At 49.2% G+C, this 103363-nt stretch overlaps 7 protein-coding genes and 1 long non-coding RNA gene across 17 annotated transcripts; 5 read left to right on the forward strand and 3 right to left on the reverse strand.

Moving 5' to 3' along the window:
* Positions 1-1329: 1329 nt before the first annotated feature.
* On the forward strand, positions 1330-20998 carry ARHGAP25 (Rho GTPase activating protein 25). 2 transcript variants are annotated; one of them, XM_066206181.1, is made up of 11 exons: positions 1330-1574; positions 6141-6334; positions 8699-8786; positions 9155-9274; positions 11916-12123; positions 13274-13406; positions 14023-14096; positions 14655-14776; positions 15288-15475; positions 15963-16534; positions 17228-20998. In XM_066206181.1, exons 1-11 carry the CDS (start codon positions 1514-1516, stop codon positions 17436-17438), a joined length of 1971 nt encoding a protein of 656 aa, XP_066062278.1. In that variant the 5' UTR covers positions 1330-1513; the 3' UTR covers positions 17439-20998. The 2 variants fall into 2 exon arrangements, with proteins under 2 accessions (XP_066062278.1, XP_066062279.1); XM_066206182.1 differs by lacking the exon at positions 1330-1574 and adding an exon at positions 2390-2535.
* On the reverse strand, positions 6286-10957 carry LOC136302692 (uncharacterized). Its single transcript, XR_010724114.1, has 3 exons — positions 10881-10957; positions 7766-7834; positions 6286-6452 (listed from the first exon to the last, which is right to left on the reverse strand). It is a non-coding gene; the product is annotated as an uncharacterized lncRNA (long non-coding RNA).
* Positions 20999-30422: 9424 nt separating the features above from the next.
* Positions 30423-35116, reverse strand: BMP10 (bone morphogenetic protein 10). Its single transcript, XM_066206414.1, has 2 exons — positions 34783-35116; positions 30423-31366 (listed from the first exon to the last, which is right to left on the reverse strand). The coding sequence occupies exons 1-2, from the start codon at positions 35114-35116 to the stop codon at positions 30423-30425; spliced, it is 1278 nt and encodes a 425-aa protein (XP_066062511.1).
* A 12737-nt stretch (positions 35117-47853) lies between these two features.
* GKN2 (gastrokine 2) lies at positions 47854-51217 on the reverse strand. Its single transcript, XM_066206396.1, has 6 exons — positions 51120-51217; positions 50537-50590; positions 49945-50076; positions 49355-49465; positions 48420-48573; positions 47854-48111 (listed from the first exon to the last, which is right to left on the reverse strand). The coding sequence occupies exons 1-6, from the start codon at positions 51129-51131 to the stop codon at positions 48020-48022; spliced, it is 555 nt and encodes a 184-aa protein (XP_066062493.1). The 5' UTR covers positions 51132-51217; the 3' UTR covers positions 47854-48019.
* A 2574-nt stretch (positions 51218-53791) lies between these two features.
* Positions 53792-57721, forward strand: LOC136302813 (gastrokine-1-like). The gene is made up of 6 exons (XM_066206383.1): positions 53792-53841; positions 55093-55146; positions 55682-55792; positions 56046-56153; positions 56972-57113; positions 57452-57721. Exons 1-6 carry the CDS (start codon positions 53830-53832, stop codon positions 57517-57519), a joined length of 495 nt encoding a protein of 164 aa, XP_066062480.1. The 5' UTR covers positions 53792-53829; the 3' UTR covers positions 57520-57721.
* A 1754-nt stretch (positions 57722-59475) lies between these two features.
* Positions 59476-64779, forward strand: LOC136302780 (uncharacterized). Its single transcript, XM_066206322.1, has 8 exons — positions 59476-59541; positions 60154-60207; positions 60583-60747; positions 60940-61050; positions 62196-62334; positions 63179-63654; positions 64119-64271; positions 64493-64779. Exons 1-8 carry the CDS (start codon positions 59530-59532, stop codon positions 64727-64729), a joined length of 1347 nt encoding a protein of 448 aa, XP_066062419.1. The 5' UTR covers positions 59476-59529; the 3' UTR covers positions 64730-64779.
* Positions 64778-70884, forward strand: LOC136302612 (uncharacterized). Its single transcript, XM_066206075.1, has 9 exons — positions 64778-65870; positions 66701-66804; positions 67284-67436; positions 67658-67768; positions 68276-68414; positions 69251-69786; positions 70251-70403; positions 70625-70735; positions 70816-70884. The coding sequence occupies exons 1-9, from the start codon at positions 65822-65824 to the stop codon at positions 70882-70884; spliced, it is 1425 nt and encodes a 474-aa protein (XP_066062172.1). The 5' UTR covers positions 64778-65821.
* A 962-nt stretch (positions 70885-71846) lies between these two features.
* LOC136302777 (probable cyclin-dependent serine/threonine-protein kinase DDB_G0292550) lies at positions 71847-98325 on the forward strand. 9 transcript variants are annotated; one of them, XM_066206313.1, is made up of 34 exons: positions 71848-72007; positions 72837-72940; positions 73420-73572; positions 73793-73903; positions 74416-74560; positions 75392-75939; positions 76404-76556; positions 76778-76888; positions 78015-78159; positions 78990-79093; positions 79573-79725; positions 79947-80057; positions 80570-80714; positions 81546-82093; positions 82558-82710; positions 82932-83042; positions 84169-84307; positions 85145-85248; positions 85729-85881; positions 86103-86213; positions 86726-86864; positions 87702-88249; positions 88714-88866; positions 89088-89198; positions 90325-90469; positions 91300-91403; positions 91883-92035; positions 92257-92367; positions 92880-93024; positions 93856-94430; positions 94921-95106; positions 95330-95440; positions 97402-97540; positions 98061-98325. In XM_066206313.1, the coding sequence occupies exons 1-34, from the start codon at positions 71959-71961 to the stop codon at positions 98147-98149; spliced, it is 6060 nt and encodes a 2019-aa protein (XP_066062410.1). In that variant the 5' UTR covers positions 71848-71958; the 3' UTR covers positions 98150-98325. The 9 variants fall into 9 exon arrangements, with proteins under 9 accessions (XP_066062418.1, XP_066062410.1, XP_066062411.1 ...); XM_066206314.1 differs by having other exon boundaries at positions 94924-95106; XM_066206318.1 differs by having other exon boundaries at positions 92880-93018.
* The last annotated feature ends 5038 nt before the right edge of the window (positions 98326-103363 follow it).

Consider the following 103363-nt stretch of genomic DNA (forward strand, 5'->3'; position numbering starts at 1 on the left):
CTGTGAAATTCCACACTGTCATGCTCTCTGGACTTTGGGCAGTGGAATCTGTGAGCTGGGGATCTCTGAGCTGGCTCCGGTCACTGCCCAGAGCAACAAAGTAGTTCTTCAGCTGCGATTAACCCAAATAAAACCGAAATTAACCCCAGCAGGCTCCACCCTGGCTGTGTTGTGACCAGGCACCCAGCACAGGCTGCAGCTCCTTCCTTTCCTCAGTTTATGTTACAACACAAAAAATCCCCTTCGGAGGTGGCTCGGTGGCTCCTGGGCACAAAGCTGGGCTGGGAATCGCAACAGGAACCGTCGGCCACGTCCTTGTTCATCCCCCAGCCGCTGTTCCTGCTTCTGCTCAGGGCAACTTCCCTCCTAACAGGGCCTGGGCTTTCCCAGGGCCGGAGCCTCCACCGGGCCTTGGGGGGACCCTGCCGTGGCCGGGAGGTCAGAGCAGTTCCCATCAGTTGTTGTGAGCTTTGGTGGAATCCATTTCCTGAGCTGTCACCGCTGGCTGGTCGGACACTGTGGAGCTGCAAAGTTCTGGGGGAGCAAAACTGCAACGCTGATCGAGCTCTGTCTGCTTTCATCAGTGCCAGATTTGAGGGCGCTTATAAAATTCACATTAAAATTGGTCTAGGTTAAATAAATTTAGGTGAGATACAGGGAAGGAATTGTTCCCTGTGAGGGTGGGGAGGCCCTGGCACAGGGTGCCCAGGGAAGCTGTGGCTGTCCCTGGATCCTTGGAAGTGTCCCAGGCCAGGCTGGACGGGGCTTGGAGCAGCCTGGGACGGTGGGAGGTGTCCTTGGCATGGCAGGGGTGGCACTGGATGAGCTTTAAGGTCCCTTCCAACCCAGCCTGTTTCATGGCTCCAAGATCCCTTGGTGCTCACCGCTCTGATTTCCATGGCCTTCTCTCCCTCATTTCTGCCTCATTTCATCCCCATCCGCTTTTTACTACTGCAAAAACCTTAAATCAGCCGTGGGGACGTATCGGCAACTAACAGGAAAAATCAACGACCCCGGTGCCATCAGAGGATGCCCCAGGGCAGGCACAGACATCACCCTGAGCTCACACCTGAGCTCTGCCCCTGAGCAGAACATTCCCTGGAACTCCGAGCTGGGCTGTTCCTCCTCGGAGCAGCTCTCAGAGCACCAGGAGGACACCCAGAGTTCCTGACACCACTTCCTCAAATGCCCCGAGCGGCGCGTGGGGAGCGGCCCCAGGCTGGGCTGCGTGTCCCTGTCAGCCAGGACAGGGGACAAAGAGGGCACCACAGCAGGCAGCACCTCAGAGCATCGCTGGGGAAGCCAGAGCTGTGCAGGAAAGCAGGGCAGGAAAGGACTTTTATGGGGTGTTTCACAGCTGCTCTCAGAGGCAGGAAGCTCGTGGGCAAATCAACCCTCGTTGAGTTGCTGCTCTTTGTTGGGGGGACCCCCACGGGACCATCAGGGCTTGGTTCCAGCCCATCTCCTAAGGAAACTCACCTTGAGGAAAAAAAAAAGACCTTCCTGATCCAAAATGTCCCTCAAGCTGCCACGGAACTGGGATTTCAACCTGAAGACGGATGCAGCAAAAATAGGTACCGTGACTGTTCCTTTGTGCCCTCGTGTGCCTGCTGTGGTGCCCGGGGGTGGGTCAGGGCCTGGGGCGGCTGTGGGCAAACCCGGCTGAGATTTTGGCTCTGGCCTCACTGGGGGGACCTGGCCCCGAGTGCCACTTTTGAGAGAGAACCGATGATTTGCAAACGAATTGCAAGGAGTGATTTGCAAAGTTGTCAGCGAGGGATGCTTGTGGGAGCAGGGGGCAGGGGAACAGGGCTGCTGCCCCCGAAATCCGGGTTTGGGAGGATTTAAACCACCCAGGCCCACTCTGGTGGCACAAACCCTGCAGGAGGTAAGGCTCAGGCCGAGGGATTTGGCGTGGCCCGGTTTGGAGGAAATAACCTGGCCCTGGCTCAGGTGTCCCGGCCCCTCTGACATCACTGGTTTCCTCTCAGGGCTGCTGAGGAGCCCTCGGACTCCCAGGGCTTTGGGACAGCCTCGCCCTGGGATTTCCTGACCCACCTCCCACCCCTGCCCAGGCTTTGCAGGGCTCTCATCCACCCCGGGATCCTTCTCCAGCGTGGAAACCACCGGAGAACACCTTTGGGAAGGAGTGCAGGATCCCTGTGCGCGCTCCGAGGGCAAAACGCCAGAGCCTGTGGTTGGGCCAAGCGGCCGGGGAGGGCATTTAGGGGTGAGGATGCTGTGGTCAGGGAGGGGCTGCAGAGCCCAGCCTTGTGCATGCTCTGAGGCCCAGGCCATCCGTGGTCCTGGCATGGAAACATGGCCAGGGCCCACGCCGGGGCTGGATTTGTCCCGGAGCAGAGGTTGGACACAGCTGGGCTCTGCCCCGCTCTTCCTTCCTGCGCAGGGTTGGCCTGGCTGGATTTTCCTGCAAAGGCAACTTGGATTTCTGTCTGAAGCCACTTTTATCACAGTGCCCGAACCGTTCTCTGCACACAGAGCTCCAAATGAAGGGATGGAAGCCCCAGATGCAGGGTGAGACCTCGGATGGGCCAGAAACTCGAGCTGGGCAGAGGTTCAGTGCCATCTCCCACACTCTGGGGAGAAATCCCCACGGAATTCTCACAGAAGCATCCTGGACTCCTGCACTGCTCACTCCTCGGCTAATTAATATTTGTTTTACCCAGAGGCTGTGGAGCAGTGGGTGAAGTCAATCAGCAGCTCAGAAAGAAAGGCCAGGGGAGACACCAAGGGTGCTGGGGAGCAGAGGGTGGAGATGGGCTTGAACTTGCATTGGTACCAGGATTTGCTGTTTTCCAAGAAAATCTGCTTGTGATAAAATCCCTGGTGCTTTTGGCAGCTTCCAGCTGGTGGATGAACGTGGACTTGTGCGTGTGAGTTCGTGTGTCTGTGTGTGTGCACTGTCCCCAGGGCTGCTGGGCCTTCATTTGCAGAAATGTAAAGTCACATTTGCAAACGTTTGCAATATTTGCGAATTCCCGCTGCCCTCACTTGTTACTCCTGGTCTGCGGGCGCTTCCCCCTCCTCAGCCCCAGCCCGGGCTGTGGCACAGGCAGCATCTGGAACCCCCAGAAAACCGCAAAGCTCGCTATTTCAATGAAATAGAAATTCCCTGGTGAGACCTCTTTTACAGTTTGTTTTTTTTTTTTTTTTAATTGCAAGTTCCCCAGGGCAGGAGCAGGGGGGGTGCCGGGGGGGGCTCCTGCCCAGGACAAGGCTCCGGGCCAGGGGCCAGCGTTGGCGTGGGCACCATGGTGGCCCCCTCTGCCCTTCCTCCTGCTCCTGGTTTTGGGGAGAGGACACAGGCACCTCTCCCTGCTGGGGGTCCTGCGGTGGGAGGAGTGAGGATGTTTAGGAGGAAACGCCCAACCCCAAAGGCCATTGGTGCAGGAAACGCTTTGGGGGCACCACCAAAGCTCCTCATGGCTCCTTCCTGCCCTGAGAGGAGAAGGGCTGAGCCGGCAGGGATGTGCTGGATAAGGAGATGGTTCCAAGTTCTGGAGCCAGGGCAAAGCTTTGCCCCCATCCCAAATTCTGAGGTGGTCACCACTCCTAAGCTGGGCACGGCACTGGCCACAAAACAGAGCTGGACAAGTCCTGAGGGAGGAGCCGCGGCCTCGGTGGTTCTGATTTTGAGAATGCTGAGAACCTTCCACTGCAGAGCCAAGGGCCTGGGGGCAGCTCCCTCCCCTCACCCCTCACATCGTGGGCAAGAAATAAAAATAACTAAGTGTTCTTTTGGCCTTCAAGGGGCCCAAAGCCCAGGGAGAGCTGCCCCACGCAGAGGGAAAATGGAGCTGTGCGTTCACCAGGGCGCTCGTAAGGGTGCAGGAACACGGCTAAGCCAGGACTAAGCCCAGGCTATGCCTCGAGCCTGGAGCTGGTGCTCAGGAAAGGGAACTCCGGGGGATCCCTCTGAACCCATAGTCCTGACTGGGCTGGGTGAGGCTGTGAGGAGGGAGAGAATAAACCTCAGTTCCAGCAAGGATGGGCTAGCCAAGCTCAAGGCAGCAGCGCCCTTTCCTTCAGCAGAGCCCTGAGCCGGGCTGAGGGGAAGGTTGATATCCCCCATTAAAGGTAGCAAAACAGTTGCATTTTTTCCTAAAACCTTGCAATTTCTCCTTGCAAGCCTTGTGCTGCAGGAATATCAGCACTGCTGGGCTGAGCTCTGTGCCCTCCAGGCTCCTTACTCTCAGTGGCTGCCCCAGCCCTGCAGGGCATCCCCCAAAAATCCTCACCCTGAGGACTCAGGGACAGCCACACGACATGACGAATGTGATTTATGGGGTCCTGGGCACTTTGCTGAGAACCAGTAATAATTTACAAGATCTGAGGAATGCAGATGCTTTGACAAAGAGCAAAGAAGCTGCCAGAGCTGGAGGAGCAATCTGGAAACCCCATTTGGGTTTTCCATCAGGGTAATCCCCAGCAACAGCATTTTTCAGAGGAGCTGGCTGGGAAATCCCTCTGCAACGTCCCTGTTTCCAACCCCATCCTCTTCAGGGCCATCCCGTGCCAGCACACACTGAATGTGCAGCATCCTCAGGGTGCTTTGAATGCTCATTGGGGATTCACAATCCTTTTCGGGGTTTGGGAAGTGATTTACAACCCTGTGGCAGGTTTGTAGTGGGAGGTGAGCTTGGAGTGCTCCACAGGACAGAAGGAACACCTGGTGGGGTTTCTTGCTCTAGGGGATTTTGGGAGGGGAAGTGGGGACATCCTGCATTGAACCATTGGAGCCCTGGGTGCCAAGTGTTTTCCACCTCAGGAAATCACCACGTGCAGACCCTAGTGAGGCCAGATTCCCCTGCAGTCATGGCATTATTTTTGCCTTGCAGCCATAAATGCAAACTCTCTCTGGCTGGTTTGGCTCTGGGGGTCTGCAGGGCCTGGTCCAGAGGCAAAAAAAATCCCATCTGGAAGTGATCCCTGTGAGGCATTTGCTGTCACAGAGGAATCTGTAGATGCCACAGGGCCACGCCACCAGCCCTGGCACCAGTGGGGCCATGCAAACAGGTGACAGGGACTCTGCCCAGTGCCAAATCCACGCCGGTGTTCTTGCCATCCTTGGAAACTTTCCAGCCCCATAAATGTGAGTTCTGCCCCACTGGGAACACCAGGCTGTCCCAGAGCAAAAGTGGCACCTCCAAACTGTTTGGGTCACTGCTGTCACTGCTGCTCCGGGGAGGGCGTAAAAACTACACACTCCCATTAAAAAAAAAACCAAACAACCCCAAAAAATAGCGCTAATGATTCTGTTCTCGCTTGCAAGACAATTCCTCCCACGCAGGAAAAAGGAAGCACACACTGGCAGCTACTGCAGCCACTTCCTTTGTAAACTGGGGCCAGTTCTCTCGGCAGAGACAGAGCCTCTCCCGTGTCCCTCTGTCCTCATACCCCGTGTCCCACTCTATCCCCATACTGCATCCCTCTGGCCCTACCCCCCGTGGTGTCCCCACCCCGTGTCCCTCTGTCCCCACTCCCCGTGTCCCTCTGTCCCCATACCCAGTGTCCCTCTGTCCCCACTCCCCGTGTCCCTCTGTCCCCATACCCAGTGTCCCTTTGTCCCCACTCCCCGTGTCCCTCTGTCCCCACTCCCTGTGTCCCTCTGTCCCCATACCCGGTGTCCCTCAGTCCTCATACGCGGTGTCCCTCTGTCCCCACTCCCCGTGTCCCTTTGTCCCCGTGTCCCCATTCCCCGTGTCCCTCTGTCCCCATACCCAGTGTCCCTCTGTCCCCATACCCGGTGTCCCTTTGTCCCCACTCCCCGTGTCCCTTTGTCCCCACTCCCTGTGTCCCTCTGTCCCCATACCCGGTGTCCCTCTGTCCCACAGCCCGTGGTGTCCCCGCTCCCCGTGTCCCTCTGTCCCCACTCCCTGTGTCCCTCTGTCCCCATACCCGGTGTCCCTCAGTCCTCATACGTGGTGTCCCTCTGTCCCCACTCCCCGTGTCCCTCTGTCCCCGCTCCCCGTGTCCCTCTGTCCCCATACCCGGTGTCCCTCTGTCCCCGCTCCCCGTGTCCCTCTGTCCCCATACCCAGTGTCCCTCTGTCCCACAGCCCGTGGTGTCCCCGCTCCCCGTGTCCCTCTGTCCCCACGCCGTGTCCGTGTGTCCCACAGCCCGCTCCCGGAGTGTGATGAGCGGGGACCCCGCGGGGGCCGGCCCGGGCTCCCCCCGCGCCCTGGAGCGGCCGCTGAAGCTGGGCTGGCTGAGGAAGCAGCGCTCCATCGTCAAGAACTGGCAGCTGCGCTTCTTCGTGCTCAGGGGACAGCAGCTCCTCTACTACAAGGATGAGGACGAGGCCAAGCCACAGGTGAGGCGAGGCCGCTGCTCCCGGGCTGCAGATTCCGGGCCGAGGGAATTGGGGTGGCTCCCTGCAGAGGAGAAGCTTTGGGGTGGTTTCCTTGTGGCCTCCCAGTGCCGGAAGGGAGCTGGAAGGAAAGATGAGAGACTTTTTACTAGGGCGAAGGAGAATGGCTTCAAACTGCCGGAGGGCAGGTGTGGGTGGGATATTTGGGAAGGAATTCCTGGGGCTGGGATGGAATTCCCAGAGCAGCTGTGGCTGCTCCTGGATCCCTGGAAGTGGCCAAGGCCAGACTGAGCAAAGACTCAGGGCAGCCTGGGATAGTGGGGCTGTCCTTGCCCATGGCAGGGATGGAACCAGATGATCTTTTCCCACCCGAACTGTTCTGGAATTCCATAATTCCATGAAATGTTTTGGGATGGGCCTGGGGCCGGGTATTAAAGGAGTTTTCTGCCTCTGGGCAGCAACAGTGATGAAAGGTCCTGATCAGGACCTTGAAATCGATGGATTTCAATTCCTCAGGTGCCTGCCGTGGGCCGGGCTCCTCTGAGCCCAGCAACTGGGGAGCTGGGAAAACCCAGCGCAGGCAGCAGCTGGGAGCTGTTCCCATTTCCCTGGAGAAACAAACTGGGGAGGAGGGCTCAGCTCAGTGTCCAGGACAGCAGCAGCAGCAGTGGGGGCACCGGGGGTGGCAGCTTGGACGCCTGTCCCTGCTCTCGGTGGCAAAAGGCACCTGGCAGGAGGCTTTAGGGGAAATCAGCAGCATTTTCAGCACAGCCTGAGGGTGAGGGTCAGCCTAAGCCAGGCCTCGGTAGGGCTGAGGGCTGGACAGATGGCAGGAAAGGGCAGCTGCTTCCTCGGGAGAGGCAGCTGGAAGGGAAGGAAATTCCTCTCTCTCTGGCCAGTGCACTTGTCTGGAAAAAATCAGGTGTTTTTTCCAATTTTCTTTTCTCTCTTCTCTTCTCTTCTCTTCTCTTCTCTTCTCTTCTCTTCTCTTCTCTTCTCTTCTCTTCTCTTCTCTTCTCTTCTCTTCTCTTCTCTTCTCTTCTCTTCTCTTCTCTTCTCTTCTCTTCTCTTCTCTTCTCTTCTCTTCTCTTCTCTTCTCTTCTCTTCTCTTCTCTTCTCTTCTCTTCTCTTCTCTTCTCTTCTCTTCTCTTCCCTTCCCTTCCCTTCCCTTCCCTTCCCTTCCCTTCCCTTCCCTTCCCTTCCCTTCCCTTCCCTTCCCTTCCCTTCCCTTCCCTTCCCTTCCCTTCCCTTCCCTTCCCTTCCCTTCCCTTCCCTTCCCTTCCCTTCCCTTCCCTTCCCTTCCCTTCCCTTCCCTTCCCTTCCCTTCCCTTCCCTTCCCTTCCCTTCCCTTCCCTTCCCTTCCCTTCCCTTCCCTTCCCTTCCCTTCCCTTCCCTTCCCTTCCCTTCCCCCATTTTCTCCATGCCGTAACTCACCTTTAGAGTATCCACCACCTTTTCCCCCTCTGGAGAAATTCCAGGGGAAAGTCCCAAAAGCTGTTCCCTCTACAAAATTTAAAAAAAATAAAACGGATTTTTAATAATAGTATTCTGGTAACCTCTACAAAGCATTACCAGCAGCAAAACTCCTCTCAAGACAAAACTCTCCCAAGGGGAAGGTGATCGGTGGGTCCTAGGGGTGGGAGCACCAGGCTGAGCCCGGTGGGATCCAGCTCCCATTTCCAGGATGATGGGAGGAGCTGGAAATGGGATGTGGGAACAGGAATTGCTGTGAAAAGCTTTTCATGGCACTTCTGGCAGCATCCAGCCCCAGCAGGGATCCCAGCTGGGCTCGGGGCCTTCCAGGAGGCTGAAACTGTTGAGAAATTTCATTTCTGAGGCGCAGCCTTGTTTCCTGCCCCGCAAGGCCTCCAGGGCTGAGTCACCCCCGCCCCTCCACCAGCCCCCACAGCCAGGGCAAGGAAGGTCCACCAGAAACGGCTGTTTTCCACTTTATTTGTTAATTTCCCATCCGTTCTCTCCTTTTTCCTCTACTCCTCTCCTGTCAGCTTTGGGCTGGCTTTTGGGTTTACGTGATGCTGTGTTAAAGGAACATTTTCCTGCCCCTGCCCAGCAGAAACAGGATGTTCTGGGGTTTTCCCAAGTCCATTCTTCTTTGTTCTCTTCTTCCACTCCCAACAAGTGCTAAAAGGACCTGAGAAGTGAGGAAAAAATAGGAAAGAGCAAAAGAACCGGTTTTCTCCTTCTGAGAATCACTTCACTGGAAAAAAAAAGGCATTTAAGAAGTGGCCCTTATTGCTTGAAAAGTCACTGTAGTGTATCTATATGAATCTATCTGTATAAAGTGATCTCCTGCAAGGTGTTTGAGGGCAGAGGTGGCACTCAGGGGGTTGCTCTGCTCTGTCCTAGGGCTGCCTGTCCCTCCAGGGGAGCACCATCAAGGTGGTGGCCACTAACCCAGAGGAAGGAGGGAAATTCATCTTCGAAATCATCCCAGGTGAGGATGCCTCGCTCCTCCTCGCACGCTTTTGGGCTGGACTGGCCACCCAAAATCATTCGGGCCATTCCTTTCCCTGTCCTTGTGCTCCCACTTCTTTCCAAGGCTCCCAGAGCGCTGTTCCATGGCAAAATGGATTTCTTGCTCTCAATATCCACACCCCAGGGCTGGGTGAGGAGAAGCTCTGCCAAGCTGCAGCTGCAGCAGTTTCTGTTCCTTCCTTGCAGATCTCAAAGTGGGAAATGTCAAAGCCCCGCTTCCCCTGCAGCCAGCGGGGCTTTAATGGGAAAATTCGGAGCCAGAAGCATTTAACTAAGAAAACGACAAGAACGTGTCTTTTCTTCTCCTCAGATGAGTTGTTTTTGCAGGGGTGGCTGGAGAGCAGAACCGGGCAGGGCAGGACTCCTACGTGCTCATGGCCAGTTCCCAGGCAGAGATGGAGGAGTGGGTGAAATCCATCCGGAGGGCACTGGGCTCGGCGTCAGGAGGTAAAAAGGGCAGCAGGGACAGCTCCTGCAGGGGGGGATTTCCCGCTGTGCTGGGGCCTGCAGCGCGTCTGGGTGAGGGTTTGGCTCAGAAATCCCTGGAAAACAGGGCTCTAACGTGTCCCCTGTGACTCCCTTGGGAGCTGCTCTGGGAGCAGCCCCCGGCGCTGGGGCTGCTGCAAGCAGGGCCAGTGGTGAGGAGAGCCAAGCCTGGAGGAACATTTCTGGGCCGGCTTCATCTTCTTCTGTCAGCCTTCTCGTGGGCTTTTTGACCCTGAAAATGTTCTTGAGAACAGCTCCCATTCAGGGATAAAGCCTTGAAAAAATGTTGGATTTCACCTGACAACCTCCTGGCTTTGCTTCTCCGCTGCCTTTTCTTGCTCAGCCCATCGCTTCTGCCTCCATTTGCTCTCCAGCCTGCCTGGGTCACACCCTCACCCTCCTCACACTCAGGCATGGATCTGTGCCAGGGCCTCACCGCCCTCCCAGCTGGGAATTCCTTCCCAATATCCCATCTAAATCTCTCTGCCATCAGCTTAAAGCCATCCCCTGTGTCCTGTACCTCCACCCTTTGTCCTCAGTCTCTCTCCAGCTCTCCTGGAGCCCCCTCAGGCCCTGGAAGGGGCTCTGAGCTCTACCTGGATCCTTCCCTTCTCCAGGCTGGACACCCCCAGCTCTCCCAGCCCGTTTTTCCTCTGCATCCCTGAGTTTTTCTGCCTCTCCAGTGGACCAGGCTGTGCCCTGGGGGAGGCAGCATCACCCAGCTGAAAGGAGCGTTGAGACAGGAATTCTCAGGGCATTGTCCCAGCCGGCTCTAATATTTAATAATGGCTCTGCCTCTGATCCTTTTTAAACTTCGGAGGCTGTTGGTCTCTTGCAGCTAAATTAAGTGACTTTGTGTGAAAGAAAATGTAAATTTATAGCAGCACAGAGGAGAGCAGAGAGTCAGTGACTATGGAGCTGCATTTTTAGTCAAAATACTGGTTAGCAGATCCCCAAACTCCCCAAATTTGATGTTTTTGGCTTCTGTGTAAACTGGGGCAAGATGAGCTTATAGAGGAAGCCCTGCAATGGGGGAGGTTTTGGCCAGAGCCCAGCTGGGAGCAGCCCCATGGCCCAGGTCCTGTGAACTTGTTGCACACCGAGAAGCAGAATAGCTGCAGAGTGTGAAGAAAACAGCAAAAGCATCTCCGAAATCTCGGTGTGGTTTTGCAGGTTTGGCTGCCACTCCCACAGCTCCGGGGAGGTGTCCCCAGAGCAACAAATCCGCAGTGAAATAACCAGTTCAATATCAGCTACCAAAGCAGAGAGGCCGAGAAAAAAAAGAGAGAGATTTGCTCCTGGTGTGCACAGTGACAGGTTTATGGTCATTATTTAAAAGTGTGAGCAAGTGACAAATGAAAAAGCCCCAGGAGCAGGCAGGTACTGACAAGCCTCGTGGTTCCAGGTGAGGTTTCCCTGCGTTTCCCTGCTCTGGAGTATGCACGGGAATGATTTCAGCCTTCAGAGCACGAGGTGAACACACCACAGGCACTGCTAGGGCAGGAAGGTGGCAGAGGAGCAGGGGACCCTTTGCCATTGATATTCCAGAGATTAAATTGGGATTTACCTGCTCTGGCCATGCCCCAGGCTCCAAGGAGGAAGATCTGGGATCCAGGCTCTGCCTTCCTCCCTTCAGGCACTGCTTCTGCTGTGAGTTCAGGAGGAAAATGCCAGGTTCAACGCCAAGGAAAGGCGCCAGCCCCTGCGGAGCACAGCTGTCCTCGGAACAGGGGAGTGTCAGGAGAGAGGAGGGGGAAGAAAAGCAGCTGGATCAGGAAAAATTCCAGTTCCAAATCCCCACAAGGATCTTCTCTTATTTCTTGGTGGTCTCCTGTGCTTTCTACACCCCTCAGCTTTGTGGGATGAGCTTCCTTGCCTCCCTGTGCCCTGTGCCTGTCTCCCTCTGGATCGGCATCCTGCTCACAGGCAGCAACCCCCAGGGCTTGCTTTCAGTCATTTTGAGAACTGTCGGTTATTTGAAGGAGGAACAAGCTTTTGTTTGGCCATTTTTTCCTCAGGAGAAGCTCTGCTTCTTGCAGAACTTTGTTTCTGCAGAGGGCTTTGCAGGGTTCTGGTGCCTGGCAGAGCAGCGGGTCCTGCTGGCCCCGACACCTGGGGCAGGTGAGGTGTCCTTGATGCCTTGAGAGGCCACCTGGAACAGAGGCTAGACAGTGTTAAAGGAATTAAGTGGGTATTTATTGAAAGGCCTTTAAAGGATAGAGCCTGGGCAGTACAAGTAGCCCGGCCGAGGCTACACCCAGGATGGACACAAGATGGATGACGGGTCACGAGTTTTCCCACTTTTAGAAGTTTTGGTCCATTTACACGTTGGGGTTAATTGTCCAGTTCCAGTAATGAAGTCCCATCCTCCCAGATTGCTCTCCTCAATTTGCTGCTGTGTGCACTTTTTGGGCCTGAGGCTGCAGCGGCGTCCTTGGGCTGGAAAAGGATTGTTTTCTCTAACTGCTGTGAGGAGAACTTACTGACACGTTATATGAAGTTCAGAGTTGTTTACGAATGCAGTGCAGAATCTGGAAGATATGAAAACTAAAAGTTAAGGCTTCGTCCTGAGCTGAGCTCTGACCTCGTGCCCTGTCCCCAGCGGTGTTCGGGCAGCACCTGGCAGAGACCATGGCCTACGAGCAGAAACTGGGGCAGCATCAGGTGCCCATCCTGGTGCAGAAAAGCACCGAATTCATCCGGGAGCACGGCATGGGCGAGGAGGGAATCTTCCGCCTGCCCGGCCAAGACAACCTGGTCAGACAGCTCCGGGATGCCTTCGACGCCGGGGAGAGGCCCTCGTTCGGCAGGTAACGCTGGCTCCCCCTCTCCCACCCCCAAATTCCAGGGCAAAACAGCCAGTCCCACCCCCCTGCCAGAGCCCAGCAGTGCCCTGCAGGAGAGCTGAACCCTCCAGAAGGGCTTGAGGAGGAGAGGGGATTCCGCAGAAACCACAAAAACGGAGTCAGAGGGTGCTGAGATTAGAGTCCTGGAAATAAAGAAAAGCACACGGCAGGATTGAGGGGGAGCGTTAGAAAGCTGCTGCCGCAGTCCAGGCACCCGGGGTGTCCAGTGGAGGGTATTGGTAAGTCCTACAAAAACACAGCTCTGAAAAAGTCCCTCTGTGTTTACGCATGTTTGTAAAAATAATAGTGTTTTACCACCCCAACCAATCCTAAAAGTAACTGACCTGGGGGATTTTTGCTTGACGTTTATAAGAGTTTAGCAACTTCAAGGTAGGTCAGATTAGAGGCCCGTGATCTTGACAGTGTCGCCTTGACAGGATGTAAATACAAGGGCTGCAAAGCTGCAAACATCTGTCCTGGCAGAACATCCCCAGTAATTGCTGCTGCTCTGGAATCCCGGGGAGGCTCTGCCAGCTCCACGCTGGGGAGGGTGGCTGAGCAGGGGAGCATCTGCATGTGGACCCTCGGGAGCCCAGCACGGGCTTTGCTTGGAATGGGAGATGGGAGAAGCATTTTGCTTGGAATGGGGAGATGGGAGAAAGGTTTTGCTCTCTTTACCTTGGTTGTCTGCCCATTTGGGTGCAGTGACAAGAGCCAGGGTGGTGCTCCAGAACTGCAGCTCCCACTCGTTAAAGAAGGTGGCCTCCGTAGGTGTCCAGTGGGTGAAGATAAGTGATTTTAGATTCACAAAACAGAGCAGAGAGGTAAAGCTGAGACTGTGACTTTGTGCTTGCTCAAAACTCAGCTTTGGGAGGAGGCAGGAGCCCTCTAAGTGAATTTCCTGCTACCCCAGTGCAGCCCAGGCGTGGACACTGGGACACTGGGTGGAGAAAATCTCCCCCAAGCCTTCATTTCCCTGCCAGCCATTCCCTGGCTGTGGATCCCCCCAGGTTGCTCTGGCCTCCCGTTTCCACCTCCGTGTCTCCACAGCTGCACACAGAGCTCAAACATAGCCAGGACCCGCTGGGTTTGAGTTTCCCTTTGCACGTTGCAGGGACACTGATGTTCACACCGTGGCCTCCCTGTTCAAGCTGTACCTGCGGGAGCTCCCGGAGCCCGTCGTGCCCTGGCTGCAGTACGAGGATTTCCTGCGCTGTGGGCAGGCTCTGGAAGCTGATGAGACAAAGGTAGAGGTGCTTTTGTTTTCTTCCTCCTGGCCTTAAAATCAGTTTCGGTGCCAGGGCACGTTGTGAGCTGGAGGTGCCGAGTGCACAGCAGTGTATCGGCCACTGAGCTTTGGAATCTGGGGAGGGAAAAAGAAGGAAAAAAAATTAAAAACACCCCCCCCCCCCCCCCCCCCAAAGCCAGTGGGGTGTCCCAACTTGGCCACATGGGTTTGTGAATTTTAAAACTTAAATTTCTGCTTCTCCTCGGGGTTAAACATGTCCTGTGGTTGACCCTCCTTGCTGAGTCCTGCAGAATCTCTCCGTGTCCCAAAGAGAAATATAACTCCAAGGGGAGCAAATGCCAGGAGAATCAGAGTCATGGATTAACTAAGCTTGGAAAAGATCCCCAACATCATCAGCCACGACCCAGCACCACCCCCACAGTCACCACTGACCCCATCCCCAAGTGCCACCACACGTGTTTGGAACACTCCCAAGGACGGGGACTCCCCGCTGCCCTGGGGCTGGTGGAGTGTCCGGGACGAGACCCCACACAAGCCTGACTGGAGCGACCAAGAGCTGTTCTTGGGTCCATACGTGCCTGTGAATCCTCCTGGAGCTGTTTTTTACCATTTAGGGCCACCAGGAGCTCCTGAAGCAGCTGTCCCTCCTCCCCAGAGACAACTACAACCTCCTCAGCTACATCTGCAGGTCAGTGCTCTGCTTGAGGCATGGACAGCTCGGGTTTAGTGTTGGGGAGCAGCAACGTCCTCCCAAAGGATGACTCCTCCAGGCAGAGCCTTCTTAAGCTGTGCTTTGGTTCCCTTTGAGTCACCAGATCCCGACTTTTGTGGAGGAGAATTTCAGTCCCTGGGCTAAACCCCCTCACAATGTCTGAGCATGAATCACCACCCTCAAACTCACTTATAGATCCCTGAGAATTCAAACCAGGTCTAGTTCTCCTGGACAAAATCCTTGCGTGCCGAAACTTCCGGGTTTCACCCAGCCGGGGTGGTTTTTCTCTGGCTGGAGATTTGATGAGGGGATTCCCTTCCTTTCTGATTTGTTTCTATGGGGAGCAGCTCCTCACATGGTGGTTTTTATTCTGGTGCCAGTAAGGCCCAGCTCTAGTTCAGTTCTAAGGCCAAGTGCTTCTGTCCTTGTGACTGAGAGGAAGAGCTGGGAGGATGAATCAGGATTTTTTTCACTAGTGAGGCTTTTTGCAGTCCTCCACCTCTGATGTGAAATACTGCTCTGGAATTCTGGCAGGTTTCTCTATGAAATACAACTGAACTCCGGCGTCAACAAGATGAGTGTGGATAACCTGGCAACAGTGATCGGAGTGAACCTCATCAGACCCAGGATAGAGGACCCTGCAATCATCATGAGAGGTAAAAGGGACTCCTGGAATAATTGGCATAAGAACAGCTGGCATGCTGAAATCCTGAGCTGCATCCGCAGCCTTGAAATTAAAGAGTTTCTGTGGTGGAGCTGAAAGAAAGCCAGAAATGTGCCTGGGCACAGTGGGTACAGCAGGGCAGAGTCAAGCCATGTCTTTGTTGGGCTGTAAAGGTGTTTATGGTGACCAAACCCCCTCAGGAATTACACTCTGTGCTCCCTTCATGGAGTTCAGCAGATTCAGGAATTTGGTGAGGTCATCTCTGTGCTGCTTAGAGCAGGAAGGTGTAAAATCCTTCCTGGGGGAACAGAGAAAACTCAAAGAAATGCGGACACTCATTTACTTTTTACTCACTACTTTTACTTTATTTGGCTTTACGATCCTGCTCCTTGTTTTCTGTTCCATCTCTATTTTAGACACCAGAAAGACCAAGCAGAAAACCCAAGTGGTGTGAGGGATGCTGTGGCACTGGGTTTGCCCCTGACAATCTCTAATTCCTCCAGGCACACCCCAGGTCCAGAAGGTGATGACTGTGATGATCAGTGACCATGAAAAGCTCTTTCCCCCATCCAAGGATGTGCTTCCCTCCCCACCTGCCCTAAAAACTGAGAAGAAAGGTCCTGTCCCCCGCAGCTCCGTGGGCTGGGGAGCTGCAGAGGACCCCACAGCACCCAGAGTCTCCACCCAAATGGTAAGGATGGATCCCCAGGGGAATAATCAAACCTACGTTTAATTAAATGTGTGGTTAATTGTGGCAGGCTCTGACAGGGCAGCGAGTCATAAAAGCACTTGCTATTTATAGGTTAAAAAGCTGTGTCTGTCACCCCTGGAATATTTACATCAGAAAAATAATGTAGATAAACTTTCCACTTTCCTGTGGAAAATCTGCTGTTCTGGGGAATATGAAAACTCCCAAAGCTTTTTGGCTGAACAGCTGAGCACATGAAACCTTTTCAGCTCAGGCTGCTGAAGGGAAAACATCGAGGATTAAAGGCTTTTCTCTGGAGGAATCTCTGCAAAAATGGTAAATGTGGTGCAGTTCAAAACGATTTTTTAATTGAAAAGTGTAGCCGCTCCTCCAGCACGTTCAAATGCGCCCTTTGTAAACCCTGCAGTGACAGCAGTGGCTGTCATTTGTCTGCCCCAGGGCTCTCCCAAAGCCGTGCTCTGTTTTCCAGAGGGATCACCCAAATTCCAGCAGCGCCCCTGGCCCAGCTGCCACCTCGAGCATCCCTGGGGAGGACACCGAGTTCAAAGACGCGCAGGGAGCGTGGAAAACACAGCCAAGGAAAAGAACTCAGACTTTACCGACAAAGAAATCCTTCCTGGCAGCGGCTGCTCCGGGGGAGAAGGGCAGCAAGGAGAGGAACAATGTCCTTGCCGGTGACTTTTGGAAAAGCAGCACACGCCCTGTGGCCTCTGATGGACACAAGAGAACATTGTCTCATGATCTTTTTAAGCTGCTCGACCTCCACAGGGCTTCAACCTATGACAACGTTTCCCCCTCCCAGGCAGAGAGTGGGGAGGGCAGCTGCTCCAGCCCCAGCCCTGCCAGCAGCATCTCCGAGAAGGAATTCCTGCCCTGCTTCAGCCCCAGCCACGAGCCAAAGGAACCAGCCAGTCCCACCAGCAGCCCTGCTGAGGACCCCAACCCTGAGCAGGAGAGCAGGGAGCTCCTGCAAAGCATGATCCTCAAGCTGGAAAAAGATATGGAGGCACAGAGAAACGACTACGAGGGGCAAATCAAAAGGTAACTGCAGGGAGCTGCTTTCTGCAGAGGGGGAAATGCGCAGCTCATGTTGTGACGGCAAACACTGCACAGAGCATTTACCAGCAGTGTTATGCAGTATGTAATAGCAGTGATTAATGATAACATACAGTATTTAACAGGCTGTCTAAAAATCAATGTGCTGTGCTGCACAAGCTGTGCTCTCAGCGCAGTAGGTGATGTGTTATTACAACATCAATACTCCATAGCTCTTATCACATCGTTCAATGGCACTGCAATGTTCCTGCCTTCCTTTGCACTGTCATAATTCCTGTTATTACCATGACATTGGGCCATTAGACTGTCCAGAATTCACCAGTAGCATTGTTACACCATTGGTTGTAACCATCAGCCCCACCTATTGTTATTTTATTATGATTGTTATCCCATTATCAATACACCTGTATCACATTTATTGATTTATTGCATCCAGTTATGTGACCACTGAAGGGCTCAGGACAGCACCTCTGGCTTGTTTTGCAGCTTAATGACTCTGAGGTCAGACTCCCTGAGAGCCAAATGATTTCCCAGCCCTTTTCCAATCCAATCCAATCCAATCCAATCCAATCCAATCCAATCCAATCCAATCCAATCCAATCCAATCCAATCCAATCCAATCCAATCCAATCCAATCCAATCCAATCCAATCCTTTCATGCTCTGTTTCCCTTTGCAGTCTCCAGAGGGAAAACTATGAAACCTGGGCCAAAGTGGTGAGGCTGAACCAGGACATGGAGCAGGAGAAGAAGAAGTGTGGGGAGCTGGAGCTGAGGCTGATGAATGCGGAGCGCTTGCGGGAGGAGCTGGAGAAGAAAACCAAGATGCTCGAGGAGGAGATAAAAAAATTAACTAAACCCATGAGTAAAACTGCTGCCAAAACCAATTAGGAGGAGACACACCCAGCTTTTCACAGACACCAAATGCAGCTGTGCCAATGCACGGGAATTGCAGGCTCAGAGCCAGGGACTTGTATTGTCCAGTGGCCTGCTCCTCCCCACAGGCCGAGGGGGAGGAAGGAGACCAGAGCTTAGAGGTTGGTTCATGCTCTGAACCAGAAAATTTCAAAAATATCCTTTAGCTTTTTTTGGGTGTGTTTATTTCAACTCTTCTTTCAGCTGCTTAGGTTACCTGGAGAACAGGCCAACACTTCCTGCTGCTCAGTCAGAATTGCACTCAGAAGTTTGGGTTACGGACACATTGTGCCTTCACAAAAAGAAACCAGAAGTGTCCCTCCTCCAGCTACCTGACTCCTTGTTGGAGATACCCACAGGCAAAACATCTATGGATCCTGGATCTGGGCTGGCAGAGGAGCCCCAGGACCTGGGGAGGCACAACCCTGGGGTGGTGGAGGTGCTCACATCAATCTCCAGCTGGTTTGTGCTCTCCCGGGGCAGGACAAGGGTCTGAGATCTCCTGCAGCATTACCTGCTGTGCTGTGCCAGCCACCCCCACCACGGCTCCAGGCAGAAAATCCCACTATCACGCAAACCTCTTCAGTTCAGGGGCTGTTCAGCTGTTCTGAGTCACTGTCCCCCCCCAGCCCGGTGTTCCTGAATCCAGCCCAGCTGACAGAGCTTGGAGAGCACTTCCACACACCTGTACCTGGAGCTCTTTGTGAAGGGGGAGTCCACCAGTAACTCCAGCACAGGGATTTTGTGTTTTCCCTGACGGACAGACTCCAAAGGATAACAAATCCGAACCTATTTACTGCCCCTGCTTTGGTGTTTCGTTGTTTCTGAAGCGCAGAACGGGATTTCCTCAACCAGCTTGTGGAACCCCGGGTTTGCATCCCAACGAGGACGTTGGGTCTCTCCCCATCAGTGCAAAGACCCCCCGGCCCCAGAGGTGTCCCCGTGGTTGTTTGTGGCCTTTCTGCCTGGCCCCCACCCCTGCCAGAGTCCTTTCAGCAGTACCACGGTGCTGCTGCAGCTTTTGGTGGAGGAAAGAAGAATAACAGGACTCTGGACAGTTATTTTCTTCTACAGAAAACCTTTCATTTATTTATTTGAGGAGGGGGAACAGCCCAGCCTAGAGCCTTGATGGGGACACAAAAGGGAAAACCGCAGAGATCTGCGGTTTCCAAGCAGGACCAAGCACACGGCTCTGTGCCAGGCGTGGTGAGGGGAATCACAACTCTGGGTTCTGGCTGCTGAGGACTTGGCTTTGGCGAGGCAAAAGTTCAGCTCCAGACAGGCTGCAGAGCTGTGTGACAGGGAAAATGAACTGGGGGGAGAAAGGGACACAGAGGAAAATGTGGGGAATGAAGGGAGCAGGGAGTGGAAAAATGTTATTGGAGAATATAAGTCAGTGTTGGGTATAAAGCACTTGCTGCTCTCAGCCTTGCTGGGGGTAGGGGGAACATGTTTAGCTCTGAAACTGAGCCCAGACTCAGTCTCAGGTCCAGTTTAGTGTTGAAGTCACCTTTGCTCAGCTGTGGATATAAAGTCCAGGGAAGGAGCAGTTTGTGAAAGCTGAGCTGCATTCAAAAATCCAACCCCTAAACGGCTCATTTGACCTACAGACCTTGACTCCAGGGGTTTTCCTTTGCACAGAACCCCCGGAGACATCACAGCTCCTCACTGTCCTGCCCACAGACCTTCACACCAGGGAATGGACTGTTCCAGAGCCCTGGGTGGGTCTCCTGCAAAATCCCGGTGCCCTCCCAAGGACCCACAGCCAAGGTCTTCTGCTCTCCCAGGGATCACGCCTGAGCACAGGGTTTTAAATCTGACTAAAATGTTTCACATCTCAGTCTTGGTGTTGGGAAATCTCAGTGAGGACCACGGTGAGGATTGGGCAATGGGCCTGGACCTGCTGGTGCAGCCCCACAGCTTTACAGAGGGATGGACGTCATGGAGAAGAGGCCCAAGGAGGGCAGGGTGGCCTCCACCAGGCTCAGCCATCCTCCATGACCACCCAAAGCTCCCCTTCCCACACCTGCAGGTCCCTCACACCACAGGAGCTGCATCCTGAAGTCTCTTTCAGTTTCTTTCTGCTGCACGTCCAAGTCCCCACCGTGGGTCCCATGACTTCCCGACGTTCAGACTGAGAGGTTCCAAAGTGCCTGCCACCATTTCACAGCTGCCATTGACAAGTCTTTTCTGTGATTTCAGATGACCTTGACAGAGCTGCTTCAGTGTTTATTTAATTTTTTACCTCTGCAAGAAGCTCCTCACCAATCTGAGCGTGAGGCCCAGGAGTCACTAGGGAGAATTTCTCCGTCGGGTTCAGGAGCAGCATCGTGAACATCTGGGCTGGAAATGCCACAGGCTCCTTTCTGCAAAGATCAAAAGTGTGAAGAGGCCAATAATTCCTTCACAGCAGACTGTCATGACGTGCAAAGGCTTGGCTGAGGCTCAGAAATCTCCACGATTAGGACAAGTGCACGTTATTTAAAATAAACTGTGCATTCCTCCGCTTCCACTCAGATAGGCAAAACAACCCCGTGGCTGCGAGGACCAGAGGGACTCCTTTGAAGATATTCCACCCATTAACATTTGCAGGGTTTATAGAGGTCATCTGTGAAAGAGAGACTTTCCAATAGAGGTCAGGTGGGCTGGAAATGCCGGAGAGCCTGGAGGGGAGAGAGACATGGGCACCTTGTAAGCTGGTGCTGCCATTGGGTGCTGTAAGATAATGAGGATTTCTTTTTTTTTTTTTTTTTTTAAATGAGCTTTTTCCAGAGACAGAGAACCATGAAGTGCCCGTGCTAGACCTGTGAAACTGTACCCTTTTCATCCCTGAGGGAGTGGGTGTCCTCTCTGCTCAGCCCAGAGCCTGCTCTGGACTTTCTGCACTTGCCCATCTTCTGCTGGAGACCCCACAACATGAGATCCCTGAAAACTGACTGGTGCCCAGCCTACATTTCCTCCCTCCCTCTATTTCTGCAGCCAGGCCACGAAGCTTTTTGGGGTGGGAGCAGCAGAGAATCTCTCCTGTTCTTGGGGCAGGGGTTGCAAGAGACATTATAAACTCACGGTGGGGGGGTTGTGACCTTTCAGCTCAGCAGGTTTTGGGCATTGACTCTGGATCCCCTGGAGAGTGTGATGCTGCTCCTGTCATATAAAAGCACAACAGGCTGTCTACCACAGAGAAGAAAGATCCCTTCCAGCCCTGTCCTGTAGGCTTGGAAACCTCCAAGAAGATGATTTTCACCCCTTAACCCTCCCACTGCACAGTGAGGACACAAGAGTTTTACCAAGGTCATAACCCTGAGATCAGACTGAGGATTTTCCTCTCCCTTTGAATGTGACATGGCTTTCCAAATCAGAGCTGTTGAACCATAGATCCCAATGCATCCAAAACTGTTAAATCATGCAGTGTGGGATGAAAGTAAGATGCCTTTTAGGCTGTCCTTTCAGTCCCCTCACTGCATTCTTTGTGCTTGAGCCGAAAGTCTGTTTTGCTCTTCTCAGGTATTTACTGAATAAATTCATTAAGGAATTCACTCTGTTGTATCCGAGGGTTTGGTAGGCGTCAGAGGCAAGAAAAGAAAATTATCCTTCCCACATCATTGTGTTTGAATCCCAAGCCAGTCACGCTTATTGTGACTTATCCCCTCATATTTATCAAAGTTGTGTTTTTGGCACGATAGGAACTTTCCTTTTTTAGCCTGGCCACTGCACAGAGGAGCACGTTGCTGTGGGAGGCGAGGTGGACGTGTGGGAAGTGTCCAGCCGTGGCTGAGGAGGCCTTGTCCAGACCCCAGGAGCAGTGAGAACATGTTGTTCTCCCCAGCGATTCCAGAGCGATGCAGTCCATCCATCCTTCCTTTCTGTGGGAGCTGAAAGATACCCCCAAACCAGGCTGCTTTTGGGAAGAGAACACTGCCAGACTGGGTGTACGAACAACTCTTCACCGAGGTGGGGAGGGAAAAGTGTCCCAAAGCCTTTAGGAAACAACAGAGGATCCACCCAGGTGAGCAGTGCGCCCGGCAGAGAAGGAAATGCCCCGTTCTCTCCTGAGCCCATCACAGGAGGAAGCTTCATGAAAAGCCCTTTTCACACAGAACCCTGTCCCTAAGGTCTCCCTGCCCCCCCTGTGTGGCCGAGGGCACCGATGCTCCTGGTGCCATCAGCAGCCACTGGTGTGGCTTGTGAAAATTTGCTTTATCATGCGTAAAAACATGATGTGATATTTCAACCCTCTTCACACAATGTCCTGATAACGGGCTGGGAACAGGGCAGCGTTCCTGTAATCTCTGCTGGCCCCAGCTTTTGCTGCATCCAGGGAGAGATTTCCCCCCCGGCCAGGGGGGCAGGGGCCAGGCTTTGACCTCTGGCTAATGAAATGAGGATAAGCCTCGGCCTGGCACCTGCATTCTGAGCATGTGAGAGGTAAATCTTTCCTTTCCCTGGCAGTGCTGCAGTGTTTCCTTCCTCGTCTCCCTGATAAAGACTGGCTCAGGCTGCCATCCAGCCGGAGAGGCTCCCCTTGAGCTCCACGTGCTCTGGGTGAGATCCACACTCAACCCCTCGGGCCAGTGGGAGTTTTGAGTCTTTTCAGCAACACCTTCACCCCGTGTGTCCCTTCCTGGAGCTGCAGGGATGGATTTTTGAGCACTGTCAAGTGTTCCCTTCACATGCATCCACATTTCTGATGCCACTAAAAGTCTGGTGCTCATTTGAAGTGCTGAGAGCTCTATGGAAATGCCTTTCCAAAAGGAGTCAGGAGGTCAGCCAAGCACCCCAAGGACAGTTGTTCCCAACACAACAGCTATAGACAGCGCGGAGGAGTGAAAGGTCAAAATATCCACTGGAAGCCGGAGTGTTGTCACACCCTGGGAAGGGATGTTTCCACTGGGGGACTGGGAACGTGTAGCTCCCTTGCTGTATCGCCCTTATCCAGGGTAAAGAAAGCTCTGTAAAGTGTGAAATGGGGATAAATCACATTTACAGTTTGCAGGAGACATGGGACACGTGTTTAGAGACTCTGTCTCTGGGGAGCTGGATCTGTCCCCTTGCTGGCAGTGGAAAGGCATTGGTGTGGGGTCAGGGATAGCGCAGGGAGGCATGGAAAGGCAGCAGCAGATTAAATTGCTGTCGTCCACCCTCCCCACTCCTGCTCACCCAGTCCTTGAGCCCCACTGATGGCAAGCAGGATGGCTTTTGGAAATAAAATTGCAGCTGAGCCTTTGCTCTGTTTGTCAGCTGTTGAGAAATCAGAGGCAGGGTGAGCAGTGGGGGCAAAGCTCCCTCACATCCCATCCCAGCCTTGGAGCTTGGCTATGGTTCGCACTCACAGTGGTGCCCAGCAGGGCTCAGGCTGCTCTTCACTTCCCCCACTTGACCTCCCCGTCCTCCCAAAGCTGAGCTTTGCGACCAGAGCAATGAGCCCTTGGCCCAAAGCCCTGCACCATGATCCTGCACCCTGCAGTGCCTGCGCCAGAGTCTGCACCTGAGTGCTCAGCTCAAACCGAACTGATTCCTCTGCCTGTCCCAGCGAAGGGCAGGCCATTGAGGTGACAGATTTTTGCTTTTCCAAAAGGCACAGAAGTGATGGAGCCTGTGAAAATGTCTGCAGGGCACATATGAAGCAGAGCCAGACCAAGACTTGGGGGTCCCGAGTCCCAGCTCACAGTAAATATATTTGTGGTAACTTGATCACCAGGCTTCAGCCTTCCTTTAGTAACTTTGGGCTGAGGGTTTGGGGCCAGAAGCATTGACAACACTGGTGCCTGTGGTGAAGAGAGTGGTTTCATCCCCTGGGAAGAACGATGCAGGAGCAGGATGGCTGTTGACAGGAGAGCAGCTGGGAGTGGGCAATTCTTCATTCCCAGATAATTTATTGCGTCCCAGTGGCTCCCAGTCCCTCAGAGGCTGCTGTGTTCCCATGGGTGCCACTGCAGCAAGGCCTGGCTGAGCCAGCTCTGTCCAGAGGGTGACAGAGCTGGGTTAGTGCAGCTCTGGGGAGCTCACTTGTCTTAATCCTCTGCCTGTCCTGGAGCTCATTAGTGCTGTGCCCTGAGCAATGTCAGGGCTGGCGAGGGGCAGCCCTGCCAAGCGTGGCCTGCTCTGCTCCCCTGCCATTAACTCCCTGCTCATTATCTCCAGCACACTAATTAGGGCCCACAGAGGAAGCGCAAGACACACAGTCAATACCATTGGGCCATATTTGCAGCTGGTGTAAATTGTCGATGGGCAGAGAAGAAGAAATCCCAAGGGAAAAGGAGGGAGCTCAGTGAAGGTGACTGTGGATGAAAGCAGCTGCTTTCCCTGCCACAATAATGTCAAAATTAGTAGGAAGATCCAAGGAATATTTAGGATTGTAGGCTGTATTTGCATAACGTTGCTATTTTATGTCTGTCTCAGCAGCAACCAACTGCTGTAGGTAAAAATTGAATAATTCCAATCCTTTTCAACAACTGCATCAGCCTATGGGTGTCCAGTGAGTGTGGGCTCACGCTCCTGTGGATACCTGTTTTAATGCATGGGGATTCCGTGCACACCAGGTGAGGAGCACAGTGAGCAAAACCTGCTCAACCCAGTCCCAGGGATTGCAGAAATGGTACCAGGGCTCCCTTTCCCTACAGTTCATTTGCTCTTCTTCCAATTCAGCTGGGTCAGAGGTCAGCCTGGAGGCTTCTCTGGGCTGAGCTGGGCATCTAAAATCAAGGAATAATGGACTGGTTTGTGTTGGAAGGGACTCAAAGCTCATCCAGTGCCACCCCTGCCGTGGGCAAGGACACCTTCCACCGTCCCAGGCTGCTCCAAGCCCCGTCCAGCCTGGCCTGGGACACTTCCAAGGATCCAGGGACAGCCACAGCTTCCCTGGGCACCCTGTGCCAGGGCCTCCCCACCCTCACAGGGAACAATTCCTTCCCTGTATCTCACCTAAATTTATTTAACCTAGACCAATTTTAATGTGAATTTTATAACCGCCCTCAAATCTGGCACTGATGAAAGCAGACAGAGCTCGATCAGTGTTGCAGTTTTGCTCCCCCAGAACTTTGCAGCTCCACAGTGTCCGACCAGCCAGCGGTGACAGCTCAGGAAATGGATTCCACCAAATCTCACAACAACTGATGGGAACTGCTCTAATCTCTGGCAGATAAGGAGTTGCTACAGCAAAGCCAACATAAACCTAAGCTCCCTGGCAGGCTGGGCTGTTTTTTAGCTGCTGTTGCTAGCCAGCTACTGTACCTGATTGCAGAGACCACCCTGTGTCTAAACCTTCTCACTTAACTCGACACATACATTTTCAACACCATGTGAAGCTCCCAGCCTGGACAGGCTCAGTCACACAGAGCTGAAGGACAATGTTTCGGGAGCTCGAAAGCTGCAGTGAGCATCCCTCAGCCTAAAGTCACCACAGGTACAACTGGCAGCAGCTCCTGCAGAAGAGTTACGTTCATATGGAATGAATGCTGCTGCAGCTGTCCAGCTAAACTAAAAAAACAGCGTGTTGTCTTTGTTGGTCATCACAGAAGACAAAATATTTGGAGATACAGACCAAGCCAACACCCTTCTGTTCAGGAAGCGTTGCTCTGTGTCACGGAAATCCATCCCTCTCATATAATTTCCTTTATTGCAGCTTGTCGATTGCTTTTATCCCTCCTATTTCCTGTCTTTACTTAAAAAAACACAATCAAAAGCCTTGCTAAGCCCTTGAAATGCTGAGCAGGAGGTGGATCAGTTTGTGCTGGGAACAGAATCACACTGAACTTGTCCTCAAGGCCAGAGACACCTGGGTGATTCCTGAGCCACGCCAGGGCTTAGCCCAAGAACTTTTCCCACCAGGAAAATCGCACCATTATCCTGCATGGGTCAGCACAGGGGAAAAACCACGGAATTTCTCCTTTTAATGTCAAAGCAGGAGTTTAGAGTGAGATAAGGGTCATATTTTGTGGCTGTTTTCTGCTTTCTGTGACACAGCACCTCCCCGGCTGCCCTGCACCCCTGACATCGCCTGGGCTGGAAACACCCAGCTGTGGCCAAAGGCCTGGGCCCAGCAATAATACCCAACAATAATACGCTCCACATCATAAACCTCTTTTTCCAAGGGGTGCTGATAAGAATTTCCATTTTTAGTCGAGGGCAAATGAACCATTCAGCCTTTATTTGTTGCTGCTGCACTTGAAGAGGGAGCAGAAGCTAATTTTTTAACTTTTCCTGTAAATAGTGCATTAATGAAGACAGATGGGTCAGCAACATAAACAAAAGCTCTATCTCAAGCTGGTTTTGTTCTGGTTTTGTTTCCCAATATAGTAAGCAAACCACCACCACCCCCGTTCCCATCCTATTAACAGTGTTTGCACTCCAAATGTTGAACTGGGTTATAAGGAAGTTTAAATTAACACTGGGCTGTAGTTTTTCAAATGTTTGAAGCAGATATTCATGTGCCATGAAATCTTCCTGGGGTTTTTTTGTGGGTTGGTTTGGGGTTTTTTTGGTTTTTGGTTTCGTGGTTTTGGTTTTTGTTTTTTTTTTTTTCCCTCTCTAAAATCCCAGTAGATTTTGCAGGGCTTTGGTTCAGCATGTGTCACACAAAATCCTAAATTGCACCTCTCCCATCGTGCTGTGGGTAACCCAGGTACCAAACTGCCCGGGACTGTCCAAACTCACATGTTCCATTGGTAATCCTGCACTGCTGCAGGTTCTGGTTTGCTTTGCTCTCTGAGCAGTCTCAAAAGGGCAGGGCAGTAATTTTGGGGAGGAGAAATTTGGAATAGGTTCTGGCAGCTGCTTCAGATGATTTTTCCTAAGTGAGCTCAGTTTTGGGGAGGTTCATCTCATGTCTTTAGCTCCAGAGGTGCTGCTCACCTGTCAGGCCACAGAGACCTTGGAAAGAGATGTGTCCATAATATTGAGGACCACATTTTTTCCCCCAAAGGCTGGCATTTGGGCACCCCCAAATGGGATGGGCATGAGCCAGCACAGGCACTGCCAAGGAGAGGAGTGCCCTGCTCTCCTGGCTGAACAGTGCCCTGAGACCAGGCTCTCAGACTAGCCCAAAGAGCCCAGAGCAAGGGCCAGGAAAACCACACTGAGCTGTCAAGTTTGGCACTCAAAAAGTTGGGAATCTGTATCCTCAATCAGCTCCACTGGGCACTGCAGAGTGAGCCTGGACTCTGGGGCCACAGCCCGGGGAGGGGATAACTCAGGGAGGCTTTGGGGAGAAATCTATTAACGGAATTGTAGAGAGCTCAGAGATACGGGTCCTTTAGGGGAACCTCAACCTTCCAAGTGCTTGATGGAATCTGGCCTGGGTGCTGAGTGTTGGCTCAGGAGACACAGCTGTCACCATTCTTGCACAGGCCCAGGAGCGAGGAGGATGTCTTGAAGTTCGTGCTCTTCTGGAGGCTCTGTGTGTGTGGATTTCAGAGCAGTAATTCAAGACCAAAGCTCTTCTCTCAGCTCCCTCACTGGTCTGCTCTCTAGGCTCTTCCTCTCTGGGATCTTTTGTTTTGCTCCCACCCTTTTGCCTGTTCCTGCCTGTTTAGCCTGAAAACACTGCCTGGAATTTTATACAGCATCCAGCAAAAAAGGGGCTCCACAGCTGTTCAGCTAGAAACAGATGAAAGCAAAAATCCTACTGATGTGGATGATTTCAGTGAGACAGGGTTGCTTTAGATGCTAACAGTAATTCAGAGATGGATGGCCATTAAGCCATATTTCCCCAAACCTTTCTAAAATTAAGATTGAATTGAAGATTTAAGTCAAACATCTGCTAATATGTTGAGATAAAATAGATCAGAAATGAAAGGAGAATCAATACACACCAGCATTTAATGTGTCAAAGTCTTTTAGTCACAATAGTAATGTGGATGGATGGATGGATGGATGGATGGATGGATGGATGGATGGAAGGAGTGTAGAAACAAAGAAAACAAAAACATGCACATTTTTTTCAGGACTCCCAGCTTGGCAGCCCTGGCCCTTGTCACACCCTCACCCTGTTATTTGTGAGTGTTGTGTCTATTTGGACAGGGGCTTTAAAGCCAAGGACTTCTGAACTTGCAGAAACAGCCTTGATTTGCTACTTGGGGAAAGATCTTTAGTAAATAACTGCCCCCCTGTTTGTGTTTGCTTTTTTTTGTTTGTTTGTTTGTTTGTTTTGGTCTGATCTCTGTCATTGAACTGCATGAACATGCAAGAAATGCCTTTGCATGGTTATGTCGAAAGTAAGGGCAAAGGGAGGATTTTGCTCATAAAGCAGCTGTGGAGTCCTGACAGACACCCCTGATAAATGAAACAGCATTCCCAGGAGTTCTGATCTCAGGTGCAGCTGAAGGGTTCGAGAGATGCTCAGTTTTCTCCCAGAATAGCACAATGAGACACAGCTTTACGCCTTTCACCACAAACTCTGGCTGAAATCCTCTTCAATCAGCAGGACAGTCCTCATTTCTTTATAAAGAAAAGTTACAGCAACAGACTGGCTGCCCCCTAATTCTGAAGGACTACCATTGGTATTTATTGACAATTTTACTGATCTTGTAGAAGTTCACACATGCAGCTGATAAAATGATAAAACACACATTGCCTGTGTTTGCTCTGTACAAGAACATGCCACAGACCCTGCTCCACTCCAGCAAATCTCTGACAGACAGAGACAGAGAGTGACAGACACAGAGTGCAGGCACTGCTCTGCTTTGCAATGTGGTCTCTTGAGAATTTACAGTGAGACTTTATATATTTCTGGGTGATTGCAGTGCGTTATTTATTGTTTTTAAGGCACAGCTTTCCCTGCAGCCTGTTCAGAGACATTGGTGCTGTCAGGGAAGGACGGGGAGAAAGGCAGGGAGGGCAGATCTCTGCCTCAGGATCTGCCTGCAGAAATGAGATGATAAAAGCAAATGTCGGATTATCTCCCTAATGCTGGATTATCACTCCTAACAAGGTGAATGGCTTGTCTTGGCAAATGGCTTCATAAGAATCGTGGATAGTTTTGAAAGGGTCTGTGTGGTCACACTTCAACCGTTGGCTGCTGCAGCTGATGTCAGCAGAGCAAATGTCACACCTCTCCCGAATTCCTCCAACATGCCATGAGCCACGGGCTCTGATTGCAGAGTGGCTTGGGGGAAAGGTCTGTCAGGGGTGTCAGTCACTCCCAGGGTGAGGAATAAAGCAATATCACAGCCCAGTGTGCTGGCCACTATCTGGAGACTGTATAACTCTACAATAAACTACACAGCTGAGCACTTCAGGCTGTGATACCCCTGCAAGAGGAGCTGTAAATTGGACGAGACCATACTCCAGAACTCCACTGAAATCACTGCAGTGAGGGAGCAGCTCTGCAAGTGAGAGGGTAACTGAGCCACGTGGAATTTACAAGGGGAGGAAAAAGAAGGCAGCAACCTCATTCCCTGTGCTACACAACTCAACAGAGAGATTCCATGTAAAGGATGATCAGTACAAGGTTTTATCCACGTGGGATTACACACAAGCACAAAAATAAAACATTCTGTATTCTACATTATATTACAAAGGCAGGCAGTCAATAAATAGGTCAATAAATTATGGGAAGCACAGAAGAGTATGTGTGAAAATGGGTGAAATTTGGGTTTAGTTGGTGCGTGATAAAGTCTTTGGTGTTCATTCCCATGAAGTGTTGGAGAGATTCTTTCAAAGACCCTTATCACTTCCAGGGAAGATAACTTTCCCTTAAAAGTGTAAAACAGATGCAGGGACAGTACAGTAAGCTCTGGTACAGGCTAAAAGAGTCAACATCACTTACACTTTCCCAAGAATCTGACAAATTTGCAGCTTAGTATAAATAAAGTGACGGGCCTATTGTTTCTCAGCTCCGACACCTCCTTATCACCACGATTTGTTGCAGAAGAGTGGTGGAAACATGGCATGTGACTCCATCTGTAGAGTCTGGGGGAGGAATATCCCTGTGAATTGACAATTCAGCACTTACAGAAAGGGAAGATGCTCGTGTCCCACTGGCATGAAGGGCTCTGCTGTTCTGCCTGGCACTGCTGGGCCATTTGAGTTGGATTAGGCAGCTGCATCTCATGGGATTTACTGACTGGGAACAGAGACTTGTTCTCAGCTGGTAGAAATTACAAGGACAATTTTAGCTGGTACAATTCCAAGGGTTCGGGAAATTTATTGCACTCCCTTCTGCCACCTAAATCTCCGGCCCTTGAGAGCCAACCCACGGCTGCTGCAGCAAAGTCAGAGCTGCCTCAGAGTGATTTTGCAATAAACCTGCACAGGGGGAATTTCTCGCCTTGGCCCATGCCTGGCACTGCTTCTGGGCCATTTGCTTTCCTAAAAAAGATGGGAAAGGGAATGGTGCCCTTCTGCTCCGGATGCCAAATCATCCCTGCTAGTTACCTTTGAACAAAACAGGGAAAAAGTGAAGAAAGTATTAAGAAAAAAGGAAAAAAAAAAAACCTTGTTTGTGCCTTAGTGATTCAGGAGCTTGAGAATTATCGGGACGTCAGATCTACAGAGATAAACTAAGAAAAAAATGAGCACGTAAAGACCTTTATAAAGATATTACAGAACACTGAACAATCTAGTGATTGCCCATCACTCATGTATCTTCAACAGCTCTGAAAAGCCCTGGAGATGCCAATCAACATTGATAACGTACAAAAATATGCCTTTATTTCCATGAATTTGGATGTGCCCTTTTGGCACCAAGAGCCCTCCCAAACAATCCAGTGATCAGCTCCATGCCCTGACAGGAGGAGAGACTCGGTCGCGATCTGGACAGCGAAGAGCAGCGAGAAGGAAGCAATGGAACAAAATATACAATCCCTACACGATGTGCCCATTCCCTGTGACAGGAAACATACAATTATCTGTACAGGCCTCATTAAATAACCTCATTAAATAGCAAATCCCAAATGTACAAATTTACAGACTGAATCATTAAATACTCCCCCTGTGCCCTCCCCGCATGTGCGTTCCCTCCTACTATCTGCAGCCACACTCTGACACCACCATGCCCTCGTACTTGAACTTGTAGGTGACCACCCCTGCATCCAAGTAGAGGATGGAGATGGGGTCGAGTTTGGTGGGCACGCAGCAGGCCTTGGAGGCTTTCTGGGGGTTCTTCAGGTGCACCAAAGTCTTGACTATGGCATGTTTGGTTGGCGTGACGTGCTCTGTCAAGGGGTAGGCGCACACCCCGTGGCACTCGTAAGCTTCATACCCCGCCGGGGCGATGATCCAGGAGTCCCAGCCAATCTCCTTGAAGTCGATGTAGAGCGGAGTCTTTTTGCAGTAGTTGCCTTTGGCATTCCTCCGGATCCGGGCAGTGGAGTCGTAAATGATGTTGGAGCGCATCTGAAGCAGCGCCTCCTCCCCGGGCTGGTCGTGGAAATTGCCGACCTCTAGGTTCTCCAGGTCCAGAAGCTGTTCGTGGTCTATCATCTCGTTCAGCTCTTCCTTCTCCTCCTTTTTGTCGTTGCTTTGGTCGTCAGAGTACACAACCAACAGGGGCACGTGCTTGGCCTCGGAGTTGATGTCGATATCGAGTTTCCCTTCCCCGTTCTGCTCCTCCCCTTCCCTGCTCTCGATGTGAACTTCCAGCCGGTGCGTGGTCAGCCCTGCCCTGCGCCAGCGCCGGATGGCCTCAGTCACCTCGAAGCTCTCCCACTCGCTGCTTGTGCCGTAGATGTGCCTGGAGGCCAGGGCCACCATCTTCCTGTCTTCCCCGGTCCCCATGTGGATGTTCTCCAGCACTTCGAAAATGGTGACCTTTCGGTCAAGCCCTTCGTAGAGCCTCTGGTCCCGCTCCACCAGGGTGTAGAGCCTCAGCTCCGCCATGGTGATTTCCTCATGGTGAGGGATGGAAACATTGAACAGGAGCGGGTATTTCCGAGTTCCTGTAACACCAGTAGGGTGGGAATCCAAGTCTGGAAAGGACAAAAATCAAATGTTTTAGAAGAGTCTATACATCCAGAAACACACGAACTGAGGGTCATCCAGCATGATGGGTTTCACCTGGACAGCTCCATAAAAATGTTTTTCCAGCACTTCCCACAGCTGTACTTGGAAAAAGGGCTGAGGTTATTTGAGATCTATAAGGACAACAAGGTCCCAGACATGCTACAGACCTGGATTTAGTGATCCTCCTCCTGTCCCCAGGCTTTCCAGGGACTTCCTTGTCAACTGGAAGGTTTACATATTAAAAATGTGTTGTCTAATACTGACATAAAAGTCACTTCTAGGTTGCTGCACAACAACTTTTTAATAAACAAGGGAAAACATTCATTGGTGCAGGAAGGCAGAAGGACGTGGCACTGGAGCCAACATGAAACGGGCAACGTATCATAATTTGCAAACACAAGAAATGTGTGTGCTGTAGTGTTCCTCTGCTAGCAGGAATTCCCTGCTGCTCAAAACCCCTCAGACATGGAAAGGGCCAAGCACTAGGGAGATGTTTTACATCAGGAAGAGCAGGTGGTGACACCTGGGCGACCTGGCAGCCGCAGTAACCCTGCCACAGGCCCTGTGGGCTTTGGGTGAGCAACCAGCTGCACTCAGTGGGCACCTTTAGTAATCGAACAGGTGAGAAGGACAATGCCTGGTGTCACCTCGGCTGCCCGTCCCAGCTGCACTGCTGGAGTCTGCACAGCAACATTCATTTCTTCCCACAGCGCAGGATCTGCTCTCGAGGGTGCGTTTGCTGCCTCCTTGCAACCCAGAAGGCAGATCAGGACACAGAGGCTGTAACTATAATTAATGCAAAGGCAAACTGTTTGTAATTAACTTATTACTCCCTTCATCTCTGCCTTCCCCAATTTTTTTGTGTTTGTAGAAAAATTACTCTGATAAAGCCACAAGGTCTGGCCATGCTCCACTAGTGCACTTAGGCAAGCCATAAACTTCAGCATGTGACTTGTGCTGTTTAACTCCAGTTTGAAGGATATGAGGCACCTCCTTTTAATTTTATTTATTTATTTATTTATTTATTTTTACATTTGTATCTCTTCACAAGTTAAAAAAAAAAGAAATGATGGGGGTTCTGCTCCTTCCATTTCCCTGTCAGCTGGTAAAGGTGGGAGTGGGGCCCGCTGTGCAGAGCCAGGGTAGGAGCAGACCCTGAGAGCACCTCTCATACAGCCAGGATGTGACTGTTCTTCAGCTGGAAAGTCCACAGCGTGCCAGACCTCCTGCTGTTTCCAGTACACCCCTGGGAGGGTTGGGAAGGGAGATTCGGAGTCCATAGTAAAAGAGAAAAAATCCCTTAAAACTTTATTTCAAGTATTAAGCACTGATTGCAGCTCAATTTACAACTAAACTGTTACGGTCCATGGGTTAAAACAAAGAGCTAATTTCAGCCATGCCACCTGTAATATTTCCATAATAAAGGATTTAATGGATAGTAATGGGATTACTGCCAATTTTCAGCAGGCAGGTGAACAAAACAATTCCATGGTCTGTTTCTCCTGCCCTTCTCATTGCAAGCAATTAATTTCTCTATCAAAAGAGCTCATTAGAATGAAAGGGATGGTTCTTAATCATCCAGACCTTGAGGACACACGAAAAACATGAATTGCACAGTCCTTAAACTGCATGTATTTGTGAAGTTGTGTTCCAATCAGCGGTCTTGCTTTGCATCTCGCTGATTTGGACTGGAAGAGGTGAGAGAAAATCTGAAATGGCAGAAATTTAAGGCGAGTTTTCCCCATTTGATGCAGAACTTCTGCAAGAGGCACAGCAGGATGGCACAGAGTTGCCAAGACCACCCGGCAAAGGTCAGTCTGTGCCATTTCACTGCAGCAAAACCGAATTTTTGAATGATTTCAGATTTGCATCACTAAACCACAGGGTGTTTTATTCTTTACCACACTGTACTTGGCAATCTTTGTTCCATTCTTTCTTTTTCAAATAGAACAAAATGAGAACACCACCTCCCCCGTATGTGCCTTCACTCCTGCTGCTGGGCAGAGACAGGCACGGCAAGGTGAGCAACTAGCCACCACTGCCTGCAACTGATTTGCCACCAAGCCTCCAATAAATTTCTCCACACTGGAGAAAAGGAGATGTAAGGAAACTTTAAACCACAGTGAAGAGTCTCTTCATACCAGAAGCCCACTGCTGGTAAAGGGTGCCTGGGCCTGGCAGGAGATGGGAGCAGAACAGAGCTTTGGGATTCTCTCCTGACATCTCACTGCCCTGCAAAACTCAAGTGACTTCCACTCAGCCTCTCCTCACAGCTCATCATTTTAAAACTGCAAATGTTGAGGAAAAAGCAGTAATGTCTTTAACTTCACTAATTAAACAAACAGAGGATGAGAGAGGCCCCATGGCAGCTTGAACAACCACATGTCCCCCTGGGTAACTGAACATGAATCAAAGCACTTGCATTTGCCACATGGATGAATGGATACTTGGAACTGTTTAGCTGAAAAATGTTTTTAGCGTTAAACGTGTTGACGTAAAAAGGTATTGGCAAATTACTGAATGTTAGTGCTGCAGCATTATGTCATCCTTATTGACCCGAGGGGAATGTGGAAGGAAAAACAGAGGAAAAAAGAGAGGAAAATGGCACAAGGGCATTTGCTCAGTCGGTTGGAGCAGAGTGTTAATAATGCCAAGGTTATTTCTTTGATCCCTGTGTGGGCCATTCACTTGAGAGCTGGATTTGATGATCCTTGTGTGTCTCTTTCAACTCAGAATATTCTGTGATTCAGTGATAATTAGGTTTCTTCAGGTTTCGTTTGTTTTTATTAGGCTATAGTCTGGTACTCCAAAGTAAAACCTATTGGTTATTCAAAATTCCTCTTCACTTATTTTTGTGTATTTTTTTGGACTGTGTGCCGATGCCAAAGGAAGAAAATTTCACAAATGCCATGGGGATCAACAGTGAGAAAGCATTAACAGACAGCTGTACTTGGTTAAGCTCATGATTTTAAAATATTACACTTGAAAATACACTTTGAACAGTGTGGAAAAATGAGTCTTGCCTTAATTTCAAATATTACTTAAGATATCCATTAAAAAAAAATCGATCAGCTGATTACACATGATGTGTGCCACTATGGGGATAAAGAAATTGGTGTACCTAATTGACACTTGATGCTGCCCCAATGTTAAAGACACATCTTCTCCCCAAACCCTCCAGTCTACAGAGCAAAGGACAAGGACTCTCTCACCAGAGCTGGGGTCTGGGCAGCCCTGCCACAGCTGCTGATTTCCAAGGCCATCCTCACCAAAAGGCCTTTTCCCCAGCACGCTTCACGCTCTGTACTTGGTCAGGACATTTCACACTGGCTCTAAAGATGCTTCTTTCTATCCACTTCTCCCAGAGACGGGCAGCTCTTACCTTCATTTTTGAAGCTCCTGATGATGTTTGCAGAAGGCATCGATGTCCTGTCTGTGGCAAACCTGTTGTAGAGCTCTAGCATGTACTCTGGTGGGTCCACCTTGGCCGACTCGTGCAGGGGGATGTCAGAGAGGTTCAACGTCTTCAAAAACTCGTTTTTCATGTTTTGGAGCAGCGTGTTGAAATCAACCCCATCTTGCTCAGAGAGGATCTCATCAAAAAGAGGCACATCTTCCTCGAGGGAAGACTGCTCCAAGCTCAGGATGGGACTGCAGGCTGCAAGGTGAATCAGGAGGGAGAGGACAGCCCAGAGCTGGAGGACAACAGAATCCATGGCTTTGCCCGAGCCTCCAACTGCGCTCAACAAGCTCTGGCTCTCGTGTGGGCTCGGTGGCGGTTTTATCCGCTGGGTTGTGCGAGGCTTGTGTCACAGAGGGATGACAAGTTTGGAAACTCTTGTCTTGAAACTTGTGATCCGTCCTGTCTGTCGGCCCCTTCCCCCTCCCCAAAACCAGGTCTCAGTAATTGGATCTCGCTCTCCTCTATGGCTGCCTTGCCTCTCTTATCTCGGCCAGTGGAAACTGCTCACCAGATTTGTTGCTATCTCGCCATCCCCTCTCCTTTAATGAGCGTTTTGTAAACATTCTGTGCGGGACTCTCAGAGATAGGACAAGTTTCTCCTCAGACAGGAACTGCCCTTCCTTTCTCCCTCCCGGTAGCTGACTTTGCCTGCTGTACGTGAACCATTTCCATCTGTGCGGATTTCAGGCAAACGCGTGAATTCCATAGAGCCCCTCTCCAAATGCACTCATTTCACACCAGGGGCGAACAACAGCTCCCTCCGCCCTTTTCAAAACTATTTTAGAGTCAGGTCTTTATGTTAAACTTAAAAGGAATTTCTTTGGGAAAAAATTCCCTTTTTCTGTACTTGTGCAGTGCAAAGCCTGGGAGAAGAGCTCTTGGTGCTACCACAGCACAGAGTCACCAGGCCCTGGATGCAGAGGAGAAGAGCTCAGGGTGAGCAATGAGAATCCCATCCTCCAAGGAGCAAGGAGTTGGACTTGGTGATCCTCCTGGGTCACTTCCACCTTGAGGTGTTGCGTGATTCCATAACTGGAGTATTTGCAAACGATTCAGAAAATCTTTATTTCATCCATCTTTCATATGTGACCTGGCAAATCACAGTTATACCTCATTTAGTTATAGCACTGCTAAATAAAAAATTACTAAAACACACACAAAGGCCAAGAGGTGACTCTGATTTCAGGTTCTCATCAATTCAAACAGCTCAGGGATACAGTGTGGAGAATACAGAAATGACTTGGCAAAGACATGCTAAAATTAATGGCAATTTTATGCATTAGTGTGCAAATTTCAACAAAATGTGAGCAGTGTGCAGGCAAAAATTGGTCTGGTTCGTAGATAACATTGTCCACTTAAATCTCCCTGTTCTCCACAGACTTTCTGAAGTGCTCTTGTTTTGGCAGCGTGGCCAGAGCTCAGCGCCTGTCCCCGAGGGGTTCAGCTGTCAAGATAAAGAGGCATTTCTGCTTGTGCTGCAGAGCTTTTTCCTTGGAAGCACTAAGAACTTCACCCAAGGACTAAACCACCGACCTGCTGAGTTTTCTGGACTCTGCTTTTTGTCTAAGCACATCCAGTGATTTGCTGCCCCATCTCTGCAATTTTCTTTCTTTGTCATTTGCCCAAATCTATCACAAACAGCCACAACAATGAGAACCATGCTCAAGTCATGCCTGTTTTAAATTAATCCTCTATGTTTTTAATTAAATATCAATATTTTTGTGAAAATCATGTGCAGTGTGGCTGTCATGGAGCCAGACACTGTCATGGCATTTTAACCTCATTTTATTCAACTTTTCTTCTTCTGAACATGGGAAACCTGGTGCTAGAGGAAAAGTGTCCTATCAAGCTCCCTGTTATTGCTACAGCACATTAGAAGTAGATATTTGAGCTTAGCAAGATTAATTTAGACCTCACTGTGGAGTTCATGGTTATCTATAAATCCTCTACAACCTTATCAAAGGCTGATCTGAGGATATTGTGGCTTTCCAGAGCTGAGCACAGAAATCTTGGAGAAATCTTGGAGCAGTTTGGGTCACTTCTGTTAATTAAGAGAAAAGTGCAGTCTTCTTTTTCTTGATGATTCATCATCAAATTAAGGTCTTTACTTCCAAAGGAAGCGAGGTTAACATTAAAATCCCTGAGAACTGGCTTAGCCTTAACTCTTTGGTGCAGCACAGCAGTGAGTCCCGTAAAGGAAAGTCTTCGGGGCTGCTTGTTACAACCAGTGACGCAGGACATTTGTCATGAGGGTGATAATGCCTCTAGAGCGTTTCCTTTTTTAATGCTTCAATATTTGTTTCAAAAATGCACTGATTTCATATATATATATGTGTGTGTGTGTCTATATATATATATATATATATGTATATACAGATATTATTCAACTAAAGAGATAAGCACATTGTAAAAGCTGCTGCTTGCTGCACTGGGATCTGTGGAACTCCTTTCAAAGGGACAGGGGTTTTCTGCGAGATTCAGGGCTGAAGGTTTGGAATTGAAAAGGATTTAATCAGCATTCGTGTCACTCCGAGTTTTTTAGTTGAGTTTCCCCTCTCACTATGAACACTTTAAGTATCTTGGGGTCTGCAACTGGTCCTTGATCAGACACTGAGCGAAATTCTCTCCGTTACTCTCGTTGCAGATGAGCAGTTCCAGAGCCAGAGGAGTTCTATGCACTAAGGCTCAGCCTGCTGTGCAGCCCTGGATCTCCGGGTACCAACACTGAACAGCATCATTTCAGCTCCTCTGCGTGTACTGGGAGCAGCACAGGGGCACGGCTTGGACCTCCCTGAGCCCTGCTCAGACCAGACACGTTTGTTCTGAACCTGTCGTTTCCCATCCGGCAGGTATTACTGCGCAAGGCAAAACGCACTCATGAGCACAGGGATTCATGAGCACAGGGATCTGACATCCATTTCCTCACCCACAAGTGTCATCTTGCCTCAGTGGCTCATTAGGAACAGAAATCCTGCTCAGACATTCCAAGTGTTTTTGCATTTCCGCTCTGGGTTTGATAAGTCCTCGAGCAATGGCAGAGTGCAGGGGTTGTACCCAATGCAGCTTGTGCTGAGTTTCCTGACCTATTCCATGTAGACTCGGCTGGGGAATTGCCAGACAAGGAATACCCAGAGAGCACATCTGATATAAAACCAGCTTCCTGTTTCCTTAGGCTGCAGGCTGCTGATTTTAACACACTGATGATTATTTTTTCTGAATTTATTTGTGTAACAGCAGGACCTTATTTCATGTCACCAAAATGGTTTGTCCTCTTTTTCCCCCCTATGTGCTGCAATTTGCACACAAAATAAGTATCCTTAGAAAGGAATTGCTTTCAAAAAAATCAATGCTAACTAGATCACCTGAGGTAGCTGGAGAGGGAACATTAATAAGCATCAGAGTTTAACCATGATTCAATCTGTAGTATCAATAATTATCCCATTTCATCATTCATTGGGCAGCCTGGGTTACAGCAAGGTCACAGAAAGGTCTCCTGACCCTCACTCTGCGGGAGCTGGTGTTCATCCCCCAGTTAACTGGCAGCTGTGTGTGGGAACACGAGGCTGTTGTGAGCCCAGGGCTCTGCACTGACCCTGGCAGTGCTGGGGACCAGCCCCTGGCACTCCCAGAGCACCAGGTGATCCCTCTTCACCTTCCTGCTGGATCTGCTCGTGGTGGAGAGGCACCACGGGCTGGACAGGCTCCCTTCCTCTGCCAGGGGAAGAACTGGAGGAGAAATTCAGCCCAGAGAGCAGAGAGACCCTTCCTGCCCTCAGTGCTCAGCAGAGAGGGCAGGAACAGCTGAGGCTCTGCAGCCACTCCTGGGAACCCCTCCCTTGTCCAGGGGGTCCATCCTGAAGATTACGGGGCTCTAATCTTGGGCATCCCGCAGCTTCCTCTCAGCTGATGCCTCCAGAGCTCCTTCTGCCAAGAGGCAGCAGAAGAGCTGGGTGGGAGCAGGAATGTGGGGCAGGAATGTGGGGGCAGGAATGTGGGGCAGGAATGTGGGGGCAGGAATGTGGGGGCAGGAATGTGGGGGCAGGAGCGGTGCTGAAGGCTGGGAAGTGAGGCAGGGCTGTCCTGAGTGCCAAGGTCAGGATACACGAGATCCAGAGGGTGTGATGCTCCTCTGGGCAAGAAGGAATGTGAACTGTTTTTGAAGCATCCTTAGCCTTCCTTAGCCTGTTTTTTTGGGATGGAGGAACACCTGCCCTCAGCCAGAGGCTGGGAGCGGCCTTGGAGGGAGAACCTTTCCCAGGAAAAGGTGATCAATGTTTGCTTGAGTGGCCTGGGCTTTCTGGGCATGAATAGTTCCTCAGGGGATTAAAAGTCTATACAGTGTCCCATCTAATTTCCCCACCTGCAAATTCATGTGGGTTTTGGTTCAGCCATCCATACCTTAAAAATTTCATTATGACTTTTAAATTAGATTGTTACTGCATGGTAGGCCTCTTTTAAAATGTGAGAAAAAAAGTTTCTCTGGTCCTTTTTTTTATTTTTTTCCCCCAGGAATTTTGGATCAAGGCTGCTCCCTAGTCAGGGACCTCCGTTAGGTCACACCATTGCAGGGAAGCAGGAGAGGGATGCAAAGGTGTTGTAGCAACAGCTGCATGTGATTTGAGATTTTCCAAAATACAGGGATAGAATTATTGCAAAAATGCCCCACAACGGTCCCTGTCAGGAGATAGCTGTGGCATGAGGTAACTGCTGGGTGTGAGATGGGAGATAAAGAGGAGTGTGACACTGACAGTGTGATGAGCTTGCAATGGAATAACTAAAATTAGTTTCCATTCCTGCATCTGCCCAAGTCCTTATTCCCGTATGCCTTGGTTCATGGCTGCTCTGGATTCCCTGTCCATAAATGGGCTCTTCCCAGGGGCTCTATTCCCATTTCAGATGTCACTGGAAAATTAAAGGATGGTATTTCCTGAAAGGGTGTGGGGGGAGAAACATGGCAATGCATTACAGCCTGTGTGATCATGGAAAAAAATCAGGGAGAAGAAGGAAAGGGAGAAGGCTGGGCAGCCACAAGGACAGGGAATTCCTTAAACTGAGAGACAGCAGCTTCTCCTGACCCAGGGAATTCCTTAACCTGTGTGACACCAGCTCCTCCTGACCCAGGGAATTCCTTAACCTGTGTGACACCAGCTCCTCCTGACCCAGGGAATTCCTTAACCTGTATGACACCAGCTTCTCCTGACCCAGGGAATTCCTTAACCTGTGTGACACCAGCTCCTCCTGACCCAGGGAATTCCTTAACCTTTGTGACACCAGCTCCTCCTGACCCAGGGAATTCCTTAACCTTTGTGACACCAGCTCCTCCTGACCCAGGGAATTCCTTAACCTGTGTGACACCAGCTCCTCCTGACCCAGGGAATTCCTTAACCTGTGTGACACCAGCTCCTCCTGACCCAGGGAATTCCTTAACCTTTGTGACACCAGCTCCTCCTGACCCAGGGAATTCCTTAACCTGTGTGACACCAGCTCCTCCTGACCTGGAGCACCACTGGCTTTGTGTGAGGAGCCCAGGGCTCGCCTCCCTCAGCCATTCCCAGGCAAGTGAGGAGGATAGGGATCCCAAAAACCAGCAGGGCACACAAACTACCTGCACTGCCACTGGAAATTCCCTTTCCTCCCTCCTTCAATCCTGCTGAGGCGGCAGAAGCTCCAGGAAGGGGCCCCATCCGTGTGCATTTGCTCCAGTGCAACCTGGGCTGGTTCGTGGGCCAGCGGCCACGTGGCAGCACAGAGAAATGAGGAGAAGCTGGGAATTCCATGCCATTGCGAAGCCTGAGGAACCGAAATAGAAAGAAAAGAGCTGGAAAAATAGCTGGACGTGGCCTTGCTGTCAGTGTCCTGTCAGTCACGTGCAGCAAAGGCCCCACGAGCTCCCAGCTCCCAGTGTCCTCGCTCCTCCAGCAGATATTTGGAGGACCTGCCGCTTCCATGATTGGGCTTTGCACTCAGCTGGGAAATTTGTAGCACCCACCAAGTTCACTGCCAAGCCCTGCAGTTGGAGAGGGATTCCCAAGAAATTCTGAGATCTTTCCATGAGACAGTCCAGCATTGGATCTGTTTTTTTTTTCCCCTGCTCATTCTCAAAATGAACAAACACAGGCTATAGAAATGCACACATAATTCAAGGGGTCAGAAGTGACTTGCTTATATCATTTAGGAGATGAGAAATGTCTCAAAATCTCTTGATTTTTCTCCCCTCCTGTGAGCTTGATACATGCCTTGGTAAATATGGATGCAGTCTCTAGTAATATTAAAAATTTAATACCTTTTATGGTCACACAATTTATTAATTCAGTCCTCAAATAATTCAAACCTGGTGAGACATGGTCAAAAAGAAATCAATTCCCATTTGATATCTTCACAAAGAAAGAGTGAGCAGAGCTAATGAACAGAGAGGAGCCACTGTTTAATCCCAGAGGTTTGGACTCTGCAGGCTTCTTATCACACTCTCTTCACAGAACAGTTTGACAGAAAAAGGTCAAGAGAAAGTTTTAATTTTACATTTTTGAAATTCTTTCTCTCATCACGCAGTCATTTTGTAGTGCTTTGGTATTCATGTGGGTGTTAAACTTCAGGAAACTCTCCGAGCAGCTCCAGTGACACTGACAAAAACAAGAGTGCAGAAAAAAACCTTTCAGAAACCTCCCAGACTTGTCCCCTTTCCCTGTCAGCTCTATGTCCAAGCAGGCTTTTTGAGGGGTACGATTCTTTTCCTTAATAAGAACTCCATTCAAAAGCTCTCACAGCCCTAAATGAACAAAGTTCTTAGGAATAATCACTGAATTTGGTCCTTGGGTTTGAGAACTGAGGAGTCCTAACCTTCAACCGCGGGGAAAAAAACAGACTCGGCTCAGCAGAAATGATTTTGTTGACAATTTTGATTAATGACATGAAATTATTTAACTGACAACTTGAGTGCTAAGCAGAGATGGAATATTTTCTGGCAGTGTTAGCTGATACCTCAGCATGAGATATTAATGACTAGAGTCAACAGCTTGTAATCACATCCGCAAAACATGAGGAAAAATTAGACAAGCATGTCTAATATTTGCTCTGTTTATTTAATGTTAGGGTTGGAATCAGAAAGGGAAAGCAAATTGTACATAACAGTTGAGAAGATTGATGCATTAAAAACACTTTTTTAAGTTTAGCCTTAAAAATTCAAAGATGAAAATGTATTACATTCTATTTTCTGTAACTCAGTGACTGGAATCATATTGGGTAAAGAAAGTTGTCACCAGCCTCTCTCTGCTTTGATTGCCGTGCAGCTGAATATCAAGTTTTGTCTTTTCCATCCTTTTGTCTAAGGGAAACTGGCTCAAACACTTCACTCATTCTGACTTCAGTTGCAGCAAAAATTACAAATATGTTCTGTTCTCCTTGGCCTGGCTTCTGCAACTGTGTTGGCTGGGATACTCAGAGAAGCACAGGTCAGGGGTCTGGCCAGAGCTCACAGGGCAGCTGCTGAATGCTCCTCACCTGGAAAACCTTACCTCTATCCAAGCCAACAACCTGAAGCACTGAATCCTCTCCAGATTTCATGAGCACATCAAAATGTCTTTTTTTTTTTTTTTTTCTTGGCAGATTTTAACAGTTCACAAGAGGCAAAGCAAAAGAGGGTCCAGTGACAACAGCTCCTGCAGATGTCTTTACAGGCAGGAAACTATTTCGTGGATCCATGGCTTGGTTTGTGAGGAGCCGTCACAGCAGCCTGATTCAATGCCCACATCAATTCTCATTCCAGTACCAACAAATACAGATTGATTTTTTTAAAGATGTTTTCTTCTCTTTCAGCGTTGCTACAAAAGGATTGACTTTATACTACATCTGCTTTTCTACCCAACAAAAAATGGCAACCTGAGGTCCCCACTGAGTACATCTAAATCACCATCCTCTCTTGACACACACCCTTAGAAAATTAAATAAAGTGGGAACTGCCAAATCATCTGTGTCTGGCTGCCTCTTGGTGAACTGCAGAAAAGGGCAGAGAAAGGGACTCGCAGGAGTGTGAGAGACACAAAACCCAGCAGGGGATGTGGTCATGGGGAGCGGGGAGACTGGCAGGACTTGCCTGGAAGGAGCACAGACCTGGCTGCTGAGCTCCAGCCTGGCTGCCAGCCCCCTCTGCCCTTGGTCCCCTCCAAAAAAACCAAATGAAATAAGAGGCAAGAGCACAGAACCCCTCTGTGGGTTCTCCATGTCCGAGGACAGAGCCTGGCAGAGCAGGACTGGGCAGGGGCAGAGAAGCTGCTTGGGTTTCTCTGGGTGGCACCAGGGTGGTGATAAGAGCGAGATAAGGAGCGCTGGAGCTGCTCCCTTTACCTGTGCTCATGGTCAGCGTGGGACTGGCCTTTGGCACACTGAGCCTCTATCCGCTGCTGGGGCCCTTTTCTGAAAGGGAAAGGATTTCACTCATTCATGGTAGAGTTTGTGAGCCTTTGCTGCTTGTGTTTCTGGAGCACTTGGGAATATCTGATTGCTAAACGTCGTGCAAAGGCAAGGTCTCATTATATAACAGAATATATAAAAAGATATGCTTTGTATCCTAACTCGCTTTTTACTGTTGGTTGACGGGATTAAATCTATTTTATTTTTGAGTTGCGGCTCACAGTTGGTGTTTTTACCAGCCCAGTGGCAGCATATCCCACCAACCTGTGTCCCGAGTGCCGTCAGAAAACGCCGACCCCCGAGGCTGCTGTAACCATTTGCCATCTAGTGGACAATGGAAATCTCAGTCCGTGCTTGGCTCGAGTAGAAAGAAAGAAGTACACCAGGACTGGGGTGCCTTCTTTGGAAATCTGGCCTGGCCCATTGGCCAAGACATTAACTTATTTTAAATAAGTAATGGTGCAAGATCCAGTTCGCCTCCTGATAATTTATAATCTGAGTATTTAAAATCAGACACCTTGATTGAAGCTGGAGGGAGGAATTTGTCCTCTTTTCCTCTTGCGCATGGATCTTGCTGTGTTGTTCAGTGCTCGACCACAGCAATTTGTAGTGGTTACACACACTCCGGGGGCGATTTTTTGTCTTCTAAAATGGGTGATTTTTTTTTCCTCTCCTGACTGTGCCTTGTTAGCACAAAAAAAAGGGTGGGAAGACCCAGCAGATGAAGAAACTTGTTCATGTCTTCAGCCTGCCCAGACCACACGATTTCTATTTAATTTAGCAGGCTTAATTCTTCAGTCTGGATTAATTTTTCCCTGCCACTGGGAATTCTTCCTATAGGGGAAAAATATTAACAACCGTCCCTTTTCATGACCTGATGCAAACTGGAAAACTTATTTTGACCAGTCAGACAAGATACATAAAAATCTGCTATCCCTCCTAATTTAAGTAGTGTCTTTCATTTACAAGGTATTTCTCAACAGGTTAAGAATTTCCACATTAATCACTGGGTTTGAAAATATCACCAGCGGTGCAGTTGTCACACCTGGACCTTGGTAAACTGTCCTGTACACAGGGAAATCTGGGGAGGTGGGAGGTTCTCAGGAGAATGGGCTCAGTGGTAAAAGCATCTTGGATTAATGTGCAGCACAGGCAACTGGAAAATTTGATGTCCTTGGCAGTGAGGGAGCACAGAGGTTTCCTGCCCACAGGGATGAGGAAGGTTGAGCTGCAGAGAGGTGGAGATGTGACCAGAGAGGGCTAATCCTGCCTGCCCTGAACGCCTGACATGTCTCAGCTGTCAGTGGCATTCAACAATACCATGGCTTGGATTCCAGGAATGCCTTCAAACACCTTTCAGCCTTTTTTAAAAAAAGTTGGGAGCAAACAGTCAGCATTATCTTGATATTCCAGCCAGGAATAAATATGGTTTACAGAAGCTGCCAGTGCACACACACACAGATACTCACTCAGGCACACCCAGACACTCCCACTGAGCTCTCTAGTGTGTCCCTTCCAGCTCAGAAAATTCTCTGACCTGGGATCTTCCACATAAATTCCCTGCTTTTTACAGACAAGCCTGGCTGCGAAGTTAAACTACCAGAATGTGCCTATTACTTTGGTGGAGAGGAGCTCTTGGGAAGATCAGGTAACTTTCAAGACAATGGATCAGATCCTGACAATTTCTCCCTCTCTAGACTCTTCGAGCCAATGTGTTTTTAGGATCTAAGCTTGTGCACTGGCTCCTTTCTCGTATTAGTGGCAGCTCTGGGTTCCAGTGCCGGTAGGACAGCCTTGCCCCTCTCCTGCAGAGTATTCCCAGGAGCTGTGCCGTTCTCCAGGTGTTAACCTTGTGCTCAGTGCCAACGAGCTCCACCTTACCCACCTGCACGTTGACCTTGGGCAGTTATCTGGACAAGCTCCGGGCTTTGTGCACTGAGAACACAACTCCACCATTGTTCCTGAGATTGGCTGCTGGGCTCTGGGTGCCTACCATGGAAATCAGTGGGAATTTTCCATCCATTCCACTGGAAAATCTCATGGATCACAATGCAGAAAGATCCTCTACCAGCAAATGACCCACAAAGATACTGATACCTAATGAGCTCTAGGACAGCAGACGTTTCATATCAGATAGAGCATCTCTAAGTTAACTGATTCAAAGGTTTAATATGTTAATCTATTCAGCTTTTGGCCCTCATGGCAAGAAGGACATCGAGAAGCTGCAGCACGTCTGGATACAGGAACGGAGCTGGGGAAGGGGCTGGAGCCCCAGGAGAGGCCGAGGGCGCTGGGAAAGGGGCTCACCCTGGAGAAAAAGAGGCTCAGGGTGGATCTTCTGGCTCTGCAGAACCCTCTGACAGGAGGAGGCAGCTGGGAGGGTCGGGCTCTGCTCCCAGGGAACAGGGACAGGAGGAGGTGGAATGGCCTCAAGCTGGGCCGGGGGAGGCTCAGGTTGGATACTGGGGAAAGTTCTTCACTGTGAGGGTTGTAAAGCTCTGGCACAGCTGCCCAGGGCAGTGTTGGAGTCTCCATCCCTGGAAGTGTTCAAAAAACATGTGGATGTGGCACGTGGGGACGTGGTTTAAGGGTGACCATGGTGGTGGTGGTGGTGGGTTGAGGGTTGAACCTGGTGACCTTAAAGGCCTTTTCCAACCTTAACAATTCCATGATTCTGAAATTTCCTTCATATCATGAAAATTCAGAGCAGAGCCTTTGCTGGCAGAGGGTGGATTTAGAGATTGACATTTTCAGACTACAGTTACTTCAGGCAACAACTGGATCTGGTCTTCAGGGACATTTTACTTATTGCTGATTTTAACCTGTTTGGGCTTTCCCTGTAGTTCAGTTGTAATATCAAGCACCTGCAAGATAAGAAGAATAGATTAATTATAATCCAGGACAGGTCCATAAAGCATATTGTAAACTGTGGCCTAGTGAATAAAGAATGAAATGGCAGGAAATAACAAGGGCAAATACAGTATCGATAAATAAAATATCAAACTCCTTTCTCCTGCCTAAGTCCTTTTCTCTGGTTTCTTCAGAGTTGGCTGTACATTCTTATTTGCTCTTTGATTAGTTATTTTAAATTGAGAATAAATTTCTTTTGCTCTGCAGCCTTTTCTCGCATGACTTTTGTGGTTGTTGGTGATACCAACAGGCTGAGGCTCAAGGGCTGTGAATTCAGAGCTGCAATTTGCCCATCCTCTGTTCCCACAAAGGAAAAACTTTTCTGGAGTTTTTCTCTGGAAAACTGGGGGAATCAGAGCATGGCCATATGGGTTTGTGTGGTTTATGGTTCTTCCTGTGCTTCCTCCTCCCTTTTTTGGGGCCTGCACCCCAAGAGGTGCAGCAGCCCCACAACTAATTTGCCCCTGAGTTGCTGCATCCTGAAGTTTCCCATGAGCTGGACACCTGAACATTGGAGGGGCTGTGAGAGTTGATAGAGAGCTGAAGCTTTATTTACCAAACAACAAACACAGATGTCTAAATGCAAACATGATATATAAAAATATGTTCCTCACAGGCCCGACTGGTACCATGAGACTACAAACTAAAATTAACTCTAGAAACAATATTCTTCCATTTGTGAGGAAGGCCAGGAACACTACCTCCCTAACTCAAAATTAAATGGCAGACAGATATTGAGGTATTGAGGCAGGTTTCAGGGTCCACAAAACATGGAACAACTATTCCTGTATTTAATTGACAAAGTTTGACACTCAAGAAACGCATTTTGGATCACCAAGAACCTGCAGCCTGTTGCGAATGCAATTGATCTAAAAGAACAGCTTCACCATGTGATGAAATGCTCTTTTATTAAATAGCAGATGGTTTGACCAGGAGCTTGATTTGAAAATAACAAACTGCAGACCTGAGGCCATTTTCCTCGAAATCTTTCCCTCTGGCAGCCACTCAAGGCTCCAATAAACAGTAAACATTCAGTCTTCATCCCCAGAACACACACCCCTTCCAAGCCCGGGAGGGAAGGATGTGTGAGTTCAACCACTCCCCGGGATCTGCCCCAGAGCAAGCAGGTGGCCCCAGCATTGCCCCATCCTGTATTTCCATCAGCTCCTGACCCAAAGGCCTCTCCAAGGCACGAGGGACACTCAGCAAGCAGTCACAGCTCCTTGTCCCTGCCGTTGGGTGAAAGGAAAACTTCATCCCAAGGTACAAATTTTTTAGGGCTGGGACAGTGCCCTCTACCCAGACTTGGAAAGTGCCCAGAACAAAAATCTCTATGACCAACTGCACTCACTCAAACTGCTGCAGATTTCCACTGGCCCTGCAGAATTCAAGCTGTCTTGCTCCCTTCCTTTACATTCACCTGTTTGCTCCCTCCCCCAGCCATCCTACATAAAGTGAGCCAATACCTCATGCTGATGCCAAAGTGAAATTCTCCACTGGAAAAATCTAATCTGTTTCTGTTTCTTCTCTTTATGAAGCACAAACCAATGCCTGGGCCATGCTGCAGCCCCAGCACAGGGATGGACCAAAGGGAACTTTGTTTTTTCTGCAGGGCAAATCACAAGGCCCACTGTCATTGTGTTCTGATTTTGGGTAGAAGAAACAGACAAAGCATTCTATTTATTTATTAAAGCACTATATTTATTTGTATATCATAGCTTGTTATGCATCAAAGCTTTGGATAGGCAGGTTGAGCCTTGTACCCACGTTCTGTTCCAGCTGGAGAACATGGTTACCATCACTAAAACATGCAAAAAGGCCTTTCCTTGCAACAGAAATGTCAAGATCCAGTTGCAATGAGTTCTTCACAGATGTGGAGGCCCAAAATGCTCGGAATCCCGGCACTGGCACAGCCATCAGTGTCCGTTAGTGCTAAAAAATCCCAGGAAAATGAAGATAGTGTCAGTACCAGTATTTATATCAGTATATATCTCAGTATCAGTATCACCTTACCAGATGAGGTCCCTGTATCCGGCTAGGAAAAGTCTTAAATACACAAATCTCAATCCCCAATTATGGCCCTATTCAAGGTTTCTGTTTCTGTCCCAAAACTGCAAAACATTTGTGGCGCAACTCAATGGGAAGAAATATCTGCACAGCTCCAAGGTACCAGGAGGATTTGGGTTCAAAGGGGAGGAAGGTGCCTGGGGCAGACACAATGCCCCTGATCTGTGACTTACGTTCAGTGGCCACCAGCTGGTAGAGAGGCAGCCCTGTGCAGAGGTTTTCAATGTGTTTCCCATAGAGAATCCAGTCCTTAAAACGCCCTAGCCTGGAGCTGCCAGCTTGGAACAGGGCCCACACATTATTCGGAGAGTACACATCCTTCATAGTCTGAGAAGAAAAGGTTAAACACCATCAGAAATGTAGCTTTAGCGTCACTCTACTGGGACACCCTCTGAGAAGGTTCCCCAACCTAAAATCTCCTTCCTTTGCCTCACAAAAAACCATTAGATGAAGACACTTCATCCTTTAAAAAATAATAATTTTAATCTACTCAGCAACAAAATTCACTAGATATTAACTACGCCAACAGAGTGAGCCTGAGCCATATTGCTGCCATAATAAGTTATACTATTGGCAGCAAGTTTTGCTGTAAATGTGCTACTGGGCTGACAGAAAACGGGCCAGAACTCCAGTTCACCTCCAGGCAATACTTCCAGTCTCCTTCTGAAACTTCAGCTTGAATAAGGAAGTCAAAATCTGGTCAAAGTAAATTGATCCCTACCTTCTGTTCTGAAAAAAAAAATAAATTCAAGCAATGTCAAGGTCAAAATATCAGCAGGACAATGAATAAAGGGAAAGTTTCCCTGGACTTATATTGTGATCACCTCAAAATAGCCAAATTACATCAGTTCTGAGGATAAGGGACTGTACAGCTTGAGACACCTCGACAACCCCCTGTAAAACTGCAGGGGGGCCAGGATTGTTCATTATCTTAAAAGAATATTCTGTAGGATATTCCCCTCAAGATGTGTCTTGCCAGAACAGCTCCATCATTGGTAAGACAGCACAAGTCATTCTTGAGCTGCTTTAGGGGCAGAGTGGAGGGTCTCCCTCACATCACACTGCTCCCACCCCTTCTTTGCCAGCAGCAAGAGTTCCCCACAGTCACCTCTCTCTCAAAAGCCAGACGTCCAATCTCTCGCAGCTCTGGGATTAATTCCTTCTTTATTTTCATGATAAAGCAGGCATTTCGTGAAAATAACCTGGTTGCAATATACCCCTGTGATGGAAAGAATTGAGGTTAAATCATTATTACATTAGTTGATGCTCTCTGCATTTGGGGCAATCTGGAAGGGACAAGTGGCTGCAGAGTCTGCTGCTGTGGAACGAATGCATTTGTCTCCTTTGGGGAATGGAGCCAGCCTGTCCTGGTGCCTGTCCCTGAGACTGGAAGCATAATTCCTGACAGACTTCTGCTAGCCAAGAGCACTGGCAGCCCATCCTCACCTTCAGCCCCATGGAAGTCAGGGACCTTCTTCTCACTTCTAGGAACTGCCACCACAGGTTTCATTTCAAGTCTTTTAAACTGTCCCGTTGTACGGGTGAAGAAAGGAGATGGCCAAGGAGGAGGAAAGGTGTTGGGAATCCTCAGAGAAACAGTGTTCTGGGACAAGATGTGGTGAGAATACACTAAAATAATTTCTGATTTTAAAAACTTCCTCAGGGGTTAACTTGAGGCAGATCCTTGGATTTACTCACATGTGTGTAGTCAAAAATGGTGTCAGAGGAATACACGCCAGAGCGGACGTGGACATCAACGATGTGCTCCTCGCTGTGGACGGTCATGGTCCCAGTGACATAGTTGCTGACAGGATCTCGCAGGGCAAAGGTCTTTGGGAAAAAGCACAAAATCATTGTTCATCACCTGGCTTGCATCTTTAGCAGGTGCAACAACCCCCAATGCTTTCTGCTTCATGTAAATAGTAAATCCCTTAAGAACCCTGGAGCAATCTGAGGAGGCTCTTGGGCTGGAGGTCAGTTATAAAACAGGCTCTCGTGCAGGCTGAGGAAAACCTGCATGGGACATCCCAGTCATTCTGGGCAGCAGGTACTGGCAGGAGACTGCTCCAGTCTCCAAATGTTTGACTGTGCTAAGGGGACCTCTGCCCCCCTTGTTACTTTGCACCTGTACAGAACCTCTGGCAAAAGCTCTTTTTCTCTACACTTGACAATTAGAAACTTGTTGGGTTTAGTTTCTTCTGTGGTTTTCTTCCTATTCTATTCCCCCTGCCCAGGGATCCAACACATTTTAAATGCTCCTGTGCAGGACAAGGCTCATCACTCTACTCACCTCCAATGCAGAAGTCTGAGCCCAAAAGACTCCCAGGCAAATGAAGACTGCAGCCTGTAAAAGGAATCGGAACTCTCACTAAAACACCAGGCAGTGCCATAAGAAAACCCAGTCCATGAACTGAGGGAAGGAGCTGGAGAATGAGTTTGAAAAATTATCCACTTAGCCTGTATATTAGCTGAAAACAACTACAATTCCTCATTGCAAAGTTTTGCTGTCAGGCTCTCCTTCGCCTGTAAAGCAGAATAACTTAACCGTTACATTTCTGCAGTTTTCTGAAGTCCCTCCTTGATGCCATGTTACTTCTTGATTTACCTCTACAACTGCAATTATTAAATCATAACTAACCCTCCCCTTCTGAACTGTAACCAATTCTGCATTCTTTGCTCAAATGAGGCTTCCACTGACTTTGCGACCCAAGAAATCTAAGTCCTCCTTTTTGCACCCAAAGAAATAACACACGGACCATATTATTGAACCACTGTATTGTACCACTAACTTGAGCATCTTCTTCTCTATCCTTTTGTTTTTAAAAGTGAGGGACTTACAGTATTAAAAGTTCAACAGAAATGGAGATACTCACAAATCTCTTCATTTTTCTTTCAGATGAGAACAAGAGGCTGCAGAAGGTAAGAACGCAAGGAAATCCCAGAGACCTTCAACTTTTATATCTTGCTGGAGGTGTGGGAAACACTTGACAGAACTTTCCTTCATGACTCGAACAAGTCCATATCTACATGTCGTAAGCCTCCTATCTGAATTTTGGGTTGGCACAGATAACCTGCCCCAGATATATTTAAAGCACTCAGTAAGTCTCAGTAAATCAATCACTCTGCAAATGGCTATTATTCACTGGTTTAAACTTTAGTCTTGCTGGTTCTATTTCTTTTTAAATATTTAACAGGATACTCTCCAGAATTAAATGACATTGGGAATAACACTGCTATTTATTCACACAAACTGCATTTTGTCTTCTGAAACACAATCCCTAACAGCCTGATTGATAGTCTGCAGAGAAATGCTGGGAAGAAACACCTGTGTCATGGTGGCCTCCATGTCAGGCAACAGTTCTTGAGCCATTTCTTTCACCGAAAACTTTGGATGGGGCCCTGAGCCACCTGACAGTGAGTGGCATCCCTGCCCAGGGCAGGGGGTTGGACCTGGATGATCTTTAAGGCCCCTTCTGACCCAAACCACTGTGGGACTCCATGATTGCATTCTATGTGCCGGGACTCTTGACAAGAAATGCTGCTCATTTTTGATCAGTTACCACCGTGAACAGAGCACATGCACTGAAATGAGTGACAGAGCTGGGAACAACAGCTGTGCTTCACAGGACAGCCTGGGGCACTTCTGGCCTCCTCAGCACACGAAGGAGTGACATGAAAACTAAGCCCACGGGGTTGCGGACAGAAGGAGTAGGATGGGGATTTCCCCTTTGAAGCTGCCACTGATTTCTGCATTTTGTGAAAATGCCAGTGACCACGATGTTGCCATGAGAATGTTCTCTGATGTTCTTAGGTGACTGCGACCTTGCCTGGACTCCTCCTCATCCGCTATTCCGCACCAGCCAGTGCTGGCACACCCTGAATCACACCCTGCTTTCTATTAGAAGGTCATAATCAAGGCTGGTTCCCTCCTAATAAAACAAGAACTCAAAATAACAGCAAACACATTTCTGTAATTTCTCTTATCAGAAAAAAGGAGGAGATTGCACAGAAATATCTCTCAGCAAACAGGCCTCAATGGAAAAAGAAAAAAAGGAAATTGCATATATTTGCTTTATGCCACCTAAGTCCACACAAGAAAAGGTTATCAAGTGTAACAATGCTGTGCTGCTTAGCAATATATCAGAAAACACATAAACAGATATCAAATTCTGCTAAACCCAGTTAGACTAATTAGGTTGATGTTGCACTCCTCTTGAAAGCTGGGTCTGTCCTTTCTTCTCAAAAGACTCTTTATTTTTAAAGTTATGGGTATGTCAGAAATACTCAGAGTAGATTTTGATAGTCAAATAAGTATTTCACAGCAGGACTATAACAGGGTTCAGGCACCACAAGTTAAAAGAAAAATCTTAATTTAACTTTTCCTCAGTGATTATGCCTTCATGTACTCATTTTGTTTGAAGAACACTTGAGAAGCAGCAGCTTCTTCTTCCCTCAGCATTCATGTGCTTAGGCACAGGTAAGGGCAGAGCAGCAGGGGAGATCAACAGTTGTTTACTGAGGGAGAACTACAACCATAGCCATGATCTCACCATCTGCACCTTGCATTGCACGGACTGAACTCTGCTGAGCCCATCAGACAAGGACAAAAACTGAAAGTTAATTTCTAAAAAGCATTTGCCTAATTAACCCTATTGCAAGTGGACACAGCCTGAGTTGGTTGTCCCAAGCAAAGCCTTTGATAAAATCCCAATAGGCAAGCCTTGCTTTTTGGAGATTTTGCCAACAGTTCATCACACATCTCCCAGGAATACATCTGAAATCAGCAGGCATGTGAATCCCAAGCATTGGAGTCCTAGAGGCACCCTCTGATAGGAAGTAGCTGAAGGAAGGAGCTGCCTAAGAAGGGCTGAAACCCCTCTAATCTCACTTTGGCCAGTCCTCAGGCAGAGTGAGGCTTAGCTTATGAAGCTGTGACTCAGAATCCCTCGGTGAACCTTCCTATTTCAAATTTATGATCCCTTTCTCAAATCAGCCCTTAGTCCATAATCAGGTTCTGCTCTCCTGAAGATGCTCTGTGAAGATTCAGGGCCGTGTCTGACAAGCGGAAAGCAGATCCTGAACGAGCTCAGAAAGGAAGGTCAGCAAAAGAACTCAGCAATTCCTATGATTTAGAACCAACCTCATCATCCCCAGGGACTCTCTTAACATTTTTAACATAGTAAGATTACCACCCCCTTGGTTTGAATGGTGCTTTTGGTTAGAGGCACAGCTTCAGGCTGAGTCCTTTGCCACGTTGGCACAAAGCATCACTACAAGCTTACTGGGAATCTGTGCTCTGCTTCTGATTATAATTTCGTTTTCCATTTAAAAGTGACTGTTAAACACATTGAGCTTACCATGACCAGTTTTCCCTCGCTTCCCTGTATGCAATGAATTCAATCGGGCAGGTATCAAAGCCTCCTCTTATCGGAGCACTTCCCCAGGAAACTCGTCATGCTTCTGTGAACACAGGGCACCTGCCAATAAGGTAAACCCATTTTCAGATTTAACTTTGGGATATTATGTATAAAAAGTAAGAGTACACATCAATTAGCAGCAGAGCTGGCCTGGCCTACCATCCAAATGAAGTTGCCTGTAAGTATACCTATCACTTTCTCATACAACTCTTAAAAGCTGGGCAGCTTTTAAATGGTTTTGAGCTTTTCTTGGCACTGAGTGAACTCTTTGTGATTTCAGCAGGGCTCCCAAAGTGAAAATGCCAAAGGGGTGGGGACTGCAGGGGTGAAATCTCCATTTTGGCAGGGATGGAATTCCCCCTGCCTGCTCAAACATGAAAGAGAGAAGTGGCCTGTTCCAGGGGCAACGCGCTTGTGCGATGTCCACAGGACAATATCCTCTCCTTCATGACTCAAAGGCAAATCAACAGCCTCAGCAAGTCATCTAAAGTTAGGGCTCAACTCTTCGCTGAAAGTGTGACACGTGAGAGACTCCAAGTGCAGGATGGTGACACTGAGGTATTTGCAGCAGCCTGAAACCAGTGCAGGAAAAATTCCCAAGCATTACTTCTAAATACTCTGAGTCAGACACTGACCTTTTTCATCAAAATCCTCCTTTGAAGGAGATAAAATCTGAGGCCGATTCAATATTCGCAGGACTATCTTCAAGAGAATAATTGTTCACAATAGTTATCTCAAAAGAATTTTTCATCGTAACAATAGGAAATCTCTCCAAAAGGTATCAGCAGTAGTTCGGACAAACCCAAGCAACAGCAAGCTCATAACTTGTTGAAACTCTGTGGCTTTATAAAGGGGTAAGAAATGTTTGATGTTCCAATTTTCTGAAGAGAAGAGCTTGTTCCTCCCTTTAGACTATCAGTCTTGTATTTGGAGGACGAGATCATTGTCAAGATGCTCAGGTCCCTTTGCTGCTGTGCTCCAAGTACAGAGCTGGACTGTGCACCCATATTCCAACCGTTCAAAACAGGTGCACATGGACATTTCTCAGATCTGCTCCATGTCTGAAATCAAAAGCTCGAGGTGAAAAGCTCACCCTTGCCAAGAAAATATTTCAGAGAACATTTTTCCAATAAGTTACTGAATTGGGTCTGGGCAAGTTTTAGAGCCCACTGTGTCTCACTGACCTTCTTGCCTGGGCAAGGTGCACTGCTGGGGCTAAGAGCCATTTCTATGCATGTGTTCTGTGAACTCGTCAACAAATAATTCTCCTGCATAATTAAATCCTCTTCAGCTGGACTCTACTGCAGAAAGTGCTGAGTCTGTACACAAAGTAAACAAGAAGTCAAAATTATTTTAAGACAGCAAATAATTTGATGCAAGTTAAGCAGCATGATGTTCAAGTGTTTCAAATTTCAAATGTTCATTTCAGATTGTGATTGCTTCTCTTCTTGGAGTTTTCCTAGCTCCTGCTCTTGCCAACCATGTAAGTATAGAGCTACACACAGCTACTCACTACTGCCACAGCAACCACTGGCTTTAGCTCTTACCTCTGAGAAATGTGTTTCTGGAAGTGAAGCTGCTTTTTAAAGTCTGATATTTAGAAGAAAATTGCATTTAAATTTTTCTATGATAATGAAGAAATTATTTCCGTGCTTGATGTGTCCAGGGAAAAAAGACAGTTACCATACATGGAATCAGGAAAGTCTGTCCTGAGATGAGCATAAACACTAAAAAATAATGATTGATCTGACCACAAAATACAGTAGAATACTGTGAGTATTCTTTCCCCAGCAAGATCCTGCTGGGGAAAGAACAGTAAGGAATTATTTTCATTACTTAGAAAATAAAGGCTTCCCATATTCATTCTGAGCCAAGAAATTTTCTCCCCTTTAATCTGATCTCCAAGAGCAATAATTTCCCAAAACATGGCTACTAGAACTAATGCTTTATTGAGTGAAACACTGCTGGGAATCTGGGAAGCTAAATCCTTACCTCTTTTAATCTTTTCCAAAAATCAGAACCTGGAGAACAACTTTAACAGTGAAAACTCAAACTACTCTGAGATCAGGGTCAGCACCAACCCAAAGGATGGGTCTGAGGCCTGGAAAACCATCTGGGACTTCAAGACTGTAAGTAGATGCCATTATGGCACGAGCAAAATGGCAAAAGAGACAAAAGTTTTCTTAAAAACACCAACGTTTCAACAAAATTTCATTGTATTTAGAGGACATGCTTGAAAATGTGCTCCTTCAACCTTGGGACTCTTTCTGGTGCACTGTGTGCTGTGTTAGCCTTTCTTTTAACCAGTGCCTCTCTCTAGCAATGCACTTCTTCCCTGTATATTGTTTGCAACAAAAAGGCTTTTTTGTTTAATTTTAATAGGGCTATGTTGCAACCAAGGTGTTTTCAAAGAACACTTGCATCATTGCTACAACCAGCAAGAGGTTTTGGCTTGGCAAACACTTTCCTACACCACCTCAAGGAGACAAGGTAGGATGGTGGCTGAAAGTGGGGCAAAAGCCAATTGATTTTCAGTGAAAAGCACTTGTTCCTACACACACAGGAGAAAAGGCTCCAAGAACTGAAGAGAACCTTCTCAGGAGGGCTGCGTTGCTTGAGAAGTTCTTTGAAAAGTTGCACTGCCCATGAATAACCCCAATTACTGTTCAGCCTGGCCTTGGACACTTCCAGGGATGAGGCAGCCACAGCTTCTCTGGGCAACTTGTGCCAGGGCCTCTCCACCCTCCTGAGGAAGAATTTCTTCCCAGGATCCCATCTAACCCTGCCCCCTGGCAGTGGGAAGCCATTTCTCCTTGTCCTTTCACTCCAGGCCCTTGTAAGTTGACTTGACCAATCTTTCCTATCAGCTCCTTCAGATACTGGAAGGCCACAATGAGGTCACCCAAAGCTTCTCTTCTCCAGGATGAGCAGTCCCAATTATCTCAGCCTTTCCTCACAGCAGAGCTGCTCCATCCCTCTGATCATGCTGGTGCCTCCTCTGGACTCTCTCAGCAGCTCCAGGTCCTTTCTGTGCTGGGCCCCAGGGCTGGGGGCAGCTCTGCAGGAGGGGTCTCACCTGAGCAGAGGGGCAGAATCCCCTGGAGCTGCTGCCCACGCTGGGGGTCAGCCCAGCACATGAGGGGTTTCTGGGCTGTCAGTGCACATCGATGGGTCATGTCCAGCCTGTCACCCACCAGGCCCCAGGTCCTTCTCTTCAGGGCTGCTCTCGGTGTGTTCATCTCCAGTTTTGAACTCCAGTGCTGGTTTTCCTGAATGCTGTTTTCTGGCTTTGTTTCTTTGATGCTCAGGGACCTGGGCCTTACCAATTGCAACCCAGAGAGAATCGCTTCATTATCTCCAGGAACAGATTACAAAGCTTGAGCCCATATGGAAAACGCATCCAAGCCTTGTGCAGAGGAATTCCCTCCTACCTCGCTTACCCAGCTCCTGGTGAGTCTGCTGCTGAGAGCCTCTGTGCTCCAGAATTAGGACAGGTTAACAGGATTACAAAAAAAGATTCAAACAGACGTGAGCATGTCACTTTCTGAAATCCTGTGGTTTTCTGTGACTTTTTGTACATCCATGTATATATACCTAAGGAAATGCAACAGGTCTGTCACTATCCTGTGTACAACGATCTGGAGCCCAGCCATTCTTGGGAAGGTTCTGGGGTCTAGCTCTTGACATAAGTCTGGAATTTTTAGGCAACTAGTTGGAAGCATTTCAGCTACGTTTTTATTTTCATATTTTCATAGTCCAAATCTAACTGATTTTTCTTTTTCTTTCAGGATCAAACTTTTTAAGACGATCAAACTTCTCATCAGGATCAAACTTCTTAGAGCGCGATATTTCATGATTGACATTTAAGATTAATGAACTGCCGGTTTATTACTGTTGTTGCTCCTTACTGTTGCAAACAAAGTTTGCAGAAGAAAATTCATAGAACTGTGTACCCATAAGTAAGATTTTTCTCCTTGATAATCTTCTCTTGATCATATTTTCAATCATTTATCTTTTTTCTGCTCTGTGTGGAAGCTGTTGAGTCAGTAAAATTTACCATCAACCTACACTAGTCTGTGCTGTGTTTTTACAAACCCTTTGAAAAATCCGAAGCAATTCCAGACAAGTTGCCAAACTAATGCTATTGCAAAATCCCAATTTTGGTATTTAAACCTCTTCCAGTACAACTTCCCGGGGAGAGTTCACATGTTGCTTGAGCAATTATTCATCAATACTAGAAGAAAATGGTTCTATACTTACTACATTACCATATTGAAGATAACATGAGATCAGTATATCTGATTATTATTTTGACTTCTAATTAACACAGGAAAACATAGTAAATGTAATGTAATGTGAAATGCTTTGGTTTAAAAATAAATACTGCCATGCAATATGGCCAACTGCAAATAGGCAGATGCATTATTGCTCTGACCAGCTCAGAAACTGCATTGCAGATAACAGAATTAAGAAGTGTATTAGGTGAAGTCTGGGGTTGAAAACAGGTGTTAGGCCAAAAGCAAAATAAAAAGCCTGAGCCTACTTCCTTCATCGAAAATTTCAGCAACTCACTCTGTCTGGAGAACACCACATCTTCACCTTCCCTCCTTGCTCAGAGGCCCTTTCCTTGCTCTTTGAAAGGAGTTACTCTAAGAAACGCTTTACCCACTCAGGAACACCCCAGGGTTACTCTAAGGAAAGGACGCAGCAGCCTGTTTTCTTCAGGGAAAGCCTACTGGGGACTCTAAGAGTCAACTGATGTGCAAACCAAAGCGAAATGGCACCCAAGGGTTTTTTAACACCTCCAAAGAAAAGCAACCGTAGGGTTGCAGCTTTTAAAGAACAGCTCCTGTCTGACTTGCCTGGGGTTTCTGGAGAGACTCTCCTCTCCATTTCCAACTTGACAGTGCATTCTCCATCCAGAGATCCCACAGGCACAGCCCTCCTCCCTGATCCTGTTGGCAGGCCCCGGGAATGTCTCCTTGGGGGCCGTGAGCTCTGTCACACACGATTCCACACGCCCCAGGCAGCCGGGATGTGACCGGAGCAGAGTCTGTGGTGCCGATCTCGCAGCCCCGCGGCCACCGCGCAGCACCAAGAGCGCGGCAGCCTTGGGCAAACCGGGGTAGCCGCTGCCCGCTCCAACCAGAGCCTCCCCGGTCTCCAGGCAGGGAATAACAGGGCACAGCTGCTCCTGGCAAGGGACAATGCCTGCTGCAATACCGCCCGCTTAAAGCTCCAACAGGAGAGCAGAACACCATCAGCAAGGTCCAGCTGCTCTCAAAACGACTTAAACTTCATGCACTTAGGAGGAAAAATCTGTCAACAACTGTAAATCAATAAAGCTGAAAAGGTGTAAATGTCGCAGAGTTGCTTTGCTAAGTCCACGGAGGCACAGATGCCTCAGCTCTCACCGCCGTATTTTAGTGGGTGCTATGGTGACCCAAAAACATACAGTACATTTTGGAAGGTAAAAAAGCTTTCACATATTTTGTCTAATGCAAAGCTTTTTATGTTCTTGTTTAAGCCCCAGGATATCTCCGGTGTTAAGTTTGATGTAAATTTTCAAAAGTAAACACTACATGTCAGAAAAATACTAAAAACAAATTTAATTTTTCACTGCAAATGGATTCCTATTTGATAACTATCAGACTCCAGCAGGTCAAAATGTTCAGAAGAACAAACCCCATGTTTATCAAGTAGTTACACCAGGAAATAATTTTCAGGGATAAGTGACAGGCAAACAAATGACAAAACAATATTATTGCTACACTTAGCACTTCCACATCGATTTCTGAAAACATATAAAAGGTGGAGGGTTCACACTGCTCTTTCTACCTGCAGGAGCATCAGCTCTGCAGTCAGGATGAATCTCCCTGTAAGTATGCATGCTTTTCTTCCTTATAAACTGAAACTTTGATTCAAACCCATTCCTTTATCCCTCAGAAGGGCTTCTGCCTCTCTGGAGCACTAAGGCTTTCTCTGGGGGCGTTTTGCTCCTCCAGAATGAGCAACTCAGCCCCTGTTCCCCAGAGCAGCTGAGAAGGTAAGGAACTTTTCACGGCTTGACTGTACATTATTCAGAAAACAGGAAGCCTAATCCACGACCATTATTGTCAATGCTTTTGCACAACTGGAGCACTGCCCTAGTGGGTCAAGCTCTTCCCTGTAATGCCAGAGTGGAAGGAATGGGAAAGCTTTCTCCTCACTCGTGTAAAATACCTGTGTGTGCCTGCACAGGTCCGAGAAACAACTTGAGATTCAGCTCTTGAAAGAGCAAGTGTGAAATGTGTCTACTTTGCAGCACTCTGGGGTAAAGCAAGGGTGACTCCCTTTCGGGGCACTGATGCAGTCCCAGAGAGAAAGCAAAACAGCATCGAAGGAGAACTCTTAAACATCAGATTAGGAAAAGGGAAGGAGGATTCTCACGGCCAGATTTGTCAGCCAGACAATTTTACAGTTACACTTTTGTATTTGATTTTCATTTCAGATTTTGACTGCAGTCCTTCTTGGACTTGTCCTGACTCCAGCCCTTGCTGATTATGTGAGTACAAGTGAACGATTTCCACATGAATGGCTGCTCTGTCTCTATTTCCTGCTTCATGAAATCTCCTTGATTCTTTCTCCACCACTTTGAAGGAAAATAATTAAATTCTTCTCAAACAGATGAAACTCTAAAGGCACCAGATGACAGGTGTCAGATGCAGCAATGATACATGGAATCCTTGAAAAGAATTTTTTCAGCTACTACCCCATGCCAATGCCTTGATTCCGGGTCTGTTTGAAAATAATAAGGGCACTGCTGGCTCTTAGCGGGGGGGGAGAACAAAACTATTTCTCTGTTGCAAGAGTTTTGAAAAGCATTGGAGACAACACTGACTAATATTACCATCTAAAAGTGCTCCACTTGGTTTTCCAGTCTCAGCAGACAAATCAAAACCAACAAATCATCTTTGATGGAGACACCCATATCACTATCACCGGTATCTCACAAGGCGTGAAGATCAACAGCCAAACAAGGGTGGCAATCATTGAGCAAAAGAGCAAAAGTTTATCATGGAAAACCATCTGGAACTACAAGATGGTGAGTGGCAGGGAGGGGAATTGTTGAAAAGGTGGCACAGGGATGGGGATTGTTTCAATATTCTGATCATTCCAGGTAAAAGATGTGGGGGAGAAACTCCTGGCATTTGTAACTGTTTCCATGCCAGCTTTGAGCCAACAGCAAGGGTAGGAAAAAACTGAATTGTGAGTGCTGAATACTTTTATATTACAGGGCGTCATTGCAACCAAAGTCACACAAGAGAACACCTGCTACATTTCTGTAATGAACAGAACTGAGATGCCCAGTTTTGATAACCTGGCCCGCTTGGCTGCAGAGAGCAGGGTAAGACACCAAAGGACTAGAAGGTTCTTAAAATTGAAATTCAAAGGTTGGTAACAGTTCAAGGGGTGGTATCTTCATGTACTTTTTCTTTCCGGACAGGATGAGGTTTTCTTTATTGGCAGGGTTTCCTCTCTCTCAACAGTAATGCAGATTGGGAATGTGTTGTAGGAATGCTTTGCCAAAAGAAGAAAGGGGCTGCAGCATTCCCTCTCCAGCTCTGCTTTCTCTGTGGATGCTGAGCTCTGCAGCTTGCTGGGCAAAGCCTTGCTCTGAGGAGCCCTTCAAGGGCCTTCCTTAATCCTACTGGCATGCCAAGATCTCAGAGTCCTCCACAGTCTTTTCAATACCAAACTGCATTGGTCAGCTCACAACACGGCGTTGCGGCTGCTCTTGGCCAGACTGCCTTTTCCTTTGGGCCCTGAGAGAGTGTCTCCCTTTTCCACAGCCTTTCCCCCACATTCATGGGTGAGTCACACCTGGAGGGCTGTGACCCTGGCTGAGGAAGGAGCTAGAGAGCAGAGGGAAGCCCAGAGTGCAGGAGGAAACAGCAGGAAAGCAGCCAGGGACTTGGGCCAGGCCACAGAGCATTCCAGGAGGAGAAGAGAGTGGCAATTCACTAGAAACAAAGGCCACGGCAGACGTTGTGACTTGTGCCACTAGAGAGCCCAGGGCTCTCACAGAAGGGCCCTAAGCACCACCTGCAAATAGTCCAAGAGCAAATGGATCTGCCCAGGCTTGCTGCTGCCCCCTTTGGTTCCAGGTTAGAATGGGCTGCACGGAGAGACTTCTCCTGCCGGCCTTGCAGCCAAGTGCCTCTGAGGGGCGAGGGCAGAGACTGAGCAAAGGCTTTGGGAGGAGCTCCGGCTCCACACAGAGGCCGCACATCTCTTCTCCTCTTCAGCTCTTTCCTTGCACTGCCACTTCCCTCCCTGCACCTTGACTCCCTTCAAAGGAGCTATGCCTTTGCTGCTGCCTTCAAGGCTTGCCACTGGTCCCACAGGCCCCCAGGGGATTAAATAGTGTACCTAAAGGCAGTTTGGGCTCAAACACCCAGCCCCGAGTCATCTTTCCAGAGACAGGGATAAGCCGAAAAGGGAAGCAGCTCCTGACACTGAGCTTGCTGAATGCTGGTTTTTGATGTTTAGAACCTGATTGGTCTTGGAAGGCCTACAAGGAAGATCACCTTTGTCACCAGTGGATTGGTCAACAACCTCAACTCCTATGGAATAGACATCACTGCTATGTGCAGCGGACTCACCACCTACATGGCTTACGAAGTTCACAGTGAGTGCAAGCATCGGGAATTCCCAGTGTTACTGACCTGGCCTTTTTGTCTCTTGGGGCATGACTAAGGCACAATTGCTGCCCTTCCCCCTCTAGTCAGAAAGCACCAAGGGCTCCAGAGCAGTTGCACAAAGTGTTCGGCACCTCCAGAGATCAGGACAGGGACAGGGTGGTGTCACGGCCCCCATGAATGACCCCAACAAAACCCTTACAGCTCCCTTCAGGGAAGCTTAATGGGGCTTCAGTTTGGGCACAGACTGTTTCAGCCCACACTGCGCTCCCCTGTAATACCTAGAATCAGGAAGAAGGCTCGGTACAAGAACCGCTGTCCTACAGGTCAGAGCTTGCTGACGAGTTGAGCCAGGCAGCGAAGAAACTCTTGTGCTTCACAACACTAAGTCAAGCGGCTTTGATCCCTGTAGGTTTTTTCCCAGGGGCAACAATCTCATTCCCCAGGGCTTTAATGACCTACACCTGGTAGGATTCTTTCAGACCCGCACAGCCCATGTGCCTGGGCCCATGGACGGGCAGCAGCCTCACCATGTAATGCCCAGCCATTGGGACTCACACAAGCCAAGTGCAACAGAGCCCCGATTTCTGCACGGGAAATCCCAAAGGGTGTTCGAGAGCATGTCTTTGTCAGCATTCCTTGCTGTGCCACAGAGCTGCTGCTCTTTGGGGACGCCAAGAGAATCTGTCCCTACACAGCTCAAACATTCCCAGTGCAGCGGCTCGTCAGAACCTGGCTGTCTCTGGGCAACGCCAGCACGCTCCTGTAGAAGGGCAGCCAAGGTATTAGCGATTTGCACATGGAATTTTGTTTCTTCCTTTCTTTGTTTTGAAGGACTCCAAGTAAATCTGGGATCATGCATTACCCTCAATGTCCTGAGAGTTGTGGATCTGCAGTACTGCAATGGCAATGGCAATTTGAATGGAAATTGGAATGGGAATTGGAATGACAATTGGAATGGCAACAATGGCAATTGGAATGGCAATTGGAATGGCATTTGGAATGGCAGCAATGGCAATTGGAATGGCATTTGGAATGGCAGCAATGGCAATTGGAATGGCATTTGGAATGGCAGCAATGGCAATTGGAATGGCATTTGGAATGGCAGCAACGGCAATTGGAATGGCAACAACGGCAATTGGAATGGCAACAATGGCATTTGGAATGGCAACAATGGTATTTGGAATGGCAACAATGGCCATTGGAACGGCAATTGGAATGGCAATTGGAACGGCAATTGGAATGGCAATGGCAATTGGAACGGCAATTGGAACGGCAATTGGAACGGCAATTGGAATGGCAATTTTCCGGTGAGTAAACCTCAGCCTTTACCTGTCTTGAACCAAATTTTAGGGAGTCCAGAGTTGCTGCCCATGCTAACCCGGATACCCTTCCTGCCTGGCGGCTCCTCTTTTGAGAGCTTCCTGCTTGACGGTGCAGATGCTTTAAAAGGGCACTAGGTGAGCTGAGGTTTCCATCAAGGACCTTGAGCATGGATTTACTCTGGCCAGTGCTCTTGCACGCATCTACCTTTAAAGGCACCAGATGACAGCTCTCAGATGCAGCACTGATTCACTGAATCCATGAAAAGAACTGCTACGGCCTTTGCACAAAGGCACAGCCTTGATTCTGGGCCCTTTGGAAAAGACTGAGGGCAGGGCTGGGCACTTCCTGGGGGGCAGCATTTCCATTGCAGCAGGGATTTTGGGGAAGATTTGGGGATGTCACTGTCTCCCTTCAAAGGTGAAATGTCTTCTTTCCCTTGGCATTTCAGTCTCAGCAGATTCCAGACACCCTTCTCAACAACACGCAAGTCATCATTGGTGGGCAGTCCCAAATTGTGACCATCAACAGGCAATGGCGCGTGGCAATCATCGAGCAAACGAGCATCAGCGGGTCCTGGAAAACCATCTGGAACTACAACACGGTGAGTGGCACAGAGGGGGCTCATTCAGAAAGCGTCCAAGGAGACCAGCTCTTTGTGCTTTTGATGCAGGGAGAGCAGTTGTTTCTTTCTTCTGGATGTCTGCAGCCCAAGATGTGGGGCAGAAACTCTCTGCATTTCCTATGGGTTCCATCCCGAGTCTATCCAAATGGTAACAGTTGGAAAAAACAGCATTGTGAGTGCTGAATACTTTTATTTCACAGGGCGTCATTGCAACCAAAGTCAGACAACAGAACACCTGCTACATTTCCATCATGAACAGAAGCGAGATGCCCCGCTTTGATAATCTGGCCCGCCTGGCACAGGAGAGCAGGGTAAGATTCCCAAGGAGTAGCAGGTTTCTCGGCCTGGACTTCATCAGGCTGTTCCGTCGTGCGCTTTATTCTCTGGACAGGATGACCGTGTCACAAGTGGCAGGGTTTCCTCTCTCTCAACAGTAATGCAGATTGGGAATGTGTTGTAGGAATGCTTTGTCAAAAGTAGAAAGGGGCTGCAGCATTCCCTCTCCAGCTCTGCTTTCTCTGTGGATGCTGAGCTCTGCAGCTTGCTGGGCAAAGCCTTGCTCTGAGGAGCCCTTCAAGGGCCTTCCTTAATCCTACTGGCATGCCAAGATCTCAGAGTCCTCCACAGACTTTTCAATACCAAACTGCATTGGTCAGCTCACAACACGGCGTTGCGGCTGCTCTTGGCCAGACTGCCTTTTCCTTTGGGCCCTGAGAGAGTGTCTCCCTTTTCCACAGCCTTTCCCCCACATTCATGGGATGAGTCACACCTGGAGGCCTGTGACCCTGGCTGAGGAAGGAGCTAGAGAGCAGAGGGAAGCCCAGAGTGCAGGAGGAAACAGCAGGAAAGCAGCCAGGGACTTGGGCCAGGCCACAGAGCATTCCAGGAGGAGAAGAGAGTGGCAATTCACTAGAAACAAAGGCCACGGCAGACGTTGTGACTTGTGCCACTAGAGAGCCCAGGGCTCTCACAGAAGGGCCCTAAGCACCACCTGCAAATAGTCCAAGAGCAAATGGATCTGCCCAGGCTTGCTGCTGCCCCCTTTGGTTCCAGGTTAGAATGGGCTGCAGGGAGAGACTTCTCCTGCCCGCCTTGCAGCCAAGTGCCTCTGAGGGGCGAGGGCAGAGACTGAGCAAAGGCTTTGGGAGGAGCTCCGGCTCCACACAGAGGCCGCACTTCTCTTCTCCAGCTCTTTCCTTGCACTGCCACTTCCCTCCCTGCACCTTGACTCCCTTCAAAGGAGCTATGCCTTTGCTGCTGCCTTCAAGGCTTGCCACTGGTCCCACAGGCCCCCAGGGGATTAAATAGTGTACCTAAAGGCAGTTTGGGCTCAAACACCCAGCCCCGAGTCATCTTTCCAGAGACAGGGATAAGCCGAAAAGGGAAGCAGCTCCTGACACTGAGCTTGCTGAATGCTGGTTTTTGATGTTTAGAACTTGATTGGTCTTGGAAGGACTACCAAGAAGATCACCTTTGTCACCAGTGGATTGGTCAACAACCTCAACTCCTATGGAATAGACATCACTGCTATGTGCAGCGGACTCACCACCTACATGGCTTACGAAGTTCACAGTGAGTGTAAGCATCGGGAATTCCCAGTGTTACTGACCTGGCCTTTTTGTCTCTTGGGGCATGACTAAGGCACAATTGCTGCCCTTCCCCCTCTAGTCAGAAAGCACCAAGGGCTCCAGAGCAGTTGCACAAAGTGTTCGGCACCTCCAAAGATCAGGACAGGGACAGGGTGGTGTCACGGCCCCCATGAATGACCCCAACAAAACCCTTACAGCTCCCTTCAGGGAAGCTTAATGGGGCTTCAGTTTGGGCACAGACTGTTTCAGCCCACACTGCGCTCCCCTGTAATACCTAGAGTCAGGAAGAAGGCTCGGTACAAGAACCGCTGTCCTACAGGTCAGAGCTTGCTGACGAGTTGAGCCTGGCAGCGAAGAAACTCTTGTGCTTCACAACACTAAGTCAAGCGGCTTTGATCCCTGTAGGTTTTTTCCCAGGGGCAACAATCTCATTCCCCAGGGCTTTAATGACCTACACCTGGTAGGATTCTTTCAGACCCTCACAGCCCATGTGCCTGGGCCCATGGACGGGCAGCAGCCTCACCATGTAATGCCCAGCCATTGGGACTCACACAAGCCAAGTGCAACAGAGCCCCGATTTCTGCACGGGAAATCCCAAACGGTGTTCAAGAGCACGTCTTTGTCAGCATTCCTTGCTGTGCCACAGAGCTGCTGCTCTTTGGGGACGCCAAGAGAATCTGTCCCTCACACAGCTCAAACATTCCCAGTGCAGCGGCTCTTCAGAACCTGGCTGTCTCTGGGCAACGCCAGCACGCTCCTGTAGAAGGGCAGCCAGCGTCTTAGGCATTAGCTCATCGGGTTTTGTCTCATCTTTCTCAGCATTCCAAGGACCCCAGGTGAATCTGGGATCGTGCATTACCCTCGATGTCCTGAGAGCTGTGGAGCTGGACTATTGCAAGGGCAATGGCAGTATCAATTTCCCGGTGAGTAAACCTTAGCCCTTGCCTTTCTTCAACCAAAAGTGGGGGGCTCCAGAACTGCTGCCCAAAGCCATCCCTGATGAGTTTCTTGCCTGGCATCTCCTCTTTTGCGACGTGCTAGGGTATTTGACCCTGCTTGATGGTGCAGGTGCTGAAACACAGCAATGAATCAGCAGAGGTTTCCATCCCCAACCGTGAGGATGGCTTTCCTATGGTCAGTGCTCTTGCACGCATCTACCTTTAAAGGCACCAGATGACAGCTCTCAGATGCAGCACTGATTCACTGAATCCATGAAAAGAATTGCTACGGCCTATGCACAAAGGCACAGCCTTGATTCTGGGCCCTTTGGAAAAGACTGAGGGCAGGACTGGGCACTTCCTGGGGGGCAGCATTTCCATCGCAGCAGGGATTTTTGGGAAGATTTGGGGATGTCACTGTCTCCCTTCAAAGGTGAAATGTCTTCTTTTCCTTGGCATTTCAGTCTCAGCAGATTCCAGACATCCTTCTCAACAACACGCAAGTCATCATTGGTGGGCAGTCCCAAATTGTGACCATCAACAGGCAATGGCGCGTGGCAATCATCGAGCAAACGAGCATCAGCGGGTCCTGGAAAACCATCTGGAACTACAACACGGTGAGTGGCACAGAGGGGGCTCATTCAGAAAGCGTCCAAGGAGACCAGCTCTTTGTACTTTTGATGCAAGGACAGCAATTGTTTCTTTCTTCTGGATGTCTGCAGCCCAAGATGTGGGGCAGAAACTCTCTGCATTTCCTATGGGTTCCATCCCGAGTCTATCCAAATGGTAACAGTTGGAGAAAACAGCATTGTGAGTGCTGAATACTTTTATTTCACAGGGCGTCATTGCAACCAAAGTCAGACAACAGAACACCTGCTACATTTCCATCATGAACAGAAGCGAGATGCCCCGCTTTGATAATCTGGCCCGCCTGGCACAGGAGAGCAGGGTAAGATTGCCAAGGAGTAGCAGGTTTCTCGGCCTGGACTTCATCAGGCTGTTCCGTCGTGCGCTTTATTCTCTGGACAGGATGACCGTGTCACAAGTGGCAGGGTTTCCTCTCTCTCAACAGTAATGCAGATTGGGAATGTGTTGTAGGAATGCTTTGCCAAAAGAAGAAAGGGGCTGCATTATTCCCTCCCCCACTTTCTCTGTGGATGTTGAGCCCTCCAGCCTGCTGGGGAAACCTGTTCTTTGTGGAGCGCTTCCGTGCTTTTCTTCCGTTGCCATTTCCTGTCATGTTCCCCGTGCCTTGACTCCCTTCAAAGGAGCTTTGCCTTTGCCCTTCAAGGCTTGCCACTGGTCCCACAGGCCCCCAGGGGATTAAATAGTGTACCTAAAGGCAGTTTGGGCTCAAACACCCAGCCCCGAGTCATCTTTCCAGAGACAGGGATAAGCCGAAAAGGGAAGCAGCTCCTGACACTGAGCTTGCTGAATGCTGGTTTTTGATGTTTAGAACTTGATTGGTCTTGGAAGGACTACCAAGAAGATCACCTTTGTCACCAGTGGATTGGTCAACAACCTCAACTCCTATGGAATAGACATCACTGCTATGTGCAGCGGACTCACCACCTACATGGCTTACGAAGTCCACAGTGAGTGTAAGCATCGGGAATTCCCAGTGTTACTGACCTGGCCTTTTTGTCTCTTGGGGCATGACTAAGGCACAATTGCTGCCCTTCCCCCTCTATTCAGACAGACACCAAGGGCTGCAGAGCAGTTGCACAAAGTGTTCGGCACCTCCAGAGGTCAGGACTGGAACAGAGTGGTGTCACGGCCCCCATGAATGACCCCAACAAAACCCTTACAGCTCCCTTCAGGGAAGCTTAATGGGGCTTCAGTTTGGGCACAGACTGTTTCAGCCCACACTGCGCTCCCCTGTAATACCTAGAGTCAGGAAGAAGGCTCGGTACAAGAACCGCTGTCCTACAGGTCAGAGCTTGCTGACGAGTTGAGCCAGGCAGCGAAGAAACTCTTGTGCTTCACAACACTAAGTCAAGCGGCTTTGATCCCTGTAGGTTTTTTCCCAGGGGCAACAATCTCATTCCCCAAGGCTTTAATGACCTACACCTGGTAGGATTCTTTCAGACCCTCACAGCCCATGTGCCTGGGCCCATGGACGGGCAGCAGCCTCACCATGTAATGCCCAGCCATTGGGACTCACACAAGCCAAGTGCAACAGAGCCCCGATTTCTGCACGGGAAATCCCAAAGGGTGTTCGAGAGCACGTCTTTGTCAGCATTCATTGCTGTGCCACAGAGCTGCTGCTCTTTGGGGACGCCAAGAGAATCTGTCCCTACACAGCTCAAACATTCCCAGTGCAGCGGCTCTTCAGAACCTGGCTGTCTCTGGGCAACGCCAGCACGCTCCTGTAGAAGGGCAGCCAGCGTCTTAGGCATTAGCTCATCGGGTTTTGTCTCTTCTTTCTCAGCATTCCAAGGACCCCAGGTGAATCTGGGATCGTGCATTACCCTCGATGTCCTGAGAGTTGTGGAGCTGGAGTACTGCAATAGCAATGGCAATTGGAATGGCAATTGGAATGGCAACAACGGCAATTGGAATGGCAATTGGAATGGCAATTGGAATGGCAATTGGAATGGCCACAACGGCAATTGGAATGGCATTTGGAATGGCAACAACGGCAATTGGAATGGCATTTGGAATGGCAACAACGGCAATTGGAATGGCATTAAAGGCAACAATGGCAATTGGAATGACAATTGGAATGGCAACAATGGCAATTGGAATGGCATTTGGAATGGCAACAATGGCCATTGGAATGGCAACAATGGCAATTGGAATGGCAACAATGGCCAGTGGAATGGCAACAATGGCATTTGGAATGGCAACAATGGCAATTGGAACGGCAATTGGAATGGCAGTTGGAACGGCAATTGGAATGGCAATGGCAATTGGAACGGCAATTGGAATGGCAATTGGAACGGCAATTGGAATGGCAATTTTCCGGTGAGTAAACCTCAGCCTTTACCTGTCTTGAACCAAATTTTAGGGAGTCCAGAGTTGCTGCCCATGCTAACCCTGATACCCTTCCTGCCTGGTGGCTCCTCTTTTGAGAGCTTCCTGCTTGACGGTGCAGATGCTTTAAAAGGGCACTAGGTGAGCTGAGGTTTCCATCAAGGACCTTGAGCATGGATTTACTCTGGCCAGTGCTCTTGCACACATCTACCTTTAAAGGCACCAGATGACAGCTCTCAGATGCAGCACTGATTCACTGAATCCATGAAAAGAACTGCTACGGCCTTTGCACAAAGGCACAGCCTTGATTCTGGGCCCTTTGGAAAAGACTGAGGGCAGGGCTGGGCACTTCCTGGGGGGCAGCATTTCCATTGCAGCAGGGATTTTGGGGAAGATTTGGGGATGTCACTGTCTCCCTTCAAAGGTGAAATGTCTTCTTTCCCTTGGCATTTCAGTCTCAGCAGATTCCAGACACCCTTCTCAACAACACGCAAGTCATCATTGGTGGGCAGTCCCAAATTGTGACCATCAACAGGCAATGGCGCGTGGCAATCATCGAGCAAACGAGCATCAGCGGGTCCTGGAAAACCATCTGGAACTACAACACGGTGAGTGGCACAGAGGGGGCTCATTCAGAAAGCGTCCAAGGAGACCAGCTCTTTGTGCTTTTGATGCAGGGAGAGCAGTTGTTTCTTTCTTCTGGAAGTCTGCAGCCCAAGATGTGGGGCAGAAACTCTCTGCATTTCCTATGGGTTCCATCCCGATTCTATCCAAATGGTAACAGTTGGAAAAAACAGCATTGTGAGTGCTGAATACTTTTATTTCACAGGGCGTCATTGCAACCAAAGTCAGACAACAGAACACCTGCTACATTTCCATCATGAACAGAAGCGAGATGCCCCGCTTTGATAATCTGGCCCGCCTGGCACAGGAGAGCAGGGTAAGATTGCCAAGGAGTAGCAGGTTTCTCGGCCTGGACTTCATCAGGCTGTTCCGTCGTGCGCTTTATTCTCTGGACAGGATGACCGTGTCACCAGTGGCAGGGTTTCCTCTCTCTCAACAGTAATGCAGATTGGGAATGTGTTGTAGGAATGCTTTGTCAAAAGTAGAAAGGGGCTGCAGCATTCCCTCTCCAGCTCTGCTTTCTCTGTGGATGCTGTGCTCTGCAGCTTGCTGGGCAAAGCCTTGCTCTGAGGAGCCCTTCAAGGGCCTTCCTTAATCCTACTGGCATGCCAAGATCTCAGAGTCCTCCACAGACTTTTCAATACCAAACTGCATTGGTCAGCTCACAACACGGCGTTGCGGCTGCTCTTGGCCAGACTGCCTTTTCCTTTGGGCCCTGAGAGAGTGTCTCCCTTTTCCACAGCCTTTCCCCCACATTCATGGGATGAGTCACACCTGGAGGCCTGTGACCCTGGCTGAGGAAGGAGCTAGAGAGCAGAGGGAAGCCCAGAGTGCAGGAGGAAACAGCAGGAAAGCAGCCAGGGACTTGGGCCAGGCCACAGAGCTTTCCAGGAGGAGAAGAGAGTGGCAATTCACTAGAAACAAAGGCCACGGCAGACGTTGTGACTTGTGCCACTAGAGAGCCCAGGGCTCTCACAGAAGGGCCCTAAGCACCACCTGCAAATAGTCCAAGAGCAAATGGATCTGCCCAGGCTTGCTGCTGCCCCCTTTGGTTCCAGGTTAGAATGGGCTGCACGGAGAGACTTCTCCTGCCCGCCTTGCAGCCAAGTGCCTCTGAGGGGCGAGGGCAGAGACTGAGCAAAGGCTTTGGGAGGAGCTCCGGCTCCACACAGAGGCCGCATATCTCTTCTCCTCTTCAGCTCTTTCCTTGCACTGCCACTTCCCTCCCTGCATCTTGACTCCCTTCAAAGGAGCTATGCCTTTGCTGCTGCCTTCAAGGCTTGCCACTGGTCCCACAGGCCCCCAGGGGATTAAATAGTGTACCTAAAGGCAGTTTGGGCTCAAACACCCAGCCCCGAGTCATCTTTCCAGAGACAGGGATAAGCCGAAAAGGGAAGCAGCTCCTGACACTGAGCTTGCTGAATGCTGGTTTTTGATGTTTAGAACTTGATTGGTCTTGGAAGGACTACCAAGAAGATCACCTTTGTCACCAGTGGATTGGTCAACAACCTCAACTCCTATGGAATAGACATCACTGCTATGTGCAGCGGACTCACCACCTACATGGCTTACGAAGTTCACAGTGAGTGTAAGCATCGGGAATTCCCAGTGTTACTGACCTGGCCTTTTTGTCTCTTGGGGCATGACTAAGGCACAATTGCTGCCCTTCCCCCTCTAGTCAGAAAGCACCAAGGGCTCCAGAGCAGTTGCACAAAGTGTTCGGCACCTCCAGAGATCAGGACAGGGACAGGGTGGTGTCACGGCCCCCATGAATGACCCCAACAAAACCCTTACAGCTCCCTTCAGGGAAGCTTAATGGGGCTTCAGTTTGGGCACAGACTGTTTCAGCCCACACTGCGCTCCCCTGTAATACCTAGAGTCAGGAAGAAGGCTCGGTACAAGAACCGCTGTCCTACAGGTCAGAGCTTGCTGACGAGTTGAGCCAGGCAGCGAAGAAACTCTTGTGCTTCACAACACTAAGTCAAGCAGCTTTGATCCCTGTAGGTTTTTTCCCAGGGGCAACAATCTCATTCCCCAGGGCTTTAATGACCTACACCTGGTAGGATTCTTTCAGACCCTCACAGCCCATGTGCCTGGGCCCATGGACGGGCAGCAGCCTCACCATGTAATGCCCAGCCATTGGGACTCACACAAGCCAAGTGCAACTGAGCCCCGATTTCTGCACGGGAAATCCCAAACGGTGTTCGAGAGCACGTCTTTGTCAGCATTCCTTGCTATGCCACAGAGCTGCTGCTCTTTGGGGACGCCAAGAGAATCTGTCCCTACACAGCTCAAACATTCCCAGTGCAGCGGCTCTTCAGAACCTGGCTGTCTCTGGGCAACGCCAGCACTCTCCTGTAGAAGGGCAGCCAGCGTCTTAGGCATTAGCTCATCGGGTTTTGTCTCATCTTTCTCAGCATTCCAAGGACCCCAGGTGAATCTGGGATCGTGCATTACCCTCGATGTCCTGAGAGCTGTGGAGCTGGACTATTGCAAGGGCAACGGCAGTATCAATTTCCCGGTGAGTAAACCTTAGCCCTTGCCTTTCTTCAACCAAAAGTGGGGGGCTCCAGAACTGCTGCCCAAAGCCATCCCTGATGAGTTTCTTGCCTGGCATCTCCTCTTTTGCGACGTGCTAGGGTATTTGACCCTGCTTGATGGTGCAGGTGCTGAAACACAGCAATGAATCAGCAGAGGTTTCCATCCCCAACCGTGAGGATGGCTTTCCTATGGTCAGTGCTCTTGCACGCATCTACCTTTAAAGGCACCAGATGACAGCTCTCAGATGCAGCACTGATTCACTGAATCCATGAAAAGAATTGCTACGGCCTTTGCACAAAGGCACCGCCTTGATTCTGGGCCCTTTGGAAAAGACTGAGGGCAGGACTGGGCACTTCCTGGGGGGCAGCATTTCCATTGCAGCAGGGATTTTGGGGAAGATTTGGGGATGTCACTGTCTCCCTTCAAAGGTGAAATGTCTTCATTCCCTTGGTGTTTTAGTCTCAGCAGATTCCAGACATCCTTCTCAACAACACGCAAGTCATCATTGGTGGGCAGTCCCAAATTGTGACCATCAACAGGCAATGGCGCGTGGCAATCATCGAGAAAAAGAGCATCAGCGGGTCCTGGAAAACCATCTGGAACTACAACACGGTGAGTGGCACAGAGGGGGCTCATTCAGAAAGCGTCCAAGGAGACCAGCTCTTTGTGCTCTTGATGCAGGGACAGCAATTGTTTCTTTCTTCTGGATGTCTGCAGCCCAAGATGTGGGCAGAAACTCTCTGCATTTCCTATGGGTTCCATCCCGAGTCTATCCAAATGGTAACAGTTGGAGAAAACAGCATTGTGAGTGCTGAATACTTTTATTTCACAGGGCGTCATTGCAACCAAAGTCAGACAACAGAACACCTGCTACATTTCCATCATGAACAGAAGCGAGATGCCCCGCTTTGATAATCTGGCCCGCCTGGCACAGGAGAGCAGGGTAAGATTGCCAAGGAGTAGCAGTTTTCTCGGCCTGGACTTCATCAGGCTGTTCCGTCGTGCGCTTTATTCTCTGGACAGGATGACCGTGTCACAAGTGGCAGGGTTTCCTCTCTCTCAACAGTAATGCAGATTGGGAATGTGTTGTAGGAATGCTTTGCCAAAAGAAGAAAGGGGCTGCATTATTCCCTCCCCCACTTTCTCTGTGGATGTTGAGCCCTCCAGCCTGCTGGGCAAACCTGTTCTTTGTGGAGCGCTTCCGTGCTTTTCTTCCGTTGCCATTTCCTGTCATGTTCCCCGTGCCTTGACACCCTTCAAAGAAGCTATTCCTTTGCTGCTGCCTTCAAGGCTTGCCACTGGTCCCACAGGCCCCCAGGGGATTAAATAGTGTACCTAAAGGCAGTTTGGGCTCAAACACCCAGCCCCGAGTCATCTTTCCAGAGACAGGGATAAGCCGAAAAGGGAAGCAGCTCCTGACACTGAGCTTGCTGAATGCTGGTTTTTGATGTTTAGAACTTGATTGGTCTTGGAAGGACTACCAAGAAGATCACCTTTGTCACCAGTGGATTGGTCAACAACCTCAACTCCTATGGAATAGACATCACTGCTATGTGCAGCGGACTCACCACCTACATGGCTTACGAAGTTCACAGTGAGTGTAAGCATCGGGAATTCCCAGTGTTACTGACCTGGCCTTTTTGTCTCTTGGGGCATGACTAAGGCACAATTGCTGCCCTTCCCCCTCTAGTCAGACAGACACCAAGGGCTGCAGAGCAGTTGCACAAAGTGTTCGGCACCTCCAGAGATCAGGACAGGGACAGGGTGGTGTCACGGCCCCCATGAATGACCCCAACAAAACCCTTACAGCTCCCTTCAGGGAAGCTTAATGGGGCTTCAGTTTGGGCACAGACTGTTTCAGCCCACACTGCGCTCCCCTGTAATACCTAGAGTCAGGAAGAAGGCTCGGTACAAGAACCGCTGTCCTACAGGTCAGAGCTTGCTGACGAGTTGAGCCTGGCAGCAAAGAAACTCTTGTGCTTCACAACACTAAGTCAAGCGGCTTTGATCCCTGTAGGTTTTTTCCCAGGGGCAACAATCTCATTCCCCAAGGCTTTAATGACCTACACCTGGTAGGATTCTTTCAGACCCTCACAGCCCATGTGCCTGGGCCCATGGACGGGCAGCAGCCTCACCATGTAATGCCCAGCCATTGGGACTCACACAAGCCAAGTGCAACAGAGCCCCGATTTCTGCACGGGAAATCCCTAAGGGTGTTCGAGAGCACGTCTTTGTCAGCATTCCTTGCTGTGCCACAGAGCTGCTGCTCTTTGGGGACGCCAAGAGAATCTGTCCCTCACACAGCTCAAACATTCCCAGTGCAGCGGCTCTTCAGAACCTGGCTGTCTCTGGGCAACGCCAGCACGCTCCTGTAGAAGGGCAGCCAGCGTCTTAGGCATTAGCTCATTGGGTTTTGTCTCTTCTTTCTCAGCATTCCAAGGACCCCAGGTGAATCTGGGATCGTGCATTACCCTCGATGTCCTGAGAGTTGTGGAGCTGGAGTACTGCAATAGCAATGGCAATTGGAATGGCAATTGGAATGGCAACAACGGCAATTGGAATGGCAATTGGAATGGCAATTGGAACGGCAATTGGAATGGCAACAACGGCAATTGGAATGGCATTTGGAATGGCAACAACGGCAATTGGAATGGCATTTGGAATGGCAACAATGGCAATTGGAATGACAATTGGAATGGCAACAATGGCAATTGGAATGGCATTTGGAATGGCAACAATGGTATTTGGAATGGCAACAATGGCCATTGGAATGGCAACAATGGCATTTGGAATGGCAACAATGGCCATTGGAATGGCAACAATGGCCATTGGAATGGCAACAATGGCATTTGGAATGGCAACAATGGCAATTGGAACGGCAATTGGAATGGCAATTGGAACGGCAATTGGAATGGCAATGGCATTTGGAACGGCAATTGGAATGGCAATTGGAACGGCAATTGGAATGGCAATTTTCCGGTGAGTAAACCTCAGCCTTTACCTGTCTTGAACCAAATTTTAGGGAGTCCAGAGTTGCTGCCCATACTAACCCTGATACCCTTCCTGCCTGGTGGCTCCTCTTTTGAGAGCTTCCTGCTTGACGGTGCAGATGCTTTAAAAGGGCACTAGGTGAGCTGAGGTTTCCATCAAGGACCTTGAGCATGGATTTACTCTGGCCAGTGCTCTTGCATGCATCTACCTTTAAAGGCACCAGATGACAGCTCTCAGATGCAGCACTGATTCACTGAATCCATGAAAAGAACTGCTACGGCCTTTGCACAAAGGCACAGCCTTGATTCTGGGCCCTTTGGAAAAGACTGAGGGCAGGGCTGGGCACTTCCTGGGGGGCAGCATTTCCATTGCAGCAGGGATTTTGGGGAAGATTTGGGGATGTCACTGTCTCCCTTCAAAGGTGAAATGTCTTCTTTCCCTTGGCATTTCAGTCTCAGCAGATTCCAGACACCCTTCTCAACAACACGCAAGTCATCATTGGTGGGCAGTCCCAAATTGTGACCATCAACAGGCAATGGCGCGTGGCAATCATCGAGCAAACGAGCATCAGCGGGTCCTGGAAAACCATCTGGAACTACAACACGGTGAGTGGCACAGAGGGGGCTCATTCAGAAAGCATCCAAGGAGACCAGCTCTTTGTACTTTTGATGCAGGGAGAGCAATTGTTTCTTTCTTCCGGATGTCTGCAGCCCAAGATGTGGGGCAGAAACTCTCTGCATTTCCTATGGGTTCCATCCCGAGTCTATCCAAATGGTAACAGTTGGAGAAAACAGCATTGTGAGTGCTGAATACTTTTATTTCACAGGGCGTCATTGCAACCAAAGTCAGACAACAGAACACCTGCTACATTTCCATCATGAACAGAAGCGAGATGCCCCGCTTTGATAATCTGGCCCGCCTGGCACAGGAGAGCAGGGTAAGATTGCCAAGGAGTAGCAGGTTTCTCGGCCTGGACTTCATCAGGCTGTTCCGTCGTGCGCTTTATTCTCTGGACAGGATGACCGTGTCACAAGTGGCAGGGTTTCCTCTCTCTCAACAGTAATGCAGATTGGGAATCTGCTGTAGGAATGCTTTGTCAAAAGTAGAAAGGGGCTGCAGCATTCCCTCTCCAGCTCTGCTTTCTCTGTGGATGCTGAGCTCTGCAGCTTGCTGGGCAAAGCCTTGCTCTGAGGAGCCCTTCAAGGGCCTTCCTTAATCCTACTGGCATGCCAAGATCTCAGAGTCCTCCACAGACTTTTCAATACCAAACTGCATTGGTCAGCTCACAACACGGCGTTGCGGCTGCTCTTGGCCAGACTGCCTTTTCCTTTGGGCCCTGAGAGAGTGTCTCCCTTTTCCACAGCCTTTCCCCCACATTCATGGGTGAGTCACACCTGGAGGCCTGTGACCCTGGCTGAGGAAGGAGCTAGAGAGCAGAGGGAAGCCCAGAGTGCAGGAGGAAACAGCAGGAAAGCAGCCAGGGACTTGGGCCAGGCCACAGAGCTTTCCAGGAGGAGAAGAGAGTGGCAATTCACTAGAAACAAAGGCCACGGCAGACGTTGTGACTTGTGCCACTAGAGAGCCCAGGGCTCTCACAGAAGGGCCCTAAGCACCACCTGCAAATAGTCCAAGAGCAAATGGATCTGCCCAGGCTTGCTGCTGTCCCCTTTGGTTCCAGGTTAGAATGGGCTGCACGGAGAGACTTCTCCTGCCCGCCTTGCAGCCAAGTGCCTCTGAGGGGTGAGGGCAGAGACTGAGCAAAGGCTTTGGGAGGAGCTCCGGCTCCACACAGAGGCCGCACATCTCTTCTCCTCTTCAGCTCTTTCCTTGCACTGCCACTTCCCTCCCTGCACCTTGACTCCCTTCAAAGGAGCTATGCCTTTGCTGCTGCCTTCAAGGCTTGCCACTGGTCCCACAGGCCCCCAGGGGATTAAATAGTGTACCTAAAGGCAGTTTGGGCTCAAACACCCAGCCCCGAGTCATCTTTCCAGAGACAGGGATAAGCCGAAAAGGGAAGCAGCTCCTGACGCTGAGCTTGCTGAATGCTGGTTTTTGATGTTTAGAACCTGATTGGTCTTGGAAGGACTACCAAGAAGATCACCTTTGTCACCAGTGGATTGGTCAACAACCTCAACTCCTATGGAATAGACATCACTGCTATGTGCAGCGGACTCACCACCTACATGGCTTACGAAGTTCACAGTGAGTGTAAGCATCGGGAATTCCCAGTGTTACTGACCTGGCCTTTTTGTCTCTTGGGGCATGACTAAGGCACAATTGCTGCCCTTCCCCCTCTAGTCAGAAAGCACCAAGGGCTCCAGAGCAGTTGCACAAAGTGTTCGGCACCTCCAGAGATCAGGACAGGGACAGGGTGGTGTCACGGCCCCCATGAATGACCCCAACAAAACCCTTACAGCTCCCTTCAGGGAAGCTTAATGGGGCTTCAGTTTGGGCACAGACTGTTTCAGCCCACACTGCGCTCCCCTGTAATACCTAGAGTCAGGAAGAAGGCTCGGTACAAGAACCGCTGTCCTACAGGTCAGAGCTTGCTGACGAGTTGAGCCTGGCAGCGAAGAAACTCTTGTGCTTCACAACACTAAGTCAAGCAGCTTTGATCCCTGTAGGTTTTTTCCCAGGGGCAACAATCTCATTCCCCAGGGCTTTAATGACCTACACCTGGTAGGATTCTTTCAGACCCTCACAGCCCATGTGCCTGGGCCCATGGACGGGCAGCAGCCTCACCATGTAATGCCCAGCCATTGGGACTCACACAAGCCAAGTGCAACAGATCCCCGATTTCTGCACGGGAAATCCCTAAGGGTGTTCGAGAGCATGTCTTTGTCAGCATTCCTTGCTGTGCCACAGAGCTGCTGCTCTTTGGGGACGCCAAGAGAATCTGTCCCTCACACAGCTCAAACATTCCCAGTGCAGCGGCTCTTCAGAACCTGGCTGTCTCTGGGCAACGCCAGCACGCTCCTGTAGAAGGGCAGCCAGCGTCTTAGGCATTAGCTCATCGGGTTTTGTCTCTTCTTTCTCAGCATTCCAAGGACCCCAGGTGAATCTGGGATCGTGCATTACCCTCGATGTCCTGAGAGTTGTGGAGCTGGACTATTGCAAGGGCAATGGCAGTATCAATTTCCCGGTGAGTAAACCTTAGCCCTTGCCTTTCTTCAACCAAAAGTGGGGGGCTCCAGAACTGCTGCCCAAAGCCATCCCTGATGAGTTTCTTGCCTGGCATCTCCTCTTTTGCGACGTGCTAGGGTATTTGACCCTGCTTGATGGTGCAGGTGCTGAAACACAGCAATGAATCAGCAGAGGTTTCCATCCCCAACCGTGAGGATGGCTTTCCTATGGTCAGTGCTCTTGCACGCATCTACCTTTAAAGGCACCAGATGACAGCTCTCAGATGCAGCACTGATTCACTGAATCCATGAAAAGAATTGCTACGGCCTCTGCACAAAGGCACAGCCTTGATTCTGGGCCCTTTGGAAAAGACTGAGGGCAGGACTGGGCACTTCCTGGGGGGCAGCATTCCCATTGCAGCAGGGATTTTTGGGAAGATTTGGGGATGTCACTGTCTCCCTTCAAAGGTGAAATGTCTTCTTTTCCTTGGCATTTCAGTCTCAGCAGATTCCAGACATCCTTCTCAACAACACGCAAGTCATCATTGGTGGGCAGTCCCAAATTGTGACCATCAACAGGCAATGGCGTGTGGCAATCATCGAGAAAAAGAGCATCAGCGGGTCCTGGAAAACCATCTGGAACTACAACACGGTGAGTGGCACAGAGGGGGCTCATTCAGAAAGCATCCAAGGAGACCAGCTCTTTGTACTTTTGATGCAAGGACAGCAATTGTTTCTTTCTTCTGGATGTCTGCAGCCCAAGATGTGGGGCAGAAACTCTCTGCATTTCCTATGGGTTCCATCCCGAGTCTATCCAAATGGTAACAGTTGGAAAAAACAGCATTGTGAGTGCTGAATACTTTTATTTCACAGGGCGTCATTGCAACCAAAGTCAGACAACAGAACACCTGCTACATTTCCATCATGAACAGAAGCGAGATGCCCCGCTTTGATAATCTGGCCCGCCTGGCACAGGAGAGCAGGGTAAGATTCCCAAGGAGTAGCAGGTTTCTCGGCCTGGACTTCATCAGGCTGTTCCGTCGTGCGCTTTATTCTCTGGACAGGATGACCGTGTCACAAGTGGCAGGGTTTCCTCTCTCTCAACAGTAATGCAGATTGGGAATGTGTTGTAGGAATGCTTTGGCAAAAGAAGAAAGGGGCTGCATTATTCCCTCCCCCACTTTCTCTGTGGATGTTGAGCCCTCCAGCCTGCTGGGCAAACCTGTTCTTTGTGGAGCGTTTCCGTGCTTTTCTTCCGTTGCCATTTCCTGTCATGTTCCCCGTGCCTTGACACCCTTCAAAGAAGCTATTCCTTTGCTGCTGCCTTCAAGGCTTGCCACTGGTCCCACAGGCCCCCAGGGGATTAAATAGTGTACCTAAAGGCAGTTTGGGCTCAAACACCCAGCCCCGAGTCATCTTTCCAGAGACAGGGATAAGCCGAAAAGGGAAGCAGCTCCTGACACTGAGCTTGCTGAATGCTGGTTTTTGATGTTTAGAACCTGCTTGGTCTTGGAAGGACTACCAAGAAGATCACCTTTGTCACCAGTGGATTGGTCAACAACCTCAACTCCTATGGAATAGACATCACTGCTATGTGCAGCGGACTCACCACCTACATGGCTTACGAAGTTCACAGTGAGTGTAAGCATCGGGAATTCCCAGTGTTACTGACCTGGCCTTTTTGTCTCTTGGGGCATGACTAAGGCACAATTGCTGCCCTTCCCCCTCTATTCAGACAGACACCAAGGGCTGCAGAGCAGTTGCACAAAGTGTTCGGCACCTCCAGAGATCAGGACAGGGACAGGGTGGTGTCACGGCCCCCATGAATGACCCCAACAAAACCCTTACAGCTCCCTTCAGGGAAGCTTAATGGGGCTTCAGTTTGGGCACAGACTGTTTCAGCCCACACTGCGCTCCCCTGTAATACCTAGAGTCAGGAAGAAGGCTCAGTACAAGAACCGCTGTCCTACAGGTCAGAGCTTGCTGACGAGTTGAGCCTGGCAGCGAAGAAACTCTTGTGCTTCACAACACTAAGTCAAGCGGCTTTGATCCCTGTAGGTTTTTTCCCAGGGGCAACAATCTCATTCCCCAAGGCTTTAATGACCTACACCTGGTAGGATTCTTTCAGACCCTCACAGCCCATGTGCCTGGGCCCATGGACGGGCAGCAGCCTCACCATGTAATGCCCAGCCATTGGGACTCACACAAGCCAAGTGCAACAGAGCCCCGATTTCTGCACGGGAAATCCCAAAGGGTGTTCGAGAGCACGTCTTTGTCAGCATTCCTTGCTGTGCCACAGAGCTGCTGCTCTTTGGGGACGCCAAGAGAATCTGTCCCTCACACAGCTCAAACATTCCCAGTGCAGCGGCTCTTCAGAACCTGGCTGTCTCTGGGCAACGCCAGCACGCTCCTGTAGAAGGGCAGCCAGCGTCTTAGGCATTAGCTCATCGGGTTTTGTCTCTTCTTTCTCAGCATTCCAAGGACCCCAGGTGAATCTGGGATCGTGCATTACCCTCGATGTCCTGAGAGTTGTGGAGCTGGAGTACTGCAATAGCAATGGCAATTGGAATGGCAATTGGAATGGCAACAACGGCAATTGGAATGGCAATTGGAATGGCAATTGGAACGGCAATTGGAATGGCCACAACGGCAATTGGAATGGCATTTGGAATGGCAATTGGAATGGCAACAACGGCAATTGGAATGGAATTTGGAATGGCCACAACGGCAATTGGAATGGCAACAATGGCAATTGGAATGGCATTTGGAATGGCAACAACGGCAATTGGAATGGCATTTGGAATGGCAACAATGGCAATTGGAATGACAATTGGAATGGCAACAATGGCATTTGGAATGGCAACAATGGCCATTGGAATGGCAACAATGGCCATTGGAATGGCAACAATGGCATTTGGAATGGCAACAATGGCAATTGGAACGGCAATTGGAATGGCAATTGGAACGGCAATTGGAATGGCAATGGCAATTGGAACGGCAATTGGAATGGCAATTTTCCGGTGAGTAAACCTCAGCCTTTACCTGTCTTGAACCAAATTTTAGGGACTCCAGAGTTGCTGCCCATACTAACCCTGATACCCTTCCTGACTGGCGGCTCCTTTTTTGAGAGCTTCCTGCTTGACGGTGCAGATGCTTTAAAAGGGCACTAGGTGAGCTGAGGTTTCCATCAAGGACCTTGAGCATGGATTTACTCTGGCCAGTGCTCTTGCATGCATCTACCTTTAAAGGCACCAGATGACAGCTCTCAGATGCAGCACTGATTCACTGAATCCATGAAAAGAACTGCTACGGCCTTTGCACAAAGGCACCGCCTTGATTCTGGGCCCTTTGGAAAAGACTGAGGGCAGGGCTGGGCACTTCCTGGGGGGCAGCATTTCCATTGCAGCAGGGATTTTGGGGAAGGTTTGGGGATGTCACTGTCTCCCTTCAAAGGTGAAATGTCTTCTTTCCCTTGGCATTTCAGTCTCAGCAGATTCCAGACACCCTTCTCAACAACACGCAAGTCATCATTGGTGGGCAGTCCCAAATTGTGACCATCAACAGGCAATGGCGTGTGGCAATCATCGAGAAAAAGAGCATCAGCGGGTCCTGGAAAACCATCTGGAACTACAACACGGTGAGTGGCACAGAGGGGGCTCATTCAGAAAGCGTCCAAGGAGACCAGCTCTTTGTGCTTTTGATGCAGGGACAGCAATTGTTTCTTTCTTCTGGATGTCTGCAGCCCAAGATGTGGGGCAGAAACTCTCTGCATTTCCTATGGGTTCCATCCCGAGTCTATCCAAATGGTAACAGTTGGAGAAAACAGCATTGTGAGTGCTGAATACTTTTATTTCACAGGGCGTCATTGCAACCAAAGTCAGACAACAGAACACCTGCTACATTTCCATCATGAACAGAAGCGAGATGCCCCGCTTTGATAATCTGGCCCGCCTGGCACAGGAGAGCAGGGTAAGATTCCCAAGGAGTAGCAGGTTTCTCGGCCTGGACTTCATCAGGCTGTTCCGTCGTGCGCTTTATTCTCTGGACAGGATGACCGTGTCACAAGTGGCAGGGTTTCCTCTCTCTCAACAGTAATGCAGATTGGGAATGTGTTGTAGGAATGCTTTGTCAAAAGTAGAAAGGGGCTGCAGCATTCCCTCTCCAGCTCTGCTTTCTCTGTGGATGCTGAGCTCTGCAGCTTGCTGGGCAAAGCCTTGCTCTGAGGAGCCCTTCAAGGGCCTTCCTTAATCCTACTGGCATGCCAAGATCTCAGAGTCCTCCACAGTCTTTTCAATACCAAACTGCATTGGTCAGCTCACAACACGGCGTTGCGGCTGCTCTTGGCCAGACTGCCTTTTCCTTTGGGCCCTGAGAGAGTGTCTCCCTTTTCCACAGCCTTTCCCCCACATTCATGGGTGAGTCACACCTGGAGGCCTGTGACCCTGGCTGAGGAAGGAGCTAGAGAGCAGAGGGAAGCCCAGAGTGCAGGAGGAAACAGCAGGAAAGCAGCCAGGGACTTGGGCCAGGCCACAGAGCTTTCCAGGAGGAGAAGAGAGTGGCAATTCACTAGAAACAAAGGCCACGGCAGACGTTGTGACTTGTGCCACTAGAGAGCCCAGGGCTCTCACAGAAGGGCCCTAAGCACCACCTGCAAATAGTCCAAGAGCAAATGGATCTGCCCAGGCTTGCTGCTGCCCCCTTTGGTTCCAGGTTAGAATGGGCTGCACGGAGAGACTTCTCCTGCCCGCCTTGCAGCCAAGTGCCTCTGAGGGGCGAGGGCAGAGACTGAGCAAAGGCTTTGGGAGGAGCTCCGGCTCCACACAGAGGCCGCACATCTCTTCTCCTCTTCAGCTCTTTCCTTGCACTGCCACTTCCCTCCCTGCACCTTGACTCCCTTCCAAGGAGCTATGCCTTTGCTGCTGCCTTCAAGGCTTGCCACTGGTCCCACAGGCCCCCAGGGGATTAAATAGTGTACCTAAAGGCAGTTTGGGCTCAAACACCCAGCCCCGAGTCATCTTTCCAGAGACAGGGATAAGCCGAAAAGGGAAGCAGCTCCTGACGCTGAGCTTGCTGAATGCTGGTTTTTGATGTTTAGAACCTGATTGGTCTTGGAAGGACTACCAAGAAGATCACCTTTGTCACCAGTGGATTGGTCAACAACCTCAACTCCTATGGAATAGACATCACTGCTATGTGCAGCGGACTCACCACCTACATGGCTTACGAAGTTCACAGTGAGTATAAGCATCGGGAATTCCCAGTGTTACTGACCTGGCCTTTTTGTCTCTTGGGGCATGACTAAGGCACAATTGCTGCCCTTCCCCCTCTATTCAGACAGACACCAAGGGCTGCAGAGCAGTTGCACAAAGTGTTCGGCACCTCCAAAGATCAGGACCGGAGCAGGGTGGTGTCACGGCCCCCATGAATGACCCCAACAAAACCCTTACAGCTCCCTTCAGGGAAGCTTAATGGGGCTTCAGTTTGGGCACAGACTGTTTCAGCCCACACTGCGCTCCCCTGTAATACCTAGAGTCAGGAAGAAGGCTCGGTACAAGAACCGCTGTCCTACAGGTCAGAGCTTGCTGACGAGTTGAGCCTGGCAGCGAAGAAACTCTTGTGCTTCACAACACTAAGTCAAGCAGCTTTGATCCCTGTAGGTTTTTTCCCAGGGGCAACAATCTCATTCCCCAGGGCTTTAATGACCTACACCTGGTAGGATTCTTTCAGACCCTCACAGCCCATGTGCCTGGGCCCATGGACGGGCAGCAGCCTCACCATGTAATGCCCAGCCATTGGGACTCACACAAGCCAAGTGCAACAGAGCCCCGATTTCTGCACGGGAAATCCCTAAGGGTGTTCGAGAGCATGTCTTTGTCAGCATTCCTTGCTGTGCCACAGAGCTGCTGCTCTTTGGGGACGCCAAGAGAATCTGTCCCTCACACAGCTCAAACATTCCCAGTGCAGCGGCTCTTCAGAACCTGGCTGTCTCTGGGCAACGCCAGCACTCTCCTGTAGAAGGGCAGCCAGCGTCTTAGGCATTAGCTCATCGGGTTTTGTCTCTTCTTTCTCAGCATTCCAAGGACCCCAGGTGAATCTGGGATCGTGCATTACCCTTGATGTCCTGAGAGCTGTGGAGCTGGACTATTGCAAGGGCAATGGCAGTATCAATTTCCCGGTGAGTAAACCTTAGCCCTTGCCTTTCTTCAACCAAAAGTGGGGGGCTCCAGAACTGCTGCCCAAAGCCATCCCTGATGAGTTTCTTGCCTGGCATCTCCTCTTTTGCGACGTGCTAGGGTATTTGACCCTGCTTGATGGTGCAGGTGCTGAAACACAGCAATGAATCAGCAGAGGTTTCCATCCCCAACCGTGAGGATGGCTTTCCTATGGTCAGTGCTCTTGCACGCATCTACCTTTAAAGGCACCAGATGACAGCTCTCAGATGCAGCACTGATTCACTGAATCCATGAAAAGAATTGCTACGGCCTCTGCACAAAGGCCACTGCCTTGATTCTGGGCCCTTTGGAAAAGACTGAGGGCAGGGCTGGGCACTTCCTGGGGGGCAGCATTTCCATTGCAGCAGGGATTTTGGGGAAGATTTGGGGATGTCACTGTCTCCCTTCAAAGGTGAAATGTCTTCTTTCCCTTGGCGTTTTAGTCTCAGCAGATTCCAGACATCCTTCTCAACAACACGCAAGTCATCATTGGTGGGCAGTCCCAAATTGTGACCATCAACAGGCAATGGCGCGTGGCAATCATCGAGAAAAAGAGCATCAGCGGGTCCTGGAAAACCATCTGGAACTACAACACGGTGAGTGGCACAGAGGGGGCTCATTCAGAAAGCGTCCAAGGAGACCAGCTCTTTGTGCTTTTGATGCAGGGACAGCAATTGTTTCTTTCTTCTGAATGTCTGCAGCCCAAGATGTGGGGCAGAAACTCTCTGCATTTCCTATGGGTTCCATCCCGAGTCTATCCAAATGGTAACAGTTGGAGAAAACAGCATTGTGAGTGCTGAATACTTTTATTTCACAGGGCGTCATTGCAACCAAAGTCAGACAACAGAACACCTGCTACATTTCCATCATGAACAGAAGCGAGATGCCCCGCTTTGATAATCTGGCCCGCCTGGCACAGGAGAGCAGGGTAAGATTCCCAAGGAGTAGCAGGTTTCTCGGCCTGGACTTCATCAGGCTGTTCCGTCGTGCGCTTTATTCTCTGGACAGGATGACCGTGTCACAAGTGGCAGGGTTTCCTCTCTCTCAACAGTAATGCAGATTGGGAATGTGTTGTAGGAATGCTTTGGCAAAAGAAGAAAGGGGCTGCATTATTCCCTCCCCCACTTTCTCTGTGGATGTTGAGCCCTCCAGCCTGCTGGGCAAACCTGTTCTTTGTGGAGCGCTTCCGTGCTTTTCTTCCGTTGCCATTTCCTGTCATGTTCCCCGTGCCTTGACACCCTTCAAAGAAGCTATTCCTTTGCTGCTGCCTTCAAGGCTTGCCACTGGTCCCACAGGCCCCCAGGGGATTAAATAGTGTACCTAAAGGCAGTTTGGGCTCAAACACCCAGCCCCGAGTCATCTTTCCAGAGACAGGGATAAGCCGAAAAGGGAAGCAGCTCCTGACGCTGAGCTTGCTGAATGCTGGTTTTTGATGTTTAGAACCTGATTGGTCTTGGAAGGACTACCAAGAAGATCACCTTTGTCACCAGTGGATTGGTCAACAACCTCAACTCCTATGGAATAGACATCACTGCTATGTGCAGCGGACTCACCACCTACATGGCTTACGAAGTTCACAGTGAGTATAAGCATCGGGAATTCCCAGTGTTACTGACCTGGCCTTTTTGTCTCTTGGGGCATGACTAAGGCACAATTGCTGCCCTTCCCCCTCTATTCAGACAGACACCAAGGGCTGCAGAGCAGTTGCACAAAGTGTTCGGCACCTCCAGAGATCAGGACAGGGACAGGGTGGTGTCACGGCCCCCATGAATGACCCCAACAAAACCCTTACAGCTCCCTTCAGGGAAGCTTAATGGGGCTTCAGTTTGGGCACAGACTGTTTCAGCCCACACTGCGCTCCCCTGTAATACCTAGAATCAGGAAGAAGGCTCGGTACAAGAACCGCTGTCCTACAGGTCAGAGCTTGCTGACGAGTTGAGCCTGGAAGCGAAGAAACTCTTGTGCTTCACAACACTAAGTCAAGCGGCTTTGATCCCTGTAGGTTTTTTCCCAGGGGCAACAATCTCATTCCCCAGGGCTTTAATGACCTACACCTGGTAGGATTCTTTCAGACCCTCACAGCCCATGTGCCTGGGCCCATGGACGGGCAGCAGCCTCACCATGTAATGCCCAGCCATTGGGACTCACACAAGCCAAGTGCAACAGAGCCCCGATTTCTGCACGGGAAATCCCTAAGGGTGTTCGAGAGCACGTCTTTGTCAGCATTCCTTGCTGTGCCACAGAGCTGCTGCTCTTTGGGGACGCCAAGAGAATCTGTCCCTCACACAGCTCAAACATTCCCAGTGCAGCGGCTCTTCAGAACCTGGCTGTCTCTGGGCAACGCCAGCACTCTCCTGTAGAAGGGCAGCCAGCGTCTTAGGCATTAGCTCATCGGGTTTTGTCTCTTCTTTCTCAGCATTCCAAGGACCCCAGGTGAATCTGGGATCGTGCATTACCCTCGATGTCCTGAGAGTTGTGGAGCTGGAGTACTGCAATAGCAATGGCAATTGGAATGGCAATTGGAATGGCAATTGGAATGGCAATTGGAACGGCAATTGGAATGGCAACAACGGCAATTGGAATGGCATTTGGAATGGCAACAACGGCAATTGGAATGGCATTTGGAATGGCAACAATGGCAATTGGAATGACAATTGGAATGGCAACAATGGCAATTGGAATGGCATTTGGAATGGCAACAATGGTATTTGGAATGGCAACAATGGCCATTGGAATGGCAACAATGGCATTTGGAATGGCAACAATGGCCATTGGAATGGCAACAATGGCCATTGGAGTGGCAATAATGGCCATTGGAATGGCAACAATGGCATTTGGAATGGCAACAATGGCAATTGGAACGGCAATTGGAATGGCAATTGGAACGGCAATTGGAATGGCAATGGCATTTGGAACGGCAATTGGAATGGCAATTGGAACGGCAATTGGAATGGCAATTTTCCGGTGAGTAAACCTCAGCCTTTACCTTTCTTGAACTAAATTTTAGGGACTCCAGAGTTGCTGCCCATACTAACCCTGATACCCTTCCTGCCTGGTGGCTCCTCTTTTGAGAGCTTCCTGCTTGACGGTGCAGATGCTTTAAAAGGGCACTAGGTGAGCTGAGGTTTCCATCAAGGACCTTGAGCATGGATTTACTCTGGCCAGTGCTCTTGCATGCATCTACCTTTAAAGGCACCAGATGACAGCTCTCAGATGCAGCACTGATTCACTGAATCCATGAAAAGAACTGCTACGGCCTTTGCACAAAGGCACAGCCTTGATTCTGGGCCCTTTGGAAAAGACTGAGGGCAGGGCTGGGCACTTCCTGGGGGGCAGCATTTCCATTGCAGCAGGGATTTTGGGGAAGATTTGGGGATGTCACTGTCTCCCTTCAAAGGTGAAATGTCTTCTTTCCCTTGGCATTTCAGTCTCAGCAGATTCCAGACACCCTTCTCAACAACACGCAAGTCATCATTGGTGGGCAGTCCCAAATTGTGACCATCAACAGGCAATGGCGGGTGGCAATCATCGAGCAAACGAGCATCAGCGGGTCCTGGAAAACCATCTGGAACTACAACACGGTGAGTGGCACAGAGGGGGCTCATTCAGAAAGCGTCCAAGGAGACCAGCTCTTTGTACTTTTGATGCAGGGAGAGCAATTGTTTCTTTCTTCCGGATGTCTGCAGCCCAAGATGTGGGGCAGAAACTCTCTGCATTTCCTATGGGTTCCATCCCGAGTCTATCCAAATGGTAACAGTTGGAGAAAACAGCATTGTGAGTGCTGAATACTTTTATTTCACAGGGCGTCATTGCAACCAAAGTCAGACAACAGAACACCTGCTACATTTCCATCATGAACAGAAGCGAGATGCCCCGCTTTGATAATCTGGCCCGCCTGGCACAGGAGAGCAGGGTAAGATTGCCAAGGAGTAGCAGGTTTCTCGGCCTGGACTTCATCAGGCTGTTCCGTCGTGCGCTTTATTCTCTGGACAGGATGACCGTGTCACAAGTGGCAGGGTTTCCTCTCTCTCAACAGTAATGCAGATTGGGAATGTGTTGTAGGAATGCTTTGTCAAAAGTAGAAAGGGGCTGCAGCATTCCCTCTCCAGCTCTGCTTTCTCTGTGGATGCTGAGCTCTGCAGCTTGCTGGGCAAAGCCTTGCTCTGAGGAGCCCTTCAAGGGCCTTCCTTAATCCTACTGGCATGCCAAGATCTCAGAGTCCTCCACAGTCTTTTCAATACCAAACTGCATTGGTCAGCTCACAACACGGCGTTGCGGCTGCTCTTGGCCAGACTGCCTTTTCCTTTGGGCCCTGAGAGAGTGTCTCCCTTTTCCACAGCCTTTCCCCCACATTCATGGGTGAGTCACACCTGGAGGCCTGTGACCCTGGCTGAGGAAGGAGCTAGAGAGCAGAGGGAAGCCCAGAGTGCAGGAGGAAACAGCAGGAAAGCAGCCAGGGACTTGGGCCAGGCCACAGAGCATTCCAGGAGGAGAAGAGAGTGGCAATTCACTAGAAACAAAGGCCACGGCAGACGTTGTGACTTGTGCCACTAGAGAGCCCAGGGCTCTCACAGAAGGGCCCTAAGCACCACCTGCAAATAGTCCAAGAGCAAATGGATCTGCCCAGGCTTGCTGCTGCCCCCTTTGGTTCCAGGTTAGAATGGGCTGCACGGAGAGACTTCTCCTGCCGGCCTTGCAGCCAAGTGCCTCTGAGGGGCGAGGGCAGAGACTGAGCAAAGGCTTTGGGAGGAGCTCCGGCTCCACACAGAGGCCGCACATCTCTTCTCCTCTTCAGCTCTTTCCTTGCACTGCCACTTCCCTCCCTGCACCTTGACTCCCTTCAAAGGAGCTATGCCTTTGCTGCTGCCTTCAAGGCTTGCCACTGGTCCCACAGGCCCCCAGGGGATTAAATAGTGTACCTAAAGGCAGTTTGGGCTCAAACACCCAGCCCCGAGTCATCTTTCCAGAGACAGGGATAAGCCGAAAAGGGAAGCAGCTCCTGACGCTGAGCTTGCTGAATGCTGGTTTTTGATGTTTAGAACCTGATTGGTCTTGGAAGGACTACCAAGAAGATCACCTTTGTCACCAGTGGATTGGTCAACAACCTCAACTCCTATGGAATAGACATCACTGCTATGTGCAGCGGACTCACCACCTACATGGCTTACGAAGTTCACAGTGAGTGTAAGCATCGGGAATTCCCAGTGTTACTGACCTGGCCTTTTTGTCTCTTGGGGCATGACTAAGGCACAATTGCTGCTCTTCCCCCTCTATTCAGACAGACACCAAGGGCTCCAGAGCAGTTGCACAAAGTGTTCGGCACCTCCAGAGATCAGGACCGGAGCAGGGTGGTGTCACGGCCCCCATGAATGACCCCAACAAAACCCTTACAGCTCCCTTCAGGGAAGCTTAATGGGGCTTCAGTTTGGGCACAGACTGTTTCAGCCCACACTGCGCTCCCCTGTAATACCTAGAGTCAGGAAGAAGGCTCGGTACAAGAACCGCTGTCCTACAGGTCAGAGCTTGCTGACGAGTTGAGCCAGGCAGCGAAGAAACTCTTGTGCTTCACAACACTAAGTCAAGCGGCTTTGATCCCTGTAGGTTTTTTCCCAGGGGCAACAATCTCATTCCCCAGGGCTTTAATGACCTACACCTGGTAGGATTCTTTCAGACCCTCACAGCCCATGTGCCTGGGCCCATGGACGGGCAGCAGCCTCACCATGTAATGCCCAGCCATTGGGACTCACACAAGCCAAGTGCAACAGAGCCCCGATTTCTGCACGGGAAATCCCAAACGGTGTTCAAGAGCACGTCTTTGTCAGCATTCCTTGCTGTGCCACAGAGCTGCTGCTCTTTGGGGACGCCAAGAGAATCTGTCCCTACACAGCTCAAACATTCCCAGTGCAGCGGCTCTTCAGAACCTGGCTGTCTCTGGGCAACGCCAGCACTCTCCCGTAGAAGGGCAGCCAGCGTCTTAGGCATTAGCTCATCGGGTTTTGTCTCATCTTTCTCAGCATTCCAAGGACCCCAGGTGAATCTGGGATCGTGCATTACCCTCGATGTCCTGAGAGTTGTGGAGCTGGACTATTGCAAGGGCAATGGCAGTATCAATTTCCCGGTGAGTAAACCTTAGCCCTTGCCTTTCTTCAACCAAAAGTGGGGGGCTCCAGAACTGCTGCCCAAAGCCATCCCTGATGAGTTTCTTGCCTGGCATCTCCTCTTTTGCGACGTGCTAGGGTATTTGACCCTGCTTGATGGTGCAGGTGCTGAAACACAGCAATGAATCAGCAGAGGTTTCCATCCCCAACCGTGAGGATGGCTTTCCTATGGTCAGTGCTCTTGCACACATCTACCTTTAAAGGCACCAGATGACAGCTCTCAGATGCAGCACTGATTCACTGAATCCATGAAAAGAATTGCTACGGCCTCTGCACAAAGGCACAGCCTTGATTCTGGGCCCTTTGGAAAAGACTGAGGGCAGGGCTGGGCACTTCCTGGGGGGCAGCATTTCCATCGCAGCAGGGATTTTTGGGAAGATTTGGGGATGTCACTGTCTCCCTTCAAAGGTGAAATGTCTTCTTTCCCTTGGCGTTTTAGTCTCAGCAGATTCCAGACATCCTTCTCAACAACACGCAAGTCATCATTGGTGGGCAGTCCCAAATTGTGACCATCAACAGGCAATGGCGTGTGGCAATCATCGAGAAAAAGAGCATCAGCGGGTCCTGGAAAACCATCTGGAACTACAACACGGTGAGTGGCACAGAGGGGGCTCATTCAGAAAGCATCCAAGGAGACCAGCTCTTTGTACTTTTGATGCAGGGAGAGCAATTGTTTCTTTCTTCCGGATGTCTGCAGCCCAAGATGTGGGGCAGAAACTCTCTGCATTTCCTATGGGTTCCATCCCGAGTCTATCCAAATGGTAACAGTTGGAGAAAACAGCATTGTGAGTGCTGAATACTTTTATTTCACAGGGCGTCATTGCAACCAAAGTCAGACAACAGAACACCTGCTACATTTCCATCATGAACAGAAGCGAGATGCCCCGCTTTGATAATCTGGCCCGCCTGGCACAGGAGAGCAGGGTAAGATTCCCAAGGAGTAGCAGGTTTCTCGGCCTGGACTTCATCAGGCTGTTCCGTCGTGCGCTTTATTCTCTGGACAGGATGACCGTGTCACAAGTGGCAGGGTTTCCTCTCTCTCAACAGTAATGCAGATTGGGAATGTGTTGTAGGAATGCTTTGCCAAAAGAAGAAAGGGGCTGCATTATTCCCTCCCCCACTTTCTCTGTGGATGTTGAGCCCTCCAGCCTGCTGGGCAAACCTGTTCTTTGTGGAGCGCTTCCGTGCTTTTCTTCCGCTGCCATTTCCTGTCATGTTCCCCGTGCCTTGACACCCTTCAAAGAAGCTATTCCTTTGCTGCTGCCTTCAAGGCTTGCCACTGGTCCCACAGGCCCCCAGGGGATTAAATAGTGTACCTAAAGGCAGTTTGGGCTCAAACACCCAGCCCCGAGTCATCTTTCCAGAGACAGGGATAAGCCGAAAAGGGAAGCAGCTCCTGACACTGAGCTTGCTGAATGCTGGTTTTTGATGTTTAGAACTTGATTGGTCTTGGAAGGACTACCAAGAAGATCACCTTTGTCACCAGTGGATTGGTCAACAACCTCAACTCCTATGGAATAGACATCACTGCTATGTGCAGCGGACTCACCACCTACATGGCTTACGAAGTTCACAGTGAGTGTAAGCATCGGGAATTGCCAGTGTTACTGACCTGGCCTTTTTGTCTCTTGGGGCATGACTAAGGCACAATTGCTGCCCTTCCCCCTCTAGTCAGACAGACACCAAGGGCTGCAGAGCAGTTGCACAAAGTGTTCGGCACCTCCAGAGATCAGGACTGGAACAGAGTGGTGTCACGGCCCCCATGAATGACCCCAACAAAACCCTTACAGCTCCCTTCAGGGAAGCTTAATGGGGCTTCAGTTTGGGCACAGACTGTTTCAGCCCACACTGCGCTCCCCTGTAATACCTAGAGTCAGGAAGAAGGCTCGGTACAAGAACCGCTGTCCTACAGGTCAGAGCTTGCTGACGAGTTGAGCCTGGCAGCGAAGAAACTCTTGTGCTTCACAACACTAAGTCAAGCGGCTTTGATCCCTGTAGGTTTTTTCCCAGGGGCAACAATCTCATTCCCCAGGGCTTTAATGACCTACACCTGGTAGGATTCTTTCAGACCCTCACAGCCCATGTGCCTGGGCCCATGGACGGGCAGCAGCCTCACCATGTAATGCCCAGCCATTGGGACTCACACAAGCCAAGTGCAACAGAGCCCCGATTTCTGCACGGGAAATCCCTAAGGGTGTTCGAGAGCACGTCTTTGTCAGCATTCCTTGCTGTGCCACAGAGCTGCTGCTCTTTGGGGACGCCAAGAGAATCTGTCCCTCACACAGCTCAAACATTCCCAGTGCAGCGGCTCTTCAGAACCTGGCTGTCTCTGGGCAACGCCAGCACGCTCCTGTAGAAGGGCAGCCAGCATCTTAGGCATTAGCTCATTGGGTTTTGTCTCTTCTTTCTCAGCATTCCAAGGACCGCAGGTGAATCTGGGATCGTGCATTACCCTCAATGTCCTGAGAGTTGTGGAGCTGGAGTACTGCAATAGCAATGGCAATTGGAATGGCAATTGGAATGGCAACAACGGCAATTGGAATGGCAATTGGAATGGCAATTGGAATGGCAATTGGAATGGCAATTGGAATGGCAACAACGGCAATTGGAATGGAATTTGGAATGGCAACAATGGCATTTGGAATGGCAACAATGGCAATTGGAATGGCATTTGGAATGGCAACAATGGCAATTGGAACGGCAATTGGAATGGCAATTGGAACGGGAATTGGAACGGCAATTGGAACGGTAATTGGAATGGCAATGGCAATTGGAATGGCAGCTGGGCTGGCAACAATGGCAATTGGAATGGCATTTGGAATGGCAGCAACCACAACTGGAATGGCAACAATGGCAATTGGAATGGCAACTGGAATGGCAACAATGGCAATTGGAATGGCAACAATGGCATTTGGAATGGCCACATTGGCAATTGGAACGGCAGCTGGAATGGCCAGTGGAATGGCAATTGGAACGGCAATGGACAGGTGAGAAAACATTACCCCCTACCTTCCTTCAGCCAAATGAGAGGGTTCCGGAGCTGCTGCCTAAAGCCAACTTGAATGGCCTTCTTGCCTGGCACCTCCTCTTTTGAGCGGTTCCTGCTTGATGGTACAGATGCTTTAAAAGAGCATAGGGTGATCAGAGGTTTCTGTCTGGGACTTTGCACTGGGATTTAGTGTTTTCAGGTCTCTTGCATGCATCAACCTCTAAAGGCACCAGATGACAGCTGTCAGATGTAGCAATGATTTAGTGAATCCCTGAAAAATTTTCTTACAGCTTCTGCCCACTGCCACGCCTTTTTTTTATTTTTTTATTTTAAATATCTGTTCCTCATTTTAAAATACATGTGTACCGCCACCTCTTCCTGGATCAGAGTACTTATTATTTTCTTGCAGGTATTTTTTGTACATTTGTGACGTGAGACTTAGGTACTTGCACAGTCTTAAAATATTTACTGTGGTTTTCTTATCTCAGCAGACAGATAACAACCAACAAATCATCACTGGTGGAGATTCCCAGATCTCCATCTCTGGTGGGGACTCTCAAATCTCCATCTCTGGTGTCTCACAAAGCATAAGCATCAATAGTCAGACACAAAAGGCAATTATTGAACAAAAGAGCAACCGTTTGTCCTGGAAAACCATCTGGAGCTACAATACGGTGAGTGGCAGGAAGGGGGCTTGTTCAAAAAGTATATGAGGAGACTGGCTCCTCATACAGGTGGCCCAGGGACAGCAAGTGTTTTCTTTATCCTAAATTTTTGGAGTCCATGATATGGGGTCGAAACTCTCGGCATTTGTTATTGTTTCAATCCAAACTTCAGTCCAATGTTAACAGTTGGAAAAAAATGGAATTGTGGGTGCTCATTAATTTTATTTCACAGGGTGTCATTGCAACAAAAGTGATGCAAGAGAGAACGTGCTACATTTCCACCATGAACAGGAGTGAGATGCCCACCTTTGCTGCACTTGTCAAAGTGGCTGCAGAGAGGAGGGTAAGAATTTAATGGCGGAATCATTTGCAATGTTCCTCAGTATCTGAAAGTAAACAGATGTGGAAGACTGCTATTTTCAAAGCCTTTTAAACCATTAAGTGTTTAGAAGTGATTTATATCACATTCTTAATTATGTAGATCAATTTATTATGAATTATATTTTATTTTAAAAGATTCATAAAGAGGAAAAAGCCATTTAGGGTAAAGGTTTCTCATTTTTCATTAATGTTGTAGATATCCTGGGCAATTTTTACATAGCTTGCAATGAGCTTTTATAGTGACCTCTTTTTAATACTCTGTTATGACCCAAGAGTGTACATGTGTGGTAAGGTACCCTTTATAATCTTCCATACCTTGCATGGTAAAGAAATGAATTTCTTTGGATGAGGTGTATTTGATTAAAAACAAATATCCCAATAAGCTGGAAAATTTTAAATCATCTCTCAAAATGTTTGCAAATAACGACCATGTTAGCATGAGCTCCACCAACTAAATTAACACAGTTAAATTAACACATGTTAAAAATGGTATCAGCATTTAGGATATTCACCTTTGGTAGTCACCGGCTTCCCCTGAACACTCAGAACTGAGTCCTTAAAAACATCAAGGTTTTAAAGAGCAAGAAAACCTACGGGGCAGAAGAAAACCAGCAATAAAGCCATAAGCAGAAAGATTCAGCTTTAGCTATAGATCGTGGCTGGCTAGTAGTAAGGGGCATTCTCCTGAAGCAAATCTCAACAACTTGCACCACAGTGAGAGGGAAGCATTGTGCAGTCAGCTTTCAGAAACCCTTTCATTGAAGTCCATTATTTTGAAAGCCTATATATGTAACAATCAGACCCATTGCTGCCAACCCTGCCTATACACTGGAGATCATTGAGCCATTCTACATTATGTATTTTCTTTCTGGGGAGGATCAGGCTGTCTCTAGTGGAAGGCTTTCAGGCCTCTCAACAGTAATGCAGATTGGGAATGTGTTGTAGGAATGCTTTGCCAAAAGAAGAAAGGGGCTGCAGCATTCCCTCTCCAGCTCTGCTTTCTCTGTGGATGCTGAGCTCTGCAGCTTGCTGGGCAAAGCCTTGCTCTGAGGAGCCCTTCAAGGGCCTTCCTTAATCCTACTGGCATGCCAAGATCTCAGAGTCCTCCACAGACTTTTCAATACCAAACTGCATTGGTCAGCTCACAACACGGCGTTGCGGCTGCTCTTGGCCAGACTGCCTTTTCCTTTGGGCCCTGAGAGAGTGTCTCCCTTTTCCACAGCCTTTCCCCCACATTCATGGGATGAGTCACACCTGGAGGCCTGTGACCCTGGCTGAGGAAGGAGCTAGAGAGCAGAGGGAAGCCCAGAGTGCAGGAGGAAACAGCAGGAAAGCAGCCAGGGACTTGGGCCAGGCCACAGAGCTTTCCAGGAGGAGAAGAGAGTGGCAATTCACTAGAAACAAAGGCCACGGCAGACGTTGTGACTTGTGCCACTAGAGAGCCCAGGGCTCTCACAGAAGGGCCCTAAGCACCACCTGCAAATAGTCCAAGAGCAAATGGATCTGCCCAGGCTTGCTGCTGCCCCCTTTGGTTCCAGGTTAGAATGGGCTGCACGGAGAGACTTCTCCTGCCCGCCTTGCAGCCAAGTGCCTCTGAGGGGCGAGGGCAGAGACTGAGCAAAGGCTTTGGGAGGAGCTCCGGCTCCACACAGAGGCCGCACATCTCTTCTCCTCTTCAGCTCTTTCCTTGCACTGCCACTTCCCTCCCTGCACCTTGACTCCCTTCAAAGGAGCTATGCCTTTGCTGCTGCCTTCAAGGCTTGCCACTGGTCCCACAGGCCCCCAGGGGATTAAATAGTGTACCTAAAGGCAGTTTGGGCTCAAACACCCAGCCCCGAGTCATCTTTCCAGAGACAGGGATAAGCCGAAAAGGGAAGCAGCTCCTGACACTGAGCTTGCTGAATGCTGGTTTTTGATGTTTAGAACCTGATTGGTCTTGGAAGGCCTACAAGGAAGATCACCTTTGTCACCAGTGGATTGGTCAACAACCTCAGTTCTTACGGAGCAGACGTCTTCTCTATGTGCAGTGGACTCACCACCTACATGGCTTATGAAGTTCATGGTGAGTGCAAGCGAAGGAATTCTGTCTCTAAGTTACCAGGTATTTGTTTCCCTTGGGGAATGAACCATGCAGAATTACTGCTCTTCCACTTTGAGATGCACAGATACCAAGGGCTTCAGCAGCTGCACAAATGGTTTGACAACTCCACATTTCAGGATTGAAACAAGGTTGAGGCACAGCCTCCATAAATGACCTGATCTATAACTGTATTACCCCTTTCTGTGAAGTTTAGGATGGCTTAAGTTTTTGCATAGGATTTTCCATGTTGATATCCTCTGCAATGCCTACACTAAGAGAAAGAGTAGCTCTAAGCACCACTGTTCCCTCATTTCTGTATTAGAGACTGACTGTTGTTTCATGACTTCAACGTGATTCTTTGTCTATGAAATGATTTCTTATACAGCAATTATGGACAACCTAGTTCACTTCAAGAAACAAAAATGTACTCTCATCGATTACCCAAAGAATATCTTCCCTATGAACTAATTGTAATTTTTGTTTGTTTGTTTGTTTTTTAAAGGCCTCCAGTACAATCAACAATCATGCATTGCACTTAACGTCTTGAGACTTGTGGAGCTGAAGTACTGCAGGGGCAATGGACAGGTCTGAAAACCTTACCTTTCTTCAATCGAGATCCAGCCTTCAGAGATGCTGCCCAAAGCCAACCCTGATGCTGTTCTTCCCTGACATGTCTTCTTTCAAGAGTTTTGTTCTTGACCGTTCAGATGCTGAAACAGATAATTTGTTGACTAGAGCTTTCAATTAAAAACCCTTTGCATAGATGACCTATGGCTTGTTTCTCATTAATCTACCCTTGAATCATCTTTGAAACTTCCATGGAAACATTTTTATTGTCTCCCTTCTGCCCCATTTGAACCTTTCAAATGCTCTTTTCATTGCCAGCTCTCAACACAAGGCACAGCCAGAGAGCTGGGCAAACCCCAGGGTGTGCATGGTACAACAAATCTTGATTCAGGGGGCACAAAAGGCAGAAGGAATGAAGGGCAAAGCAGTGAATTTCCCTTTTTTAGGGGAAGGGCGGTCTCTGTGGAATTACAGAACAATTAACAGGGTGTTACAGTTAAAGCACAGCAACGTTTATTTTCACACAAAACGAAATTTCTCTGTTTTTTTCATAAGGCCAAAAAAAATTAAATACATTCTATGTTACCTTGATGAAACATTATAAAGCTATAGAATAACTTATAAAATTGCCAGAAGTATTTCACCCATTATTTGACACTGTCATCCACTAAAAACCAGCTAAAGAGGGAAACCCTTGAACATCAAGTGAAAAGTAAAATTGCAGCATTTCAGTTCAAGTCTGATTAAAAATCAGAAATTTAAACATGTAATGGAGGATTCAGTCAAGTTATACTGAGATTACATGATGACAATAAACTCTCACGGTGACTCATGGGGTTTTTCTCCAGGTACTTTTCATAAATATCTACTTTATCAGGGAGTCAGCACGTAGTGGGAGAAAAGGTAAAGAGTGAAGCAACACCTCTAAAAACCAATATAATTCTCCATTCTCCCATTTGCACTCAGGTGAGCATGCCATGCTCTAGATAAAGGCAGCATGACATAGTCTAGAAAACTGTGGCTCAAGGATAGAATTAATCACATTCCATAGTTAAAAGAAAATCCTCAAGCTCCAGCTTCAAGGATGAAACCAGAAATAATTTAATCAGTTTTACTCTTGCTAGACAGCACGGAGCAGAAAAAAACACATGAAAACGTGTGTGCACAGAATGAAACCGTAATTTGAGGAAAAGGTGAATTCTGGAATGTTTCTTATCCTTGGGGGGTTGCTGCACAGTGGGACAAGAATTTGCTATGGAAACAGAATGCCTTGAGCAGGGCTTTAAAGAGAACACAGAGACAAACCTGTACTTGAAAGAAAACAGGGTCTTATGCATACAAAGCCCCATACCCCGCCCCTTTTTCTGGCTCTGCTACTGCTGTCATTAGATCCATGAGCTGTGCATAATGGCAAGTGCCTCAGTTGTGCATCTGCCACAGAAACTACTCAAAAACTCAGAAGCTGATGGAAGATATGGAGGGTCAGGGCTTCAAGGGTGATGCTCTTCTACAATGGCCAAGTTTGCTTGGATTGGTAGAAGCTAGAGACAAAACCGCTTTCCAACTCATTGCTAATGACACTGGAGAGAAGAGGAGGATTGTACAGCTTGGTTTTTCTCACCTTTCTTCGGGAGGGCTCAATTTAGGCAATTTCCAGAGGCTAAAAGAGGATTTTCTAGCATACAAAGTAAGACTTTGATGTGTATCTGGCATCTTGAAGGCTAAGGACATAACCTGTCTCCATGTGGCCTCCACAAATCAGTCTGATTAGAAGACCTATGAATCTTTCCCCTTGGTAGTTTATCACTTTGATTCACCATATTTGGCACCTCGAGCAAAGTTTGAATGTATGTGAAACAGATGAAAAGCTGAGCGCACCAATCACAGCACTGGCAGAGTGCTGCACCTCCTCGGCACTCATGGAGCCCCAGCAGGGCCCCAGGCTGGAACAGAAGGACAGAGTGTGGTCCTGAGCAGCACAAGTGACAATTGGGCCTCCCCTTACCAAAGAATGTAAGATCCCCTGGCTTTTCCAGGAACAGCTACAACAATGATCCTTGGCAATGGATGGCAGAGGAGAAGAGTATTCAGAGACATCAGATCAGAGCGACACCAAGTCCCCATTGTGACAGTCTGGCAATGCAGAGGAAGCTTTAGTGTGCAAACCCACCCTGAATTGCAGCCAAAGGCACAATCAGCACACAGGGATTGGCAGAACTGTTGTCAAATACAAAGCACTTGGGGAGTTGGGAAGTGAACTCCTCTGGGAGTGCTGCTTCTGGAACCTGGAACCTTTAGTTCAGCACAGCAAGAAAGCAAATCCAAATTACCACAGGCTCCTGGGCCATGGCTCTGTATATCAAATTTAGAGAAAGATTAAAATCTACTTCCTAAATAACAGGAGATATAAAATGCCCCATGTCACTGCTCCTCCCTCACACACATTTTGCTACCTCTGGATTCTGGCCCCTTTCTCAAATCAGCCCTTAGTTCATTATCAGCTGCTACTTTCCTGAAGGGGCTCTGAAGATTCAGGGCCGTGTCTGACAAGCAGACAATAGATCCTGAACGAGCTCAGAAAGGAAGGTCAGCAAAAGAACTCAGCAATTCCTATGATTTAGAAACAACCTCATCATCCCCAGGGACTCTCTTAACATTTTTAACATAGCAAGATTACCACCCCCTTGGTTTGAATGGTGCTTTTGGTTAGAGGCACAGCTTCAGGCTGAGTCCTTTGCCACGTTGGCACAAAGCATCACTACAAACTTACTGGGAATCTGTGCTTGGCTTCCTACCATCATTGTTTTCCATTTAAAAGTGACTGTTAAATACATTGAGCTTACCATGACCAGTTTTCCCTCACTTCCCTGTATGCAATGAATTCAATCGGGCAGGTATCAAAGCCTCCTCTTATCAGAGCACTTCCCCAGGAAACTCGTCATGCTTCTGTGAACACAGGGCACCTGCCAATAAGGTAAACCCATTTTCAGATTTAACTTTGGGATATTATGTATAAAAAGTAAGAGTACACATCAATTAGCAGCGGAGCTGGCCTGGCCTACCATCCAAATGAAGTTGCCTGTAAGTATACCTATCACTTTCCCGTAAAAGGGAAGGATGTTGACATGCTGGAGTGTGTCCAGAGAAGGGCAACAAGGCTGGCAGAGGATCTGGCACACAAGCCCTGTGTGGAGGGAGCTAGGGCTGTTGAGCCTGGAGGAGGCTCAGGGGAGACCTTAGGACTCCCTACAACTCCCTGAAAGGAGAGTGCAGCCAGGTGGGGGTTCATCTCTGCTCCCAGGCAACTTAGAATAGGACAAGAGGACTCAGCACGAGGGGAAGTGTAGGCTGGACATTACAAAGAACTTACTCACAGAAAGTGTGACTGGGCATTCGAATGGGCTACCCAGGGAGGTGGTGGAGTCACTGTCCCTGGAGGGGTTTAAGAAGAGGCTGGATATGGCACTCACTGCCATGGTCTGGTGGACAAAGAAGTGTTAAGTCATGAGGTGGACTCGATGACCTCAAAGGTATTTTCCAACCTGGTTGCTTCTTTGATTCTGTAAAATGTCACCAGATTTCAGAGGAAATACTTAAAAATATGCTCCTTCAACCTTGGGACTGTTTCTGGTGCACTGTGTCCTGTGTTAGCTTTTCAGCAGCAAATTCCTTCACGTGCCCTAAGCAGGAGAACACATCATACACGTGGCAGTACTGAAGGAAGTAATTTACCTTTTACAAAAGTCTCTCGTCAGCCTCCATGACACATTTACCTAAACAGTATAATTGGAAGAAACAATATTTTTCTTTCCCTGTGACTATTTGCACTGTAGGAAGCCTTTCTTCTAACCAGTGCCTCTCTCTAGCAATGCACTTTTCTTTCCCTGTATATTGTTTGCAACAAAAAGTGGTTTTCGTTTAATTATATTTGGGCTATGTTGCAACCAAGGTGTTTTCAAAGAACACTTGCATCATTGCTACAACCAGCAAGAGGTTTTGGCTTGGCAAACACTTTCCTGCACCCCCCACAGGAGACAAGGTAGGACAGTGGCTGAAAGTGGTGCAAAAGTCAATTGATTTTCAGTGAAAAGCACTTGTTCCTACACATGCAGAGAACTGAAGAGCACATTCTCAGCATGGCTGAGTTGCTCTAAAAGTTCCCTCAAAAGTCACATTGCCCGGGAGTAACCTCTTACCCCACACTAAAGTGTGTAGAAGTTCTGAACTCCAGTGCTGGTTTTCCTAAATGCTGTTTTCTGGCTTTGTTTCTTTGATGCTCAGGGACCCCGGCCTTACCAATTGCAACCCAGAGAGAATGGCTTCATTATCTCCAGGAACAGAATACAAAGCTTGAACCCATTAGGAAAACAGGTCCAGGCCCTGTGCAGAGGAATTCCCTCCTACCTTGCTTGCCCAGCTCCTGGTGAGTCTGCTGCTGAGAGCCTTTGTGCTCCAAAATAAACAAGTGCTCACTGTATACGTCTAGAATGATGCAGCTCAGTTTTTAAGTGCCTTTTCCTGGTACATTTCCAACACTAAGTTGGAAAAATTTCCACTACAGTGTTCTCTTATTTTCTCAGTGGAAATCTAATCAGTTTTTCTTTTTCTTTCAGGATCTAAGCCCTTATCAGGCTCAAACTTCTTAGAGCAAGGTATTTCACATTTGAAAGTTAAGATAAATTAACTGCCTATTACTTTGCTACATCTTCTACATTAACCATTTAAAACCAGGCAAACTGAAGACTGGATTTATAAAGATCAGCATAACTAAGCTATTTTTATTTTAACATCTTACCAATATAGTAAGAATTGCAATGTTTTATTTTAGAAATAAGCATTGCCATGCCATCCGGCCAATTGCAAATAGACAGACACACTATTATTCCAATCAACCCAGAAATCAAGGTGGAAAAACAAAATTATGAAGCATATTAAATGCAGTCTGGAGTTAAACACAGATGCTATTTAAGAATGTTTCATAAAGGTTTAACACAGGAAGAAAAGAAGCATACTCTAACCAACTGTAAATTGGAAATTTGAAAGAGTTGAATTCTAGTTAGGCTAAAAGTAAAGCAAAAAGCTTGAGCCTACTTCCTTCATCGAAAATTTCAGCAACTCTCTCTGTCCGGAAAACACCACATCTTTACTTTCCCTCCTTGCTCAGAGGCCCTTTCCTTGCTCTTTGAAAGGAGTTACTCTAAGAAACGCTTTACCCACTCAGGAACACCCCAGGGTTAC

Source organism: Chamaea fasciata, unplaced genomic scaffold (genome assembly GCF_029207755.1).
Source record: "Chamaea fasciata isolate MVZ Bird 193981 ecotype frontalis unplaced genomic scaffold, bChaFas1.0.hap1 SCAF_30, whole genome shotgun sequence".
Taxonomy (NCBI): Eukaryota; Metazoa; Chordata; class Aves; order Passeriformes; family Sylviidae; genus Chamaea; species Chamaea fasciata.

Coding starts and splice junctions, on each gene's coding strand:
- LOC136302780 (XM_066206322.1), top strand. Junction 61,051..62,195: donor GCTTGGCTGCAGAGAGCAGG/GTAAGACACCAA, acceptor TTTGATGTTTAG/AACCTGATTGGTCTTGGAAG. Junction 63,655..64,118: donor ATTGGAATGGCAATTTTCCG/GTGAGTAAACCT, acceptor TTGGCATTTCAG/TCTCAGCAGATTCCAGACAC.
- LOC136302813 (XM_066206383.1), top strand. Junction 55,793..56,045: donor CCATCTGGGACTTCAAGACT/GTAAGTAGATGC, acceptor TAATTTTAATAG/GGCTATGTTGCAACCAAGGT. Junction 56,154..56,971: donor CACCACCTCAAGGAGACAAG/GTAGGATGGTGG, acceptor TTTGATGCTCAG/GGACCTGGGCCTTACCAATT.
- LOC136302612 (XM_066206075.1), top strand. CDS start 65,822: ATGTGCAGCGGACTCACCACCTACATGGCTTACGAAGTTCACAGTGAG. Junction 66,805..67,283: donor ATGGCAGTATCAATTTCCCG/GTGAGTAAACCT, acceptor TTGGCATTTCAG/TCTCAGCAGATTCCAGACAT. Junction 69,787..70,250: donor ATTGGAATGGCAATTTTCCG/GTGAGTAAACCT, acceptor TTGGCATTTCAG/TCTCAGCAGATTCCAGACAC.
- BMP10 (XM_066206414.1), bottom strand. CDS start 35,116: ATGGATTCTGTTGTCCTCCAGCTCTGGGCTGTCCTCTCCCTCCTGATT. Junction 31,367..34,782: donor CAGGAGCTTCAAAAATGAAG/GTAAGAGCTGCC, acceptor TGTCCTTTCCAG/ACTTGGATTCCCACCCTACT.
- ARHGAP25 (XM_066206181.1), top strand. CDS start 1,514: ATGTCCCTCAAGCTGCCACGGAACTGGGATTTCAACCTGAAGACGGAT. Junction 8,787..9,154: donor CATCTTCGAAATCATCCCAG/GTGAGGATGCCT, acceptor TTGTTTTTGCAG/GGGTGGCTGGAGAGCAGAAC. Junction 14,777..15,287: donor CCCTGCAATCATCATGAGAG/GTAAAAGGGACT, acceptor TAATTCCTCCAG/GCACACCCCAGGTCCAGAAG.
- GKN2 (XM_066206396.1), bottom strand. Junction 50,077..50,536: donor CTCAGACTTCTGCATTGGAG/GTGAGTAGAGTG, acceptor TTTTTCCCAAAG/ACCTTTGCCCTGCGAGATCC. Junction 49,466..49,944: donor CCATTTTTGACTACACACAT/GTGAGTAAATCC, acceptor TTTCCATCACAG/GGGTATATTGCAACCAGGTT.
- LOC136302777 (XM_066206313.1), top strand. CDS start 71,959: ATGTGCAGCGGACTCACCACCTACATGGCTTACGAAGTTCACAGTGAG. Junction 80,058..80,569: donor GCCTGGCACAGGAGAGCAGG/GTAAGATTCCCA, acceptor TTTGATGTTTAG/AACCTGCTTGGTCTTGGAAG. Junction 91,404..91,882: donor ATGGCAGTATCAATTTCCCG/GTGAGTAAACCT, acceptor TTGGCGTTTTAG/TCTCAGCAGATTCCAGACAT.